The 144,179-nt window shown below is 43.1% G+C and overlaps 5 protein-coding genes and 2 long non-coding RNA genes across 8 annotated transcripts in view; 3 read left to right on the top strand and 4 right to left on the bottom strand.

Annotated features, from left to right (window-relative positions):
• Positions 1 to 20,719: 20,719 nt before the first annotated feature.
• On the bottom strand, positions 20,720 to 24,949 carry LOC115101794 (urokinase plasminogen activator surface receptor-like). The gene is made up of 5 exons (XM_029621267.2): positions 24,842 to 24,949; positions 24,391 to 24,498; positions 24,111 to 24,257; positions 22,652 to 22,762; positions 20,720 to 21,535 (listed from the first exon to the last, which is right to left on the bottom strand). The coding sequence occupies exons 1-5, from the start codon at positions 24,885 to 24,887 to the stop codon at positions 21,333 to 21,335; spliced, it is 615 nt and encodes a 204-aa protein (XP_029477127.1). The 5' UTR covers positions 24,888 to 24,949; the 3' UTR covers positions 20,720 to 21,332.
• A 1,187-nt stretch (positions 24,950 to 26,136) lies between these two features.
• Positions 26,137 to 36,898, top strand: LOC115101957 (uncharacterized). The gene is made up of 2 exons (XR_003859384.2): positions 26,137 to 31,050; positions 31,590 to 36,898. It is a non-coding gene; the product is annotated as an uncharacterized LOC115101957 (long non-coding RNA).
• Positions 36,899 to 51,335: 14,437 nt separating this feature from the next.
• Positions 51,336 to 62,069, bottom strand: smg9 (SMG9 nonsense mediated mRNA decay factor). Its single transcript, XM_065008120.1, is given in 16 exon segments — positions 51,336 to 51,587; positions 54,516 to 54,537; positions 57,928 to 57,990; positions 57,993 to 58,049; positions 58,632 to 58,757; positions 58,979 to 59,091; positions 59,178 to 59,279; positions 59,601 to 59,710; positions 59,788 to 59,816; positions 59,819 to 59,876; positions 59,991 to 60,102; positions 60,277 to 60,389; positions 61,113 to 61,210; positions 61,415 to 61,619; positions 61,751 to 61,825; positions 61,926 to 62,069. Coding segments are annotated over 16 exon segments (1,506 nt in total). The 3' UTR covers positions 51,336 to 51,508.
• Positions 62,070 to 71,680: 9,611 nt separating this feature from the next.
• On the top strand, positions 71,681 to 78,116 carry si:dkey-79d12.4 (uncharacterized). Its single transcript, XM_029620987.2, has 3 exons — positions 71,681 to 71,773; positions 72,760 to 72,878; positions 74,063 to 78,116. The coding sequence occupies exons 2-3, from the start codon at positions 72,780 to 72,782 to the stop codon at positions 77,834 to 77,836; spliced, it is 3,873 nt and encodes a 1,290-aa protein (XP_029476847.2). The 5' UTR covers positions 71,681 to 71,773; positions 72,760 to 72,779; the 3' UTR covers positions 77,837 to 78,116.
• Positions 78,117 to 78,259: 143 nt separating this feature from the next.
• On the bottom strand, positions 78,260 to 136,899 carry LOC115101625 (intermediate conductance calcium-activated potassium channel protein 4-like). 2 transcript variants are annotated; one of them, XM_065008110.1, is made up of 9 exons: positions 136,464 to 136,819; positions 129,762 to 129,857; positions 120,029 to 120,492; positions 118,331 to 118,466; positions 110,769 to 110,879; positions 106,260 to 106,381; positions 99,023 to 99,092; positions 84,822 to 84,988; positions 78,260 to 80,347 (listed from the first exon to the last, which is right to left on the bottom strand). In XM_065008110.1, the coding sequence occupies exons 1-9, from the start codon at positions 136,743 to 136,745 to the stop codon at positions 80,344 to 80,346; spliced, it is 1,452 nt and encodes a 483-aa protein (XP_064864182.1). In that variant the 5' UTR covers positions 136,746 to 136,819; the 3' UTR covers positions 78,260 to 80,343. The 2 variants fall into 2 exon arrangements, with proteins under 2 accessions (XP_064864182.1, XP_064864185.1); XM_065008113.1 differs by lacking the exon at positions 78,260 to 80,347 and having other exon boundaries at positions 84,812 to 84,988; positions 136,464 to 136,899.
• Positions 109,931 to 111,681, top strand: LOC135563971 (uncharacterized). Its single transcript, XR_010460737.1, has 2 exons — positions 109,931 to 110,115; positions 110,829 to 111,681. It is a non-coding gene; the product is annotated as an uncharacterized LOC135563971 (long non-coding RNA).
• A 6,774-nt stretch (positions 136,900 to 143,673) lies between the features above and the next one.
• The window catches only part of si:dkey-79d12.5 (protein BTG3), a 12,067-nt gene continuing 11,561 nt past the window's right edge, over positions 143,674 to 144,179 (bottom strand). Inside the window, exon 5 of the mRNA XM_029621160.2 lies at positions 143,674 to 144,179. This exon is cut by the window's right edge and continues 1,516 nt beyond it. The gene's annotated coding sequence lies outside the window, so the exon portion shown is untranslated.

Raw genomic sequence — 144,179 nt, 5'->3', positions numbered from 1 at the left:
TTTAGCTAATTAGCCATTTTTCAAATACTTAATACCTTTTAACTACTTAGCATGTTATCTAACCCTTCCCTTAACCTTAACCCCCTTAGCTAACCCTTCCCTTAACCGTATTCCTAACCTTAACCCCCTTAGCTAACCCTTCCCTTAACCGTATTCCTAACCTTAACCCTTTAACCTAACTCCTAAACTTAACCATAACCATAACCTTCACCCTAAGCCCTAGCCTAGCTAACGTAAGTCAGCTAGCTAACATTAGCCAACTGGCTAGAATTCGTAACATAGTGTACGTTTCCAAATTTGTAACATTTCATATGAAATGGATGATGGACATCAAAAAATGTATACATAACATAGCATATCATAATAAATGGAGTGTCTCGGATTTACGTACAGAATAATACGTAATGCTGTTTTATTTTTTACATTTTATTTCACCTTTATTTAACCAGGCCAGTTGAGAACAAGTTCTCATTTAAAACTGCGACCATGCCAAGATAAAGCAAAGCAGTGTGACAAAAACAACACAGAGATACACATAAACAAACGTACATCAATAACACAATATAAAAATATATGTACAGTGTGTGTAAATGTAGAAGAGTAGGGAGGTAAGGCAATAAATAGGCCATGGAGGCGAAATAATTACAATTTGGCATTAATACTGGAGTGATAGATGTGCAAGTAGAGATACTGGTGTGCAAAAGAGCAAGAGGATAAGTAACAATATGGGGATGAGGTAGTTGGGTGTGCTATTTACAGATTGGCTGTGTACAGGTACAGTAATGGGTAAGCTTCTCTGACAGCTGATGTTTAAAGTTAGAGAGGGAGATATAAGACTCCAGCTTCAGTGATTTTGTTTTTTGCAATTCGTTCCAGTCATTGGCAGCAGAGAACTGGAAGGAAAGGCGGCCAGAGTAAGTGTTGGCTTTGGGGGTGACCAGTGAAATATACCTGCTGGAGCGTGTGCTACGGGTGGGTGTTGCTATGGTGACGAGTGAGCTGAGATAAGGCGGGGCTTTACCTAGCATAGACTTATAGATGACCTGGAGCCAGTGGGTTTGGGCCAGCCAACAAGTGCATACAGGTTGCAGTGGTGGGTGGTATATGGGGCTTTGGTGACTAAATGGATGGCACTGTGATAGACTACATCCAGTTTGCTGAGTAGAGTATTGGAGGCTATTTTGTAAATTACATCGCCGAAGTCAAGGATTGGTAGTCAGTTTTACGAGGGTATGTTTGACAGCATGAGTGAAGGAGGCTGTCACGTTCTGACCATAGTTCTTTTGTGTTTTCTTTGTTTTAGTGTTGGTCAGGACATGAGCTGCGTGGGCATTCTATGTTGTGTGTCTAGTTTTCACATTTCTATGTTTGGCCTGATATGGTTCTCAATCAGAGGCAGGTGTTAGTCATTGTCTCTGATTGGGAACCATATTTAGGTAGCCTGTTTTGTGTTGGGTTTTGTGGGTGGTTGTCTTCTGTCTTTGTGTCATTGCACTTGATAGGACTGTTTCGGTTTTCACATTTGTTGTTTTGTATTTTGTAGTGTTCTCGTGTATGGTCTTGATTAAACATGTTGAACTCTAACCACGCTGCATTTTGGTCCTCCTCTCCTTCAATGGAAGAAAACCGTTACAGAATCACCCACCAAATAGGGACCAAGCGGCGTGGAAATGAACAGCAACAGCCAGCATCACAAGACTCATGGACATGGGAGGACGAGTTGGACGGAAAAGGACAGCCAGGGGAATATCGCCGCCCCAAAGCAGAGCTGAGGGTTGAGTCTGAGAGGGTTGAGGGGTTATTGGAGAGATTGGAGGAGAGTGAATGGATGGGAGATGAGGAGACACTCGAGGAGTTGTGAATAGAATTGGAGGAGAGTGAAAAGAGAGAGCTGTTGATTTGGCGTAGTATGCAAGGCATTCGCCCTGAGGTGCGTGTCCCCAGACCGGTACCACCAGTGCCGGCACCCCGCACCAGGCTGTCTCTCCGTCCCATGAATACAGGTGCTCCCGCCTGTCCGGCGCTACCAGAATTTCCGCCCCTCAGTCCAGAGGCGCCAGAGCTCCTCTGTCCAGCGCTGCCAGAGCCTTCCTCCTCTCCAGCGCTTATCTTAGTCTCCAGTCTGCCCAGCGCCACCAGAGTCTCCCGTCTGTCCAAAGCTGCTAGAGTCTCCCGTCTGTCATGAGCCACCAGAGCCGCCAGTCAGCGTGGAGCCGCCAGAGCCGCCAGTCAGCGTGGAGCCGCCAGAGCCGTCAACCAGCCTGAGATATCTCTCAGTCCTGAGCTACCTCTCAGTCCTGAGCTACCCCTCGGTCATGAGTTACCCCTCGGTCCTGAGTTACCCCTCAGTCCTGAGTTACCCCTCAGTCCTGAGTTACCTCTCAGTCCTGAGCTACCCCTCAGTCCTGAGCTACTTCTTAAGTCCAGAGGTGTCCCTCAGTCTGGTGGGCCTGTTGTTTAGGGTTCCCAGGTGAGTGTCAGCGGCAACGGTCGCCGTTCATAGGAGACCACAGAGGCGGACTAAGACTATGGTGGAGTGGGGTCCACGTCCAGCGCCAGAGCCGCCACCGCCAGACCCTCCCCTTAGGTTCAGGTTTTGCGGCCAGAGTCCGCACCTTGGGAGGGGGGTACTGTCACGTTCTGACCCTAGTTATTGTGTTAATTGTTTGTTTTAGTTGGTCAGGACGTGAGTTGGGTGGGCATTCTATGTTTTGTGTGTCTAGGTTGTTTTTCTGTGTTCAGCCTAGTATGGTTCTCAATCAGAGGCAGGTGTCGTTAGTTGTCTCTGATTGAGAATCATACTTAGGTAGCCTGGGTTTCACTGTTTGTGGGTGATTGTTTCCGTGTCTGTGTTTTACACCACAGTTTTCGTTATTCGCAGTACGTTTATTGTTTTGTATGGAGTGTTCAGTTTATGTTTTAATAAACAACCATGGACACTTACCACACCGCATATTGGTCCTCCGATCCTTCTCGCCTCTCCTCTTCAGACGAAAAGGAGGAAAACCATTACAGAAGCTTTGTTGCGAAATAGGAAGCCAATTCTAGATTTAATTTTGGATTGGAGATGCTTGATATGAGTCTGGAAGGAGAGTTTACAGTCTAACCAGACACCTAGGTATTTGTAGTTGTCCACATATTCTAAGTCAGCAACGTCGGGAGTAGTGATGCTAGTCGGGCGGGCGGGAGGGTGCGGGCAGCAATTGGTTGAAGAGCCTGCACTTAGTTTTACTTGCATTTAAAAGCAGTTGGAGGCCAGGGAAAGAGTGTTGTTTGTCATTGAAGCTTGTTTGGAGGTTTGTTAGCTCAGTGTCCAAAGAAGGGCCAGATGTATACAGAATAGTGTTGTCTGAGTAGAGGTGGATCAGAGAATCAGTAGCAGCAAGAACAACATCATTGATATATACAGAGAAAAGAGTTGGCCCGAGATTTGAACCCCCATAGAGACTGCCAGAGGTCCGGACAACAGGCCCTCCGATTTGACACACTGAACTCAATCTGAGAAGAAGTTGGTGAACCAGTCATTTGAGAAGCCAAGGCTATTGAGTCTGCCGATAAGAATGCAGTGATTGACAGTGTCGAAAGGCTTGGCCAGCTCGATGAAGACGGCTGCACAGTACTGACTTTTATCGATGGCGGTTATGATATCGTTTATGACCTTGAGCGTGACTGAGGTGCACCCATGACCAGCTCGGAATCCAGATTGCTTAGTGGAGAAGGTACGGTGGGATTTGAAATGGGTGGTGATCTGTTTGTTAACTTGGATTTCGAAGATTTTAAAAAGTGTCGTGGCAATTTCCTTAATTACCAAATGATGAGAGAGCAAATCACACACGAGTCAGAGTTATGCTTAATCTTCACCTTTAATAATAATTAAGCTTTTGCAATAGCATTTTGACTTTCAACAGTTCAGTATCTCTAATGAAAAGTTGAGAGTGGTCAACATAATGGCAAATGGGATCCTTTATAGCAAAGATCCACCCCCCCTAGACGACATGAGAAACCACAGGTCTTAGGAACTTACACAAAGAAAATACTTTACTTCAGAGAGGAGTATCCCCTAGCCAGACAGAGTTGGCTATACATTATCGTTCAGTTTGGTCTCCTAAACAAAGCTCTTATTTCGTCCTTGGTACAAAATGGTACCAAGACATTACCCCCACCCTATGATATATATCAAATTGTCATTTAGATAGAACCAATTCTAAATACAACCAATCCTGGACAAACTCACGGAGAGGAGAGTGAGGCTATAGGTCAAGATAGGAACAACAAAAGAGAGAGCATAGAATGATTCCAGACACTGCCATCCTCCTCTCCCCGATGGGAAAAGTAGGGAGTGACTGGCACAAAGACACAGTGGAGCAAAATATATGTTTAAATCAAATCAAATAAAATAAAATAAAATAAAATGTATTTATATAGCCCTTCGTACATCAGCTGATATCTCAAAGTGCTGTACAGAAACCCAGCCTAAAACCCCAAACAGCAAGCAATGCAGGTGTAGAAGCACGGTGGCTAGGAAAAACTCCCCAGAAAGGCCAAAACCTAGGAAGAAACCTAGAGAGGAACCAGGCGGGGTGGCCAGTCCTCTTCTGGCTGTGCCGGGTGGAGATTATAACAGAACATGGCCAAGATGTTAAAATGTTCATAAATGACCAGCATGGTCGAATAATAATAAGGCAGAACAGTTGAAACTGGAGCAGCAGCACGGCCAGGTGGACTGGGGACAGCAAGGAGTCATCATGTCAGGTTGTCCTGGGGCATGGTCCTAGGGCTCAGGTCCTCTGAGAGAGGGAAAGAAAGAGAGAAGGAGAGAATTAGAGAACGCACACTTAGATTCACACAGGACACCGAATAGGACAGGAGAAGTACTCCAGATATAACAAACTGACCCTAGCCCCCCGACACAAACTACTGCAGCATAAATACTGGAGGCTGAGACAGGAGGGGTCAGGAGACACTGTGGCCCCATCCGAGGACACCCCCGGACAGGGCCAAACAGGAAGGATATAACCCCACCCACTTTGCCAAAGCACAGCCCCCACACCACTAGAGGGATATCTTCAACCACCAACTTACCATCCTGAGACAAGGCTGAGTATAGCCCACAAAGATCTCCGCCATGGCACAACCCAAGGGGGGGGCGCCAACCCAGACAGGATGACCACATCAGTGAATCAACCCACTCAGGTGACGCACCCCTTCCAGGGACAGCATGAGAGAGCCCCAGTAAGCCAGTGACTCTGTAAGCCCCTGTAATAGGGTTAGAGGCAGAGAATCCCAGTGGAAAGAGGGGAACCGGCCAGGCAGAGACAGCAAGGGCGGTTCGTTGCTCCAGAGCCTTTCCGTTCACCTTCCCACTCCTGGGCCAGACTACACTCAATCATATGACCCACTGAAGAGATGAGTCTTCAGTAAAGACTTAAAGGTTGAGACCGAGTTTGCGTCTCTGACATGGGTAGGCAGACCGTTCCATAAAAATGGAGCTCTATAGGAGAAAGCCCTGCCTCCAGCTGTTTGCTTAGAAATTCTAGGGACAATTAGGAGGCCTGCGTCTTGTGACCGTACGTGTAGGTATGTACGGCAGGACCAAATCAGAGAGATAGGTAGGAGCAAGCCCATGTAATGCTTTGTAGGTTAGCAGTAAAACCTTGAAATCAGCCCTCGCTTTGACAGGAAGCCAGTGTAGAGAGGCTAGCACTGCAGTAATATGATCAAATTTTTGGGTTCTAGTCAGGATTCTAGCAGCCGTATTTAGCACCAACTGAAGTTTATATAGTGCTTTATCCAGGTAGCCGGAAAGTAGAGCATTGCAGTAGTCTAACCTAGAAGTGACAAAAGCATGGATTAATTTTTCTGCATCATTTTTGGACAGAAAGTTTCTGATTTTTGCAATGTTACGTAGATGGAAAAAAGCTGTCCTTGAAATGGTCTTGATATGTTCTTCAAAAGAGAGATCAGGGTCCAGAGTAATGCCGAGGTCCTTCACAGTTTTATTTGAGACGACTGTACAACCATTAAGATTAATTGTCAGATTCAACAGAAGATCTCTTTGTTTCTTGGGACCTAGAACAAGCATCTCTGTTTTGTCCGAGTTTAAAAGTAGAAAGTTAAAAGGAGTCCGTAATTTGCTTTCTAATAATCATAATCTTTCCTCAAAGAAGTTCATGAATTTATCACTGCTAAAGTGAAAGTCATCCTCTCTTGGGGAATGCTGCTTTTTAGTTAGCTTTGCGACAGTATCAAAAAGGAATTTCGGATTGTTCTTATTTTCCTCAATTAAGTTAGAAAAATAGGATGATCGAGCAGCAGTAAGGGCTCTTCGGTAATGCACGGTACTGTCTTTCCAAGCTAGTCAGAAGACTTCCAGTTTGGTGTGGCGCCATTTCCGTTCCAATTTTCTGGAAGCTTGCTTCAGAGCTCGGGTATTTTCTGTGTACCAGGGAGCTAGTTTCTTATGAGAAATGTTTTTAGTTTTTAGGGGTGCAACTGCATCTAGGGTGTTGCGCAAGGTTAAATTGAGTTCCTCAGTTAGGTGGTTAACTGATTTTTGTCCTCTGGCATCCTTGGGTAGACAGAGGGAATCTGGAAGGACATCAAGGAATCTTTGTGTTGTCTGTGAATTTATAGCACGACTTTTGATGTTCCTTGGTTGGGGTCTGAGCAGATTATTTGTTGCGATTGCAAACGTAATAAAATAGTGATCCGATAGTCCAGGATTATGAGGAAAAACATTAAGATCCACAACATTTATTCCATGGGACAAAACTAGGTCCAGCGTATGACTGTGACAGCGAGTGGGTCCAGAGACATGTTGGACAAAACCCACTGAGTCGATGATGGGGGTCTGTGGACTTTTCCATGTGAATATTAAAGTCACCAAAGATTAGAATATTATCTGCTATGACTACAAGGTCCGATAGCAATTCAGGGAACTCAGTGAGGAACGCTGTATATGGCCCAGGAGGCCTGTAAACAGTAGCTATAAAAAGTGATTGAGTAGGCTGCATAGATTTCATGACTAGAAGCTCAAAAGACGAAAACGTCATTTTTTGTTTTGTAAATTGAAATTTGCTATCGTAAATGTTAGCAACACCTCCACCTTTGCGGGATGCACGGGGGATATGGTCACTAGTGTAGCCAGGTAAGGCCTCATTTAACACAGTAAATTCATCAGGCTTAAGCCATGTTTCAGTCAGGCCAATCACATCAATATTATGATCAGTGATTAGTTCATTGACTATAATTGCCTTTGAAGTAAGGGATCTAACATTAAGTAGCCCTATTTTGAGATGTGAGGTATCATGATCTCTTTCAATAATGACAGGAATGGAGGTGGTCTTTATCCTAGTGAGATTGCTAAGGCGAACACCGCCATGTTTAGTTTTGCCCAACCTAGGTCGAGGCACAGACACGGTCTCAATGGTGATAGCTGAGCTGACTACACTGACTGTGCTAGTGGCAGACTCCACTATGCTGGCAGGCTGGCTAACAGCCTGCTGCCTGGCCTGCACCCTATTTCATTGTGGAGCTAGAGGAGTTAGAGCCCTGTCTATGTTGGTAGATAAGATGAGAGCACCCCTCCAGCTAGGATGGAGTCCGTCACTCCTCAGCAGGTCAGGCTTGGTCCTGTTTGTGGGTGAGTCCCAGAAAGAGGGCCAATTATCTACAAATTCTATCTTTTTGGAGGGGAAGAAAACAGTTTTCAACCAGCTCTGCTGTAGAGCTCATCACTCCCCCTAACTGGGAGGGGGCCAGAGACAATTACTCGATGCCGACACATCTTTCTAGCTGATTTACACGCAGAAGCTATCTTGGTGATCTCTGACTGTTTCATCCTAACATCGTTGGTGCCGACGTGGATAACAATATCTCTATACTCTCTACACTCGCCAGTTTTAGCTTTAGCCAGCACCATCTTCAGATTAGCCTTAACGTCGGTAGCCCTGCCCCCTGGTAAACAGTGTATGATCGCTGGATGATTCGTTTTAAGTCTAATACTGCGAGTAATGGAGTCGCCAATGACTAGAGTTTTCAACTTGTCAGAGCTAATGGTGGGAAGCTTCGGCATCTCAGACCCCGTAACGAGAGGAGTAGAGACCAGAGAAGACTCTGCCTCTGACTCCGACTCGCTGCTTAATGGGGGAAACCGGTTGAAAGTTTCTGTCGGCTGAATGAGCGACACCGGTTGAGCGTTCCTACAGCATTTCCTTCCAGAAACCGTGAGAAAGTTGTCTGGCTGCGGGGACTGTGCCAGGGGATTTATACTACTATCTGTACTTACTGGTGGCACAGACGCTGTTTCATCCTTTCCTACACTTAAATTACCCTTGCCTAACGATTGCGTCTGAAGCTGGGCTTGTAGCACAGCTATCCTCGCCGTAAGGCGAGTACAGCGACTGCAATTAGAAGGCATTATGTTAATGTTACTACTTAGCTTCGGCTGTTGGGGGTCCTGACGAATCGTGTCCAGATAAAGCGTACGGAGTGAAAAAGTTGAGGAAAAAAAATATATATATATATAAACGGTAATTAAAAAGTAAAAACCGTAAAGTTGTCAGGTAGCAAAATAGGTTGGCAACAAAACGCACAGCAACTCGAAAACAAGTCTGCAAATTGTAACCGGAAATGAGTCAACACGCTCAGGATAGGACTATGTGGTACTATAGAGACCAGAGAACTACCATGGTTACACATGATGACATTTACATTTAAGTCATTTAGCAGACGCTCTTATCCAGAGCGACTTACAAATTGGTGCATTCACCTTATGACATCCAGTGGAGCAGCCACTTTACAATAGTGCATCTAAATCTTTTAAGGAGGGGGGGGGGGGGTGAGAAGGATTACTTTATCCTATCCTAGGTATTCCTTAAAGAGGTGGGGTTTCAGGTGTCTCCGGAAGGTGGTGATTGACTCCGCTGTCCTGGCGTCGTGAGGGAGTTTGTTCCACCATTGGGGGCCAGAGCAGCGAACAGTTTTGACTGGGCTGAGCAGGAACTGTACTTCCTCAGTGGTAGGGAGGCGAGCAGGCCAGAGGTGGATGAACGCAGTGCCCTTGTTTGGGTGTAGGGCCTGATCAGAGCCTGGAGGTACTGAGGTGCCGTTCCCCTCACAGCTCCGTAGGCAAGCACCATGGTCTTGTAGCGGATGCGAGCTTCAACTGGAAGCCAGTGGAGAGAGCGGAGGAGCGGGGTGACGTGAGAGAACTTGGGAAGGTTGAACACCAGACGGGCTGCGGCGTTCTGGATGAGTTGTAGGGGTTTAATGGCACAGGCAGGGAGCCCAGCCAACAGCGAGTTGCAGTAATCCAGACGGGAGATGACAAGTGCCTGGATTAGGACCTGCGCCGCTTCCTGTGTGAGGCAGGGTCGTACTCTGCGGATGTTGTAGAGCATGAACCTACAGGAACGGGCCACCGCCTTGATGTTAGTTGAGAACGACAGGGTGTTGTCCAGGATCACGCCAAGGTTCTTAGCGCTCTGGGAGGAGGACACAGTGGAGTTGTCAACCGTGATGGCGAGATCATGGAACGGGCAGTCCTTCCCCGGGAGGAAGAGCAGCTCTGTCTTGCCGAGGTTCAGCTTGAGGTGGTGATCCGTCATCCACACTGATATGTCTGCCAGACATGCAGAGATGCGATCGCCACCTGGTCATCAGAAGGGGGAAAGGAGAAGATTAATTGTGTGTCGTCTGCATAGCAATGATAGGAGAGACCATGTGAGGTTATGACAGAGCCAAGTGACTTGGTGTATAGCGAGAATAGGAGAGGGCCTAGAACAGAGCCCTGGGGGACACCAGTGGTGAGAGCACGTGGTGAGGAGACGGATTCTCGCCACGCCACCTGGTAGGAGCGACCTGTCAGGTAGGACGCAATCAAGCGTGGGCCGCGCCGGAGATGCCCAACTCGGAGAGGGGTGGAGAGGAGGATCTGATGGTTCACAGTATCGAAGGCAGCCGATAGGTCTAGAAGGATGAGAGCAGAGGAGAGAGAGTTAGCTTTAGCAGTGCGGAGCGCCTCCGTGATACAGAGAAGAGCAGTCTCAGTTGAATGACTAGTCTTGAAACCTGACTGATTTGGATCAAGAAGGTCATTCTGAGAGAGATAGCGGGAGAGCTGGCCAAGGACGGCACGTTCAAGAGTTTTGGAGAGAAAAGAAAGAAGGGATACTGGTCTGTAGTTGTTGACATCGGAGGGATCGAGTGTAGGTTTTTTCAGAAGGGGTGCAACTCTCGCTCTCTTGAAGACGGAAGGGACGTAGCCAGCGGTCAGGGATGAGCTGATGAGCGAGGTGAGGTAAGGGAGAAGGTCTCCGGAAATGGTCTGGAGAAGAGAGGAGGGGATAGGGTCAAGCGGGCAGGTTGTTGGGCGGCCGGCCGTCACAAGACGCGAGATTTCATCTGGAGAGAGAGGGGAGAAAGAGGTCAGAGCACAGGGTGATGACACCTTGACCTCTCCCTTCTCTGCGGCCCAAGCAACTTAGTCCTGACAGAGAACAGATGGATGGATATAGACAGTTTGGGTCTAGAGTGTCTCCCCCTTTGAAGAGGGGGGTGACTGTGGCAGAGTTCCAATCTTTAGGGTTCTCAGACGGTATAAAAGAGAGGTTGAACAGGCTAGTAATATGGGTTGCAACAATTTCGGCAGATCATTTTAGAAAGAGAGATTGTCTCGCACAGCTGACTTGTAGGGATCCAGATTTTGCAACTCTTTCAGAACATCAGCTGTCTGGATGTAGGTGAAGGAGAAGCGGGGGGCTTGGGCAAGTTACTGCAGGGGGTGCTGAGTTGTTGGCCAGGGTAGGGGTGGAAAGGGGTGGAAAGCATGGCCAGCCGTAAAAAAAATGCTTATTGAAATGATCGATTATCATAGATTTATTGGTGGTGGCAATGTTTCCTATCCTCAGTGCAGTGTGCAGCTGGGAGGAGGTGCTCTTATTCTCCATGGACTTTACAGTGTTTCCTATCCTCAGTGCAGTGGGCAGCTAGGAGGAGGTGCTCTTATTCTCCATGGACTTTACAGTGTTTCCTATCCTCAGTGCAGTGGGCAGCTGGGAGGAGGTGCTCTTATTCTCCATGGACTTTACAGTGTTTCCTATCCTCAGTGCAGTGGGCAGCTGGGAGGAGGTGCTCTTATTCTCCATGGACTTTACAGTGTTTCCTATCCTCAGTGCAGTGGGCAGCTGGGAGGAGGTGCTCTTATTCTCCATGGACTTTACATTGTCCCAAAACTTTTTGGAATTAGTGCTACAGGATGCACATTTCTGTTTGAAAAAGCTAGCCTTAGCTTTCCTAACTGATTGAGTATATTGGTTCCTGACTTCCCTGAAAAGTTGCATATCACGGGGGCTATTCTTTGCTAATGCAGAACGCCACAGGATGTTTTTGTGCTGGCAGTCAAGTCTGGGGTGAACCAAGGGCTATATCTGTTCTTAGTTCTACATTTTTTGATTGGGGCATGCTTATTTAAGACTGTGAGGAAAACATTTTTAAAGAGCAATCAGGCATCCCCTACTGACGGAAAGAGGTCAATATCCTTCCAGGATACCCGGGCCAGGTCGATTAGAAAGGTGTGCTCGCTGAAGTGTTTTAGGGATGATGAGTGATGAGGGGTGGTCGTTTGACCGCGGACCCATTACGCACGCAGGCAATGAGGCAATGATTGCTGAGATCCTGGTTGAAAACAGCAGAGGTGTATTTAGAGGGCATGTTCGTCAGGATGATATCTAAGAGGGTGCCCATAGTTGTGGTTTTGGGGTTGTACCTGGTTGGTCCCTTGATAATTTGTGTGAGATTGAGGGTGTTAAGCAGGTCCCAGTTTAGGTCACCTAACAGTACAAACTCTGAAGATGGATGGGGGCAATCAATTCACATATGGTGTCCAGGGCACAGTTGGGGGCTGAAGGGGGTCTATAACAAGTGGCAACAGTGAGAGAATTGTTTCTGGAAAGGTTGATTTTTAAAAGTAGAAGCTGAAATTATTTGGACATAGACCCGGCTAGTATGACAGAACTCTGCAGACTATCCCTGCAGTAGAACTCCCTTTGGCAGTTCTATCTTGTTGGAAAATGTTATATTTAGGGATGGTGGCCTTCCTAAGCCGGGATTCAGACACGGCTAGGACATCCATGTTGGCGGGATGTGCTAAAGCAGTGAATAAAGCAAACTTAGGGAGGAGGCTTCTAATGTTAACATGCATGAAACCAAGGCTTTAACAGTTACAGAGGTCAACAAATGAGAGTGCCTGGTGATTGGGAGTGGAGCTAGGGGCTGCAGGGCCTGGGTTAACCTCTACATCACCAGAGGAACAGAGGAGGAATAGGATAAGGGTACGGCTAAAGGCTATAAGAACTGGTTGCCTAGTGCGTTCGGGACAGAGAGTAAAAGGAGCAGATTTTTGGGCGCGGAAGAATAAATTCAAGGCAAAATGTACAGACAAGGGTATGCTAAGATGTGAATACAGTGGAGGTAAGCCTAGGCATTGAGTGACGTTGAGAGAGGTTTTGTCTCTAGAGCCATCATTTAAGCCAGGTGTGGTCATTGCAGTTGTGGGGGGTGGAACAAAAGGGCTAGATAAGGCATATTGAGCAGGGCTGGAGGCTCTACAGTGAAATAAGACAATAATCACTAACCAAAACAGCAATAGACAAGGCATATTGACATTAGGGAGAGGCATGTGTAGCCAAGTGATCGTAGGGTCCAGTGAGTAGCTAGGCGAGCTGGCGATTCAGACAGCTAGCGGGCCGGGGCTAGTAGGCTAGCAGATGGGCCTTCTGGGGATGTCGCAACAGAAGAGCCTGTTGAAACCCCCTCGGACAGTTACGTTGACAGAACAGTCGTGATGGATCAGCTGGGCTCAGTGTTGGCAGTAAAAGGGTCCAGGCCAGTTGGAAAAATAGGTATTGTAGCCCAAGAATTGGTTGATGAACCTCTTCCGCTAACCGGGAGAGTGGCCTTGCTCGAGGCTAGCACCAGGCTAACTGGTGCTTGCTTCGGGATAGAGACGTTAGCCAGGAGTATCCACTCGGATAGCAGCTAGCTAGCTGCGATGATCCGGTATAAAGGTTCAGAGCTTACGGTAAGAATCCGGAGATCTGATCGAGAAAAAGCAGTCCGATATGCTCTGGGTTGATATCGCACTGTGCAGACTGGCAGGAATTGACTGGGCTGAGGCTGGTTGATGTCCGAGTTAACGGTGATGACTGCTAGCAGTGGCTAACTGACTACTAGCTAGTAGCTGATGGGGGTTCCGGTTCTAAAGTGTAAAAAATAGCAGATCCTTACCACATTGGGTGAGGCGGGTTGCAGGAGAGTATGTCCAGTCCGTAGATGGAAATGTAGATAAAAAAATATATCCACAATATATATGAAGAAAAATATATATACATGGGACGGGACAAGATAAACAGACGTCCTACTGCTACGCCATCTTGGCTCTGAGACCATGTTGATGTTTTTGGCATTCATGATCAGTTACCAATAAGCCATAATGAGCCTGTGCCAATATACAGTGCATTCGGAAAGTATTCAGACCCCTTGACTTTATCCACATGTTGTTAAGTTACAGCCTTATTCTAAAATGATTTTAAATTAAATGTTTTCCTTATCAATCTATACACAATACCCCATAATGACAAAGCGAAAACAGGTTTTTAGAATTCTAAACAGAAATAACGTATTTACATAAGAATTCAGACCCTTTGCGATGAGACTCAAAATTGAGCTCAGGTGCATCCTGTTCCTGCATCTTGATTGGAGTCCACCTGTGGTAAATTCAATTGATTGGACATGATTTGGAAAGGCACACACCTATCTATATAAGGTCCTATAGTTGACAGTGCATGTCAGAGCAAAAACCAATCCATGAGGTCGATTGTCTATAGAGCACAGATCTGGGGAACAGATGTGATCGAGGCACAGATCTGGGGAAGGGTACCAAAAAATGTCTGCAGCTTTGAAGTTCCCCAAGAACACAGTGGCCTCCATCATTCTTAAATGGAAGAAGTTTGGAACCACCAAGGCTCCTCCTGGAGCTGGCCGCTTGGCCAAACTGAACATTTGAGGGAAAAGGGCCTTGGTCAGGGAGGTGACCAAGAACCCGATGGTCACTCTGACAGAGCCGCAGAGTTCCTCTGTGGAGACGGGAGAACCTTCCAGAAGTACAACAATCTCTGCAGCACTCCATCAATTAGGCATTTATGGTAGAGTGGCCAGACTGAAGCCACTCCTCAGTAAAAGACACTGAAAAGACTCTCAGACCATGGGAGAAACTCCCCAAATACAAGTGTGCCAAGCTTGTAGCGTCATACCCAAGAAGACTTGAGGCTGTAATCACTGTCAAAGGTGCTTCAACAAAGTACTGAGTAAAGGGTCTGAATAGTTATGTAAATGTGATATTTCCGTTTAAAAAAAATATATATATACATTTGCCCAAAACTTTGACAAACCTGTTTTTCCTTTGTCATCATTTGGTATTGTGTGCAGATCGATGAGGGGAAAAAACAATTTGATCAATTTTAGAATAAGGCTGTAACCTAACAAAATGTGGAAAAAGTCAAGGGGTCTGAATACTTTCTCAGTGCACCGTACAACATGACCACATAATAGAAGTAGTAGTAGTAATAATAATACTTTCTTAAACTTCTATAGCGCTTTTTATAACAGAAAGATATCGCAAAGCGCTTCAAAATCAAGAAAATAAACAAGCAATACATCATGAGTAGGCTAGCTATAGAAGTAGTATAGTAGTGGTACTAGTAGCTATAGTAGGTCTATCCTTGTAGTCGAGTGAAAATCCTCAACAGGACCCATAATCAGACTATGTAATTTGTATATTAATAAACTATTTTAAATTGTATTTTATATGACTCTATAAGATAATTATAAGATAAAATACAATGTGAGCAAATGAGGTGAGAAGGGAGGTAAAGGCAAAAAAGGCCATGGTGGCAAAGTAAATACAATATAGCAAGTAAAACACTGGAATGGTAGTTTTGCAATGGAAGAATGTGCAAAGTAGAAATAAAAATAATGGGGTGCAAAGGAGCAAAATAAATAAATAAATTAAATACAGTTGGGAAAGAGGTAGTTGTTTGGGCTAAAATTATAGGTGGGCTATGTACAGGTGCAGTAATCTGTAAGATGCTCTGACAGTTGGTGCTTAAAGCTAGTGAGGGAGATAAGTGTTTCCAGTTTCAGAGATTTTTGTAGTTCGTTCCAGTTATTGGCAGCAGAGAACTGGAAGGAGAGGCGGCCAAAGAAAGAATTGGTTTTGGGGGTGACTAGAGAGATATACCTGCTGGAGCGTGTGCTACAGGTGGATGATGCTATGGTGACCAGCGAGCTGAGATAAGGGGGGACTTTACCTAGCAGGGTCTTGTAGATGACATGGAGCCAGTGGGTTTGGCGACGAGTATGAAGCGAGGGCCAGCCAACGAGAGCGTACAGGTCGCAATGGTGGGTAGTATATGGGGCTTTGGTGACAAAACGGATTGCACTGTGATAGACTGCATCCAATTTGTTGAGTAGGGTATTGGAGGCTATTTTGTAAATGACATCGCCAAAATTGAGGATTGGTAGGATGGTCAGTTTTACAAGGGTATGTTTGGCAGCATGAGTGAAGGATGCTTTGTTGCGAAATAGGAAGCCAATTCTAGATTTAACTTTGGATTGGAGATGTTTGATATGGGTCTGGAAGGAGAGTTTACAATCTAACCAGACACCTAAGTATTTGTAGTTGTCCAGGTATTCTAAGTCAGAGCCGTCCAGAGTAGTGATGTTGGACAGGCGGGTAGGTGCAGGTAGCGATCGGTTGAAGAGCATGCATTTAGTTTTACTTGTATTTAAGAGCAATTGGAGGCCACGGAAGGAGAGTTGTATGGCATTGAAGCTTGCCTGGAGGGTTGTTAACACAGTGTCCAAAGAAGGGCCGGAATTATACAGAATGGTGTCGTCTGCGTAGAGGTGGATCAGAGACTCACCAGCAGCAAGAGCGACCTCATTGATGTATATAGAGAAGAGAGTCGGTCCAAGAATTGAACCCTGTGGCACCCCCATAGAGACTGCCAGAGGTCCGGACAGCAGACCCTCCGATTTGACACACTGAAATCTATCAGAGAAGTAGTTGGTGAACCAGGCGAGGCAATCATTTGAGAAACCAAGGCTGTCGAGTCTGCCGATGAGGATGTGGTGATTGACAGAGTCGAAAGCCTTGGCCAGATCAATGAATACGGCTGCACAGTAATGTTTCTTATCGATGGCGGTTAAGATATCGTTTAGGACCTTGAGCGTGGCTGAGGTGCACCCATGACCAGCTCTGAAACCAGATTGCATAGCAGAGAAGGTATGGTGAGATTTGAAATGGTCGGTAATCTGTTTGTTGACTTGGCTTTCGAAGACCTTAGAAAGGCATGGTAGGATAGATATAAGTCTGTAGCAGTTTGGGTCAAGAGTGTCCCCCCCTTTGAAGAGGGGGATGACCGCAGCTGCTTTCCAATCTTTGGGAATCTCAGACGACACGAAAGAGAGGTTGAACAGGCTAGTAATAGGGGTGGCAACAATTTCGGCAGATAATTTTAGAAAGAAATGATCAGATCAGATCTATAAAATTATCAAACATACATTAGTAATGGAAAGGAAACAGACTCTTTGTTTAACCCTTTAAAAGGTGTAAAGCCCTCTTCACATCCAATCAGATGACCAGACCTACAGAATGTGATCACAACACCTTTACGTCACAGAGGTATGTAGGGGGATGGGAGCAATACAGACAAGGCAGAACTATTGAGCAACACAAAGTGATCTGCATGCATGATCACACGTGATATAGCTGAATGCTAGAAGCACTTGGCTACTCGGTTGGTTACTTTTAGTCAAAAATAACAAATCTAAATTAGATTATAAATAATGGACTTCTTTTTGCACAGATTCCGTGACGTGGTAAGCTTTTAACAGTTAGGACCGTTATTTCTTGTCCGGGAATCTCACTTAACAGAGTTTAAATCCTGCTTGACAGAGCCGCTAAACTTAGCCAGCTAGCTTACTGCTAGCTAAGCTGTTAGCCATCAAGTTACAGAAGAAAGCTGATTAGATTTGCCGATCTGGAACTGCCTCTTCTCATGGAGGCCTCCCCATTCAGAGAAAGAGGCGAACGCTTCCTGCTTTGGAGGAGTTTTTTATTTATTTTAATTTAAAAAATAATACCACCTTTTTCTCCCCAATTTCGTGATATCCAATTGGTAATTACAATCGTACTATGCTCTTTTCCGGGACACTGTGGACCAACCAGATTTTCAATGGAACAACTGCCTACTTGCGGAGGACTGTAGGACAGTGCTAAGCAAGAAAATCTCCGCGTTGCACAATTTGCTGGGGAAACCACGTCCGACCTACCTTCACTACACCTCAGGCTGGATCTCGTTCTGATATGGTGAGAGTATCACCGCCCTGTCACCACTGACTGGCTTCTCACTGGGGGAAGTCTCCCCGCATGTGGAAAATGGAACAGGACTGATGCTTCTAGAGGACCTAGCGGATGCCACAGTCTCCGATTCCGCTATCCAGCAATGGAAACACGTAACCCACCGCAAGCCTAATGGAAGGCAGCAATGGATTCTAAGGTTAGCTTGGGTGCAAGGCTGTGTTGAAACAATGACTTATCAGTGACCCAAACCCTGCTCAGATAATCCCTACCATTGCATTACTGAGTCGTAGTGCTGCTGCAAATATACATTGTCCCAGGGGTGTTGAAAGTCATATTGTAAGTAAAATAATTTATGTTCCTCTAACTCAACTGAATGCCTCTGTCAATCCAACAGATATTGTCAACAGTAATCATGCGCCTATGAACCATATCTAGCAAAACCAAAGTTCCAAAGACTGGGCCTAATATAGTGTATAAGAGATCATACAAGATGTTTTGTAGTGATTTCAATGTTGAAGATGTACAATGCATTCGGAAAGTATTCAGACCCATTGACTTTTTCCACATTTTGCTACGTTACAGCCTTATTCTATAATGGATTAAATCATTTTTTCCACTCATCAATCTACACACAATATCCCATAACGACAAAGCAATTTATTCTTGGGTATGAAGCCACAAACTTGGCACAACTGTATTTGGGGAGTTTCTCCCATTCTTCTCTGCAGATCCTCTCAAGCTCTGTCAGGTTGGATGGGGAGCGTCGCTGCACAGCTATTTTCAGGTCTCTCCAGAGATGTTTGATTGGGTTCAAGTCCGGGTTCTGGCTTTGCCCCTCAAGGACATTCAGAGACTTGTCCCGAAGCCACTCCTGCGTTGTCTTGGCTTTGTGCTTAGGGTCATTGTCCTGTTGAGCGTTCTGGAGCAGGTTTTCATGAAGGATCTCTCTGTACTTTGCTCCGTTCATCTTTCCCTCGATCCTGACTAGTCTCCCAGTCCCTGCTGCTGAAAAGCATCCAGAGAATCTTGTTTCTCATGGTCTGAGAGTCCTTTAGGTGCCTTTTGGAAAACTCCAAGTCATGTGCCTTTTACTGAGGAGTGTCCATCTGGCCACTCAAGGCCTGATTGGTGGAGTGCTGCAGAGATGGTTGTCCTTTTGGAAGGTTCTCCCATCTCCACAAATGAACTCTGGAGTTCTGTCAGAGGGACCATCGGGTTCTTGGTCACCTCCCTGACCATGGCCCTTCTCCCCAGATTGCTCAGATTGGCCGGCCGGCCATTTCTATTAAGAGTCTTGGTGGTTCCAAACTTCTTCCATTGAAGAATGATGGAGACCACTGTGTTCTTGGGGACCTTCAATGCTGCAGAAATATTTTGGTACCCTTCCCCAGATATGTGCCTCAACACAATCCTGAGCTCTACGCACAATTCCTTCGACCTCATGGCTTGATTTTTGCTCTGACATGCACTGTCAACTGTGGGACCTTATATAGACAGGTGTGTGCCTTTCCAAATCATGTCCAACCAATAGAATTTACCACAGGTTGACTCCAGTCAAGTTGTAGAAACATCTCAAGGATAATCAATAGAAACAGGATGCACCTGAGCTCAATTTCAAGTATCATAGCAAAGGGCCTGATAACTTATGTAAATAAGGTATTTATTTATTATTTAGTTACAATGTTTTAAATAACTGTTTTTGCTTTGTCATTATGGGTTATTGTGTGTAGATAAATGAGGAAAAACATTCATTTTAGGCTTTAACGTAACAAAATGTGGAAAAGGGAAGAGGTCTGAATACTTTCTGAATGAACTAAATAACATTGGCTAGTTTGTTGTGTGTAATGAGGAGAAACCAGGCGGCTGCATTCATGAAATTGCTTATTCCAGTTACTAATAAGCATGCACCCGTTAAGAAAATGACTGTAAAAACAGTTATATCCCTGTGAATTGATGAGGAATTGAACATTTGTATGGCTGAGATAAATGGTAAGTCTGGCAGCACGGCAGATTGTCAAACTTACTGTAAATTGAGAAATCATGTAACCAAACTAAACAAAAAGAAGAAACTGTACCATGAAACAAAATAAATATATAAAGAATGATAGTAAAACACTTTTGGGCTAAAGGGCGACATCAGCTCCATCCTTCACTGAATCCGATGGCTCATTCATCACAAAACCCACTGATATTGCCAACTACTTTAAGGATTGTTTCATTGGCAAGATTAGCAACAACTAATTCTGAACCTACTCTTCCATTCATAACTGACCAAATTATGAAAGACAAGCATTGTCATTTTGAATTCCGTAAAGTGAGTGTGGAACGAGTGAAAGATTAATTGGTGTTTATTAACAATGACAAGCAACCTGGGTCTGACAACTTGGATGGAAAATTACTGAGGATGATGTTGGACTATATTGCCACTCCTATTTGCCATCTCTTCAATCCAAACCTACAGGAAAGTGTGTTCCCTCAGGCCTGGAGGGAAGCAAAAGTCATTCCGGTACACAAGAATAGCAAAGCTTCCTTTTCTGGCTCAAACAGCCGACCAACTAGTCTGCTACCAACCCTTAGTAAACTTTTGGAGAAAAAAAGTGTTTGACCAGATACAGTGCTATTTCGCAGTGAACAAATTAACAGCTGACATTCGTAACGCTTATAGGGAAGGGCATTTAACATATACAGCATTTACACAAATGATTGATGATTGGCTGAAATGAATTGATAATAAGAAACTTGTGGGAGCTGTTTTGTTAGACTTAATCATAATCTGCTGCTGGAAAAACCTATGTTATTGCTTTACATCCCCTGCTATATTGTGGATTGAGAATAACCTGTCTAACAGAACCCAGAAGGTGTTTTTTAATTGAAAACTCTAGCATAATCCAGGTAGACTAGGGTATTCCATAGAGCAGTGTTCTAGGTCCCTTACTTTATTCAATCTTTACTAATGACCTGCTACTGGCACTGAGTAAAGCCGGTGTGTCTATGTATGCTGATGACTCAACATTAAACACATCAGCTACTACAGCAAGTGAATTCACTGCAACACTTAATAACAAAGAGATGCAGTCAGTTTTAGAATGGGTGGCAAGTAATAAACTAGTCCTAAATATTTCAAAAAAAGAAAAGCATTCTATTTGGGACAAACCATTCACTAAACCCTAAACCTCAACTAAATATTGTAGTGAATATTGTGGATATTTTGTATTTTTTATTCTTTGCCTCATTGAACTAGGAAGCAGGAGGTTGTGAGAATAAAGAGTCAGCTCATCTATTCAGTCATTCATATACTTTTCATATTTTTTTAATTTACAGAATTAATCTTGTTTATCAAGCAAACACATTAACACTGTACACATCCAGTGACATTTTTAATTTCAAGTATATTTCTGCTAGGTAAAAAATGGGATTCAATAGCCTTTTATGTTATTCAGAACGTTAAAAACAGGTGAAAGCTAACAATGCCAATGATTTGAAGCAATGTACCACACTTGCTTAGATTGGCAAATGCCTCACCAAACATACACGCCTCACTGACTCACAGGGCCTTGAGGAGAGAAGAGGATGGGTGTGAGTGTGTGTAGGGGTTGTAGGATGGAAGTAGGTGTGGGTTGTTGTGGGTGTGTATTTTTTTGCGAGAGCTGTCCCTAAAATGAATTGGCTATAGTGCGTTCCACAGGTGGCTGCAGCATTACGCTAGCGGGGGTGAAGGGGTTGAGTTAACCCTACATAATGTGACGCCCCAAGGAAGCATCCAGTGAAAGGGGCTATTCTATAACATTCATTATTAATACACACAACAGGTAGATAGTGGAGACTGGGGCAGTGGTGTGGGGAGATGGGGGGGGACAATGACAGGGAGGCTCCTGTTACGATGGAGGTGGTGAAGGCAAGGTGTCTCTCAGTAGAACAGGGTGACAGAAACCATGGATGTCACCAGGATCAGGAGGCTCAGTCCGATGCTCTGGGCGTTGTTACACAGGTTGCCCTCGCAGCAATTCATCTCCGTGCTCATGGTGGACCCCAGTGCTCGTGACACGTCTCCCGTACAGATGGTCTTGGAGGCACATCCCTTCATTGATATCTTCTCACCACCCGTGTTTACTAGCATCACACACAAGAAAATGTTACTGTTATTCACAAGACTCAATGCTTCCCAAGTCCAGTCACCTCCTGATAAGTGCACATTGGATAAAACTTTCAGCCTATGGAATACTCCGGCAGGTGCTGATTCTGTAGGTACCAGATTACATTTGGACCTGGTGAAATGTGAAGATATACCGTCCACTAGGGGCAACGTGAGTGCCTATTACCATCTAGTAGGCTTGCTAGGGTGTTGTGATGGGGGATAGGGTGTTTAAGCCGCAAACTCCGGCTCCGAGGGTCGTGTGTTCAATCCCAGTGCAAGGAGCTCGTTTTTGTTTTAAGGCTTTCCCAAACCTTAACCAATCTGAATTATTACATAAACCTAAGTTTAGCCCTATCCTTAACCATTGGGAATTCATGCCTAAATGTACATGTTAGTTTCACTTTTAAGGAGTTTCACTGACAGCTAAGATACATCACCACGTCGTAATTAAAACATTGGGCCATGGAGTAATTTTTTTGCTGCAGTTAGGCCACGGTTGGAGGATTATTTGGAGATTGGGAAATTTATCAGTGCAGTGCACACTCATTTAAAATACTTATTTATGCATTCATTTGTGGATATCCATCATCCATTTCGTATGATATGTTATGAATTACAATTCCTATGATATGTTACAAATTGCCAAATGTAAGATATGTTACTAATTCCAAAATATTTGTTGCTAATATTAGCTATGTGGCTAACGCTAACATTAGCTAGCAGTAGGGGTTAGTGTTAGCGGTTAGGGTTATCTAAAAGGTTGGGGGAAGGGGTAGCTAACATGCTAAGTATTTGCTAAGTATCTAAAATGCTAAGGTTGTAGGTGATAAGATACAAACGTGCAACCTTTGAGTTGCTAGACGTTCGCATTATATGCCCACCCATCCACTCCAACCAACCACCCTCCTTACATTTTTGCCTTACGTAACCTTCTATCTGATGTAACTATACCAAACATAACATGTCATACTAATTTGAGTGTCCTGGATTTACGTTTACTATGTCTAGTCTATGAGAGCGTTCTGAGAGACTAAAGGAAGAGGCTTTAGGAATGTAAAAAATGTGCAGATAACGTTAATCTGAAACACTACCTGTTGTTGAGATGCAGTGGTCCTCGTCTCCCAAGCAGCTCAGAGTGCTCATGCAGTCCGTTCCGATACAGGTGAAGCATGTCTTGCCATTAGGAAGGCCTTTAGTGGGCTCTAAAGGATAGGTGATTGCACTTTTCACTCCCAGCTCACCACAAACCAAAATCAAAATAGATTCATTCTATTCCTTATAATAGCCTATTCAGTGGCGACCTGTTATTCAGAACATTTTTTTTGAGACCCACATTTTTTGCAAAAAAGTAAAGTTGGAAATAAATTTGTAAACAAATGCATGCATGTTATTTTGGCATTAATAGGAGTATCATATCAGTTTGCAAACAATGTAAAAAAAAAAGATATATATCATTAAGTTAATAAAGCCGCCTACAAACATGATCTTGTTTTTGTTTTCTTTAGTAAATCAGCTCCAAAATGCATGTGTTTCAGCCTAGATCCGTGCTTTCCATGGTGGTGGGGCAAGCCAGCAATGATTGGTTCAGTGTTCTGTCACTCATGGGGACACTACGTCACGGCCAAGTAGTAAGGGTAGACATAGAAAATTGAAGCCCTTTGGCTCCTGCCATATAATTACATTAGTAGTGCCCTTCCAATAAGGCTCAAGGTCATTGGCCACAGAAAAAATGATGCCAAATCATGTTATATGTACAGTACCTTTGATTGGACTGATCATGTCACCATCTTACTTTCAAAATCCTTGCCATATGTCATATGAAGAGAAATAATGAAGAGAAATCATGTCTGCTTACATGCCCCCTTTATTTATCATATGGTGCTGACTTGGTGTACAGGAAAAACACTGTAAGAATGGCCCATGTTCTGAATTCTGTCCCTGTACATTTCAAAAGTACTGAACAACTAGTTATATTGACTATGTCAGTCCTGGCTCGCTCAAAATTATCCCCTTGTCGTCCCCTTATGCCATAGTTTGTACATCTCAATTGTCAGTAGGAACCACATTTGTTTAAGCAAGTCAGCTTTATTAACTATGTTTTTTTAAAGGCATTAAATGAGGCTGATGGACTGTTTCCCTGCCAGACAAGGCTCCGCTGGCTTTATGTAGACCTAACAGTTTGTGGTCACCCTTATAGTGCAATTAATGTATTGTTTGGAGTTGTTGTGTAGTGACTGCTTGCCCCACCAAGATGTACATGCTAAAATCGCCACGGAGCCTATTTAAATTATTCATCTTCCTCTATGTTGAAAACACGTGGCAGCCGTTAAATAATTAGCTAAATACATCGGTTGGTTGTATTTCATTTTAGGGAGACATACCAATTTAATAATTGACATACTCTAGTTGATCAACTCAAACTTTCCTCGTGGAACTATCAATTAAAATGATTTTTTTCAATTCAGCCTTTCAACATGCTATTAAATTGAATGTTTTAATAGTAGCATTTATTATAAACTAACAGCCTATAATTCTCATTGAGATAGTTACCAGGGACGTTTTGGGAGTTGCAGAGGTCCGTATTGCAGCATTTGCTGGCGATCGTTGTGCGCGTGATTCCGAAGTTCATTGATGAACTGAGACACCCAGCAGACACCGCGCAAGACTTCGTGTTGATATCCAATATTTTTCTATCACCTGGAAATGGAAAGAAGAGGTCGAGGCAAGCAAAAAAAACACACAGGTTAAAAAACGTTAAAATTTTAACCTAAATATTTGTTTTATCGTTAGGCTCAAATGTATGACCTAAATTAACCCGCCATTAATTTACCCGCATAGGATATGATCCACGAGTTTCCACATTGGCCTGGATTAAGACAGTCAATCTGCTTGTTGGTGCATGCTCCTGGTGTGCACTCAAAGCATTTGAGGGAATATGCTGAGAAGGTGAAAAATTACAGCATCCGATTATTTTAAATTATTTTTTATAAATGATCAAGGAGATAATAGACTAAAACGTGGACAATGTTTTCTTTGGTTGAAATGCATTTGTCATTCAAAAGGTAAATTGATAAATTCTGTTGAAGTTATTTATTGCTTCATTTTAGTAAAACTGTGGGCTATAGGCTAAACTGAAATTGCAAAAAAAGTTGAATAATTGCTGAACTTGATCTTCAAAGCAGAATTAATACATGGGTTCTTGCCATATTTAGAGATGTTTTAAATAAATTATAATCGAAATGCATGTTAACCGTAGGCTATAACCTAAATAGTCATCTTACCTTTGGGAAGAAGCACGCACACGAGGATGGGTACAATAAGGTGCATTTTGATTTGGAGCTGAAGGAGGTGAAATGATATAGGGTGTGTCGAGTTACAGCATTTATCTGTTATCATTTAGAGGTGTGGTTTGAATACAGTGTTCTGTTTGCCCAACACATACCATTTATAGAATGTGGTAATGTTTTGAATTTTCATATTTGTTTTCTGTGGTTTTACATCCTGTAATTAAAATTCCTTAACTTTTTTTCACTGCTTGGTGTTCTGCAAAACCTTCACAATTTCAAAATAAATGTCAAATTAACATTATTTTCTGCCTTTTTGCATAGTGCACCTTTAAAGTAATGTTCTCAGATTGTTACAAGAAAGTTAAGAAACAACGTTCTTCTGTGGGAATTTCAGTACTTCAGCATAACATTTCCTACACATTTCATCGTGGTTCTATTTAAAATAATGTCTCAGAACGTTCAGAGAATGTTAAGAAAGTTCTTCTGTTAGAATTTCAGTACTTCAGCATCACGGTTTTGGCAGGTTTTACTCATGGCTCTATTTAAAGTCATGTTCTCAGAACATTAAGAAAACTTTATATACATTTTTTTTTGAGTGAACAATGCATAACCAAACTAATTTCCATGTGTCCTATTTTTGATTGGAGTTCAAAACCATTAACCGAAGCTAGCAGTGTTATTAAAAGTATTTTTGAAACATTTTCACAGGACATTATTGAATTACTTTCAAATAACCTATCATATTCGTTCTCAGAATGTTAATAAAAGCTCCCATGAAAACTTACTCACAACAAGTAAGTTCTCAACATCTCTGCCTCATATTGACACAATCACTGTTTGCAGCAACTGGTTGTGGTCTGCCTTCTGTGTCAACTTAAATCTGTTTTTTGTAACTATTTTTGCAAGTGTTCTGCATACCCGTCTCCCTGAGCATGGTTATGCCCATGTATGGAAACAAAGCCGCCTATAGGCTGTTTGCCTTGTGCCTTGAGGCTGACAGCTGTTCATCATCCAGACAAGAAACACAGTAGTAAGTCTAGTGAACCTTGACTGATTCAGATTTTGCTGTGTTACAGCCCGAATTCAAAATTGATTCAATATATTATATCTATCCACAATACCCCATAATGACAAAGTGAAAACATGTTTTTAGACATTTATTACAATTTATTGAAAATGAAATACAGACATACAATTGAAGTCGGGAGTTTACAAACACCTTAGCCAAATACATTTAAACTCAGTTTTTCACCATTCCTGACATTTAATCCTAGTAAAAATTACCTGTCTTAGGTTAGTTAGGATCACCACTTTATTTTAAGAATGTGAAATGTCAGAATAATAGTTGAGTGATTTATTTCAGCTTTTATTTCTTTCATCACATTCCCAGTGGGTCAGCAGTTTACATACACTCAATTAGTATTTGGTAGCATTGCCTTTAAATTGTTTAAACTTGGGTCAAATGTTTCAGCTAGCCTTCCACAAGCTTCCCACAATAAGTTAGGTGAATTTTGGCCCATTCCTCCTGACAGAGCTGGTGTAACTGAGTCAGGTTTGTAGGCCTCCTTGCTCGCACACACTTTTTCAGTTCTGCCCACAATTTTTCTATAGGAGGTAAGGGCTTTGTGATGGACACTCCAATACCTTGACTTTGTTGTCCATAAGCCATTTTGCCACAACTTTGGAAGTATGCTTGGGGTCATTGTTCATTTGGAAGGCGCATTTGCGACCAAGCTTTAACATCCTGGCTGATGTCTTAAGATGTTGCTTCAATATATCCACATAATTTTCCTGCCTCATGAAGCCATCTATTTTGTGAAATGCACCAGTCCCTCCTGCAGCAAAGCCCCCCCACAACATGATGCTGCCACCCCCGTGCTTCAAGGTTGGGATGGTGTTCTTCGGCTTGCAAGCCTCCCCCCTTTTCCTCCAAACATAATGATGGTCATTATGGCCAAACAGTTCTATTTGTTTCATCAGACCACAGGACATTTCTCCAAAAGGTACGATCTTTGTCCCCATGTGCAGTTGCAAACCGTAGTCTGGCTTTTATGCCGGTTTTGGAGCAGTGGCTTCTTCCTTGCTGAGCGGCCTTTCAGGTTATGTCGATATAGGACTCGTTTCACTGTGGATATAGATAATTTTGTACCAGTTTCCTCCAGCATCTTTACAAGGCCCTTTGCTGTTGTTCTGGGATTGATTTGCACTTTTCGCACCAAAGTGAGTTCATCCCTAGGAGACAGAACGCGTCTCCTTCCTAAGCGGTATGATAGCTGCGTGGTCCCATGGTGTTTATACTTGCGTATTATTGTACTCCTCCAATTGACTCAAATTATGTAAATTACAGAAGCTTCTAAAGCCATGACATAATTTTCTGGAATTTTCCAAGCTGTTTAAAGGCACAGTCAATTTAGTGCATGTAAACTTCTGACCCACTGGAATTGTGATACAGGGAATTATAAGTGAAATAATCTGTCTGTAAACAATTGTTGGAAAAATTACTTGTGTCAGATTTTTGGATATAAATATGAACTTTACCGAACAAAACATACATGATCATCAAAGGTTAGTGATCATCAAGATCATCAAAGGTTAGTGATTAATTTTATCTCTATTTCTGCTTTTTGTGACTCCTCTCTTTGGCTGGAAAAATGGCTGTGTTTTTCTGAGACTTGGCTCTGACCTAACATAATCGTTTGGTGTGCTTTCATCGTAAAGCCTTTTTGAAATCGGACACTGTGGCTGGATTTACAACAAGTGTATCTTTAAAATGGTGTCAAATACTTGTATGTTTGAGGAATTTTAATTACGGGATTTCTGTTGATTTGAATTTGGCGCCCTGCAGTTTCACTGGCTGTTGAAGAGGTGGGTCTAGCGTCCCAAATACCCTAGTGAAGTTTATGCAACTGCTGTTTCAGATCTTCAAAAAACTTTACGGAAAAAGCACACCATGCTATAATCTGAGTACAGCGCTCAGAGCCCAAACAAGCCATACAGATATCCACCATGTTGTGGAGTCAACAGAAGTCAGAAATAGTATTATAAATATTCACTTACCTTTATTGATCTTCATCAGAATGCACTCCCAGGTATCCCAGTTCCACAATAAATGTTTGTTTTGTTCGATAACGTCCATAATTTATGTCCAAATACCTCCTTTTTGTTCGCGTGTTTAGTTCCAAAATCCAAATTGATGACGCGCAGGTCAGGCGAAAAGTCCAAAAAATTCATTACAGTTCGTAGAAACATGTCAAATGATGTATAGAATCTATCTTTGGGATGTTTTTAACATAAATTTTCAATAATGTTTCAACCGGAGAATTCCTTTGTCTTCAGAAATGCGATGGAACACAGGTCGCTCTCACGGGAGCGAGCGTGATCAGCTCATGCCAGACACCTGACTCAAAGAGCTCTCCTTCCCTCATTCTTCACAGTAGAAGCATCAAACAAGGTTCTAAAGACTGTTGACATCTAGTGGAAGCCTTAGGGTGTACAATATGACCCCAAAGACACTGTATATTGGATAGGCAAACCTACAAACCTCAGATTTCCCACTTCCTGGTTGGATTTTTTCTCAGGTTTTTGCCTGCCATATGAGTTCTGTTATACTGACAGACATCATTCAAACAGTTGTAGAAGCTTCGGAGTGTTTTCTATCCACATCTACTAATAATATGCATATTTTAGCTTCTGGGATTGAGTAGCAGGCAGTTTAATCTGGGCACCTTAATCATCCCAGCTACTCAATACTGCCCCCAGCCATAAAAAGTTAACATACAGTATGTATCTGACTCAGGTTTGTTAGATCTCTCCACTGTAGTAGCTGATTTGTGATGAGCTCCACCCCCTGCTCATGGCATATTCTGCTCCCAAGTGCTTCAATTTGACCTGCACCTGGTTCAACGCGTTCCTCCCGAACGTTAACTACTTTCTTTCTCTATTTATTTAGTTTATTGATCACAGCAGGATGTGACTATCACTCACATAGACTTCTTGGCATGGTAAATGATGCATGATTCAATTCCTGCTGACTAACGTGTATTGATCTTGTAAGTGTTTGTATACTTTTCAATACATTACACTAAAAGGTGTGGTCTCCATGTTTCCAAGACTTATAGCTAAAAGTCTTGAACTTGTCTCAAATATATCTGTTCTGACACAAACCTGTCTTCTCTAATGGGTGAAGATTTATGCAGTTTCACAATAAATGGGAGTTTTCCCTTCTGTTCTCGATCCAACAAGGATCATTGAGGTTTCGAATAATCTAATAATATTTCTCCCAGAGATGTCATGAGCACTCAAGAAATCTGACCACCCATGTAATCAAATAACAATAATTGTATATTTCTGGACAAAAAGTAAAGTGAATTTAAACACTTCACCCTAGTTGTTCCTGTAAGTCACTCTGGATAATAATGTCAGCTAAATGACTGGAATGTAAATGTATTTGTCCAATAGAACAAAATTGAACATGTGCAAAGCATACACAGAATATACACAGTATTGCATCCTAATGAGTGATGAAGGGACACATAAAAATGGAACAGGAAGCCAAGTAACACAAACGCAAACAACACTTTGCCCCTGAACTGAAGGTAATATGTAAAAGATTTACAAATGATTTGGTTGGTGATAGTTTGTCACACTGCTGTTTTTACATTCACTTTCTCTGCAAATGAGCCCTTAAGTTTATATTCCTTTAGTTACATTTCCAGTCAATGTGACAAGCCCTACTTTTGAATTGAGAAACCCTGACCAACTTTCATTTCTTCCAATGTGTGGTCTATAACCCACGTGTATTTAAGATTCTGTTTCTTTAAGTTATGTTTTGTGTCATGAGCCTGTTTCACAACTTCCTGCAAAAAATAGCGGGCTCTGTCTGTGTTGCTCCTATTTGTTATTGTTTGAATCCGGGAAGACGATCTGGATCCCAGTCAGAGGAAAACACCTCTTTTTGCAACCCAGTCTCTAATTAAGGATGTATTATATTGTAACAACCCTGGGTTTATAAGCGCGGATATCGGCTGTGCCACTTGAGCATGCTTTTTGCGGTCTATCAACTGTGCCCCAAAAGCATGCTCAAGGGGCAGAGTCACTATCTGCTCTTATAAACACAGGGCCTTTACACAGCTCCCTCCTTTCATAGAGCGTGTCATAGATTGCAACTCAATGTCTTACAGGAATGGCTCACTGGCCAAGCACACGCACGTTCGTGGATTAGCTAACTTGCTTTGGCTGACGTTAGCTATTAGCTGTGTACAATGCCAGAGGATTGTTTAAAAGAGAAACTCACATATACTACTATGAGATAGTACTCCCTTATTTATGTTTATCATCACCTTTTATAATGACAACAATGCCTTGCGAGCCGGCTTACATTTGTAGTATATCATAACATATATTATTTACTCATAGCCTAGCAGAGTGGCCTGGAACCATATAACTAAAACACATCCCATGACTGAGACTTAGGGGGCGATTACTCAAACATACTTCTGCATTAACCCAGGCACATTCTGTCCAGGTCAAAAGCACATTCTAACCACAAACCAACTGTAAAGCACCAAACACAATGGTCGAACTGAAGTTATCACATAAATCCCCACCAAGGCAGGGAAACTCCCTAGCCTAAAGCACCAACGCTTAGTCCCAGTTCCCCCTATTGCCCCCTAACTCATGGCCTCTTGACACATATCTTGACACACACATTGACACGCACGTACAGTATAGCGCACGAACACACACACCCCACACTCATTTCAACTGACATCCCTGGACACACAAACCCCTTCTTGGACCACAGTCAGTTCCAGTTCCCCTTTTCTCAACCCCTTGACACACACAGACACACAGACATCTCAACGCACACACACCCCACACTCAAGTCAACTGAGCTGGGGCCAGGATCAGACAACTTCAAGAAGCACCAATGGGGCACTGGCAAAGGGTCGGACAGGACCTGCCTCCAACCTCCACCAACCAGTCAGATGACAGAACTACAAGAATCAACATACGTCATTCTATGTTTAAATACCTCTGCACACTCTGTTTAGGGATCCTTTTTCAGCTGACTCCTTCTGAGCCAAATGAGAGGATCCGTGCACGCTTTGTATCAGATATCTTTACCTTTAATAAACCTGCCTTGAATCATACCATATCCACCTGGTCCAGCGTCTCAACTTGGTCTCTCTCCTCCAGTAACAGTACGTCAATCAAACACTTTTCCAGTCGAAGCACTGTTTCCTGAAGCATTCTGCCCTATTCTGAAATAATTCTCTGGGTATACCGTCATGCTGTGGATGTTTGGTCAGGAAGTGTCGTTATGTGAATTTGTTCGTTTTGATTGACTCATTACTCATTACTCATTTACCAAAAGATGGCACAGTGATGCCATCTGTTGGTAAATGTTCATTACTGCAACTCTTGTGTTTTACCGGGGTGCTTGAGATACCCGGATGTGTTGTGATGTACTGAACAAGACTGGTTACTCGCATCAATGCCTCTGTCTCGTCATTTAACATTCAAACGGATACAGGATTAGTCTATAGTTGACAATAATAATGTAATTGAATGTGCTATAGTATAATTTTTTCATTGATGAAAACAATTGTAGATGGGGATGGGTAGGCTACTTCATTCAGTGAATACTGAATGTATTGCTATTTCTGGGAGTATGTTAATGTCATATTTTCAGCTGATGAACTATGGCAATGTCGAACTAATTTCTAAATCTTTATTTTAGTCAAGATGCGATGAGACAGAGTAACCAATCAGCTTCACTGCAGATGTTCAACCCACCACCCCCACTGCCCTCCCTCCACAAGTAGCCACATCCTCTTCTCCTGTTCAACTACTTTGTCACCACACTAAAAATTACTATTCTTATACCCCTGTGCCCATTTCAGTGGAACATGATCCATCCAAGGCCTCAGCTGGATGCCTAAAATGTGAGAAATTTAAACAAGATAGTAGTGTATGTAGTTCCAAGAAAACACACGAGTGCCCCTCTGTGTCAATGTTGAAATGCCACACATGGAATATGTCAAAGGAGATAGTGATATGAGTGAGATCATATGAAAATAAAGACACCTTCGGATCTAAAATGAGTGTGGGATGCCCTCGTGTCTCATTTTTTGTCATTGCTGATGAAAATTGATGAAAGAGAGGAATGCAGCTAAAAAATAAATGTACTTTTTTTAAATTCCGTTTTGTACTGTTGAAAACAGGATGTGGGCAGTAGTACCCCAAATATGTATTTGTTTGTTTCATCGATTCCACCCCCTCCCCACCAAATACTGGTAGTTATTTTAAAAACCTGTGGAACCACAATCTGGTGTTTAATATGCTATTCTTTATGTTTTGCTGTGCTTTTCGCAATAAAAAATAATTTATACTTTCATCATAAAACAAATGCATCACACCACTCTGTCACGCCCTGATCTGTTTCACCTGTCCTTGTGCTGGTCTCCACCCCCTCCAGGTGTCACCCATCTTCCCCATTATCCCCTGGGTATTTATACCTGTACTTTCTGTGGCTGTTGCCAGTTCGTCTTGTTTGTTCAAGCCCACCAGCGGTTTGTCTCAGCTCCTGGTTTTCCCTCCCAGAACATTTTACATAAATGAAAGTGCTGAACAAAGTCAAATTGACTGCAGAGTCAGTTTCGCAAAATACCTTGAGCACTGTTAAGTCTCTGAATTGTGAAAGACAATATTGAGAGGGTGCTCATCTAATCCACAACTTCCTGTTTTAAAGAAAAGCACATTTCATATAAACATCTCAACTGAATCCACAGCATAACAGCTACATTTTATCCATCAACCTAACATCTCAATTACATTTTTGTATTAAAATGTTCTACATCAAAAATGGACATGATCTCAAAGAGATAACATTGTCGAATTGGTAAATACACTTTAGAATGTATGTTATCCATTATCCCTAAGGCATGACACCTATCGATCTAAGTAAAGCCAAATGTTGGGGCTTGAATTATGCCTTCCACCATGAACTTCTTGAATTGTTCGTAATTCTGGTGCATGGGTAAACGCATCACAACTCGCAAGTGTTTGCCTCAGGGTAGACCTTGTGTTCAGGCAGGAACTCTAATGTTGGCTGTGTGTCGAAGCCAAGTGGGGGTATTTCTTCTGCTCCTGACACAAATTGGAGGACCATTCCACATGTAACTGGTGCCCCGGGTCCTGTAAATTTGACCAATCCGTTTCAAACAGGGTTAATTTAATCTGAACATCACTTTATTGATACATTGACAATGTAGTTGTATCCAAATATGATATGTTTTCTCAGACAATAGCAATCATGAATTTACCATCGATCTCTAAGAGGAAGACCTCCAGCAGATTAGAACTAGTTCCTCCTGTCTCCTGCTGTTAGTACCCGCCGGGGAGCGTTTGGTAGGAACAGCTCCAAAAGGTCTTCAGATGTCAATAGCTTTGTGACACCAGCTCACGAAGCATGTGTGGGTGTGCCCTCAGACATTCTAGAAGGTCAAGGGTCTTCAGCAGTTCTGTAAATCTAAAACAGGAATTTTTGATGGTGAATCCAAAAGATTACCAAATATTTAACAGTCAGTTCTACATAACTACTTTATTTTTCTCCTGTACTCACTGCTTAATAGGTTCCTTCAGTCTGTCAGTGAGAAATGCCTCTGTAGTTTCTTTCACAAACCTGTATCACTCTGTCAAGCTGGTAAGGTATTTGTACACCCCCAGCATTGTGAATGTGTCCATTGCTTCAAATGATGTCAATCTGGCCTCTTCCAGGCTGGCACCGGCTTGTATATGTGAAGGAATGAATTCCCTAGGTTTTATTACCTATTAAATATATACTTTAGGTAACCTTTCTTACACTGTAATGTTAAAAAAAGTTCTCATTGAACTGAACCTTTTTGAGTGCGTCTCAGAAGGTATCCTCCATAATGTCCTCCAGTCCAGGCGGGGGGGGGGGGGCAGTGCCAGCAAAGCAAACGGAATATCCGTTCACTCAAGAAAGGTGATGCTGCTCCAGCTTGCACCAGACAGACTGCCACCATTGCCCCCAAAGTCTGGTATTGGCCAGTCTCGCGTGCTACAGAAATAATAAAAATAATAACGAAACAAACAAATATTGGATGGAAGACAGGAAACGTCATGATATGGATCATATGATATGGATCATACGATATATATACATATATATAACATTAAACCAATAATCATACACAAATTTCAGAGGATGATTTGCTTTACTTTGAATGATTGGCAACACTTGATGGTATAGGTATGATGCTTTGTAACATGAGCATAACAACTGTCATTTAATGCACATTCAGAAAGAAGTGTACCATAGCTTTGGTACAACATTTACATGAAAAACACTGTCTTTCTAAGACAATTCATAAATCCACTGCTGGGTAAATTAGATTCTAAACCAAATTCAGATCCGTAGGTTTAGAAGCTAAATAGGCATTTAACTGTAGTTCCTCTTAATAAGTGTTGAAAATATCAGCTTTATTATGTATTGTAATTGAATAATGTACATACCATCTCTGTTCAGCTCCAGGGATTTGGAGTCCTCTTGCCCAGTGAACAAGCAACTATTTCTGATCTCCCTTAGGAGAAGGCAGGCAAGCTCTCGAAGTGGTACACCATCAGATGGATTCCTCCCCATACATTTGTGTCTACAAACACTATGCTTAGCTTGCAGGTGGCGTCGAGGATGGCAGGACCTGGCTCTGAGAAACATTTACCATATTGGCCATATTGTTCTCTGTCCACCTTTTTAGCCAGCCTGAAGAGCAGCATCTTCAGAGAATTTCTTTAAAATAAAAACATAAAAGCAAACATTATTAACCCAAAACATAGATCTCGCAATTATTCAGAACTTTTGAATGGTTAATATCAAGCATACTCTTCATCAGTGGATGCCAAGGCAGGTGGGGACCTGGTGAGTGTAGACACTTGTGAGGCAGGTGGGGACCTGGTGAGTGTAGACACTTGTGAGGCAGGTGGGGACCTGGTGGGTGTAGACACTGGTGAGGCAGGTGGGGACCTGGTGGGTGTAGACACTGGTGAGGCAGGTGGGGACCTGGTGGGTGTAGACACTGGTGAGGCATGTGGGTGTAGACACTTGTGTGGCAGGTGGGTGTAGACACTTGTGAGGCAGGTGGGGACCTGGTGGGTATAGACACTTGTGAGGCAGGTGGGGACCTGGTGGGGGTAGACACTTGTGAGGCAGGTTGGGACCTGGTGGGTGTAGACACTTGTGAGGCAGGTGGGGACCTGGTGGGTGTAGACACTGGTGAGGCAGGTGGGTGTAGACACTTGTGAGGCAGGTGGGGACCTGGTGGGTGTAGACACTTGTGAGGCAGGTGGGAACCTGGTTGGTGTAGACACTTGTGAGGCAGGTGGGGACCTGGTTGGTGTTGACACTTGTGAGGCAGGTGGGAACCTGGTTGGTGTAGACACTTGTGAGGCAGGTGGGGACCTGGTTGGTGTTGACACTTGTGAGGCAGGTTGGGACCTGGTTGGGACCTGGAGGCTGCTTAGTTTTGTGTTGGTTTATTTTCCTGAAAAACCACAATACTTTTCAGTGGTTCTCAAACTTCTCTGCAACCCCCATATGTTTCACAATGTAGTAGTAGCCCAGAAATAGCTAAACAAATTCACCAAGTATTGGCCTTGATTAGTAGCTGATAAGTTTAATCTATTGTAGTAACTCTGTAATATATAAAATACATGTAACAAGGTGTCCCTGAGGTTTGACAACCACTGCCCTGTGTTATTTTTTTTCAGATATAAGCATGAAGGAGCACTAGTACTTATGATGTCAGATTGTTGAATCCGTCTAAATGTGAAAGTAGTCACCTCCACCTGATCCTCAGCCAGCCAAATAGTGAAGAAAACCGCATCTTTAACAATCCCGCTGTCCTCCACTGTTCCTGCCTGGGCACGTGTGTAACTGGTGGATGAAAGTATCAGGGGCCCCAACGAACATTACTATGTCCTATAAGCATTAAGAAAATTGCACATTAACAAGTTTAATGAGGTCCAAGACTTTTCCCGAGAGAAAGCGGATATTATCTTGTTGTACTGTACCTGAGAAGGTTGAGAGAGGAAGAACCTCTTCCTCTTGCTTCCTCCATCTGCGTACTTGATGGTAACCAGTGTCCCCTCAGCTGGTTCAATAATTTGTGCAACAGCATGAATCCTTTCAGAAACAGTCTTTAATGACAACGAATCACAGAATAAATATGTCCCCATGTGCAGTTGCAAAATGTAGTTTGGCTTTTTTGGGGGCGGTTTTGGAACAGTGGATTCTTCCTTGCGGAGTCCTTAGGACTCGTTTTACTGTGGATATAGATACTTTTGTACCCGTTTCCTCCAGCATCTTCACAAGGTCCTTTCCTGTTGTTCTGGGATTAATTTGCTCTTTTCGCACCAAAGTACGTTCATCTCTAGGAGAGAGAACACATCTCCTTCTTGAGTGGTATGATGGCTGCATGGTCCCATGGTGTTTATACTTGCGTACTATTGTTTGTACAGATTAACGTGAGAGGCAGCCCCAAACATGTATTGGGAGGGGGCACACGGGGAGTGTGGCGAAGTCAGGTAGGAGACCTGCGCCAACTCCCCGTGCTTACCGTGGAGAGAGAGGGCGTCCTACTGGTCAGGCACCGTGTTATGCGGTTGTTAGAGGAAATTATAAGTTGAGATGATTAATTGTGTATACATTATTGATTAGAACCATTTATTCTAATACTATTATGTTATGGTATGAAAAGTAAAAGTTATTGGTTAAGCTGTTACTGAAAATGTAAGCAGAACGAATTAATTGTCTGTGCCTCCTGGGCGGTTTAAGGGGTAGCGATGCTATGGCTTGTCTGACAGATAAGAAATGTCTGGGAGACGTTCCAGGCCTAATGAACAATGGGCTCTTGTGAGAATCGGAGAGAGGGGGGATAAACTGATGATGTCATGTTCAGTTTATAACCTGTGGAAAAATGTGTATGCTTCAGTACTCTCTGGAATTAAACGCTCTTACCTGGCTTTTAAGACTGGTCTGGATCTACTTCATGCATAATTAATGAACTTACACATCATTAATGAATTAGAAACGAGTGCGAAATTGGTTTTGGCAATTAAAACAAAGGAATTTAGAATTCCTCTATCAGTGGTGGAGCGCACGGTGTCCCCAGTGCGCGTGCTTAGCCCGGTGCGCTACTAGAGTGGGCATCGAGCCAGGTGCCATGAAGCCGGCTCTGCGCATCTGGTCTCCAGTGCGTCTCCTCGGGCCGGCGTACATGGCACCAGCCTTACGCATGGTGTCCCCGGTTCACCAGCACAGCCCAGTGCGGGCTATTCCACCTCGCCGCACTGGCCTGGCTACGGGGAGCATTCAACCAGGTAAGGTTGGTTAGGCTCGGTGCTCAAGAGCTCCAGTGCGCCTGCACGGTCCGGTCTGTCCGGTGCCGCACCAGGCTGTCTCTCCGTCTTCTCCCTACAGGTGCTCCCGCCTGTCTAGTGCCGCCAGAGCCTTCCTCCTGCCCAGCGCCGCCAGAGTCGCCCGTCTGTCCTGAGCCGCCAGAGCCGCCAGTCAGCCAATCAGGAGTCACCAGAGCCGTCAGCCAGCCAGGAGCCGCCAGAGCCGTCAGTCAGCCAGGCGATGCCAGAATCGCCATTCACTCCGGAGCTGCCGAAGTCTCCCGCCTGTCCGGCGCTGCCGGAATCTCCCGTCCATTCGGGACCCGTGGCGTGGGTCCCCAGACCAAGGTCGGTGGCGAGGGTCGCCACGGAGGCGGGCTAAGAGGCGCAAAAAAACTATGGTGAAGTGGGGTCCACATCCCGTGCCGGGTCCACATCCCGCGCCAGAGCCGCCCCGCGGACAGACGCCCACCCAGACCCTCCCATATAGGTTCAGGTTTTGTGGCCGGAGTCCGCACCTTTGGGGCGGGGGGGGGGGGGGGGGGGGGGGGGGTACTGTCACGTTCTGACCTTAGTTCCTTTGTTTTTGTCTGTGTTTTAGTATGGTCAGGGCGTGAGTTAGGGTGGGCAGTCTGTTTGTTTTTCTATGTTGGTTTTTGAGTTCGGCCTAGTATGGTTCTCAATCAGAGGCAGCTGTCAATTGTTGTCCCTGACTGAGAATCATACTTAGGTAGCCTGGGTTTCACTTTTGGTTTGTGGGTGTTTGTTTCCATGTGAGTGTTTGGGCCACACGGTACGGTTTCATTTTGTTCACATTGTTTATTGTTTTGTTCCAGTGTTCAGTTTGCTTATTAAAAGATATGAATACTTACCACGCTGCACCTTGGTCCTCCTCTCTATCTCCAGATGACATCCGTTACAACGTGGTACCTTCAGGCATTTGGAAATTGCTCCCAAGGATAAATCAGACTTGTGGAGCTCTACAATTTTTTTCTGAGGTCTTGGCTGATTTCTTTTGATTTTCCCCTGATGTCAGGCAAAGGGGCACTGAGTTTGAAGGTAGGTCTTGAAATACATCCACAGGTACACCACCAATTGACTAAAATGATGTAAATTAGCCTAACAGAAGCTTCTAAAGTCATGACATAATTTTCATGAATTTTCCAAAGCTGTTTAAAGGCACAGTCAATTTAGTTTATGTAAATGTCTGACACACTGGAATTATGATTATAAGTGAAGTAATCTGTCTGTAAACAATTGTTGGAAAAATGACTTGTGTCATGCACAAAGTAGATGTCCTAACCGACTTGCCAAAACTGTAGTTTGTTAACAAGAAATTTGTGGAGTGGTTGAAAATCTAGTTTTAATGTCTCCAACTTAAGTGTTTGTAAACTTCCGACTTCAACTGTATAATAATATCCGACTGGTGTTAGACCTTATTGACTATTCTGATCTAATCCTCGAAGATAGTTTTATTGTCTTCTTAAACTTTTATAAAGCCTTCGATACAGTGGAACATGAGTTTCTATTTGTCTCCCTTGAGAAATTTGGTTTAGGAATTATTTTGTAGTACAATTAAAACTGTTTATATGAATGGGAACAGATCCTTTAAATTAAAGCATGGCACTTCTCCTAGATTTGATTTGAAAAGAGGAATTAGGCAAGGTTGCCCAATTTTGCCTTACCACTTCCTGCTTGCAACCCAACTTCTTACAAGTTCTGTTAAATCCAGTGATATAAAAGGTATATCTATTGCTGACAGAGATATTATCAGAAATCAGCTTGCAGATGACATCACCCTCTTTTTGAAAGATGCTGACCAGATTCCTACGGCAATATATATTAAATAAATATAAATATATTTTCCAAAGCATCTGGTCTTTGCATAAACCTTAATAAGTGTGAATTATTTGCTGTTAAAGACTGTGATACCCTCTACAGTATATGCAATATTCCAGTCAAGGAAAAAGTAACATACCTTGGGATTACCATATCTAAGAATCAACAGGAAAGGTACTTATTAAATTTCATACCTATTATTGAAAAAGCCCAAAAAGAAGTTGAACCATTGGTTGCAGAGGGATTTATCCTTGAAAGGTTGAGTATTGCTTTCTAAAGCTGAAGGTATCTCCAGACTTACTTATGCAGCCCAGTCCCTACATCTTGATAACAAAATAGGTAAAAGCGGTTGACCAGGTTCTTTTCAACTTTATCTGGGGAAAAAAATGATTTTCCTACTTTGAATAATACTTCAGATAAATTGGGCTAAACATTTCTTAAAGAATCCAACTTCAATTTGGAATCTCAGCCCTCATATCTTTTCCCGTTTTGGTGGCCTCAATTTTATGTTCCTTTGTAACTATAACATTGATAAGATTCCTACATTATCTGCTTTTCAAAGACAAGTATTCTTAGTGTGGTCGTTAATATATAAACATAATTTTCCCCCGCATAGGTATTTCATTTGGAACAATAAGGATATTTTGTATAGAAACAAGTCTTTATTTTTTAAGAACTGGTTTAATAATCATATCCTACTGGTGAGTGAACGTTTTAATGCAGAAGGATTGTTACTCAATTATGAGGAATGATATCTCGTTACAATATCCCTGTTACACCTAGAGTTTGCTATAGTCTTTGATGCTATTCCATCTGGAACTCTCGTTGTTTAGAGGTGTAGCCAGACCTCACCTTCTTGACCTACCCTCGCTTAATCCAGTTGCCTCACCAATAGGAAACATTTGTTTCTCCTTGCTCCCTTTTTTTCAAAGGGATATTTTATCCATTCCTTATGTCACAACTTACTGGAATACATTACAAAAAGTCTGGTTACACATACCTGCTTGTTAACAAGGTCAAAGAAGTCTCTTTCAGAATGATCCATAAGTATTGCCCTGCGAATCATTACCTGAAGAAACTTTTAAAAGACATTAACATTAACTGTCCTTTTTGTGTTGAGCATCCAGAAACAGTTTTGCATTTATTTTGGCATTGTCTCCATGTAAAAAAAAATGATGGAAAGATATTTACAGTTTTATAATTGTTTATATTCTTGATTACATTTGTTTTGTTATAGGAGAATGTGCTGCTCGGTTTCCTTAAAATAAGGATGAAGAAAAACAATTTTACCTTGTAAATCTAATTGTGCAAATGGGAAAATGTCATATTCATAAATGTAAATTCACTAATAAAAAAACTCTTCAGTGTTTTCTATAAGGAATTTGAGCAGTACATTAAGACCATTTAACATTCTTCTAATAAGAAAGCTGTTAAAACAATCAATGTGTGTTTCTTTTAAGGTTTTTGCATTAAATGTCATTTGTTGTACCCCCTAGCATATGTTATCATTGTCTATTTGTATGCTTCTTATATGTATACTGGTTTTTCTACATAAAAAAATGTCCATCATAAAAAAAAGACTTAGTTGTCGTCCTGATGTACAAAACTGACTGCTACTATATGTATTATTTTGTCAATATATTTCACTAAGTTTATTACAATGTAAAAAAATATATAATAATACAAATAAAAGACCCAAACCTGCATGTTTGCTGTTCACCTTCTATATATGTCAGAGACTTAGTTGTTATGATCATAACCTGTAAAATGTACAATTTATTTCCTCTAAGTATAATAATACAAGCAATTACGACCTTTGCTAGCAAAATTCGCTGTTGTCAAAAATACAGGACCTGTTCAGCAGCCCTTACGAAAAAAGATTGCAGTCGGTGTGCAGTATAACTGCATTATGCTGCAAATACTGCATCCAAAATAACAGTTTTTCTTAATGCAGTAATTTTGCAGTGTAACTGCCGTTAGAGTGCAGTTTACTGCATCCAAAATACCACAGTTGACTGCAGTTACTGCACTTTTACTGCAGTTTCAAAACTGCAATCTTTCTTTTATAAGAGAGGGCTCAACGTTACAGAGCAGTACAATCATACTATAACAACACTTCAAAATTGACCAGGAACATACCGATTAAGTATTACTTTTATTGCCATAGTTTCCATGTGTTTGATGCCATTACATTCGCTCCGTTACAGCCATTATTATGAGCGGTCCTCCCGTCAGCAGCTTCCACTGATTGTATTAGTTTGTTGACCTAGGAATTGTTCACGTTACTGTACCAAATCTTAATATAACTCTGGAGATCCAATTGGTCTCCACCAAAATGGGAAAATGTCCATTTTGGGTTCTTTGCCTCTTATGTGTGGAACAATACACAGCATTCCTTGCAGTTAGATATTCTGGTGCCTTTCGGGTATTTAACATTATTGATTGGAAACTTATGTTACAGAATGCGATTGCTTTTCTTAAATATGTTTAATGTTGTGTATCTGCTGGCCTTCTAGGCAGAGTTGTAAAGAAAAAGCCATATCTCAGACTGGTCAATAAAAATAAAAGATTAAGATGGGCAAAAGAACACAGACACTGGACAGAGGAACTCTGCTTGGAAGGCCAACATCCCGGAGTCGCCTCTTCACTGTTGATGTTGAGACTAGTGTTTTGCGGGTACTATTTAATGAAGCTGCCAGTTGAAGACTTGTGAGGCGTCCGTTTCTCAAACTAGACACTAATGTGCTTGTCCTCTTGCTCAGTTGTGCACCGGGGCCTCCAAGTCCTCTTTCTATTCTGGTTAGAGCCAGTTTGCTCTGTTCTGTGAAGGGAGTAGTACACAGCGTTGTACGAGCTATTCAGTTTCTTGGTAATTTCTCACATGGAATCGCTTTCATTTCTCAGAACATGAATAGACTGACGAGTTTCAGAAGAAAGTTCTCTGTTTCTGGACATGTTGATCCTGTAATCGAACCCACAAATGCTGATGCTCCAGATACTCAACTAGTCTAAAGAAGGCCAGTTTTATTGCTTTAATCAGAACACCAGTTTTCTAACGATCAATTAGCCTTTTAAAATTAAACTTGGATTAGCTAACACAACGTGCCATTGGAACACTGACGTGATGGTTGCTGATAAATGGGCCTCTGTATGCCCATGTAGATATTCAATTTTATTTTATTTTAAATCAGCCGTTTCCAGCTACAATAGTCATTTACAACATTAACAATGTCTATACTGTATTTCTGATCAATTTTATGTTATTTTAAATATACCATTTTTTTGCTTTTCTTTCAAATACAAGGACATTTCTAAGTGACCCCAAACTTTTGAACGGTAGTGTATATTAGGACTTATTTATGTACTGGGTTTTATTTTTTAATGTATACAGGGCTCTTGTAAAATAGTTTTATCTTAATGTGAATTCCTTTTTAATTAAAGGTTAATAAAACATGTAAATACATTCTACTAGGCCAAACCCTGATTGCAGACTAACTTTGATATTAGGCCTACACATGTAATAATATTGATAAGCCAATATTAATTGAGTAGGTTACAATTGTAGTGTCATGGAGGATCACCTTGTTGTCCTCCCTGGTCCCATTCCATATTGACAGGCTACAATGTATGCCATCTACCATTGTGTTCTCTTGGCTCCACCAACTGCTGTATCTGCAGCTTTTCTGATTCATTGTACAGCTTGTAGATATGTCATAATGCATGTAGATGTTTATGCCATTAAACAATAATATAGGATCATTCTTAACAATATCCTCATAAAGCACAGACACAACTTGGAAACTGAAGAGGATTTATTATATAGAGATAAGTGGGGGAGTAGATGGAGAATGAGAGAGCTCCTTCACAGGTATAGGGACAGGAGTGGGCTTTAGGAGATGATGTGGTTTGTTCATTTTGTTGTTGGTTTCATTGCAGTGGCAGAAAATGGCGGCGCACCTGGGTCCACCTATCTACCAAGATAGGTCAAATGGAAGAATTCAATAAACTTTTATGTATATTTTTCTATAGATTGGAATGTCCACAGTGCAAGGTGTTCTACATTGGACGGACAAAGAGACGCCTTCAAGACCGCTTAGCAGAACGCAAGTACGCCAAACGGGTAGGCAATGAAGACTACCCCATGGCAAGGCACTACAAGTCCCTACACCATGGCAACCCTGCCTCCCTACAAACTATGGGCATTGATCATATTCCGGCATCTATTAGAAAAGGGGACAGTTGATCTCATCCTGTCAGTAGAGAATGCCTGGTTATTCTTTTTAAATGCCTTCCTCACCATCTTAAATAAGCATGCCCCATTCAAGAAATGTAGAACCAGGAACAGATATAGCCCTTGGTTCTCTCCAGACCTGACTGCCCTTAACCAACACAAAAACATCATATGGCGTTCTGCATTAGCATCGAACAGCCCCGGTGATATGCAACTTTTCAATACCAATAACAGAGGCAGTTAGAAAAGCCACGGCTAGCTTTTTCAAGCAGAAACTTGCTTCCTGCAACACAAACTCAAAAAGGTTCTGGGACACTGTAAAGTCCATGGAGAATAAGAGCACCTCCTCCCAGCTGCCCACTGCACTGAGGATAGGAAACACTGTCACCACCGATAAATCTGCTATAATTGAGAATTTCAACAAGCATTTTTCTACGGCTGGACATGCTTTCCACCTGGCTACCCCTACCCCGGTCAACAGAGCAGCTCACAGATCACTGCACCTGTACATAGCCCATCTATAATTTAGCCCAAAAAACTACCTCTCCCCCTACTGTATTTATGTATTTTGCTCCTTTGCACCCCATTATTTTTTCTCTACCTTGCACATTCTTCCACTGCAATTCTACCATTCCAGTGTTTTACTTCGCCACCATGGCCTTTTGTTTTTTTGCCTTTACCTCCCTTATCTCACCTCATTTGCTCACATTGTATATGGACTTATTTTTATACTGTATGTTTGTTTTACTACATGTGTAACTCTGTTTGTGTCAAACTGCTTTGCCAGGTCGCAATTGTAAATGAGAACTTGTTCTCAACTTGCCTACCTGGTTAAAAAAAGGTGAAATACATTTTTTTTTAAATTAATAAACAACTAAGATAACGTTTGGACTATAGAGATGACAGCCCAGACCCGTATTGTGTGCAGTGACAAATTAAATATAGGTCCATGTACCTTTGCACTTATTTGGGTTCTGTCTTTTCTGGCACTCTGCAGTGCCAGTGTCCTCCTCCATGGTCACAATGGACACCTGCTTCTCTTCCACTGAACTTCAACCTGAATGAACAAAAAAAACTGAATTGAAACTCTTAGGTGGCACATACACATTATTTGCTGGTCCAAATTCACTCCCTATCCCTCCTCCTTGGCCCTGACTTAACTCAGATTTTTCTGAAGGGTCTGGATAGGTATAATCAGGAAAGTGGTGGAGCTTACACCGCATTGCTTACACATTGACAAACATCTAAGGGTTAGGGCCAAGGGAAAGAGTTAGGGAGTGAACTGGGAATGGCTGACCCCCAACCCCCTTTGTACACTGTTGCTACTCCCTGTTTGTTTGTTACCTATGCATAGTCACTTCGCCCCCACCTACATGTACAGATTACCTCAACTAGCCTGTACCCCCCCACTCTGCCCCGATTCTGGTGCCCCCTGTATATAGCCTCGTTATTGTTACTCTTATTGTGTTACCTCTATTACTTTTATTGTAGTCTACTTCTGGAGGCAGCTCTGCAGAGTGGTCATTAGCTGGCACAGCCACAAAATCAGATTTTAAACCTAACCACACTGCTAACCCTAAATTAGGACAAAAATTGTTGTCATGAATTTTTTACAATATAGCCAGCCTATCTAAGGGGTGTCGTGGAAATTTCCTTAATTACCAAATGATGAGAGAGCAAATCACACACCAGTCAGAGTTATGCTTAATCTTCACCTTTAATAATAATTACACTTTTACAATAGCATTTTGACTTTCAACAGTTCAGTATCTCTAATGAAAAGTTGAGAGTGGTCAACATAATGGCAACTGGGATCCTTTATAGCAAAGATCCACCCCCCGTAGTCGACATGACAAACCACAGGTCTTAGGAACTTACACAAAGAAAGACTTTACTTCAGAGAGGAATATCCCCTAGCCAGACAGAATTGGCTATAAATTATCGTTCAGTTTGGTCTCCTAAACAAAGCTCTTATCTCGTCCTTGGTACAAAATGGTACCAAGACATTACCCCCACCCAATGATACAGTGCCTTGCGAAAGTATTCGGCCCCCTTGAACTTTGCGACCTTTTGCCACATTTCAGGCTTCAAACATAAATATATAAAACTGTATTTTTTTGTGAAGAATCAACAACAAGTGGGACACAATCATGAAGTGGAACGACATTTATTGGATATTTCAAACTTTTTTAACAAATTAAAAACTGAAAAATTGGGCGTGCAAAATGATTCAGCCCCTTTTACTTTCAGTGCAGCAAACTCTCTCCAGAAGTTCAGTGAGGATCTCTGAATGATCCAATGTTGACCTAAATGACTAATGATGATAAATACAATCCACCTGTGTGTAATCAAGTCTCCGTATAAATGCACCTGCACTGTGATAGTCTCAGAGGTCCGTTAAAAGCGCAGAGAGCATCATGAAGAACAAGGAACACACCAGGCAGGTCCGAGATACTGTTGTGAAGAAGTTTAAAGCCGGATTTGGATACAAAAAGATTTCCCAAGCTTTAAACATCCCAAGGAGCACTGTGAAAGCGATAATATTGAAATGGAAGGAGTATCAGACCACTGAAAATCTACCAAGACCTGGCCGTCCCTCTAAACTTTCAGCTCATACAAGGAGAAGACTGATCAGAGATGCAGCCAAGAGGCCCATGATCACTCTGGATGAACTGCAGAGATCTACAGCTGAGGTGGGAGACTCTGTCCATAGGACAACAATCAGTTGTATATTGCACAAATCTGGCCTTTATGGAAGAGTGGCAAGAAGAAAGCCATTTCTTAAAGATATCCATAAAAAGTGTTGTTTCAAGTTTGCCACAAGCCACCTGGGAGACACACCAAACATGTGGAAGAAGGTGCTCTGGTCAGATGAAACCAAAATTTAACTTTTTGGCAACAATGCAAAACGTTATGTTTGGCGTAAAAGCAACACAGCTCATCACTCTGAACACACCATCCCCACTGTCAAACATGGTGGTGGCAGCATCATGGTTTGGGCCTGCTTTTCTTCAGCAGGGACAGGGAAGATGGTTAAAATTGATGGGAAGATGGATGGAGCCAAATACAGGACCATTCTGGAAGAAAACCTGATGGAGTCTGCAAAAGACCTGAGACTGGGACGGAGATTTGTCTTCCAACAAGACAATGATCCAAAACATAAAGCAAAATCTACAATGGAATGGTTCAAAAATAAACATATCCAGGTGTTAGAATGGCCAAGTCAAAGTCCAGACCTGAATCCAATCGAGAATCTGTGGAAAGAACTGAAAACTGCTGTTCACAAATGCTCTCCATCCAACCTCACTGAGCTCGAGCTGTTTTGCAAGGAGGAATGGGAAAAAATGTCAGTCTCTCGATGTGCAAAACTGATAGAGACATACCCCAAGCGACTTACAGCTGTAATCGCAGCAAAAGGTGGCGCTACAAAGTATTAACTTAAGGAGGCTGAATAATTTTGCACGCCCAATTTTTCTGTTTTTGATTTGTTAAACAAGTTTGAAATATCCAATAAATGTCGTTCCACTTCATGATTGTGTCCCACTTGTTGTTGATTCTTCACAAAAAAATACAGTTTTATATCTTTATGTTTGAAGCCTGAAATGTGGCAAAAGGTCGCAAAGTTCAAGGGGGCCGAATACTTTCGCAAGGCACTGTATATATCAAATTGTCATTTTAGATACTCTCATTCTAAATACAACCAATTCTGGACAAGCTCACGGAGAGGAATATGAGCCTCTAGGTCAAGATAAGGGCAACAAGAGAGGGAACATAGAATGGTTCCAGACACTGCCATCTTCCTCTCCCCGATGGGAAAAGTAGGGAGTGACTGGCACACAGACACAGTGGAGCCAAGAGATAATTGGTTCTCCATCAATCATCCCTTCATGGTTTAAAATATATGTTTACACATGATGACACCTTGACCTCTCCCCTCTCTGCGGCCCAAACAACTTAGTCCTGACAGAGAACAAATAACTGCAAATGGCCACCACTATAGTACAACAAAATACATTCTCATGAGAAATAACTCATAAGCATATCATGAAAATAAAACATCTTATCCATGTTACCCAACTAATTCCGATTAATCCCCAACAGGGGAAATCGCTCAGTTCTGCCTCCAGGACAAGACTGATGTCAACATGCTTGTGAAGTTAATGTAAAAATGGTCTATTTAGTGTAAATGCGTTTAATTGCAAGCCAACAGTATGTATAGACTAGTGCTTATGAAGCAACGTATGAATGCAATGTTATTCTACATTTATAAACTCGATTGTTTCCAAATGATATCACATTGTCAGTGTCATTTTCTTAACCTTATCACCATTGTTGCTTACAGCTGTTTTGATTGTACAGTTCAAATTAAGTGGTTAAAATTGATCAAATCTGGTTTAGAGATTGGGTGGGTTGTTTGTAGAGAGTTCAAGGAATTGTTATGATCTTCCCTACTCTGCTAAGTAAAATATATTTTGAGCTGTAGGCTATGGTTTATCTGACAAATAGGCTGGATACCTATTTGAAATAAAATGCACCGGCTACTCCTGTTTATTTAGATCTTGGCATGTAGCCTAGGCTACATCTGGAAACTCCAGGAATGAGGTAACTTTGATTTCAAAAGAGAACACAACACAACGGCTCCCGAGTGGTGCAGTCTAAGGTACTGCATCTCAGTGCTTGAGGCGTCACTACAGACACACTGGTCCGATTCCAGGCTGTATACCAACCGCCTGTGATCGGGAGTCCCATAGGGTGGTGCACAATTGTCCCAGCGTCGTCCGGGTTTGGCCGTCATTGTAAATAATAATTTGTTCTTAACTGACTTGCCTAGTTAAATAAAAGGTTACATTTGACTTCTGTCGCACTTGGTTGACAGAGTCCCCAGTGTTATTTCTGCTCAAGATTCAGTTCTCTCGCTTAGCTGCCCTGATTGGGATCAGTTCCCTCCATGGTTACCACAGTCACCTTCTCTGCATCCGTCACCACGGGCCCCTCCTCAACGGCCTTCTCCATGGTGACCATGGTCACCTTCTCCGCCTCCTCCATCAGCACAGGCCCCTCAGCTGCCTCCTCTATGGTGACCAGTCACCTTCTCTGCATCCTCCATCACCACGGGCCCTTCCGAAATATGCCGATACTGAAAACCATGCATACTATAAAGCAATACACTTTTGTGGTGGAAATACCATACAATTACACATTTTCAAAATAAAAAATGACATATACACAACGGTATTTGCAGTGTTTCAAATAATGTTTATTGCAAATGTGACAGGGGCCTTGTAGAAACTTGTTAGGCTACTAATTTTCAATAACCATGTATGACCACAAAAGCCTGTGTATAGTACGGCCAAGTACAGTAAAATAATGTGGTTGAAATGTGACTGGCTATATGCCAACATATATCATAGGAATTTAAATTACTAGTGATGCCACTGTGCGATTCTGGGAAGAATAAAAAGGCTAAAAATGAAAAACACAGATCCATAACTATAGACTGAGATCCCGTCACTCAGCCGGTGCTTACAACAAAGATGTCATTTGATAATTGATTGTTCACTCATTTGAATGTAAATGTAACACATTTAAGGGTGGTTCACACCAAAAAAATAGATACAACTTCAGCAAATACTTGCTCAATATAGATTTGATATCTTTCAAGTGTCTTTTATAGGGGAGTACATGATCCACTCCACGAACATGTGAGAATGCCAACCAACTGTTAATCAACTGTTGTTTACAAATCATTCATACTTGTGTCAAGGATTAGAATCTAATTTTCAGTTTTGAAATACCCAATTCTAACATTTAAAAATCTGATTAGAAAAGTTTTGTAAAACTTGGTCCTGTTGATTACTATAATTCCCAGCTGTGTCTCACTCTAGATAACTGCTGTCTGAAACCAGACATACACTGAAGGTGGACAACGAAACGTTTGTGTTAGTTTATTCCCTGGCCTGCTGAAAACAAAAAAATGAAAGCGGAAGTTGGGAAGTTTTGTATATTCTGTGTTCAAACCACCCTTTATTCGTGGTAGATTGGTTTAACACACCAACATTTTGAGTTTGAGCGCAATGGTACATAAAAACATTATTTATTTTCATAAAGACTTCACTCATGCGCTGCTTATTCGGCGAGTGTAACATCATTAGTTATAAACTAAGTAAAGAATATTTGTGTTAATCTGCATCCATCCCTTATGGCACTTTATTGGGGTATTCCCTTATAGAGTCACATGATGTTGTTTGTAAAATGCTATGTTCTCATTGCAATATGACAATGTTGCATGTACTCTGAGTGTACAAAACATTAATAACACCTTCCTAATACTGAGTTGCACTTGGGCCATGGAATCTAAAATATGACAAAAGCGTTCCACAGGGATGGTGGCCCATGTTGACTCCAATGCTTCCCACTGTTGTGTCAAGTTGGCTGGATGCCCTTTGGATGGTGGACCATTCTTGATACACATGGGAAACTGTTGAGCATAAAAACCCAACAGCGTTGCAGTTCTTGACACACTCAAACTGGTGCACCTGGCACCTACTACTATACCCAGTTCAAAGGCACTTAAATCTTTTGTCTTGCCCATTCATCCTTTGAATGGCACACGTACACAATCCATGTCTCAATTGTCTCAAGGCTTAAAAGTCCTTATTTTACCAGTCTCATCTCCTTCATCTACACTGATTGAAGTGTATTTAACAGGTAACATCAATAAGGGATCATAACTTTCACCTGGTCAGTCTACATCAGGGAAAGAGCAGATGTCCCGTACACTCAGTGTATGTAGACACTGGTATGGTGCTGGTGTAGAATAAAGCCTTATGTTAAAAAGTGGCCCTTTTTTTTAATCACTGGACAAGTTAGTGGAAATACAGTTACTGTTGTGGTTGTACTGGTCTTCATTTTATATGCTTTGCGCAACTTAGGACTTCTAGTATCATGGTGTGGAGTCTCCTCAGGTCTTCCTCATCTCCAATTTCAGTACCTTTCCATGACTTCCCCAAACTGGTGAAGACAATGGAGAAGGAACTTCCTGTTCTCAAGAGGCATGTCCTGCTGTTAGCCATTCCTAACATGAGCCTGAAAACCAACCAGAGGAAGAACGAGGCTCTCCAAGCCAACATATGGTGATCAGCTCTTGTATCTGGCTGTGGGGCAACAAAACCAATTTCAGGTCTCTCCGTTAGTGTAGACATAACCATCTTGGTAAGGGAGATCAGAATGTACTATCAGGCTTTTGGTCTTAATAATGAGTCTCTGCAGAGCCTTGCTGGTAGAACAAATGTGCCAGTGGACTGCTGAAAGCAGTCCTCAAGTCCCCTCTGAACAAGGAGATGAGCAAAGACGCATCAACATTCTGACCAAGACAGCTGGGTCAACATTGATGGTCTGAAGATGCGCAAAACTTACTGAAAAAGGCTCTGAAGGCCGATGAGTGAGATACTGTCAAAGAGACTGTTTTGATTATGTTTATCAAGATCGAGGGATGTTTTTTCATAAGTGCCTTTTAAATATACAAGGAAACTATATCTTGCCCAAATATATACATAAAATACTATGCTTCCTTTTGCATATTCACACCAATTTAATCTCTATAACCTACAGCATGAAGTCTATTATTTTTTAAAGGATTCAATCACCACCATGACAGTCAAATTTGATGTTTTGAGATGATTGCGTAAATCAAAAAATATTTTTTGCTTCTGGATTTGAAAATAATCCTAGTTAAGATTAAGACTTAATCAATATTACTTGCCTGAAATGGAAAGGTTGTGGAATAGAAAGGATTTTATACTCTTTCTGAATGTTCTTAAAGTATTCTAATGTTACTACATCAGAAGGGAGATAACAGAGTATATCTTAACAAGGTTATTTACTGTCACATTGACACCTGAATCTGATCAGCTGTCCCCTTTCTCCCTCTGTTACAAAGCCAGAGCCACCAAAGTTGAACTGTTGAACTATCTGTAGTTCCATATGTTCCCAATGAGATGGACCTCTCCTCAACATCAAGCACCTCATATCACCACTGACTGAACCTGTGAGCCCAATAGTACTGGCACTGTCCATCTCCAGACCCACCTCTCTCTCTGTCTCTTCTGGTCCTGATGTAGGACAGGGACATCCATTTCCTCCAGTATATTCATAACAGGTTGACAGTGCTGCTAGGCAGGTAGACGACTGTATTCAGACAGGGCTGAGGACTTCTTCACCCCGCCCCAGATGCGAACTGCATAATGAAACCTGTGACGACCCTCCCACTCTGTCTGCCGTATTCTCTCTGTTATTTCCTTATTAGGATGCTGGTGGGCGGAGTTGGGAGGGTCGTCAGCTACATGGGAAACACCTGGGCCCGGTGTCTCCCAGGATAAATACACCACTTCCCCATTCATGGAGGAGACTCTCTCCATGCAGACACCCTCTGTAGATTGTGTTGTGGTTCTTGGTGTCCGTTTGTTTGTTTGTTTGTTTGCTTTGGCACCTTTCATCACCCTGCATTATCACATTCATGCATGCAAAACACTCACTTACACTACTGATTACTGATTACACACAGCATTGTCTATTATACTTAGTTGCTTTAGGTAATAAATACATATTTTGCTACTCATTATCTCCACGTTGTCTCCCTTTGTTACGGGCTTTGAGCCGGTTCGTGACAAGTGGGGGCTCATCCGGGATATTTGAACTATTGGTTTGGGAGACCGTGGAGGTACGTGTTTGGGTTGCATATTGTGTTTGATAGGCCCAGTATTGGTTGCCTTTTGTTGTTTGGTTTGTGTGCTTTGTTGGAGAGACTATAATGGTTAGTTTCCAGGCCCTGCCTAGCCTGAACTCTTGTTCTACTTTCTGTTGGGACATCAGTCTGAGGTGAGTAATCTGCTGTGTACCTCGGTGGGAGATTTGGGTAGGGTAGTGGAACTTGCTACCCGGAGCTATAGCCTTTTTTCCCTGATAGGTTTAGCGACGTGTTTCATTTTTTGGAATATGTTGGGCATGGTTAATGTTTGTTATTTTTGTGTGGTGTCTGTGGACTGAGCAGTTGTCTCGGGGGCACATCCGTGGCTTGGTGGAATTTGCCAGCATGCTGGGGAGTTCTATTTCCTTGCCAGCGGGCTACAGTGCGTAAATTCCCACCGCAAATCTGCACGAAGACTAGGGTTGAGTTATTGTAGGTTTTGGGAAGCTCTGTATCTCATCTCTCTTCTGTGGTACTCAGGGTGATTGTCAATTCTCGGGTTGTGGTCTGGTGTGCTCAGCAGAAGGGAAGAGCCAGAATTATTTTTTTTTTTGTGTGATTATGGCGTCTTATGTAGATAAGTTCATTCGCTCTCCATCAGAGGAATTGTTAGATTTAGGTACTAAAGAACAGCTGTTGAAGGTCGCGGAACACTACAAGGTTGAGATTAGTGATAAACGTCTAAAGAATTCTATTAGGTTGATATTGAAGGCCAATCTGATGGAGAGTGGTATTCTAGAAGTTACCACTGGGCCAGCCTCTGCTGAGGATTTGTCGTCTCCCCATAACGTTACAATGGACATTCCATCGGTTAGTCCTAGTAACCTTCTTTTGAACAGCAGAAAGAACTGCTTTTGTTACAGCTGGAGCATGATCGTGAGAAGAGAGAGCATGATCGGCAGCATGATCGTGAGAAGCTAGAGCATGATCGTGTAAAATATGAAAAGGAATTGGCATTTAAACAAGATATGGAGCGTGCTAAAATCAAATTCAAATTCAAATTCAGCTCTTAGTGTACACGATAGTGCCAGTTATGATAAAGTTAAAACAGCTGTGTTACAGATTTTTGATGAATTGGTCCCTGAGGCTTACATTCTTTTCGTTGTTTGAGCGGGTTGCTGACGCTAGGAGTTGGCAACGATTTAGAACTTTAAAAGTGTACACGGGATGATAAGCCAGACTCATGTTGAGTTTGACTCATGTTGACAGTTGTCTTTACAGTTTAATCGCTGGTGTTCCGCCTCTGCAGTTGTGACTTTCCAAGGGCTGTGTGATCTGATTATGTTAGAGCAATTTAAGGACACAATTCCTGATCGTATTGCCACGTATATTAATGAACAGAAAGTAAAGAATGTTGCTGAAGCTGCAGTTTTGGCAGACGAGTATGTGTTGACTCACAAAAGTGTCTTTGCAGAACCCCGTATTCGGAAAGAGTGGGGGCCTTCGGATAGATTTGGGCTTCGCTCACCGAGATACTTTGGTTCTCGGGCAGAGTTCTATTCAACTAGGGTTGAACCTGACTCCCATGGTAAAGCTGACTTTGGGCAGGAGTGTCACTACTGTCAAGGTTCAGGGCATTGGAAAAACGAATGTCCACTTCTCAGGTCAAAGGGTGCTTACGCTAAATCTAAGCCTACTGCATTAGCTGCACCTGTTCCACATCAGTTCATTCATAACTCATTTCCTCAGGCCCAGGAGAATGTGAAAGTCCATATTGATCCAGACTATTTACCTTTCATTACAGAAGGTTTTGTGTCTATGTTAGGAAGTAAAGACCTAGTGCCAGTGAAGATCCTGAGAGACACAGGTGCCTCTGAATCATTTGTGTTGGAGTCTGTGTTACCCTTTTCTGCTGAGACTGATTCGGGAATAGTGTTCTAATTAGGGAATAGGTTTGAACACTCTGTCAGTTCCATTGCATAAACTGATGTTGGATTGTGGGCTGGTGAAGGGTGAAGTTGTTGTGGGTGTGCGTCCTTCGTTGCCTATTGAGGGTATCGATGTTATCCTTGGGAATAACTTGGCTGGTGAGCGTGTATGGCCTGTCGTGTTTCCATCTCTAGTGGTTTCCACTAAGCCGTCATTTGTTGGGATTCCTGATGAGAGTGTACAGAGTTTCCCAGAGGTGTTCTCTGCGTGTGCAGTGACACGTTCTATGAGCCGTGGCGAACTGGTCACTGCGCCGACTAATGATAATAATACAAAGTATGTCACTGTTTTCCCTGTTATCCCGTTATCTGTAACCCGCTCAGATCTAATCAATGCGCAACGGGATGACCCCACGTTGGAAGAGTTGCGTGATCAAATTGTGCCTATAGAACAGTTGGGAGATGTCGCCCATGGCTATTTTCTCCAAGAGGATGTCCTGATGAGAAAGTGGGTGTCTCATGATAGTGTTTTTCTGGGGGAGGCAATTAGTCAGGTTGTTGTACCAGTTAAGCTTCGTAAGTTGGTGTTGGAAACTTCTCACAGCGACGTGGCTGGACATATGGGGGTGAGGAAAACCTACAATCGCATATTAAGACATTTCTTTTGGCCTAGATTAAAGAGGGATGTTTCTGATTTTATCAAAACTTGTCACACCTGTCAATTAACTGGTAAGCCTAATCAAGCTATTAAACCAGTACCATTGTTTCCTATTCCTGTACTCAGCCAACCTTTTGAGTATCTGATTATTGACTGTGTGGGTCCTCTGCCTCGTTCTAAAAAGGGTAGTAGTTACCTGTTCACTGTGATGTGTCAGACCACTAGGTTTCCTGCTGCCTATCCTCTCCGATCTATCACGACTAAATCGGTGTTAAAAGCTTTGACTCAGTTTCTCTCATTGTTTGGAATCCCTAAGGTCATTCAGAGTGATCAAGGATCTAATTTTACCTCTAATCTGTTTGGTCAGGTTCTTCAACAGCTCCATATTAAACACAATTTGTCTAGCGCCTATCACGCGCAAAGTCAAGGAGCACTGGAACGTTTCCATCAAACACTAAAGTCTTTGTTGAGAGCTTATTGTACTGAGATGGATAAGGATTGGGAGGAGGGGTTGCCTTGGTTACTGTTAGCTGCTTAGGGAAGTTTCACAGGAGAGCACAGGTTTCAGTCCAAATGACCTTGTGTTTGGACATAGGGTGCGTGGACTTTTATCTGTTCTCCAGGATGACTGGAAGTCTCCCGAGCCTCCTCAGTCCCTGTTATCGTATGTGTGTGATTTCCGGCGACTGCTGTATGCCGCTGGTGAAATGGCTAAAGAGAAGTTATCATCTTCACAGGAGAGGATGAAGGGCATATTTGATCGCCGAACTGAGCCTCGTCACTTTAGTCCAGGTGACCAGGTTCTTGCTCTGCTGCCAATTGTTGGTTCTCCTTTTCAAGCCAAGTTTCAAGGTCCATATACAGTGGTGCGCCAGTGCACTGAGCAAAATTATCTAGTTGCCACTCCAGAACGGAGGAAAGCACACCAGCTGTGCCATGTAAATCTGTTAAAACCCTATTATGCACGTTCCTCTGAGACTGAACAGTGGGATTCTACAGAGGACGGTAAACCTGTTCTTTTGGCTGATACCGTTGTTTCCTTGGGTTCTTGTCGTGCTAGATCTGTGCATGAGGAGGAAGATGTTCCTGGTCCTGACGATTGTATATTGCAGGGTAGATTGAAAAATTCAGAAACACTGGATATTTTAGACAGTCTTCTCACTCACCTACCTGTTGATGGGCGGAAAGAGATAGTTGGTCTGATTCAGAGATTTCCAGGTTTGTTTTCTGATACACCTACACGTACAAACTTAATAGAACATGATATTGACATTGGAGGTGCTGACCCCATTCGTCAGCGCTTCTATAGAGTTTCTTCAGAGAAACTACGTTGTCTGGATGCTGAGGTCAAGTACATGCTGGAGAGTAAGATAGCAGAGCCTTCTTTCTCCAGTTGGGCTTCTCCCTGTATCTTGGTCAGTAAACCGGATGGAACAAACCGTTTTTGTACGGACTACCGTAAGGTAAACAGTGTCACAAAATCAGATTCATTTCCTCTTCCTCGGATGGAGGACTGTGTTGATCAAGTCGGTGCAGCTAAGTTTGTGAGCAAATTTGACCTGTTAAAAGGCTATTGGCAGGTGCCACTGACGAGTAGGGCACGTGAAATCTCTGCCTTTATTACACCCTTTGGTCTGTACTCGTATTCAGTTATGAGTTTCGGTCTGCGCAATGCACCTGCCACTTTTCAGCGACTTATGAACAGGGTTGTCGCCGGTCTGACCGGGTGCGCTGTTTATTTGGACGATGTAGTGATCTATGCAGATACTTGGGAAGAACATCTGTCCCGTATTCAAGCCTTGTTCGAACGTCTGGCTGCGGGTCGCCTCACAATCAATCTGGCAAAATGTGAGTTTGCTCAGGCGACCATTACATACCTTGGAAAAATGGTTGGGCAGGGTGAAGTGCGTCCTGTTCGGGCTAAAGTGGTGGCTATTGATGCTTTTCCACCACCAACTACTAAAAAGGAACTGATGCGTTTCTTGGGCATGATTGGTTATTACCGTAGTTTTTGTAATAACTTCTCTACTGTGGTCGCTCCCTTGACAGATATGCTGAAAGCTAAGGCTGTTTATGTTTGGTCTACTCGTTGTCAACACGCTTTTGAAGAGGCAAAGAGGTTGCTTACCTCAACTCCAGTGCTGGCTGCTCCTCGCATGGATTTGTCATTTACCTTGCAGGTGGATGCTAGTCATGTGGGGGCAGGTGCATTTTTGCTGCAAGCAGATGTGTCTGGGATTGAGAGGCCTGTTAGTTTTTTTTCCAAAAAGTTTAACGATTATCAGTTGAACTATTCGGTTATTGAAAAGGAAGCGCTAGCATTAATTTGGGCACTACAACACTTCGAAGTGTATATCGGGTCGGGGGTAATACCTATTGTGGTCTACACCGACCATAACCCCCTCACTTTTTTGAGGTCCATGATGTGTCCAAACCAGAGGATAATGCGATGGTGTTTATTTTTACAATCATTCCATCTCGATGTGAGGCACATCCGGGGGACTGAAAACGTGATTGCTGATGCGCTCTCTCGTGCGCCCTGTTCCTAATGTTTACGTGACTGACCATTGTTTCGTATTGTCATGTTCTCTCTGTCCTGTATGCTCCCTCCTGGTCTTGTTTTCTTCTTTCCTCTTAAATGTTGCTTCCTGTGCGAAGGTCGCTGAGGTCTGGGGAGGAGGTTGGCTGGGGCAAATTGTAAGTGTGAACACGTAAACCCTCATCAATTTGTGGCGCAGAAGCTGTGTCAATTTGGAACTTAGAGACTGGTATTTTGTTCCGGGGTCCTTGTTGGTCCCCGGTTTTATGGGGGGGGATGTGACGACCCTCCCACTCTGTCTGCCGTATTCTCTCTGTTATTTCCTTATTAGGATGCTGGTGGGCGGAGTTGGGAGGGTCGTCAGCTACATGGGAAACACCTGGGCCCGGTGTCTCCCAGGATAAATACACCACTTCCCCATTCATGGAGGAGACTCTCTCCATGCAGACACCCTCTGTAGATTGTGTTGTGGTTCTTGGTGGCCGTTTGTTTGTTTGTTTGCTTTGGCACCTTTCATCACCCTGCATTATCACATTCATGCATGCAAAACACTCACTTACACTACTGATTACTGATTACACACACCATTGTCTATTATACTTAGTTGCTTTAGGTAATAAATACATATTTTGCTACTCATTATCTCCACGTTGTCTCCCTTTGTTACGGGCTTTGAGCCGGTTCGTGACAAACCTGTCACAACATAACAGTCAAACATATTTTCGAGTACAGTTTTGCCTCATTTCCATATCTTTGCCTCATTTCTTCTCTGTGAGGATGGTGTGACAGCTGACAGCGGGACATGGACAGGATTTGGCTGCGGAGCTTGGAGACCTGAGAGAGAAGGTGGGGTGTCCTCTGTAGCCCGGGAGGAGAGAGAAGAGGGGGGCGGCCCCAGACCCTAGAACAAAACACCAAGACACAGACATGGGGAATCAATATAACAAAGGAATGAGAGAGGAGAACATCCACAAAGATAGATATCTCCCTCACTAGCTTTAAGCACCAGCTGTCAGAGCATCTCACAGATCACTGCACCTGTACATAGCCCATCTGTAAATTGCCCATCCAACTACCTCATCCCCATACTGTATTTATTCATATCTTGCTCCTTTGCACCACAGTATCTCTACTTGCACATTCATCTTCTGCACATCTACCATTCCAGTGTTTAATTGCTATATAGTAATTACTTCGCCACCATGGCCTATTTATTGCCTTACCTCCCTTATCCTACCTCATTTGCACACACTGTATATAGCCTTTTTCTACATTATTATTGACTGTATGTTTGTTTATTCCATGTGTAACTCAGTGTTGTTGTATGTGTCAAACTGCTTTGCTTTATCTTGGCCAGGTCGCAGTTGCAAATGAGAACTTGTTCTCAACTAGCCTACCTGGTTAAATAAAGGTGAAATACAAAATAAATAGATAAAATAGACAGACGTGTGTGTGAAAACTAAGACATGGTATTTGCTCTGACCTGCTTTGGTTAGCGCGTCCTCCCCCTCATTCTCCATGAGGGGCAGCAAGAACATGTTGACCTCTGTTTCCAGGTAGTCGCAGTCCAGTCCAGGGAAAATAGTACAGTCCAGCATGGACAACGTGCCTGCATATAGAAACCAGAACATGATCAGTCAATACATGCTAACTAAACCCATGTCTGCACACTTTATGTTTTTTTTTAATGACATTTGTCACTGCTTTGCACTTCTCACCCTTCAAAAAGATGCACGTGCAGGAATCCTAATATAGAAACAACACAATAGTATAGTGTTTAAATATGTGAATGTTGTGATAAGCCTGTTGGTACATCCTCTCCAGTCTAACCTTTGTATTTCAGGTGGGAGTGGGCCATCAGCTTGTCCACTGCCATGTGCATCTTCTTCAGGTTTCTGGGACAGAACTCATCACGACTAGATTTGTTCTGCAGGAACACTAGACAACAGAACAATACATTATTGAGCATTCAGTACACTGAGCCGGAACTAGAGTGAGTGTGTGTGTGTCTGTCACCTATGTGAGTAGGTGTGGGTAGTACTCTGATCCCTCTTCGGTGCCAGAGGAGCCAGTGCTGTCATGGCTGGCTGAGGGGGTGGAGGGCTTTAACATCTCTGTTGTCTGGAGGAACCTGGTCAGAGAAAATATCATCACCACAGAGACACTTCATAAAACCTGGTCAGAATATTCACACAGCACATCAACCACTACAACGACAATATGAATATGATATCAGAACATTCCCAATGTTGTGACAACACAATGGATGCATGGGTGTAAAACCTTTCCATGGTGATGAGTGGAAAATGTAATGCCACAGCCAAAATACACTCAGACACAGAACACTACCCTCCAATGATGATCCTATCTGCCCTGATTTGAAAACCCCATGATAAGCATTAGTGAATCAGTGCTAATGGACTCTTGTTTCCCAGACGGGTGGGGTGGTTACCTGTAGATGTTGATGTCAGTGAACCAGTATTGAATCAAAATGACCACGTGGCACACTGTGAACAGGAAGGCAGTGATCTGAAGAGAATGATAAAAAAATGAATCATGAGACTGGATCAGATGAGACAGAAAGTAGCTCTCCTTTAGAGCCTCTGTTGCCCAGTGCCCCCTGCTGGCCCCTCACTGACCTGCATCTCCACGTAGGTGTGAGGAAGATTGGAGGCAGCTTACGTTCGTTGTTGATTAGGCGATCCAAAATGGAGGGGCTAAGAATGGGCTGGAGGAAAACATTGGTATAGAAAATAACATTGGAGCAAGAGGAATGGTATATGAATAAATACAAAATTTGAGATACAGTGAATCGCCTTAAACGCTGATGCCTTAATCTGACCTGTGTGTCCAAGAAGATGACTCTTTCCTGGGTAATGTAGAAGTCAATACCAGTGCTCTGGTTCCCTCCTCTCTCTTTGATCTCCTGAGTCTGAGCCCTGAACACATAGCCCCTACACAAACACACATAGACCTGTCAGACATAGACACAATACAACCATATGTTACTGTTAACTTTAAAATTGAATTACATTAATTTACAATATAAAGTACAATATACAACACAATATTCCCTGTCTTTATAGATGGAAAGAGCTCCATGTAAGGGGGTGTCAATAGAACAATACCTTTGGTCTTCTTCAGGTGCGTTGGCAGACAGGAGAGACATGATGGTGGATTTCCCTGTTCCCTGCAGGCCAATGACTCCCACTACCAACATGTCTGTCTGGTACCTTAGGTACTGTAACACAGGACAACACAACTGTTACACAACATGACTCTCTGGCTCCGTGTTTCCTCTGGAAAAATGTGTACCAGTGGGGAAAAAGGTTGCAGTGGAGGGGGTTAAGAGGGGGGTCCGGGTCTCCCCGGATAATTTTTATGTATAAGGACTGAGAAGCACAGTTCTTGCAATTTTTTAAAAGGTCATTCTTCTCCAAAATGAATGAAAATAAAATTATTCTGACACTATCTGAATTTTTACATTTTAAGATATTGGACCATGCATGGTCCATATTATCAGATAAGCTATTAGCAATAAACATTATCACCTGTAGCCCAACCAATAAAAGGCATAGTGGCTAGAAATAAATTGGCTGAATCATGGTGTCGCTATCTGCATTTACCCTATTGATCTAATCATTAGCTAGTGGGATATTTTAACTAGTTAGCATCATATTGATTAATTTTGAGCCCCCCGAAAATATTTTTGAGGTAGGGTGGCGTTTTACCTCAAGCTACCCTAAAATTGACCCATGTTATATTCAGGCCCCCTTTTCCCTATGCACTCACAAATAAAGTGTTGAGCAGTAAGGTGCTTAACCATTGAGCTCCTAATAACTCTGGGTATAAATGGTGCAGTTCATGCATATTTAGGAGTTGATAAATAAATATAAATAAATGAATAAAGTTGCATATGTTACACATATGTATGGCATGACAACGATAATCAGAAGAGCTTTACCTCCATGGCGCTGTCACACCAGTTCATCTGATCGTCCACCAGCTTGATGCTGTGCTTCATCTTCTCAGGGGGGACGAGCTTGGTCTGGACAATCACAGCTGTAAGTAACGTACATATGTTAGAGATTGTATTCACTGCTACAGTAAATAAATGCTTATAATGGCTAGGGTAATGCTGGTGATCAGTAGACATGTCCTGCATCCATGGTGGTCTGAGGCCTTTCTTTTATTGTCTGTATTATGTCTCTGGTCACTGATGACACTAGTAAAGAAAGCAGTGGTCTTTGACCAGTATTGACTCACGGTCGACAGCACCGCTGGAAGCAGCTGCTCCCATGCCTCTGTTTTGGATCTGGTAGACAGGTTGGGTAGGGCGCTGGCCCTCCCTCTCTAGCTTTGAGGCCCCAGAGCCAGAGGCCGGAGAAGCCACCTCAGGAGGGGTCCCTGGTTTCCCCCCATCCTCCCTGGTCTTGATGAGCATGATGGGTACACTCTTGGAAGGCTTGGACTGAAACAAAACAAGAGTCAATGCATTATACTTGTTGTTGTATTTACTGTCAAGACCCATGCATCTGAATTCAGTAAAAACCTTCAGACATCTTACAGACAACAACCTTCAGCGAGAGAATCTCTCCTTACCCGTTCTCCAAGGGGTTTGGCCAGTATGATGGGGTTCTTCTGAAGGAGTGGTCCTGGAAGCTCCTCACTGGCATCCTTCAAAGACCTTCAAAGACCAGATAAGAACTACAATAAACTAAAGAAGCCCATAGAGATCATTTTCCTGCATAGGAAAGCCGTGCACTCTTGTTCTTACCCTGCATTCTCTGGGGACATATTCTCGATCTCGACTGGGACCAGAGAGGTTTTGCCCCGGGGGACCCACATCTCTGTCTCGGCGTGGCCTTCTCCTCCGTCCCTGTCCATACACGCCGGGTTGAATGTGGCCAGATTCTGACATGTTGCACACTGTGGTCAACTGTCAAAATAAAATGGGAACAGATAGCTACAACATCAGTTCAAATGTAATGGATACTGCTCTACTGATATGCAGCAGCTAGCTACAGTAACAAATATATTTGGGTGGAATGGATCTGAAGAGGGGCTATTTACACAATTCCTGGCTCTTAAAAGCGGAAGTAGCTGCAGGTGGGTCGACGCACTTCCGGCAACAGAAATGCCAATGGCGGACTCGAAAAACATACGTGTTTGTAGTGTCCCGCAGTGCTCAAATTCCAAACAAAAAACAGTCATATATCCCCCTCGCATTGAAGAAGAAGTGGGGGCATGCAATTAGAAGAGACGTCGAGGAAGCATATTCTGTATATTTGCAACTTACACTTCAACCCTGGCGACTTCGTCAGACCGCAAGGGTCTGAAGCCGGGGGCTGTTCCTAGACGTTTCCAATGGAACGACTATCATCCCGCAACAACGCGGGAATCTGGATATGAAAGGGCAAAGACTCGTCTTGGAGTTGATGTTCGAGAAACCGAGAACCAGGAGCCGGACACTTAACTGTGACCACGACTATACGAAACCTCTTCTTGGTAAGTGGTGAATGTCTATTATTATTATTATTATTATTAGCTAGATCAACTCGATGTCCAGGTAAAGTGGACAGGAACATTCTAAATAGATGATATACCTACTACACGAACAGCCATGAACAAACCATGGAAATTGCCATAGTTGTAGCCGGGAGAGTACTTCCGGCGCCGACAGAGATGGCCGCCTCGCTTCGTGTTCCTAGGAAACTATGCAGTTTTTTGCTTTTTTATGTGTTATTTCTTACATTGGTACCCCAGGTCATCTTAGGTTTCATTACATACAGTCGAGAAGAACTACTGAACATAAGAGCAGCGTCAACTCACCATCAGTACGACCAAGAATATGACTTTCGCGAAGCGGATCCTGTGTTCTGCCTTTCACCCAGGACAACGGCATGGATCCCAGCCGGCGACCCCAAAAAAACGACTTCGTAAAAGGGGGAAACGAAGCGATCTTCTGGTCAGACTCCGGAGACGGGCACATCGTGCACCACTCCCTAGCATTCTTCTCGCCAATGTCCAGTCTCTTGACAACAAGGTTGATGAAATCCGAGCAAGGGTAGCATTCCAGAGGGACATCAGAGACTGTAACGTTCTTTGCTTCACGGAAACATGGCTCACTGGAGAGACGCTATCGGAGTCGGTGCAGCCAGCTGGTTTCTCCACGCATCGCGCCGACAGAAACAAATATCTTTCTGGTAAGAAGAGGGGTGGGGGCGTATGCTTCATGGTTAACGTGACGTGGTGTAGTAGGGAGAGGGTAGTGAGGTCTGCACAACGCATCACCGGGGGCAAACTACCTGCCCTCCAGGACACCTACACCACCCGATGTCACAGGAAGGCCATAAAGATCATCAAGGACAACAACCACCCGAGCCACTGCCTGTTCACCCCGCTATCATCCAGAAGGCGAGGTCAGTACAGGTGCATCAAAGCTGGGACCGAGAGACTGAAAAACAGCTTCAGACTGTTAAACAGCCACCACTAACATTGAGTGGCTGCTGCCAACACACTGACTCAACTCCAGCCACTTTAATAATGGGAATTGATGGGAAATTATGTAAAATATATCACTAGCCACTTTAAACAATGCTACCTAATATAATGTTTACATACCTTACATTCATATCATATGTATACGTATATACTGTACTCTATATCATCTACTGCATCTTTATGTAATACATGTATCACTAGCCACTTTAACTATGCCACTTTGTTTACATACTCATCTCATATGTATATACTGCACTCAATACCATCTACTGTATCTTGCCTTTGCCGCTCTGTACCATCACTCATTCATATATCTTTATGTACATATTCTTTATCCCCTTACACTTGTGTCTATAAGGTAGTAGTTTTGGAATTGTTAGCTAGATTACTTGTTGGTTATTACTGCAGCAGGGTAGCCTAGTGGTTAGAGCGTTGGTCTAGTAACCGGAAGGTTGCAAGTTCAAATCCCCGAGCTGACAAGGTACAAATCTGTCGGTTCTGCCCCTGAACAGGCAGTTAACCCACTGTTCCTAGGCCGTCATTGAAAATAAGAATTTGTTCTTAACTGACTTGCCTAGTTAAATAAAGGTAAAATAAATATATATATAAAAAAAAGAGTATGATTAGCTAAAAGTATGCCTGAACGGTGCTACAATTTACTAACCAAATTTTACACCGCATTTACAAACGTCAGAACTCCAATCAGTTTACAAAACATGTGTTGTATTCATTACGTCTTGCAATGGAAACAGTTTAACGTTTAAGAACCAAACGGAAGAAAACGGGGAGGGACCTAGCACATACCTACTTGAATTTGTCCAATAGAAACTCGCACAGACAGCTGTGTGTTATGTGCTAGGCTAGGAGGTGGTTGTGTTGTACTGACCAGTACCCGGTGTTCGCGGGGTCCGACATGTCAATCAACCTGCTATCTGCCAATCACGGGAATGCCTGGAATGTTCTGATGCCGGGCATCCTGGTGGTTGGCGGAGTGGCGTGGAGGGGGGTTGGGCATTGGAAGTTAAGACCAGGTTCAGCCTTTGTTCTCTCTCTCTTACGTCTGGGCTTCACAAGAGAAGGTTACGATTGGCTTGTGGGTTATCTGTCATCTATTTGGCGTGTGCTACGGCCCAAACAGTAGCCTGTGTAAAGTTGGTTCAATAAACCGTCAATTCGCAAACTCAAGCCTCTGTCTGGACAATTGTTCATTTATGATCTAGTCAGGTCATTACATTGGTGTCAGAAGTAAAAACGTTGATACAAGTTAGCCAGCTAGCTAGCTGACTTATGTGGCTAGCTACCGTAGGTGAGAACGGGGATTGAAAATGCTTCGAGGAATCCGAAAGTGAAGGTGGAGGTAGGGGACGATTATGGCCAAGGAGGTGCGTGTGAATGGACGTCGGGGTTCTGTCTGAGGAGATCGCCAGGGCGTCGGAGCGCAGAGGCCGCTTGAGGGAGGACGTTAGAGTGATGGTGGCTGAAGCGGGCATGAGTGCATCGTCGAGTGTATTTCGCGCGGATTCTGGTGGGCGGACCGAAGTGGCGACGTCGACGCGGCGTGACGAGGAATCTGGGGCTCAGGATGTAAACAAACATGGCGGCGCCCAGTTCCCGGCTGCGTCCGTATCTGTTAAGACCCCGAAGTATTCCGGTAAGGCGGATTGGGAAGCTTTTCATGCTCAGTTTGAACTGTTAGCTCATTTTAGGGGTGGTCGGATGAAGAAAGGGCACTGCAGTTGGCTTTATGCCTCACGGATGAAGCTCTGTCCTGTTTGATATTGATTAGCCCCGAGGACAGGCATGATTATGGTGCTCTAGTGGGAGCACTGAGGAGGCGCTATGGACAGTGTGTACAGCCCGGGCTACTGCGCTCCGAACTGAGGAATAGACGCAGGCAGCCTGGAGAGCCTCTACGGGTGCTAGCTAATGACATTGAGAGCCTCTCTCGGCGGGCATATGCTCACATGCCCCCCCTCCGTGCAGAGCGAGCTAGCACGGGACCAGTTCATACAGGCGCTCTCCCCTACGGAGCTGCGCATACAGACCCAGCTGGCTCATCCTGAGTCCTTGCAGACAGCCTTGGAGATGGCTTTGGAGAGGGAGCTGGTGTGGGCTGGGGCTTCAGCTGGGGCTTTGGTGGGGGTGCAGGGAGACACACCCTCTGTGCGAGCTGGGGGGCAGAGCAGCCCGGAGCCGGAAAAGCCTGCTTGGGTGGCCGAAATGACAGAACTAATTCGGGCTGTGTCCCTACAGGCGGCACGAAACACAAGCCCTGGTCCCAGGGTCTGCTGGGGTTGTGGCCAGCCAGGCCATCTGCGCCGAGATTGCCCCATGTCCCCCAGAGCTCAGGGAAACGGCTCGGGGTCCGCATAGACCGGGTAGTGCGGACCCCTGGCTTTCTATCCCAACCACCATCATCTTCAGGAGGAGCCCACCGGCACAGACGGGAAGCAAGGCTCCACTTCCCCCAGAAGCAGACGAGGGCAAGCGGGGGGAGCCTGTTGTTGTGGTGGGCCGGACCTGTGTTGGGGACTTTTGTCATGTCCCTGTCACTGTGGAGGGGGTGCCCTGCTCCGCCCTGGTGGACACTGGGTCCACAGTAACCCTGGTGAGGCCAGATATTGTGCCAGGTTGGACTCAGTGTGAGCCTACAACTGTGCAGCTCCGCACAGTCACAGGTGAGCTGGCACCCATGAAAGGGAAGGGAATAATGACTCTGACAGTAGGGGGCAGGACTGTGCGTCATCCTGTGTGGGTGGCGGCTGTGCAGGACCCTTGTATCCTGGGGTTGGACTTTCTTAGGAGCACAGGCTGCCAGTTAGACGTAAATAGGGGCACACTGAGCTTCCAGGGAGGGACGGAAGTCACCATGGCCCCCCCTAATGTCACATTCACTCAACCCAACAAACCCTTTACTCCAACAGTTAAAGCAGCAGAGACTCATGGCTGTGCCCCCTCCCCCACAGCTGTGTGTGACTTTTCCCCAGTCCCCCTGTCACCTACGGCGGTGTGTTACATTCCCCAGCTACCTCCATGACACAGCCCTCTGTGAGCCCGGGCCGCACCCCCAGCCCAGCTACCCCAGATGGGAGAGGAGAGGACACTGTCTGCAGTGAGGGAGATATGGGGGAGGAACTGTGTTGGTCTTGACCCTGAGCAGCAGGAACGGTTGTGGCAGTTGCTGTTTGAATTCAGAGACAGCTTTGCGTTGAGTGAGGAAGAGGTGGGTCAGACTCTTCTGGTGCAGCATGAGATCGACACAGGTGATGCTCGACCCATCAAGATGCGTCCCCGCCGTATCCCGCTGGCACGCCAGGAGGCGGCAGACAAGGCTGTGTTGGAGATGCAGCGGGCAGACTTCATTGAGCCCTCAGACAGCCCCTGGGCGGCGCCAGTCGTCATGGTTCCGAAGAAGGGGGGCAAGCTGAGGTTCTGTGCGGACTACAGGCGGCTGAATGAGGTAACCAGGAAGGACTCATACCCCATACCACGTATCGATGAGTCGCTGGACCTGGTTAGGGGTCCTCCTGGTTCTCCTCACTAGACCTCCGCAGTGGCTACTGGCAGGTGCCCCTCTCCCCAGAGGCCAGAGCCAAAACTGCGTTCTCCACTAACAGAGGACACTGGCAGTTCAAGGTCCTGTGCTTTGGCCTGTGCAACGCTCCAGCTACTTTTGAGCGTTTGATGGACAGGGTGCTGGATGGCATCCCCGACAGCAGTGTCTGGTATACCTCGATGACATCCTGGCCCATGGCAGCTCCTTCCAGTCAGCCCTGGGGCGCTACGGCGTGTGCTGGAGAGGGTGGCTGCCGCAGGTCTGAAGCTCCACCCCGAGAAGTGCCACTTCATGAGGAGAGAGGTGTCCTTCTTGGGCCACCGAGTGGGGAAGGAGGGGATCAGCACCATGGAGGACAAGGTAGGGGCTGTCAGAGACTGGCCCACCCCCACCGACCAGCGTCAGCTGAAGAGCTTCCTGGGCCTGGCCTCGTACTACAGGAGGTTTGTACGGGGCTTCTCAAGCGTTGCTGCTCCACTGAACCGCCTGCTGCCGAAGGACAAGGCTTTCACTTGGACAGTGGAGTGTGAGGAGGCGTTCAACACCCTCAAACGTGCACTGATCGAGGCCCCGTGCTCGCCCCCTGACCTCACCTTGCCCTTTATCCTGGACACAGACGCGAGCAATGTGGGCATGGGTGGGGTGCTGGCCCAGGTGGGGCCAGAGGGGAGAGAGTGGTGGCGTACTTCAGCAAAACATTTGACAAACATGAGCGCCGCTACTGTGTCACCCGGCGGGAGCTCTTGGCTGTTGTGGCTTCCGTCAAACACTTCAAGTACTACCTGGGTGGTCTGCCCTTTACTGTAAGGACTGACCACTCTGCTCTCCAGTGGCTCATGTCTTTCAGAGAGCCAGAGGGGCAGGTGGCACGCTGGTTGGAGGAGCTTCAGCCGTATGACTTCACGGTGGTGCACAGGGCAGGGGCACGCCACTCCAACGCCGACGCCATGTCCCGTCGGCCCTGTACTGCAGACGGCTGCCGCCACTGTGAACGGAGAGAGGGACTGGAGAGAGCTGCGGGCAGAGGAGGGTGTCTGTGCCACAGTGTGTCGGGCGGCGGGCCTGTCTGCTGTGAGCTGCAGACTGTCGACGTGGCTGAATGGCGGCAGCAGCAGGGACGGGACACAGACCTACAGCCAGTGCTACAGTGGGTAGAGGCGCAGGTGAGGCCACCATGGGAAGAGGTGACAGCGCTCTCACTCGCGACCAAAGGGTTGTGGTCGAAGTTTGAGAGACTGCGGCTGGCTGATGGCGTGCTACAGCGGGCATGGAAGGAGTCAGCTACGGGAGAGGAGAGGTGGCAGGTGGTGGTCCCAAAAGCATTGCGGGAGGCTGTGCTCCAGAGTACTCATGGGGGGTGGGGACTGGACACTTTGGGGTCACAAAAACACTGCGCCGTCTCCGTCAGGGCTTCTACTGGGGGCAGCACAAGAGGGATGTGGAGGACTTTTGTCGCCGCTGTGACAACTGCACAGCGAGAAAGGGCCCCCAGGCCGCTCTCATGCTCAGCTCCAACAGTTCCCAGTGGGGGCTCCCATGGAGAGGGTGGGAGTGGATGTAGTTGGGCCGTTCCCCACCACAGACAGTGGAAACCGCTGGGTGCTTACGGCCATGGACTATTTCACAAAATGGCCCGAGGCCTATGCTCTGCCTGACCAGGAGGCAGAGACCATCGTCGGCCCTGACAGCGGGGATGTTCAGCAGGTTTGGAGCTGCAGAGTCCATCCACAGCGACCAAGGCAGAAACTTTGAGTCCCGTGTGTTCGCCACCATGTGTGAGAGGCTGGGTATGCACAAGACCCGCACTACTCCTCTCCATCCTCAAAGTGATGGCCTTGTGGAGCGCTTCAACAAAACGCTTGGACAGCAGCTGGCCATCGTCTCTTCCAAACACCAGCGTGACTGGGACAAGCACCTGCCTATGGTCCTCATGGCATGCCGCTCCGCTGTCCAAGACTCCACCTCCTGCACGCCTGCCCTCCTCATGCTGGGGAGAGAGATCCGCACCCCTGCGGAGATGGCGTTTGGTCGGCCCCTGGATAGCCCTCATGTTCCTCCGGGGCCGGAGTATGCCCGGAGACTCCAGGACCGCCTGGAGACAGCCCACACCTTCGCCAGAGAGCAGCTGGTGAATGCAGGTGTGAGGCAGAAAAGGAACTATGACGTGCACACCCGGGGAAGGCACTTTGTGGCTGGGGAGCTGGTCTGGGTCTACAGCCCCCTAAGGAAAAAAGGCAGATGCCCCAAGTTGGACAGTCACTGGGTGGGACCCTGCAGTGTCCTGGAGAGGGTAGGGGAGGTTGTGTACCGGGTGCAGCTTCCTCCCAGGGGAGAAAGGTGGCACTGCACCGGGACAGGTTAGCCCCATACAGAGGGGCCTCTTCTCCCCAAACCCCAGGAACCCCCACAATTCCCCTCTCTGGCAATGACATTCTCCAGGCACCCACCCTCAGGTGCCGCAGACAAGGCTCCAGACAGCCCACTCCCCCTGTCTCCCCCCCTGTGTCACCGCGTGGTTCCCCAGAACCACGGACTGTATTACCCGTTCCCGCTTCCTTGTCCCCCATATCCCTGCCTTCATCCCCTGGTTCCCAGAGGGGCACTCTGCGACCATCACGGCCACGCAGGCAAAGGAGACCTCCGGGTCGCTTCAGAGACTTTGTTTGTTCCCTCGGGGACGAGGGACTTTGTGGTGGGAAGGCTGTGTAGCGACCCGCACAGACAGCTGTGTGTTATGTGCTAGGCTAGGAGGTGGTTGTGTTGTACTGACCAGTACCCGGTGTTCGCGGGGTCCGACATGTCAATCAACCTGCTATCTGCCAATCACGGGAATGCCTGGAATGTTCTGATGCCGGGCATCCTGGTGGTTGGCGGAGTGGCGTGGAGGGGGGTTGGGCATTGGAAGTTAAGACCAGGTTCAGCCTTTGTTCTCTCTCTCTTACGTCTGGGCTTCACAAGAGAAGGTTACGATTGGCTTGTGGGTTATCTGTCATCTATTTGGCGTGTGCTACGGCCCAAACAGTAGCCTGTGTAAAGTTGGTTCAATAAACCGTCAATTCGCAAACTCAAGCCTCTGTCTGGACAATTGTTCATTTATGATCTAGTCAGGTCATTACAATATTCTTTATCCCCTTACACTTGTGTCTATAAGGTAGTAGTTTTGGAATTGTTAGCTAGATTACTTGTTGGTTATTACTGCAGCAGGGTAGCCTAGTGGTTAGAGCGTTGGTCTAGTAACCGGAAGGTTGCAAGTTCAAATCCCCGAGCTGACAAGGTACAAATCTGTCGGTTCTGCCCCTGAACAGGCAGTTAACCCACTGTTCCTAGGCCGTCATTGAAAATAAGAATTTGTTCTTAACTGACTTGCCTAGTAAAATAAATATATATATAAAAAAAAGAGTATGATTAGCTAAAAGTATGCCTGAACTACATGAACGGTGCTACAATTTACTAACCAAATTTTACACCGCATTTACAAACGTCAGAACTCCAATCAGTTTACAAAACATGTGTTGTATTCATTACGTCTTGCAATGGAAACAGTTTAACGTTTAAGAACCAAACGGAAGAAAACAGAGCAGACGAAACGGGGAGGGACCTAGCACATACCTACTTGAATTTGTCCAATAGAAACTCTCGTATTCGTTGCAAAACGGAAAACGTTTTTGGCAAAAATGAATACTCCCCTGTCGTGCAGCAAAACCACACTGAACTGCCCGGAACTAATGTAGCCTAATCAGAACGACAGATGTACCTTGTCAGCTCGGGGATTTTAACTTGCAACCTTCCGGTTACTAGCCCAACGCTCTAACCACTAGGCTACCCTGCCGCCCCATATATTATATATTAATGATGACAATAATTTCAGATGGATTTTGAGATGTCCTCTAAATGAACCTAGAATAAATCACGTGATTTTATGCGGATATTGGCGGATAGTGACGCAAAACTGAATAAATAATAATCAAATAGTGTGTTTTTTTGTATGCCTATATGGTATGATACCATATACTAATGCAGAAAGGTTTCATGACTTTATTATTGCCGTTAGATTGTCCCATTAAGCTGTGGAGAAGATAAGTGTCCTACGAATACCCTAAAAATAGGAATTTAGCTACTTAACAACAATATAGTCCTATTTTTACTCATTTAAATTCCCCACTTAGCTAATAAAATAGGCCTATTAATTAATTACATAGTAAAAATTGCATAATTGAAATGGCATCAAAACTTGGCATTACATTTAAATCATAAATTAAAGTAGGACCTTATGGACAGAGGTTATATTATGGTAAACAAAGGTACAGTGTGTCATTTCTACAGCAGTATGTGTAGCCTAATTATGCATTTGTTTATTTGGTTGTTTTTTGCAAATGTGTGGAAATCGTTAAGTATAATATGAATACTGGGAGTTGTAGTATAGCGTTTACAAAGATGGCCACTGGTGCATACCTGGGAGCTGTAGGCTTCACACTGACTCCACCCATTCCTGTTAAAACAGGAAATAGAGAATAAATGATGGAAGCCAAAGCAGGGAATTTTAACGTTTAAAAGGGACATAAAAGGTAATTGTTTTACAAATGTTGCTATAGTTATGTACAATTCGTAGTAGGTGTTAGCTAGGGAATTTAAGTCCAAAAATAAACGAATCCATGCCAATTTCGCATGTGCACCAAACCAACGGCATTATCGAATGGGAGAACGCGCTCTCTCGATCGATAACAACAGCATTGAGCGCGTCATTACATTGGAGAGAAATTGTTACGTGATCCTCACATTTGAGAGTTAACTTGTACGTTAGTGTGCGATCTAGCTACACACATGTGTAGTCTGAAGTACATAATTGGAATAACTGGTTGTCTCATATCTAGTTAGGGGTGTATTCATGACGCTATTCTGTTACAAATCGTTTCGGAAACGGAAGCAAACAAAACGGGGCGGGACCTACCAGAATTTGTCCAATTTGCACTAATGATTACACCCTAGATTTTCTGAATAAAAACATATTTTTGATAACTTTAGCCTAGCTAACGCTAGTACCAGCAGAGAGGAGATCTAACCTTTTATTTAACTAGGCAAGTCAGTTAAGAACAAATTCTTATTTACAATGATGGCCTACCCAGACCATACCCGGATGCTGCTGGGCCAGTTATGCGCCACTCTATGGGACTCCCAATCACTGCTGGATGTTATATAGCCTGGATTCGAACCAGGGACTGTAGTGACGCCTCTTGCACTGAGATGCAGTGCCTTAGACCATTGTGTCACTCGGGCGCTTAGCTGGACAATATCATGGAAGTTAACAACCCTCTTGGCCAATATTAGCAACATTTTGCAGAAAGTGACATTAGAACTAATGTTTTGCCTTTGGGAGTTTAACTATCCCAGTCTACACAGTAATGCCAAACAAACTGGCAACTAACCCTTCTATCTGTGGTAATACTGTAGCAAGTTATTCTGACTTTCTCCATGTCACTATATCGTGTGTGTGTCTGTCAGTCACTGTCTGTGTGGATTTCATTTTGCTTACTTTGTGTCCCTCAAAATGTAGGGAGCCAGTATACGGTTGCTATGGAGATCGCCCCGGAAGACATAGGGATTCAGGATACCTTGGGGGCAGAGGTGGAGGTACTGGAGGACGTGATCAAAGCCCACAAGCAGAGTCCACCGGTGAGTTGTTTAAACAGAGTTGATACAGGCCAGAGACTACACTTATCAATGATACCCTATCAGTGTTCCCAGTGGGATGTCATCCATCCCAAATTATGTACAGCGGGAGAGTACATATCATTTTGATGGCTGTCAATTTTTCATTTGTTTACATTTTTAACCCAAATTCCCTTTCAATCAATTCAGTCTGGCATGGAAATAGAATAGTCTCTGTATCCATCTTGAATGTATCCCTATCTATACTTCTCTCTTTCCTCTCTCAATGCCCTCTCCATTGGCTGCCTTGTTATTTTCTCTCTTTTTTCATCTGCAGGACAGGGAACCCTCTGAAAATCTCAGTTTTATTTCTACACCTGTACACTTGGTAATTTCATATGTTTTCCTTATGTAAGCTATTAAAGGAGAAGTTCACTCTTTTGAACCAAATCTGTATTTGACATGTTTTAGAAGTACCAGACACTTTTTTTTGCGATTTCATTTGTTTTTGAGAAGCATGCCCCACAAGCGATATACTTCCTCATGCTTGTTCAGCAGGGCATTATAAAACATGAAAAAAGGCTCCAAAAACACCCAAGTACGTATGTTTTTGAAAAACAGCAACTCTCTCAGTATAGTGATGCAGGTCTTTAGATGTTGTACACATTAAATTGTGTGATTCCGAACTTTATCCGCAACGTTATATTCCATTTTGTGTGACTCGAGCGATACTTCTCCGTGTAACCCATGATACTTTTCCGTGTGCGTATGCGCAGGCTACACGGAGAAGTGGCACAGATGGATAGGGGAAACTACTAGAGTCTCACAAAATGGAGTATAAAGGTGTGATTAATGTTAGGAATGACAGAATGTCATGTGTATTGCTGGTGGGGTAAGTTTCTCAAAAACAAGTGAAATCACAAAGTGTCTGCATACTTCTATAAAATTCCATTTACATACAAAATACAGAACTTATCCTTTAATGAACTGATTAAGAAAAACTACTCTGGCTGTTATGCTTTGAGTATGCTGTGTCTTTCTGTAGACTGTTTCCAAGGCTCTATTTATTGACGTTCACCAGTGTCTGCCTCATATGTACAATAAACAATAATATATTTGTGGTCAGTCAACAGTCATCACTTTGTAAACTATTGATTGATTAAATTACTCACTTTGTCTCTAATAAGTAATTTTGCTGTGAATTGCAGGAGATCCCCAGTTTTTCTGTGCCACGCCCGTTCTCCATGCCAGAGGACTCGAGTGACGATGACTGTGACCTGTCAGGGGACAGCGTCTCTGCTTACGGCATGCATTCCATGGAGCTGGGGGGAAAGTGCTGGGAATGTGGCGTGCAATTCAAATCTGGCCAGGAGTTGATCGAACACTTTGAGAGCCACGGGTCCAAGGTCTCAACATCCTGCAACATATGTCAGGTGACTTTCAGTCGCACAATATCACTGGCTAAGCACCTAGTCAACGCACACCCAAACTCAGTCCTCCATTGCAGCAACTGCCAGCTGCATTTCAGCAACTTGTGGGATCTCAACAAGCACATAGGAATACACTTGTTCACTGAGTTGTTAAATACACCCCTTGGGTACATCTCAAATAATGTCTTGAATAGCAGTGAAGAGACTTTAAAGGGACAGCATACTCTACCTTCAGCCTTGGCCGTCAAACATGATGACAACTCAAATGATGGCTTGAATGGAAGTGAGGAGACTTTAAAGGGACAGCATACTGTTCCTTCAGTGGTGGCTCTTGACCATGAGGACACCTCAAATGATGGCTTGAATGGAAGTGAAGAGACTTTAAAGGGACAGCATACTGTTCCTTCAGTGGTGGCTCTTGACCATGAGGACACCTCAAATGATGGCTTGAATGGAATTGAGGAGACTTTAAATGCACAGTGTACTCCACCTGCAGCGGTGACCCTAGACCATACATACAGAATGGAAAGCAATGGGAGAGTGTCAAAGACAACACATAGGCTGGAGGAATCAGAGGAGGGGGAAGATGTCAAACCAGACCCCTCCACTCTGACTCCCTCACTGAGGATCTGTGTGAAACTGGAGAGAGGGGTTGAGGTTGATTGCGCCCCCCTCCAGTGGGATGAGGGGATGAACGATGGAGAGGGGAGTGAATATAGCGAAGACACTGAGAGCGCTGGAGGAACAGACAACGACAAGTTAACAGAGAGCAGCGGAGAAACTGATATCGATGAGGAGGACATCATGCTGAGTGAAGAAGAGGAGGAGGAAATTAAAAGCAAACAGGGGGAGGATAGAAATAATAAAATCCACAGCGAGGATGAGGATGCTGAGACGCTTATTGACCAAGAGGGTGAGCCTTCCTCGTCTGAGCGAGAGTCAGAATTTGACCCAGAAGAGTTATCAGATTCTGACTCGAGGTCCAGCAGCACTGGGGAATCCAGTGGGTCTTCTTACACTCCTGTGCGCACACGGAAAGCCAAGACCCGGCCATCCCGGACTAAGCAGCCCCTGACCAAGTTGTCCCAGGTCAAGCCTTATTATTGCATCTATTGTGCCAAAGGACCGTATCATAATATGGAATTTCATGTGAAGACCTGCAATATGAAGAAGGACTTTCAGTGCTCTTTATGCCAAGCAGTCTTCCCTACCGAGATGGCCATGTTGGACCATCAGGTTCGGACTCACTCTGAAGCCATATCGGGCCAAATGTACGCCTGTGAGTTCTGCCGCCAGGTCTTCCCCGATCTGGCCATCTACAAAAACCACAACTGTCCCAAAAAAGACACACCCCCGCCATATGTCCCTGATCCCACTACGTGTATCTATTGTGGAACAGGGCCATTCACTAATATGGACGTCCATTTGAGAGGCTGCAGTTGGAAAGGTCTTACATGCACTGAGTGCAGGGTACTCTTCCATAATAGGAAGGCCCTGCAAAACCATAACGTTTCAGTTCACGGACAGCTTTCCACTATGTGTGCGGTTTGCGGCAGAGGGCCATTCACTGATATGGACTTCCATTTGAGGAGCTGCTCTAGGGATTGGTCCTTCCAATGCTCTGAGTGCAAAGTCCAATTTCCTTCTGAGAAATCTCTGGTGGACCATAATCTTAAATATCACAGTGCCACATCAAAGACCTCTGACCAAGGTGTCTGTGTTTATTGCGGCTGTGGACCATTCACTAGTCTGGACATTCACATGAGGACCTGCTCTAAGCAGAAGGGCTTAAAATGCTCTGTGTGCAAAGTTTTCTTTCCTACTGAATCGGTCCTGGCTGATCATATGGTTTGCTATCATAGCACCCCATACCATGTCCATAGAACCCCATACCAAGTCCAGAGCACGGACTCCGAGACCGCTGAAGGTACCTGTCTCTATTGTGGCAGAGGTCCATTCACTAGTCTGGACATTCACATGAGGACCTGCTCTGGGAAGAAGGGCTTCAAATGCTTTGAAGCCCTTCCTACAGAGACAGCCCTGGCCGACCATAAGGTTCTCGTTCACAGTATCCCATCAGAGACCCCTGACAAAGGTACCTGTGACCATTGTGGCAAGGGGCCATTCACTAATCTGGACAACCACATGAAGACCTGCTCTAAGAGGAAGTGCATCCAATGTTCTGTGTGCAAGTTGTTCTTTACTAGTGATGTCCTGGCCAACCATATGATTTCCTATCACAGTACCAAATCCCGAGTTCAGAGCCCAGTCACAGAGACGCCTGACAACGGTGCCTGTGTCCGTTGCGGCAGAGGGCCCTTCACTAGTCTGGAACATCACATGAAGTACTGCAATAAGCAGAAGGGCATCCAATGTGTTATGTGTAAAGCTTACTTTCTTACTGAGGGCAGTCTGGTGGACCATATAGTTTTGGCCCACGCTGACAAGCTGGTCACCCAAGCTGGTGGGTCCTCCGCTACGACTTTCTCCTTCGTACCCATGGCTATCTCTACCACCTCAGGCCGGCAGAGCCCCAGTAGCTCCACCCTGATGTGTTGCAGTAGTGGCATCAAGGAGCTGAAACGACTGGCCCCAGTCCCAGTGTCTGATCAGGGCCACTGTGCAGTTGGCCAGCTAACACCTGCTGGACAGTCTGTGTCTCTGCCTAGAGTAATGCTGTCTACCACCTCCTCTTCCCAGCCAGCTGTTCCTGTGGTGGCCACCTTGCTCATTGACAACACTGGTGGTGGTCCAGCGAAAATTACCAGGCTGGTCCCAGTTGCCCCACAGACCAACCCCCCCAAAACGCAGGTCACAGCACCCACGCATACTAATACAGCAAAGCCCCTTGGGCAGTTCTCTAACCTTCTGCAACAGACTGTCCATCAGGCAAAATCTGTCCAACAGCAGACACCCAGGCCCATTGCCCTAGCCATGGACCCTATCAGATCCCCCACCACCCCATCCCCTAGACCTGTCTCAGCCTCTGCCCCGGGGCAAATCACCATGATCCACCTCTCACCTGTCCATACCCCCCCTCTAGCGCAGTCTTCCCCCCTTACCCTTGCCTTTGCCCCAGCCCCTCTAAGCATCATGTGTATGTTTGTGAATAGAAGTAAGGAGCTGGCCCTGGAGAAACGCATGAAGATGAGCTGGCGCTCCAAGTGCACCTACACCTGCCGCCAGTGCGGCGCCGTCTCGCAGCAGCCCTCGCTCAGTGTGAAGCACCGCTACCTCCACCGGGGCTCCCGGCGGTACCGCTGCCACTGTGGTAGGTCGTTCCTGCGGCGGCTGCACCTCCTGCGCCACTACCTCCAGCACGCCCAGGCCACCCGCTACATATGCACTGCCTGCGGGGAGACCTTCGACGGAGCAAAGTGCCTCGCACAGCACATGGTTGGAACTTCCAACACGACTCGATGTCCAGGTGACAGCATAACTTTGAAGCTGAGGAAAGAGTGCCGGATGCCCTTCTCCTGTCACTGTGGGCAGGTGTTTTGTAGGCCCGCTGCTTTTCTCTGGCACAAACTGAAAAACACCCAAAGGACTTAACACTGAAATGGGCCCACAGCAGGGCCCAGTCTAGGCCCTATTCAAAGCAGTGGTTTTTCCATGTCTCACACAGACAGGCAAGCCTATCATTTACTATGTTACGGGTAGAGGAGGACAATGCAGTTTGTGGACTTGCTTTACTTTTTTCACTGAATGAAAGATGATTCCTTAAGAAATAATCTATGTATGTATTGGTTTAAAATGTGTTTTCACTTCCACTAAAACATTGTTTTCACCAAAAGAGCAAAAATACAATCATATTAAAAAATTATATATTTTACTTGTTGTCTTTGTAAGAGGTCATAGGGTACATTAGGAAGACTAAAGCATTATCATTAATTTGGTTCCATGAGATGGCCAGATTATCGTTAATATTATAAGTAGGTTATGATTTAGCTGGTGGAACAATACTCATTCAAATACTTCCACTCACCAATGGCTTTTAATTGTCAGGAAGACCAGAAAATGTATTTACAATGCATGGTTTTATCATGTGCAAAAGAAAAGCTGTAAATGCAGTTATCGTTTTTGCAGAATCTATCCTTTTGTAAGCCGATTTCACAATATTACCTCTACATGTTATCCTCATGTTAAAAAAAATGAAATATATATATTTTTAAATTACATATCTTAACTCCAGTTAATGAAAATGCAGAAGTCCAGTTTAAATACAACCATGGGAATAGTTGTCCTCACAAGGTGCTTGATTTGGTAATGCCCCAGATTAGCAGCTTTACCATTGGGGCTGGAGAACAGGTACAATTTGTGGATTCACAAAGTGAATAACATAAATTATGCAAATAAGACGATGCAGTGCCCCTGACCCATATTTCCCCATTCACACTTGAGTGCAACATGTATTGACAGCTGTGTTCTAAATATGCACCCTCATTTAAAGACTGGCCACTTTTAATACTACCTGTGTACTAAATATAATTTGGCTGTTACTAGTCCAAAACAATCCATGTCACAAGTATTGTTTGGTAAAAGATTTCAAACGTTTTTAGACTGATGATGTAAAATCCATAGGCTGCCACAGAGACCCAAGAATATGATGTCGTTTGACATTCATTCATGTCTATGACTGGTGTGTGATTGTCATGCATGTACATATCCTCTGGGGGGAGCTGTCACATCAGAATTAGAATAACAGTGAGCAATGTCTCCATGTACTTTATGCAGGTTGACATTTATTGTCTTGAGTCTTGCCCTGGAAGCAGAACTGAGCGGTTTCCACTAAATGGGTGACTTACAAATTCAAAGTTGGCTATATTGTAAGAATTAATAAAAACAACAATTTGGCATTATGTTTAGCAGCGTGGTTGGGTTTCAAATCAGATTTTATGACTGATGCTGTGCCAGCTTGTGACCACTGCAGAGCTGCCTCCAGTACATGAGTTATCCCAATAAATATCAGCCTGCGTACTTTATTAGGCTATGCCACTTGTCTTGATCGTTATGAGAACAGCTTAACTATGTAAACTGACTGCTTCCCCATACAATCATCCTTAAGACAACAATATATGTCGGGCTTTAACAGTCTAGATTAGTTCTTTATGCGAAAGAGTCTCTGTTAAATTCAGTCTACTTTGGTAACTCCACAGTACCCTAGGGAGTGTTTGAGTGGGCGAGCGGGCAGCCCTTGAGACATGGCAACTGACTAGCAGTTTATCCCTCTGACTGAGGCCATGTGAAGAGAAATTGTTTTATTTCCTAATCCAACAAAAGAGGATTAGAACAGTAAGAGAACAGAGATGTGTATTTTATAAGAGACCAGCAGCTCTCTCTAGTAATAAGGCAGTTGTCCCATACACTGGTGCCTCTGAGAATGTCACCTCTTTATACTTCCTGTTAGGAAAAACGTGTGGAATAACCGTTGTGTTTTACTTGTGGAAAAAGGTATGATTGAAAGACGCTTTGAGAAAGGCTATCAATACTGAGTGGCATTCAAAGTTCCCCTCACATTTAAAAACAGTGTTTAAACCTCTCGTTCCATAGGAACCAGGCATTATGTTTAGGAGACTCCAATGTAACTTGTAACACTAATAGTAGGAGTTAGGGGACATACTTTACAGAGCCATCAGTGGTTGAACCCATAGAGCCCCTCCCTCTGAGATGATACAACCTACAGAACCAGAGGCCATGTTACTGGAGTTCTTAATTGAGATTGTTAATGCAAATTTTTCTACATTAAACACATCTGATAAAAATACACCAGTCATCTATATCAGACCCCGCTGTAGTAAAATGAAGTCCTTTTTTGTCTTTACAAGTACGAGTCGTTGTGCGTAGGGTCCATTCAGCCGCTGGGTCAGAACATGATGCCAGCCGTGGTCCTGGCAGTAGTCCAAGTGGTGCAGCAGGCCAAATGTTAAATGCAGCTTTGGGGGGGAGAGGATTCCCATCCCGGTCTGATGGAAATTACAGAAGGCTGGTAGCATCCATATTTAGTCTTTGGGAAAGGCTTGCAGCGAGTGTGGTTCACCCAACCACCACACAGCCACGAGTCACCTGGAGAGAGAGAATAGTTAGAATCTACAGTGCAGGTTATTCTCAAGCATGTTCATATCAAGTTTGGTTGTGATAGACATGTTTTATTTTATTTTTGCATTGTAATGTCAGAAAATGTCCATAATATATCTGGCACTAATAGTGGAATGATAGTGTTTCACACTATTACTTAACCACCAGTGTTGTGATTGGCAGGGATATTCGCCTATTGATTTCTACTGCCGGAGTGGCATCTGTTGTCAAACTGTGAAAGCTGTTCGGACTTTGGCTGTGTTATCTAGTTGACAAAATAAGCACTGAATAGTGTCATTGTATCATCTAAATGTTGTGAAATATATTTTCAATAATACAAAAATATATTTTTTTACAGCTGTTTAAAGCTGGTGGGCCAAAACCAGAAGTAACAGTAACAATATTTTGTTATTGAAAATATATTTTGCTGTGATTTAGTGCCATGATTCCTTATACTATTCAGTGCTTGTTTTCTCACATAAACGGAAAATGCAACCAGGAAATGACAGAGCGATTTCCACTAGATAACACAGCCATAAAGTCAGAACAGCTTTGACAACAGATGTTTGGCTGGCTGGAGAAATCAATAGGTGAATATCACAACACTGGCAGATAAATAATACTGTGAAACTCTATCATTCCACAATTAGTGCCAGATACTGTATATTATGGACATTTTCTGAAATTACACAAAAAATTCCCTATTTGTAGCACCTTTAAAGGTCTACTGTAAAAACTGCTTAGTTTGTGGTTGTGAAATGGTCTAATCTCAGGGTTGTGTTTGGGTTGTGGTTGTCTTACATATATACCTGATATACAGTAACGGTTGTGGTTGTGCGAGCTGTAGCTGATATGAGTTCTGTATTTGTATTTATTAAGGATCCCCATTACGCTTCTTGGGGTCCAAACAAGATGAAGGCGATTACATCGCAAAAAAATAAAAAAAAACAGTACATCATACAACACATTACTACACCACTACTCTACCACTACATTCAGTATCTACAATACAAAATGTATAATACCACAATACAACAACATTACAATGTGTGTGCGTATGTGTGCGTCTCTTTACAGTCCACATTGTTCCATAAGGTGTAGTTTTATCTGTTTTTCAAATCAGATTTTTACTGCTTGCATGAGTTAATTGATGTGCAATAGAGTTCCATGTAGTCATGGCTCTGTGTAGTACTGTGCCTTTATCGGTGTCTGTTCTGGACTTGGAGACTGAAGAGACCCCTGGTGGTATGTCTTGTGGGGTATGCATGGGTGTCTGAGCTGTGTGCTAGTCACTTGAACAGACAGCTTCATCATTTCATCATCATACCTCTCACAAAGACAAGTAGTACTAGTGATGCAGTCAATCTCTCCTCTACTTTGAGCCATGAGAGATCGACATGCATGTTATTTACATTTACATTTAAGTCATTTAGCAGACGCTCTTATCCAGAGCGACTTACAAATTGGTGCGTTCACCTTATGACATCCAGTGGAACAGCCACTTTACAATAGTGCATCTAAATATTTTAAGGGGGGGTGAGAAGGATTACTTTATCCTATCCTAGGTATTCCTTAAAGAGGTGGGGTTTCAGGTGTCTCCGGAAGGTGGTGATTGACTCCGGCTGTCCTGGCGTCGTGAGGGAGTTTGTTCCACCATTGGGGGGCCAGAGCAGCGAACAGTTTTGACTGGGCTGAGCGGGAACTGTACTTCCTCAGTGGTAGGGAGGCGAGCAGGCCAGAGGTGGATGAACGCAGTGCCCTTGTTTGGGTGTAGGGCCTGATCAGAGCCTGGAGGTACTGAGGTGCCGTTCCCCTCACAGCTCCGTAGGCAAGCACCATGGTCTTGTAGCGGATGCGAGCTTCAACTGGAAGCCAGTGTTATTGATGTTAGCTCGCTGTGTACATTTAAGGACCAGCCGTGCTGCTCTGTTCTGGGGCAACTGTCATTTGCCGATGTCCCTCTTTGTGGCACTTGACCATATGACTGGGCAGTAGTCCCGCTGCAACAACTAGGGCCTGTAGGACTTGTTTTGTTGGTAGCGATGTCAAGAAAGCAGAGTAACGCTTTATTACGCACAGACCTCTCCACATTTTTGCTACCGTTGCATCAATGTTTTGACTGTGACAGTTTCTAATCCAGGATTACACAACGCAGTTTAGTCTCAACTTGCTCAATTTCCACATTATTCATTACAATATTAAGTTGAGGTTTAGGGTTTAGTGAATGGTTAGTCACAAAGTTTTGAGAAATATTTAGGACTAGCTAATTACTTGTCATCCATTCGAAAACTGATAGCAGGTCTTTGTTGTGTTGCAGTGATTTCACTTGCAGTGGTAGCTGACGTGTACGATGTTGAGTCATCAGCATAAATAGACACACAGGCTTTGCTCAGTGCCAGTGGCATGTCATTAGTAAAGATTGAAAAAAGTAAGGGGCCTAGTCAGCTGCCACTATTTTTTCCAAACGTCTACTAAGGGTTGGTAGCAGGTTGATTGGTTGCCTGTTTGAACCAGTAAAGGGTGCTTTGCTATTCTTGGGTACTGGAATGACTTTTGCTTCTCTCCAGGCCTGAGGGAACACACTTTCCTGTAGGCTTACATTGAAGAGATGGCAAATAGGAGTGGCAATATAGTCCACCATCATCCTTAGTAATTTTCCATCCAAGTTGTCAGACCCAGGTGGTTTGTCATTGTTGATAGACAACAATCATTTTTTCACCTCTTCCACGCTCACTTTACAGAATTCAAAATTACAACGTTTGTCCTTCATAATTTAGTCAGTTATTCATGGATGTGTAAGGGCAGAGTTTGTTGTTGGTTACATGCCTACATTTTCTAATCTTGCCAATGAAAAAATCATTAAAATAGTTGGCAATATCAGTGTGTTTTGTGATGAATAAGCCATCTGATTCAATGAGCCGAGTTTGGCTTTTAGCCCAAGGTGCTCCAAAGCTTTTTACTGTCATCCTTTATATCATTTATCTTTGTTTCTTAGTAAAACATGTTCTTACTTTTGTTTAGTTAAGTAACATTTTTTATTTTATTTAACCTTTATTTTAATTATGCAAGTCAGTTAAGAACAGATTCTTATTTACAATGTTAGCCTACCAAAAGGCCTCATGCGGGGACGGAGGCTGGGTTGAAAAATATAGGACAAAACACACATCACGATGAGAGACACTACATAAAGAGAGACCGAAGACAACACATCATGGCAGAATCGCATGACAACACAGCATGGTAGCAACACATGACAACAATACTCAATTTATAGTAAGTTTGCCAATCGGCTGTGCAGCTAGACTTATTTGCCATTCCTTTTGCCTCATCCCTATCAACCAGGGATTTAACTGTTTTTTACATTCATTTTCCCAACGGGTGCATGCTTATTAGTAACTGGAATAAGCAATTTCATAAAGTGCAATGTCCATTTGCTCCTCATTACAAACCAGCCTTTGGTTTTCCTAGATATAACTTCTATATTTTGATCACTATCTGATGAATGTGTAGATTTCTGCAGCATCAGTAAAGATGTGATCAATACATTTGGATGATTTCATTCCTGTGCTGTTTGTAAATACAGTGGTAGGTTGATTGATAAGCTGAACCAGGTTGCAGGCACTTGTTATAGTTTGAGGCTTTGTCTTGAGTGGACAGCTTGATGAATGCCTGTAAATTTTTAGGTTACCCAGAAAATATACCTGTCTGTTGATATCACATACATTATCAAGCATTTCACACATATTGTCCAGATAGTGACTGTTAGCACTTGGTTGGATTGTGGTTGGGTTAACTGTACCTGATATACAGTATGTGATGTGGTTGTGTTAGCTATACCTGATTTCAGGGTTGGGGTTGTGTTAGCTATACCTGATTTCAGGGTTGGGGTTGTGTTAGCTATACCTGATTTCAGGGTTGGGGTTGTGTTAGCTATACCTGATTTCAGGGTTGGGGTTGTGTTAGCTATACCTGATTTCAGGGTTGGGGTTGTGTTAGCTATACCTGATCTCAGGGTTGGGGTTGTGTTAGCTGTACCTGATCTCAGGGTTGGGGTTGTGTTAGCTGTACCTGATCTCAGGGTTGGGGTTGTGTTAGCTATACCTGATCTCAGGGTTGGGGTTGTGTTAGCTGTACCTGATCTCAGGGTTGGGGTTGTGTTAGCTGTACCTGATCTCGGGGTTGGGGTTGTGTTAGCTGTACCTGATCTCAGGGTTGGGGTTGTGTTAGCTGTACCTGATCTCGGGGTTGGGGTTGTGTTAGCTGTACCTGATCTCGGGGTTGGGGTTGTGTTAACTGTACCTGATCTCGGGGTTGGGGTTGTGTTAGCTGTACCTGATTTCAGGGTTGCGGTTGTTAGCTGTACCTGATTTCAGGGTTGAGGTTGTGTTAGCTGTACCTGATTTCAGGGTTGGGGTTGTGTTAGCTGTACCTGATTTCAGGGTTGGGGTTGTGTTAGCTGTACCTGATTTCAGGGTTGCGGTAGCACAGGGCCTGTGCCAGCAGCTCAGAGGTCTGTTGGAAGCAGTGGCTTAGCTCATCTAACTTCTGCTCCATGGAGATGATGCGCTGCTCCAGCTCCCGGTAAGAGTTGTTCCAGTTGGCACTCAAGTCGCACATGATCATCTGCATCTGTTCACCATCAATCAACATAACCAAACAAACAAACAACAAAACATGATAATCTGCATCTGTTCACCATCAATCAACCAAACATGATCATCTGCATCTGTTCACCATCAGTCAACCAACCAACCAAACATGATCATCTGCATCTGTTCACCATCAATCAACCAACCAACCAAACATGATCATCTGCATCTGTTCACCATCAACCAAACAAACAAACAACCAAACATGATAATCTGCATCTGTTCACCATCAATCAACCAAACATGATCATCTGCATCTGTTCACCATCAACCAAACAATCAACCAAACATGATAATCTGCATCTGTTCACCATCAATCAACCAAACATTATCATCTGCATCTGTTCACCATCAATCAACCAACCAACCAAACATGATCATCTGCATCTGTTCACCATCAGTCAACCAACCAAACATGATCATCTGCATCTGTTCACCATCAATCAACCAAACATGATCACCTGCATCTGTTCACCATCAATCAACCAACCAACCAAACATGATCATCTGCATCTGTTCACCATCAATCAACCAAACATGATCACCTGCATCTGTTCACCATCAATCAACCAACCAACCAAACATGATAATCTACATCTGTTCACCATCAACCAACCAAACATGATCACCTGCATCTGTTCACCATCAATCAACCAACCAAACAAACATGATCATCTGCATCTGTTCACCATCAATCAACATAACCAAACAAACAAACAACAAAACATGATAATCTGCATCTGTTCACCATCAATCAACCAACCAAACAAACATGATCATCTGCATCTGTTCACCATCAATCAACATAACCAAACAAACAAACAACCAAACATGATCACCTGCATCTGTTCACCATCAATCAACATAACCAAACAAACATGATCATCTGCATCTGTTCACCATCAATCAACCAACCAAACAAACATGATCATCTGCATCTGTTCACCATCAATCAACATAACCAAACAAACAAACAACCAAACATGATCACCTGCATCTGTTCACCATCAATCAACCAACCAAACATGATCATCTGCATCTGTTCACCATCAATCAACCAAACATGATCATCTGCATCTGTTCACCATCAACCAAACAAACAAACAACAAAACATGATCATCTGCATCTGTTCACCATCAACCAAACAAACAAACAACCAAACATGATAATCTGCATCTGTTCACCATCAATCAACCAAACATGATCATCTGCATCTGTTCACCATCAATCAACCAAACATGATCATCTGCATCTGTTCACCATCAATCAACCAATCAACCAACCAACCAACCAAACATGATCATCTGCATCTGTTCACCATCAGTCAACCAACCAACCAAACATGATCATATGCATCTGTTCACCATCAATCAACCAAACATGATCACCTGCATCTGTTCACCATCAATCAACCAACCAACCAAACATGATCATCTACATCTGTTCACCATCAACCAACCAAACATGATCACCTGCATCTGTTAACCATCAATCAACCAACCAAACATGATCATCTGCATCTGTTCACCATCAACCAACCAAACAAACAACCAAACATGATCACCTGCATCTGTTCACCATCAATCAACCAACCAAACAAACATGATCATCTGCATCTGTTCACCATCAATCAACCAACCAAACAAACAAACAACCAAACATGATCATCTGTTCACCATCAATCAACCAACCAAACATGATCACCTGCATCTGTTAACCATCAATCAATCAACCAACCAAACAACCAAACATGATCACCTGCATCTGTTAACCATCAATCAACCAACCAAACAACCAAACATGATCATCTGTTCACCATTAATCAACCAACCAAACATGATCATCTGCATCTGTTCACCATTAATCAACCAACCAAACATAATCACCTGCATCTGTTAACCATCAATCAATCAACCAACCAAACATGATCATCTGCATCTGTTCACCATTAATCAACCAACCAAACATGATCATCTGCATCTGTTCACCATCAGTCAACCAACCAACCAAACATGATCATCTGCATCTGTTCACCATCAATCAACCAAACATGATCATCTGCATCTGTTCACCATCAATCAACCAACCAACCAACCAACCAACCAAACATGATCATCTGCATCTGTTCACCATCAGTCAACCAACCAACCAAACATGATCATCTGCATCTGTTCACCATCAGTCAACCAACCAACCAAACATGATCATCTGCATCTGTTCACCATCAATCAACCAAACATGATCACCTGCATCTGTTCACCATCAATCAACCAACCAACCAAACATGATCATCTGCATCTGTTCACCATCAATCAACCAAACATGATCACCTGCATCTGTTAACCATCAATCAACCAACCAAACATGATCATCTGCATCTGTTCACCATCAACCAACCAAACAAACAACCAAACATGATCACCTGCATCTGTTCACCATCAATCAACCAACCAAACAAACATGATCATCTGCATCTGTTCACCATCAATCAACCAACCAACAAACAAACAACCAAACATGATCATCTGTTCACCATCAATCAACCAACCAAACATGATCACCTGCATCTGTTAACCATCAATCAATCAACCAACCAAACAACCAAACATGATCACCTGCATCTGTTAACCATCAATCAACCAACCAAACAACCAAACATGATCATCTGTTCACCATTAATCAACCAACCAAACATGATCATCTGCATCTGTTCACCATTAATCAACCAACCAAACATAATCACCTGCATCTGTTAACCATCAATCAATCAACCAACCAAACATGATCATCTGCATCTGTTTACCATTAATCAACCAACCAAACATGATCATCTGCATCTGTTCACCATCAATCAACCAACCAAACATGATCACCTGCATCTGTTAACCATCAATCAACCAACCAACCAACCAAACATGATCATCTGCATCTGTTCACCATTAATCAACCAACCAAACATGATCATCTGCATCTGTTCACCATCAATCAACCAACCAACCAACCAAACATGATCATCTGCATCTGTTCACCATCAATCAACCAACCAAACATGATCATCTGCATCTGTTCACCATCAGTCAACCAACCAACCAAACATGATCATCTGCATCTGTTCACCATCAATCAACCAAACATGATCACCTGCATCTGTTCACCATCAATCAACCAACCAACCAAACATGATCATCTGCATCTGTTCACCATCAATCAACCAAACATGATCACCTGCATCTGTTCACCATCAATCAACCAACCAACCAAACATGATCATCTACATCTGTTCACCATCAACCAACCAAACATGATCACCTGCATCTGTTAACCATCAATCAACCAACCAAACATGATCATCTGCATCTGTTCACCATCAACCAACCAAACAAACAACCAAACATGATCACCTGCATCTGTTCACCATCAATCAACCAACCAAACAAACATGATCATCTGCATCTGTTCACCATCAATCAACCAACCAAACAAACAAACAACCAAACATGATCATCTGTTCACCATCAATCAACCAACCAAACATGATCACCTGCATCTGTTAACCATCAATCAATCAACCAACCAAACAACCAAACATGATCACCTGCATCTGTTAACCATCAATCAACCAACCAAACAACCAAACATGATCATCTGTTCACCATTAATCAACCAACCAAACATGATCATCTGCATCTGTTCACCATTAATCAACCAGCCAAACATAATCACCTGCATCTGTTAACCATCAATCAATCAACCAACCAAACATGATCATCTGCATCTGTTCACCATTAATCAACCAACCAAACATGATCATCTGCATCTGTTCACCATCAGTCAACCAACCAACCAAACATGATCATCTGCATCTGTTCACCATCAATCAACCAACCAACCAAACATGATCATCTGCATCTGTTCACCATCAACCAAACAAACAAACAACCAAACATGATAATCTGCATCTGTTCACCATCAATCAACCAAACATGATCATCTGCATCTGTTCACCATCAACCAAACAAACAAACAACCAAACATGATAATCTGCATCTGTTCACCATCAATCAACCAAACATGATCATCTGCATCTGTTCACCATCAATCAACCAACCAACCAACCAACCAAACATGATCATCTGCATCTGTTCACCATCAGTCAACCAACCAACCAAACATGATCATCTGCATCTGTTCACCATCAGTCAACCAACCAACCAAACATGATCATCTGCATCTGTTCACCATCAATCAACCAAACATGATCACCTGCATCTGTTCACCATCAATCAACCAACCAACCAAACATGATCATCTGCATCTGTTCACCATCAATCAACCAAACATGATCACCTGCATCTGTTAACCATCAATCAACCAACCAAACATGATCATCTGCATCTGTTCACCATCAACCAACCAAACAAACAACCAAACATGATCACCTGCATCTGTTCACCATCAACCAACCAAACAAACAACCAAACATGACCACCTGCATCTGTTCACCATCAATCAACCAACCAAACAAACATGATCATCTGCATCTGTTCACCATCAATCAACCAACCAAACAAACAAACAACCAAACATGATCATCTGTTCACCATCAATCAACCAACCAAACATGATCACCTGCATCTGTTAACCATCAATCAATCAACCAACCAAACAACCAAACATGATCACCTGCATCTGTTAACCATCAATCAACCAAACATGATCATCTGTTCACCATTAATCAACCAACCAAACATGATCATCTGCATCTGTTCACCATTAATCAACCAACCAAACATAATCACCTGCATCTGTTAACCATCAATCAATCAACCAACCAAACATGATCATCTGCATCTGTTTACCATCAATCAACCAACCAAACATGATCACCTGCATCTGTTAACCATCAATCAACCAACCAAACAACCAAACATGATCATCTGCATCTGTTCACCATTAATCAACCAACCAAACATGATCATCTGCATCTGTTCACCATCAATCAACCAAACAAACAACCAAACATGATCATCTGCATCTGTTCACCATCAATCAACCAAACAAACAACCAAACATGATCATCTGTATCTGTTCGCCATCAATCAACTAAACAAACAACCAAACATGATCACCTGCATCTGTTAACCATCAATCAACCAACCAAACAACCAAACATGATCATCTGTTCACCATTAATCAACCAACCAAACATGATCATCTGCATCTGTTCACCATTAATCAACCAACCAAACATAATCACCTGCATCTGTTAACCATCAATCAATCAACCAACCAAACATGATCATCTGCATCTGTTCACCATTAATCAACCAACCAAACATGATCATCTGCATCTGTTCACCATCAGTCAACCAACCAACCAAACATGATCATCTGCATCTGTTTACCATCAATCAACCAACCAACCAAACATGATCATCTGCATCTGTTCACCATCAACCAAACAAACAAACAACCAAACATGATAATCTGCATCTGTTCACCATCAATCAACCAAACATGATCATCTGCATCTGTTCACCATCAACCAAACAAACAAACAACCAAACATGATAATCTGCATCTGTTCACCATCAATCAACCAAACATGATCATCTGCATCTGTTCACCATCAATCAACCAACCAACCAACCAACCAACCAACCAAACATGATCATCTGCATCTGTTCACCATCAACCAACCAACCAACCAACCAAACATGATCATCTGCATCTGTTCACCATCAGTCAACCAACCAACCAAACATGATCATCTGCATCTGTTCACCATCAATCAACCAAACATGATCACCTGCATCTGTTCACCATCAATCAACCAACCAACCAAACATGATCATCTGCATCTGTTCACCATCAATCAACCAAACATGATCACCTGCATCTGTTCACCATCAATCAACCAACCAACCAAACATGATCATCTACATCTGTTCACCATCAACCAACCAAACATGATCACCTGCATCTGTTCACCATCAACCAACCAAACAAACAACCAAACATGATCACCTGCATCTGTTCACCATCAATCAACCAACCAAACAAACATGATCATCTGCATCTGTTCACCATCAATCAACCAACCAAACAAACAAACAACCAAACATGATCATCTGTTCACCATCAATCAACCAACCAAACATGATCACCTGCATCTGTTAACCATCAATCAATCAACCAACCAAACAACCAAACATGATCACCTGCATCTGTTAACCATCAATCAACCAACCAAACAACCAAACATGATCATCTGTTCACCATTAATCAACCAACCAAACATGATCATCTGCATCTGTTCACCATTAATCAACCAACCAAACATAATCACCTGCATCTGTTAACCATCAATCAATCAACCAACCAAACATGATCATCTGCATCTGTTCACCATTAATCAACCAACCAAACATGATCATCTGCATCTGTTCACCATCAGTCAACCAACCAACCAAACATGATCATCTGCATCTGTTCACCATCAATCAACCAACCAACCAAACATGATCATCTGCATCTGTTCACCATCAACCAAACAAACAAACAACCAAACATGATAATCTGCATCTGTTCACCATCAATCAACCAAACATGATCATCTGCATCTGTTCACCATCAACCAAACAAACAAACAACCAAACATGATAATCTGCATCTGTTCACCATCAATCAACCAAACATGATCATCTGCATCTGTTCACCATCAATCAACCAACCAACCAACCAACCAACCAACCAAACATGATCATCTGCATCTGTTCACCATCAGTCAACCAACCAACCAAACATGATCATCTGCATCTGTTCACCATCAATCAACCAAACATGATCACCTGCATCTGTTCACCATCAATCAACCAACCAACCAAACATGATCATCTGCATCTGTTCACCATCAATCAACCAAACATGATCACCTGCATCTGTTAACCATCAATCAACCAACCAAACATGATCATCTGCATCTGTTCACCATCAACCAACCAAACAAACAACCAAACATGATCACCTGCATCTGTTCACCATCAATCAACCAACCAAACAAACATGATCATCTGCATCTGTTCACCATCAATCAACCAACCAAACAAACAAACAACCAAACATGATCATCTGTTCACCATCAATCAACCAACCAAACATGATCATCTGCATCTGTTCACCATCAATCAACCAACCAACCAACCAACCAACCAAACATGATCATCTGCATCTGTTCACCATCAGTCAACCAACCAACCAAACATGATCATCTGCATCTGTTCACCATCAATCAACCAAACATGATCACCTGCATCTGTTCACCATCAATCAACCAACCAACCAAACATGATCATCTGCATCTGTTCACCATCAATCAACCAAACATGATCACCTGCATCTGTTCACCATCAATCAACCAACCAACCAAACATGATCATCTACATCTGTTCACCATCAACCAACCAAACATGATCACCTGCATCTGTTCACCATCAACCAACCAAACAAACAACCAAACATGATCACCTGCATCTGTTCACCATCAATCAACCAACCAAACAAACATGATCATCTGCATCTGTTCACCATCAATCAACCAACCAAACAAACAAACAACCAAACATGATCATCTGTTCACCATCAATCAACCAACCAAACATGATCACCTGCATCTGTTAACCATCAATCAATCAACCAACCAAACAACCAAACATGATCACCTGCATCTGTTAACCATCAATCAACCAACCAAACAACCAAACATGATCATCTGTTCACCATTAATCAACCAACCAAAAACATGATCATCTGCATCTGTTCACCATTAATCAACCAACCAAACATAATCACCTGCATCTGTTAACCATCAATCAATCAACCAACCAAACATGATCATCTGCATCTGTTCACCATTAATCAACCAACCAAACATGATCATCTGCATCTGTTCACCATCAGTCAACCAACCAACCAAACATGATCATCTGCATCTGTTCACCATCAATCAACCAACCAACCAAACATGATCATCTGCATCTGTTCACCATCAACCAAACAAACAAACAACCAAACATGATAATCTGCATCTGTTCACCATCAATCAACCAAACATGATCATCTGCATCTGTTCACCATCAACCAAACAAACAAACAACCAAACATGATAATCTGCATCTGTTCACCATCAATCAACCAAACATGATCATCTGCATCTGTTCACCATCAATCAACCAACCAACCAACCAACCAACCAACCAAACATGATCATCTGCATCTGTTCACCATCAGTCAACCAACCAACCAAACATGATCATCTGCATCTGTTCACCATCAATCAACCAAACATGATCACCTGCATCTGTTCACCATCAATCAACCAACCAACCAAACATGATCATCTGCATCTGTTCACCATCAATCAACCAAACATGATCACCTGCATCTGTTAACCATCAATCAACCAACCAAACATGATCATCTGCATCTGTTCACCATCAACCAACCAAACAAACAACCAAACATGATCACCTGCATCTGTTCACCATCAATCAACCAACCAAACAAACATGATCATCTGCATCTGTTCACCATCAATCAACCAACCAAACAAACAAACAACCAAACATGATCATCTGTTCACCATCAATCAAACAACCAAACATGATCACCTGCATCTGTTAACCATCAATCAACCAACCAAACATAATCACCTGCATCTGTTAACCATCAATCAATCAACCAACCAAACATGATCATCTGCATCTGTTTACCATTAATCAACCAACCAAACATGATCATCTGCATCTGTTCACCATCAATCAACCAACCAAACATGATCACCTGCATCTGTTAACCATCAATCAATCAACCAACCAAACAACCAAACATGATCAACTGCATCTGTTAACCATCAATCAACCAACCAAACATGATCACCTGCATCTGTTAACCATCAATCAACCAACCAAACAACCAAACATGATCATCTGCATCTGTTCACCATTAATCAACCAACCAAACATGATCACCTGCATCTGTTCACCATCAATCAACCAAACAAACAACCAAACATGATCATCTGCATCTGTTCACCATCAATCAACCAAACAAACAACCAAACATGATCATCTGTATCTGTTCGCCATCAATCAACCAAACAAACAACCAAACATGATCACCTGCATCTGTTAACCATCAATCAACCAACCAAACAACCAAACATGATCATCTGTTCACCATTAATCAACCAACCAAACATGATCATCTGCATCTGTTCACCATTAATCAACCAACCAAACATAATCACCTGCATCTGTTAACCATCAATCAATCAACCAACCAAACATGATCATCTGCATCTGTTCACCATTAATCAACCAACCAAACATGATCATCTGCATCTGTTCACCATCAGTCAACCAACCAACCAAACATGATCATCTGCATCTGTTCACCATCAATCAACCAACCAACCAAACATGATCATCTGCATCTGTTCACCATCAACCAAACAAACAAACAACCAAACATGATAATCTGCATCTGTTCACCATCAATCAACCAAACATGATCATCTGCATCTGTTCACCATCAGTCAACCAACCAAACAAACATGATCATCTGCATCTGTTCACCATCAATCAACCAAACATGATCACCTGCATCTGTTCACCATCAATCAACCAACCAACCAAACATGATCATCTGCATCTGTTCACCATCAATCAACCAAACATGATCACCTGCATCTGTTCACCATCAATCAACCAACCAACCAAACATGATCATCTACATCTGTTCACCATCAACCAACCAAACATGATCACCTGCATCTGTTCACCATCAACCAACCAAACAAACAACCAAACATGATCACCTGCATCTGTTCACCATCAATCAACCAACCAAACAAACATGATCATCTGCATCTGTTCACCATCAATCAACCAACCAAACAAACAAACAACCAAACATGATCATCTGTTCACCATCAATCAACCAACCAAACATGATCACCTGCATCTGTTAACCATCAATCAACCAACCAAACAACCAAACATGATCACCTGCATCTGTTAACCATCAATCAACCAACCAAACAACCAAACATGATCATCTGTTCACCATTAATCAACCAACCAAACATGATCATCTGCATCTGTTCACCATTAATCAACCAACCAAACATAATCACCTGCATCTGTTAACCATCAATCAACCAAACATGATCATCTGTTTACCATTAATCAACCAACCAAACATGATCATCTGCATCTGTTCACCATTAATCAACCAAACAAACAACCAAACATGATCACCTGCATCTGTTCACCATCAATCAACCAACCAAACAAACATGATCATCTGCATCTGTTCACCATCAATCAACCAACCAAACAAACAAACAACCAAACATGATCATCTGTTCACCATCAATCAACCAACCAAACATGATCACCTGCATCTGTTAACCATCAATCAATCAACCAACCAAACAACCAAACATGATCACCTGCATCTGTTAACCATCAATCAACCAACCAAACAACCAAACATGATCATCTGTTCACCATTAATCAACCAACCAAACATGATCATCTGCATCTGTTCACCATTAATCAACCAACCAAACATAATCACCTGCATCTGTTAACCATCAATCAACCAAACATGATCATCTGTTTACCATTAATCAACCAACCAAACATGATCATCTGCATCTGTTCACCATTAATCAACCAACCAAACATAATCACCTGCATCTGTTAACCATCAATCAATCAACCAACCAAACAACCAAACATGATCAACTGCATCTGTTAACCATCAATCAACCAACCAAACATGATCACCTGCATCTGTTAACCATCAATCAACCAACCAAACAACCAAACATGATCATCTGCATCTGTTCACCATTAATCAACCAACCAAACATGATCATCTGCATCTGTTCACCATCAATCAACCAACCAAACAACCAAACATGATCATCTGCATCTGTTCACCATTAATCAACCAACCAAACATGATCACCTGCATCTGTTCACCATCAATCAACCAAACAAACAACCAAACATGATCATCTGCATCTGTTCACCATCAATCAACCAAACAAACAACCAAACATGATCATCTGTATCTGTTCGCCATCAATCAACCAAACAAACAACCAAACATGATCACCTGCATCTGTTAACCATCAATCAACCAACCAAACAACCAAACATGATCATCTGTTCACCATTAATCAACCAACCAAACATGATCATCTGCATCTGTTCACCATTAATCAACCAACCAAACATAATCACCTGCATCTGTTAACCATCAATCAATCAACCAACCAAACATGATCATCTGCATCTGTTCACCATTAATCAACCAACCAAACATGATCATCTGCATCTGTTCACCATCAGTCAACCAACCAACCAAACATGATCATCTGCATCTGTTCACCATCAATCAACCAACCAACCAACCAAACATGATCATCTGCATCTGTTCACCATCAACCAAACAAACAAACAACCAAACATGATAATCTGCATCTGTTCACCATCAATCAACCAAACATGATCATCTGCATCTGTTCACCATCAACCAAACAAACAAACAACCAAACATGATAATCTGCATCTGTTCACCATCAATCAACCAAACATGATCATCTGCATCTGTTCACCATCAGTCAACCAACCAACCAAACATGATCATCTGCATCTGTTCACCATCAATCAACCAAACATGATCACCTGCATCTGTTCACCATCAATCAACCAACCAACCAAACATGATCATCTGCATCTGTTCACCATCAATCAACCAAACATGATCACCTGCATCTGTTCACCATCAATCAACCAACCAACCAAACATGATCATCTACATCTGTTCACCATCAACCAACCAAACATGATCACCTGCATCTGTTCACCATCAACCAACCAAACAAACAACCAAACATGATCACCTGCATCTGTTCACCATCAATCAACCAACCAAACAAACATGATCATCTGCATCTGTTCACCATCAATCAACCAACCAAACAAACAAACAACCAAACATGATCATCTGTTCACCATCAATCAACCAACCAAACATGATCACCTGCATCTGTTAACCATCAATCAACCAACCAAACAACCAAACATGATCACCTGCATCTGTTAACCATCAATCAACCAACCAAACAACCAAACATGATCATCTGTTCACCATTAATCAACCAACCAAACATGATCATCTGCATCTGTTCACCATTAATCAACCACCCAAACATAATCACCTGCATCTGTTAACCATCAATCAACCAAACATGATCATCTGTTTACCATTAATCAACCAACCAAACATGATCATCTGCATCTGTTCACCATTAATCAACCAAACAAACAACCAAACATGATCACCTGCATCTGTTCACCATCAATCAACCCAACCAAACAAACATGATCATCTGCATCTGTTCACCATCAATCAACCAACCAAACAAACAAACAACCAAACATGATCATCTGTTCACCATCAATCAACCAACCAAACATGATCACCTGCATCTGTTAACCATCAATCAATCAACCAACCAAACAACCAAACATGATCACCTGCATCTGTTAACCATCAATCAACCAACCAAACAACCAAACATGATCATCTGTTCACCATTAATCAACCAACCAAACATGATCATCTGCATCTGTTCACCATTAATCAACCAACCAAACATAATCACCTGCATCTGTTAACCATCAATCAACCAAACATGATCATCTGTTTACCATTAATCAACCAACCAAACATGATCATCTGCATCTGTTCACCATTAATCAACCAACCAAACATAATCACCTGCATCTGTTAACCATCAATCAATCAACCAACCAAACAACCAAACATGATCAACTGCATCTGTTAACCATCAATCAACCAACCAAACATGATCACCTGCATCTGTTAACCATCAATCAACCAACCAAACATGATCATCTGCATCTGTTCACCATCAATCAACCAACCAAACATGATCATCTGCATCTGTTCACCATCAATCAACCAAACATGATCATCTGCATCTGTTCACCATCAATCAACCAACCAAACAAACAAACAAATATGATCTACTGCATCTGTTCACCATCGATCAACCATCAATCAAACAAACAAACAATCAAAAAAACATTATCATTTGCATCTGTTCACCATCAATCAACCAAACAGACCATTCACCCAATGCTAGTTGTTTTGTGTTTTTTATCGTTATTTGTCATAACAACACAAGCATGCCAAACCAAATCCAAACATGGAAATCAGATAAACCCAGACTTAACCCCAGATGAGCTGAGAGTGACAGTGGCAACTCTCTTGGGGGAAACAACTCCCTAGGGTAGTTAAAACACTGAGGGGAACCACATATGACCCATGTACATATTTCCCTCCTAAAAACTCTCGGTCTCCTGTGACCGTTTCTTCCTCATAAACACTGGTTCCTGTGTTCGATATACATATGAGCTGGACTTGCACAAATATATTGATCAATTTCATAAATAAAAGTGCTCACCACCCATTAACTATAGCCATTTTCTATAGTTGTGCATTCTTTGCCAGGTATACTGCCCATTAGGTAAAAAGCTCTGACTCTAGGATTACATCACAGAGACTTGAACCTTCTGCTAGAACACGTGGCTGTTTTATAGAGTTTTATGTGTCTTTTACAGACATTTTATGTGTCTCAACACCTATTAATAAATTACACAGCAACTTTAATATACTGGATAATGGTCTGTGTAAGACTGTGGTTATTACCTGGATCTGGGTTATCCTGCGCGTGGTGTGTGTGTGTGTGTGTGTGTGTGTGTGTGTGTGTGTGTGTGTGTGTGTGTGTGTGTGTGTGTGTGTGTGTGTGTGTGTGTGTGTGTGTGTGTGTGTGTGTGTGTGTGTGTGAAACATGTCGACACAGCTCTGCCGTGAGTTGTTCTAGCCTACTGTATGGTGTGGTTGGTTTACCTTGGGCAGGTCGACCATCTCACTGGCGTAATCTCTCAGCTTCCTTTGTTTGAGGCGCAGGTGCCGGAATCTGTCCAAAACAGACAAAGGACATAGCAACATCTTAGTATGATAACGGTGTGATAGTGACCTTAAATAAATGCCTGGGCCTGAAGTGAGAAACTGTCATTACTGCCACTTCTACCCATTACAGTGGGTAGAAGTGATTGGCTAGTGTGTGCACTACAGAGGGTCCCCTTCACTGAACATACACAACACCCCTTATACTAACAATTACACAATCCTTTGGCTTTGAGAAAAGCTGAGGTACATAATAAACAGTTGCTTCAGGCTTAAAAAGGCAATCAGCTATAGAAACAAGAACATAGGGTTCTCCCTCCCCCTGTTTCGGTAAAAAGTTGAGGGAAGGAGCTGTAGAAATGAAACCACTCACATTCATAGACAGGGCTATGGATGCAATAACTGACCATCCATGCTATCAAAATTATAGTTTTAACTATGTTTGTTTACATTTACTTTGTTTAAAAACATTGGAGCATAACTAGCTTATATTTTGGGTTCTGATGAGGCACAACAGTTGAACTAAACTGATGAGGCATTTATAAGTCATACACTTCAAGAATCAATGGTTAGGGGAGACCGGAGTTGGTTGTCAAACATTATACTCTTGTGTGTATTTCTTAGCACTAGTATATCTTACAAGATTATTTTTTAATATTAGGAGAAGGACCAAGGTCTTCGGTTGAAATGGGGACCCTTTTTATCCTCATATCTTATTCTAACATGGAGTTCTAAGCCATCAAACACACTCTGTCCACTTGTGACAACCAGCCCCATCGTGGGGTTGGATGTCACACAGTATGTTGTTGGTTTTCACAATGTTTGCTAGTAGTTTATTCATTTTGTAACAGGAAATGAAGCAATATAACATTCGGGTGTAACAAATAGCCTTTCTTTGATTGAACAATATTCCTGACCAAATTCAGCATTTTATGTCGTGAGAATATCATATGACATGAGTAAAAGTGTATGTACGTGTGTTTAGTTTAGTTCATTAATATCCCCATTAGCTACTGCACATGCAGCAGCTACTCTTCCTGAGGTCCACATAAAACATACAAATACATGACAAAGTACAGAACAGTTGCCCTCAGGACAGCCTCAATTCATCAAGGCATGGACTCTACAAGGTGTCGAAATAATTCCACAGGGATTCTGGCCCATGTTGACTCCAATACTTCCCACACTTGTGTCAAGTTGGCAGGATGTCCTTTGTGTGGTGGACCATTCTTGATACACAAGGGAAACTGTTGAGCGTTAAAACCCCAGCAGCGCTGCAGTTCTTGACACAAACTGATGTGCCTGGCACCTACTAACATACCCCGTTTAAAGACACTTAAATATCTGATCTTGCCCATTCACCCTCTGAATGGCACACATACACAATCCATGACTCAAATGTGTCAAGTCACCTCCCCTTCACCCTACTGATTGAAGTGAATTTAACAATTGACATCAATAAGGGATCATAGCTTTCACCGGGATTCACCTGGTCAGTCTATGCCATGGAAAGAGCAGGTGTTCTTAATGTTTGTATACTCAGTGTATACTCATATTATTATATACAGTACAGTTAAATCAGATCTTTAGAAAGAGGAGAGGCGCTGTGATACAATACTGTATGTTTATTATCAGTTTTTTAAAGCTAAACTTGCTTTTTGCCTGAGTAACCTCTGGTGGCAGAGCATTCCACTATGACATGGCGCTATACATAACTAAGCAACGGATAAAATCTGTTTTTGGTTTGGGTACCGTGAAGAAAACCCATAGTGGCATGTCTGGTGGGGAATGTGTCTTTTTCAAGTGTATGTAAATAGATTATACAAGTGGTTAGGCATATTGCAACACACAAATGTTTCTTCAAAAGACTAGACGATAGTCGATTTCTCCTCAACCATGAGACCATCATGCATGTTGTTGATGTTAGTTCTGTTTGTGCAGTTAAGGGCAAGGCACACTGCTTTGTTTTGAGCCAGCTGCAGCTTTGCTAGGTCTTTCTTTGCTGAACCTGACCATAACACCAGACAGTAATTAAGATGGGACAAGATCAGAGCCTGAACAACTAGTACAGTTGATATTTGTGTCACAAACGCAGAACATATTTTTATAACAACTTTGTCAATATAACTTGACCTTGATAACATATGTTACTCCCTGGAGTTCAGCTTCTTCAACTTGTTCAATGGTCACATCCTGGTCACATCCTGCACAACTCCAGTTGAGGTTTAGGTCTAAGAGAATGCTTTTAACCAAATACAATGCTTTTGGTTTTAGATGTATTTAAGGCCAGTTTTTTGTTAATTACCCACTCTGACTGTAACTCTTTACTAAGAGCCTCAGTGAGCTCACTGGCTGTAGGTGCTTATGTGTAGAGTGTGCATTCTTGTAAACAATAGAGAATAGTAACAGCCCAAGGCAACTGCCATGATGGATACCGCACTGTACATACAGTTGAAGTCGGACGTTTACATACAGTCATGACCAAAAGTTTTAAGAATGACCCAAATATTAATTTTCACAAAGTTCGCTTTCACTTCAGTGTCTTTAGATATTTTTGTCAGATGTTACTATGGAATACTGAAGTATAATTACAAGCATTTCATAAGTGTCAAAGGCTTTTATTGACAATTACATGAAGTTGATGCAAAGAGTCAATATTTGCAGTGTTGACCCTTCTTTTTCAAGACCTCTGCAATCCACCCTGGAATGCTGTCAATTAACTTCTGGGCCACATCCTGACTGATGGCAGCCAATTCTTGCATAATCAATGCTTGGGGTTTGTCAGAATTTGTGGGTTGTTGTTTGTCCACACGCCTCTTGAGGACTGACCACAAGTTTTCCATGCGATAAAGATCTGGGAAGTTTCCTGGCCATGGACCCAAAATATCGATATTTTGTTCCCCGAGCCACTTAGTTATCACTTTTGCCTTATGGCAAGGTGCTCCATCATGCTGGAAAAGGCATTGTTCGTCACCAAACTGTTCCTGGATGGTTGGGAGAAGTTGCTCTCGGAGGATGTGATGGTACCATTCTTTAATCATGGCTGTGTTCTTAGGCAAAATTGTGAGAGAGCCCACTCCCTTGGCTGAGAAGCAACACCACACATGAATGGTCTCAGGATGCTTTACTGTTGGCGTGACACAGGACTAATGGTAGCGCTCACCTTGTCTTTGGACAAGCTTTTTTCCGGATGCCCCAATCAATCGGAAAGGAGATTCATCAGAGAACATGACTTTACCCCAGTCCTCAGCAGTCCAATCCCTGTACCTTTTGCAGAATATCAGTCTGTCCCTGATGTTTTTCCAGGAAACCTCCAAAAGTCTTTGCCTCACTCTGCGTGCAGATGCACTCACACCTGCCTGCTGCCATTCTTGAGCAAGCTCTGTACTGGTGGTGCCCTGATCCCACAGCTGAATCAACTTTAGGACATGGTCCTGATGCTTGCTGTGCTTTCTTGGGCGCCCTGAAGCCTTCTTCACAACAATTGAACCGCTCTCCTTGAAGTTCTTAATGATCCGATAAATGGTTGATTTAGGTGCAATCTTACTGGCAGCAATAACTTTGCCTGTGAAGCCCTTTTTGTGCAAAGCAATGATGATGGCACGCGTTTCATTGCAGGTAACCATGATTGACAGAGGAAGAACAATGATTCCAAGCACCACCCTCCTTTTGAAGCTTCCAGTCTGTTATTCGAACTCAATCAGAATGACAGAGTGATCTCCAGCCTTGTCCTCGTCAACACTCACACCTGTGTTAACGAGAGAATCACTGACATGATGTCAGCTGGTCCTTTTCTGGCAGGGATGAAATGCAGTGGAAATGTTTTTTGGGGGATTCAGTTCATTTGCATGGCAAAGAGGGACTTTGCAATTAATTGCAATTCATCTGATCACTCTTCATAACATTCTGGAGTATATGCAAATTGCCATCATACAAACTGAGGCAGCAGACTTTGTGAAAATGAATATTTGTGTCATTCTCAAAACTTTTGGCCACGACTGTACACCTTAGCCAAATACATTTAAACTCAGTTTTTCACAATTCCTGACATTTAATCCTAGTAAAAATTCCCTGTCTTAGGTCAGTTAGGATCACCACTTTATTTTAAGAATGTGAAATGTCAGAATAATACTAGAAAGAATAATTTATTTCAGCTTTTATTTCTTTCATCACATTCCCAGTGGGTCAGAAGTTTACATACACTCAATTAGTATTTGGTAGCATTGCCTTTACATTGTTTAACTTGGGTCAAACATTTCGGGTGGCCTTCCACAAGCTTCCCATAATAAATTGGGTGAATTTTGGCGTATTCCTCCTGACAGAGCTGGTGTAACTGAGTCAGGTTTGTAGGCCTCGGTGCTCGCACACGCTTTTTCAGTTCTGCCCACAAATGTTCTATAGGATTGAGGTCAGGGCTTTGTGATGGCCACTCCAATACCTTGACTTTGTTGTCCTTAAGCCATTTTTCCACAACTTTGGAAGTATGCTTGGGGTCATTGTCCAGTTGGAAGACCCATTTGCGACCAAGCTTTAACTTCCTGACTGAAGTGCACCAGTCCCTCCTGCAGCAAAGCACCCTCACAACATGATGCTGCCACCCCTGTGCTTCGCGGTTGGGATGGTGTTCTTCGGCTTGCAAGCCTCCCCCTTTTTCCTCCAAACATAACGATGGTCATTATGGCCAAACAGTTCTATTTTTGTTTCATCAGACCAGAGGACATTTCTCCAAATAGTCCGATCTTTGTCTCCATGTGCAGTTGCAAACCGTAGTCTGACTTTTTTATGGCGGTTTGGAGCAGTGGCTACTTCTTTGCTGAGCGGCCTTTCAGGCTATGTTGATATAGGACTCGTTTTACTGTGGATATAGATACTTTTGAACCTGTTTCCTCCAGCATCTTCACAAGGTCCTTTGCTGTTGTTCTGGGATTGATTTGCGCTTTTCACACTAAAGTATGTTCATCTCTAGGAGACAGAACGTGTCTCCGTCCTGAGCAGTATGATGGCTGCATGGTCCCATGGGGTTTATACTTGCGTACTATTGTTTGTACAGATGAACGTGGTACCTTCAGACGTTTGGAAATTGCTCCCAAGGATGAAGCACACTTGTGGAGGTCTATATATGTTTTTCTAGGGTCTTGGCTGATTTCTTTTGATTTTCCCATGATGTCAAGCAAAGGGGCACTGAGTTTGAAGGCAGGCCTTGAAATACATCCACAGGTACACCTCCAATTGACTCAAATGATGACAATTATCAGAAGCTTCTAAAACCATGACATCATTTTCTGGAATTTTCCAAGCTGTTTAAAGGCACAGTCAACTTAGTGTATGTAAACTTCTAACCCACTGACATTGTGATACAGTGAATTATACTGTAAGTGAAATAATGTGTCTGAAAACAATTGTTGGAAAAATTACTTGTGTCATGCACAAAGTAGATGTCCTAACCGACTTGCCAAAACTATAGTTTGTTAACAAGAAATGTGTGGAGTGTTTGAAAAACTAGTTTTAATGACTCCAACCTAAGTGTTTGTAAACTTCTGACTGTATCTGATGTTGGAGAAGCTTTCATTGAAGAATACTCTCTGAGTTCTATTTGATTAGTAACTCTCAAACCGTATGATGGCACGTGATGTAAAGCCATAACACGTTTTTTCAATACAAATTATGATCAATAACATCAAAGAGTGCACTGAAATCTAATAATACAGCTCCAACTATCATCTTACGATCCATTTATTTTAGCCAATCATCAGCCATCTTAGTCAGTGCAGTACAAGTTGAGTGCCCTTCCCTATATGCACACTGAAAGTCAGTAGTTAACTTCCCCTGGGGAGACTGGATGTAGCATCTGCAGGTTGACCCTTTTAAGTTTATCGTGTTTGGCTCTTAGATAGTGTCAATAACTCAACATCCAGGAGCCCTGCTTTGTGCTCAGAATGGGTAGATTGGAGAAATGTCTGTTGCTCCAATGTTTTCAACGTTTAGGGTTGGAGAAAAAACTACATTTAGATTCTAAGTTGGATGAAACCAGAACTGCCCCAGAATAAGAAAAACGGAAACCAATATTGCAGGGAACTTCCATCAAGCACTCATGTGCACTAAAATGTCCTAGTGGGGTTGCCAGAGCCAAAGAACCGATGCATAAAAACCTGAAAAAGTACAAACAAAATTAGTCTCTAAATAGTAACTTAACTGATTTGGCTCTGTCTCCATTCCAAGGTGCTGGAAGTTCCTCCTCATGCTTTCTTTCCACCATGTATTTATAGTGGGTCTGCTAACTGTACAACAGGAAATGTAACTCCCCCACCCTTACGGGCATACTCTTTCTCTCCCACACACATACACACACACACTATTATGAAGTCCTGCTGCCTGATAATGACTCACATATTCACACGTCTAAGCTTCCTTGATCTCCTGTGAAAGAGGTCAGGCTTCCCCACACCTCACTCCACTTGTTATTAGCAGGAAGGCTAGAATACATTGTCAAACAACATGGATGAACAACAATGAAAGTAGACATGAGGAAGCAGGCAGAGGACGTCAAAGTTCCCAAGTGCTATTATGGAGAAGGAGCTGTCATTCAGATTCGTTTTTTCGTCAAAACACAAGCAGTTTTTTGTTAACTTTTCCAGTGTTTCTTAGTTGTGATTTGACTTCACATGATGGAAGTTCCTTCTTCTGAATTCCGTGTCAAATAAACGTTTCACTGTTTGTCAGATGACCATTGTCCAGTTATTTTAGTCATGAGAGTGAGACTATGTTGTATGCTTTACTCTATTCTAAAATCAAACTGTACTATTGTCAGTGAGTGTATCCACTTGATTGATGTCTAAAGTCGATTTTACATAGTGGCCTAACCTTTTACCGAAGGGGTGGAATGCCAAGCTTGTTTTGCTGGACAGTAGCATCCAAACAAAATAGACTCTGTTTAGTGTTGACAAAGAGTTAATGACCCATAAAACCATCACAACACACACACACACTCACTTTAGACGGCTTAGTGTTCTGAATGGTCTCTAAATGTATTGCTATTCTTCTGTTCTCCAGTGTTTCTGCAGAACAAATCTAGTCGAGATGAGATGTGTCAAGAAACCTGAAGATGCATATAGCAGTGGACAAACTGATGGCCCACTCCCATCTGAAATACAAAGGTTAAACTGTGATGAGGACTTACACTCTGATGGCCTCCAGTAGGCACCTCTGGTGTCTGCGGTGCTCTCCACTGTTGCCCTTGGTCAGGTTGGTGCGGTGCAGCAGCCAACACTCCCTCAGCACGTTGGCAGCAGCATGGCGGATCTGGGACAGGCAGAGCACCAACATCTAGACTCAGTCAATGAAACGTGCAGCCCTAACGTGTACGTGTGTGACACACACTCCTTTGTACAGAATGCCTGTCACAGCTGGAGTATATGGAACGGTGATGCATTAAGCTAACACTCATGCATATTGAATTACTGCACTAACCGGAAGGATGACAGCATGTCATAGCATGGTGTTATCTTGGTGGCATGTTTATATCATGGTGCCACCTTGGGAGCATGTTCATATAATGGTGCCATCTTGGGAGCATGTTTATATAATGGTGCCATCTTGGGAGCATGTTTATATCAAGGTGCCACCTTGGGGGCATGTTTATATCATGGTGCCATCTTGGGAGCATGTTTATATAATGGTGCCATCTTGGGAGCATGTTTATATCAAGGTGCCATCATGGGAGAATGTTTATATCATGGTGCCATCTTGGGAGCATGTTTATATAATGGTGTCATCTTGGGAGCATGTTTATATCATGGTTCCATCTTGGGAGCACGGGTCAGGTCACGGGTGCACCTCGGGTGCACCTCAGCCACGCTCAAGGTACTAAACGATATCATAACCGCCATCGATAAAAGACAGTACTGTGCAGCCGTCTTCATCGACCTTGCCAAGACTTTCGACTCTGTCAATCACCATATTCTTATCGGCAGACTCAGTAGCCTCGGTTTTTCGGATGACTGCCTTGCCTGGTTCACCAATTACTTTGCAGACAGAGTTCAGTGTGTCAAATCGGAGGGCATGCTGTCCGGTCCTCTGGCAGTCTCTATGGGGGTGCCACAGGGTTCAATCCTCGGGCCGACTCTTTTTTCTGTATATATCAATGATGTTGCTCTTGCTGCGGGCGATTCCCTGATCCACCTCTACGCAGACGACACCATTCTATATACTTCCGGCCCGTCCTTGGACACTGTGCTATCTAACCTCCAAACGAGCTTCAATGCCATACAACACTCTTTCCGTGGCCTCCAACTGCTCTTAAACGCTAGTAAAACCAAATGCATGCTTTTCAACCGTTCGCTGCCTGCACCCGCACGCCTGACCAGAATCACCACCCTGGATGGTTCCAACCTTGAATATGTGGACATCTATAAGTACCTAGGTGTCTGGCTAGACTGTAAACTCTCCTTCCAGACTCATATCAAACATCTCCAATCGAAAATCAAATCAAGAGTCGGCTTTCTATTCCGCAACAAAGCCTCCTTCACTCACACCGCCAAACTTACCCTAGTAAAACTGACTATCCTACCGATCCTCGACTTCGGCGATGTCATCTACAAAATTGCTTCCAACACTCTACTCAGCAAACTGGATGCAGTTTATCACAGTGCCATCCGTTTTGTCACTAAAGCACCTTATACCACCCACCACTGCGACTTGTACGCTCTAGTCGGCTGGCCCTCGCTACATATTCGTCGCCAGACCCACTGGCTCCAGGTTATCTACAAGTCCATGCTAGGTAAAGCTCCACCTTATCTCAGTTCACTGGTCACGATGGCAACAACCATCCGTAGCACGCGCTCCAGCAGGTGTATCTCACTGATCATCCCTAAAGCCAACACCTCATTTGGCCGCCTTTCGTTCCAGTTCTCTGCTGCCTGTGACTGGAACGAATTGCAAAAATCGCTGAAGTTTGAGACTTTTATCTCCCTCACCAACTTCAAACATCTGCTATCTGAGCAGCTAACCGATCGCTGCAGCTGTATAGTCTATCGGTAAATAGCCCACCCATTTTTACCTACCTCATCCCCATACTGTTTTTATTTATTTACTTTTCTGCTCTTTTGCACACCAATATCTCTACCTGTACATGACCATCTGATCGTTTATCACTCCAGTGTTAATCTGCAAAATTGTAATTATTCGCCTACCTCATGCCTTTTGCACACAATGTATATAGACTCCCCTTTTTTTTTTCCTTCTGTGTTATTGACTTGTTAATTGTTTACTCCATGTGTAACTCTGTGTTGTCTGTTCACACTGCTATGCTTTATCTTGGCCAGGTCGCAGTTGCAAATGAGAACTTGTTCTCAACTAGCCTACCTGGTTAAATAAAGGTGAAATAAAAAATTAAAAAATTTAAAAAAATATCATGGTGCCATCTTGGGAGCATGTTTATATCATCGTGCCATCTTGGGAGCATGTTTATATCATGGTGCCATCATGGGAGCATGTTTATATCATGGTGCCATCATGGGAGCATGTTTATATCATGGTGCCATCATGGGAGCATGTTTATATCATGGTGCCATCTTGGGAGCATGTTTATATCATGGTGCCATCATGGGAGCATGTTTATATCATGATGCCATCATGGGAGCATGTTTATATCATGGTGCCATCTTGGGAGCATGTTTAGATCATGGTGCCATCTTGGGAGCATGTTTATATCATGGTGCCATCTTGGGCGCATGTGTATATAATGGTGCCATCATGGGAGCATGTTTATATAATGGTGCCATCATGGGAGCATGTTTATATTATGGTGCCATCTTGGGCGCATGTGTATATAATGGTGCCATCATGGGAGCATGTGTATATAATGGTCCCATCTTGAGAGCATGTTTATATCATGGTGCCATCTTGGGCGCATGTGTATATAATGGTGCCATCATGGGAGCATGTTTATATCATGGTGCCATCTTGGGAGCATGTTTATATCATGGTGCCATCATGGGAGCATGTTTATATCATGGTGCCATCTTGGGAGCATGTTTAGATCATGGTGCCATCTTGGGAGCATGTTTATATCATGGTGCCATCTCGGGAGCATGTTTATATCATGGTGCCATCTTGGGAGCATGTGTATATAATGGTGCCATCATGGGAGCATGTTTATTTGCTGATTAAACTGCTGTTATGAAGTGAGAGGTAGTCCATGGTTAACGTTGATGAAAACAATGTTGCCTCGTGCAGAACTGGGTCAGGCGCGATGGACTGTACACTAATGTTTGCTACACGACGGTGTTTGCTAAAAACACAAACGGATGTATACGTACCCGTCATACAGGGAATAATATTTGAGGATGTGATTAGGCATCAGTGGGTTACGGAAACATATTCATCTTGTTTCTCTTTGATTCTATTAGTGTCTGCTCTCCTTCCTGCGAGGACACTGTAACTGCCTATCTGAGCCTGGTGATGTCACTACAGCCAGGCGTTGTCTTGTGTTGTCCTCTGTGTGGGGTTATTATTAGGGGCCGTCAGGGGCCGTAACCCAGATGTCTTTCCTTATTCTTCCTGTCAACGTAAATCAGGGCAATGACGGACAACTCCGCAGGGACGCACACACACACACCAAACAACTACAAACAGACATAAGGATGCACCCAGTGAGAGGATGTGTTCAATGCCAGGGAGGAAGTGGTTATATCCTCAGCAGACCTACAACCTCACATCCTCACACTGACAACACACTGCAGCCTGCAGCCAGGTATAGCCTACACCCTACACTGCCAACCTAACGCTCAGCTAATGCTCAATCAGGTTAGTGGATTTCAAAGAATCCTGCCATACACTACTTACATATTAGAGAATGATGGATATTGGGAAATGGATATGGAAATCATGCTAGCATCTTCCGTTGTGCTCGTTTATTTTCAGGTTGTTGATTCTTCTTCCCGGCGATAAGCAAACAGATGGATCCTGTCCGAGGCTTCAACATGAAGTAACCCCTCACCAACATACGCTTGCTCACTGTGTCCTCAGTTACGGCAGTGAGTACACACACACGACACACACATCATCTTATCCAGTTTCCTGTCGGTCCAAGCTCCCCATCCTGGCAGTCCCTTTCCTGACAGGGACACGATTATTTCCTCCATTTGACGCCTTTTGGAGGCTAATAAGAGATTGGCGGGCCCCCCCCCAAGCCCCCCCCCCCCCAGTCCTTTTCCCACACTATCCTGTCCTCTGGAATGGCCTATTTAAGGAAAGAATAATATTATAAAAAGACTCCAAAATCATAACACGCGTGCGACGTGGAAAATATCGCTGCATCCACCCAGAAGGCCTCATCTGTTGTGTCAAGGGTTTAGTTCTACTTGTGAGACCGAGGGAACCTTTGAAGGGAGCTGGCTGCTTCCGGTTATCAATGCAGGACAGTGGTTTGGATCTTCACAGTATGTTTTTCTTGTCATTCAGTTTTGGAAATATGGGGATAAATGACTCCTTGAACTGAGAGACACCCACAACATGCTCATTCATTACTGTCATTATAGAGCCAGGTATTTTTACTGACCATGTGACCACCTGACCAGGAAAAACTCCCAGCCCTTGTAAAGGTTAGAACTAGGGCCCAGAGTTTTACTGACTAGGTGGACACATGGGATATGGAAAAACTCTGGTGCAGTCATTTTCCTCGTCTCACCCTTTTGGAGATCTGGATGTCCATCATGAAGAAGTGCACGTGTTTCTCTCCTTTGTTCAGCGCCAGCTTCTTGGTCATGACGGCCACCAGCATGGCGGTACAGGCCACACCCTATGGACAAACACAAAGACAGCCACACCAACGTCACCATGGTTACCACCATCGCCATTTGACATCCTCCTCGTGTCCCCTTGTGACCCGTAAGAGCGGGAGTCAGTCGGAATTCACAAAATGATCATGTCAACATTCAAAATCAGCCCTATAGCTTCAGGTTTGTTTGGCCAACATCAAGATAGACATCGCAATTTATTTTCAAGAAGTTATGACATAGTTGTGACTTGCTATAACTTGTACAAATATGGTGGGCCTATTATGCCTATTTCGCCTAATAATACCAGTTACACTGAATTGACCTTATGTTTATGTGAGAGTGAAATGGTTAATCATATGCCACTGTGCCACTGATATAGTAGGATGGTTTACTCTGAGAATAGTAAACCATAAGGTCAACATTGTGCTATTGCTGGATAGGGAACAACTAAATGCTGACGTATGCTCAGGAACCCCACAGAGTGAATATGTCATGTTCTAACCATAGTTCTTTTGTGTTTTCTTTGTTTTAGTGTTGGTCAGGACGTGAGCTGAGTGGGCATTCTATGTTGTGTGTCTAGTTTTCCCATTTCTATGTTTGGCCTGATATGGTTCTCAATCAGAGGCAGGTGTTAGTCATTGTCTCTGATTGGGAACCATATTTAGGTAGCCTGTTTTGTGTTGGGTTTTGTGGGTGGTTGTTTCTTGTCTTCTGTCTTTGTGTCTATGCACCAGATAGGACTGTTTTGGTTTTTCACATTTGTTGTTTTGGGTTTTTGTAGTGTTCACGTTTATGGTCTTTATTAAACATGTTGAACTCTAACCACGCTGCGCTTTGGTCCGATCCTTCGTCCACAGAAGAAAACCGTTACAGAATCAGAGTGACTTGGCACTAAAAGTGACTATATTTCAGTGCGGTACAATAGTCTCAACACATTAATTCTTACTGTGTAATTCCAACCTCTGGGGGAGGTTTAACATAGTTCATTTACCATTGAGTGCAATTCTATATCAATATGTACTGTAATTGCACAAAGCTCACAGTTGTACCAATGTGTATCTACCTACAACGTAATTGCATTGTACTTGCCAGTGTAATTACTGTGGAAATACAGTACATGGTTTTAGAGACACAGTGTAATCATATCATTTAAAGATTAGACTGGTTTGAAAATGAACGCCAATTTTTACCTGTTTTCCTTCCCTTGTTTGCATTAGTAAAAGAGAGAGAGAGAGAGATCAAAGTCTGATTAAAAAAAGAACAATCATATTAGCATGCAGGCCAAGGCTCACAATGAAACACGGTTTACAGTCTGGACACAGAGATAATGCTAAGAGCCATTTGGATGGATAAATCACAAATCCTGCACTAGTCCCCTGTCCCCTCCTAAGAGCTCCCAAAATACTCTGCTGGCTTTCTAACATCAACCAGCCCACTCACTGGTACTGATATGGGCATGACTGGAACCAAAGATTCCATGTGAATCTGCACCAGTGTAATCTGGGAATTCTAAGAGGCACAACATCCTTTCCATGGATCCATCCACACCCCACTGATAGGATGTGTGGTGAGCACGCTGCTCTGCTCACCTCCCCAACACAGCTGGGACACTACCAGAGAGGCAGGCTAGCCCAGGGTAGATGTGCTGAGCCTAGGGGTCATTGACAGCCGAGCACTACAGGTGTGAGTACTGCTTCACTCATTGTCCTAGAGAGCTGCCCTGTTGGGAGTAGGAAACTTTTTTTTTCTCAAGTCATTGGCACAGGTTGGCACACCCTCCTGTTCCAGTGGTGCCAAAGGCTATAAACTGCCTAAAAATGGAAATGGTGGAAAGTTTCCCCTTAAAAAAGGGGAAAGCTTATAAAAACAAGGGGAGAGGGAGAGAAAGAGGAGTGAAGGATAATTTTCCACTGTGTCAGGGAGGTGTCTCGGCCTGGCTCGCACCCCTCTGCCGGTCTTGTGACTCTCCGTCGCTTATCTGCTCGGATCGGAAACGGACAGAGCTGAGGTGAGGCAGAGAGCCAAGTCCTTACAGCCTAACAAGCAGAAAACACCCAGATATCTCCCTCCCTCTCCCTCTCCCTCTCTTTCTCCCTGTACTAGTCACATGGCCCTAAACCCTTCAAAGTGCAAGATCCTGTTGGTAGCATGTATGAGAAACCTGTCCCCTGCATGTCCCCTTATGATATATGGGAAAAACCTGCAAGTCTGTGGAAGTGTGAAAGTCCTTGGAGTCATTGTGCAAAACAATCTGCAGGGGGACAAACAAATCGATTCAATGATTCGCAAGGGAAGCAAAAAGTTGTTCTTCCTACGTTGACGTACCACAAATGGACCTGGTAGCCATCTGCACGGGCTATATTCAACCCTGCCTAGAGTATATTGCAACATCTTGGCACAGCTCCTTGACTCAAACCCTCTCTGAACAACTCGAGCCCATACAGAAGCGTGTTTGCAGAACCATCCCTGGCACGGCATATCCTGGAAACAACAATGCTCTGACATCACTATCACTGCCCTCACTTCATGAGAGAAGAGAGAAACTGTACCTTGACTTTCCTTTTTCCCTGTTCAAGTCCCCCTTCACAGAACAGTTACCTGTCTGCCGAGGACAAGTGTCAGGCAGATCCACCTGCTCTCTATTCCACATGCCAGGACTGAGAGCTATAAAAGTCGCCCATTCCATACCTATGTACAGTACGAGTCAAAAGTTTGGACACACCTTCTCATTCCAGGGTTTTTCTTTATTTTTTACTAGTTTCTACATTGTAGAATAATAGTGAAGACATCAAAAGTTTGAAATAACACATATGAAATCATGTAGTAACCAAAAAAGTCTGAAACAAATCAACATATATTTTATATTTGAGATTCTACAAAGTAGCCACCCTTTGCCTTGATGACAGCTTTGCACACACTTGGCATTCTCTTAACCAGCTTCATGAGGTCGTCACCTGGAATGCATTTCAATTAAACAGGTGTGCATTGTTAAAAATGTATTTGTGGAATTTCTTTCCTTCTTAATTTTTTTGAGCCAATCAGTTGTATTATTGGGTGGTATGGGTGGTATAAGTAAGATCGCCCAATTTGGTAAAAAATCATAATAATTATGGCCAGAACAGCTCAAATAAGCAAAGAGGAATGACAGTCCATTATTACTTTAAGACATGAAGATCAGTCAATGGGGAACATTTCAATAAGTTTCTTCAAGTGCAGTCGCAAAAACCATCAAGTGCTATGAGGAAACTGGCTCTCATGAGGACCGCCACAGGAAAGGAAGACCCAGAGTTACCTCTGCTGCAGACGATAAGTTCATTAGAGTTACTAGCCTCAGAAATTGCTGCCCAGATAAATGCTTCACAGTAACACACATCTCAACATCAACTGTTCAGAGGAGACTGTGTGAATCAGGCAAATTCCTATTTGAATTGCTGCAAGAAACCACTACTAAAGGACACCAATAAGAAGAAGAGACTTGCTTGTGCAAAGAAACACAAGCAATGGCCATTAGAAAGGTTGAAATCTGTCCTTTGGTCGGATGAGTCCAAATTTGCGATTTATGGTTCCCACTGACGTTTCTTTGTGAGACGCAGAGTAGGTGAACGGATGATCTCCACATGTGTGGTTCCCACCTTGAAGCTTGGAGGAGGAGGTCGGGGAACGGCACCTCAGTACCTCCAGGCTCTGATCAGGCCCTACACCCAAACAAGGGCACTGCGTTCATCCACCTCTGGCCTGCTCGCCTCCCTACCACTGAGGAAGTACAGTTCCCGCTCAGCCCAGTCAAAACTGTTCGCTGCTCTGGCCCCCCAATGGTGGAACAAACTCCCTCACGACGCCAGGACAGCGGAGTCAATCACCACCTTCCGGAGACACCTGAAACCCCACCTCTTTAAGGAATACCTAGGATAGGATAAAGTAATCCCTCTCACCCCCCCTCCCCCTGAAAAGATTTAGATGCACTACTGTTCCACTGGAGGTCATAAGGTGAATGCACCAATTTGTAAGTCGCTCTGGATAAGAGCGTCTGCTAAATGACTTAAATGTAAATGTAAATGTGAGGTGGGATGGTGTGGGGGTGCTTTGCTGGTGACACTGTCTGTGATTTATTTAGAATTCAAGGCACACTTAACCAGCATGGCTACCAGAGCATTCTGCATCGATATGCCATCCCATCTGGTTTGCACTTAGTGGAACTATAATTTGTTTTTCAACAGGACAATGACCCAACACACCTCCAGGCTGCCTAAGGACTATTTGACCAAGAAAGATAGTGATGGAGTTCTGCATCAGATGACCTGGTCTCCACAATCACCCAACCTCAACCTAATTGAGATGGTTTGGGATGAGTTGGACTGCAGAGTGAAGGAAAAGCAGTCAACAAGTGCTCAGCATATGTGGGAACTCCTTCAAGACTGTTATAAAAGCATTCCAGGTGAAGCTGGTTGAGAGAATGCCAAGAGTGTGCAAAGCTGTCATTATGGCAAAGGGTGGCTACTTTGAAGAATCTCAAAAATAAAATATGTTTTGATTTGTTTAACACATTTTTGGCTACATGCTTCTATTTGTGTTATTTCATAGTTTTGATGTCTTCGCTATTATTCTACAATGTAGAAACTAGTAAAAAATAAAGACTACCCCTTGAATGAGTAGGTGTGTCCAAACTGTTGACTGGTACTGTAGAAAACATAAAACATAAAGAAAATCCCTTGAATGAGTACGTGTGTCCAAACGAATTTCTCTTGTGATTTCAACTTCAAAGTTTTGTTGTGTATGTATTGTAATATCCAATCAACTATGATTTGATATCCATCTATTTCAGTTTCATTGACTGCCATGTGGATATGAGTAAAAATTCAATCTCCCTCTACTTCTCACTCTGCATCTCTCTCCCTCTGTCTCCCTCGCCCTCTCCGTCTCACTCTCCCTCTACCTCTGCATTCCACTCTCCCTCACTCTCTCTACTCTCCTTTTCACTCCCCAGCTCCCTCTTACGCTCCATCTTCCACCCCCTCCAACCTCCCACCTCTCACTCTCCCTTTACTCTCCATCTCCTTCTCAAATATTTTTCCATTGTAAAAACCTATCAACTCTTTGTACTCAGCATCAACCTACTTAACTGAGATATTGGCCTGTATTCTTACTGGTGAGGGTCCATTGTTGAGTAAACAATGGAAGTTGAATATGACAATATATCATAGTGAAACTCCTTTGTTCTTTTCTATGACAGAAGAAGATCTGAAGTGTATTATTTAATGTCATTTCCATGGCACCAAGACTGCTTGACCATAAGAGTCGCAGCACTTTCACAAATGTCAAATATGCTTACAGGGTTTCAAATGAGCGTTTTTTCTACTGCGTGTACCTTTCTTACCAGTGGGTGTAACCAAAGTGTTTGAGTCACAGACATAACAATACATGAGTCAATGACCACACTGCTTTCGTCGTTGGACAAGAGAAAGGTCATATGTTATCATGTAGAGCACATTGGGGCTGCATTCTGTAAGAAACGTGCTATGAAAATAAAGTTCAATATTATCAGTGCCTGTACTCTTTGAGTTCACCCATAAAACCAGTAAACTCACTGTAACCTTTCACATCTCCCCCTCCCCTCTGCTCAGTGCCAAGACATCTACTCCAATGTGTGTGTGTGTGTGTGTGTGTGTGTGTGTGTGTGTGTGTGTGTGTGTGTGTGTGTGTGTGTGTGTGTGTGTGTGTGTGTGTGTGTGTGTGTGTGTGTGTGTGTGTGTGTGTGTGTGTGTGTGTGTGTGTGTGATGACAGAGTGCCTGGTACCAGAGAATTACTTCTCTGACCCATAAACAACCAAGACATCATCAGGCATTCTCCCCTGAACATGTCATATACAGGCTGATAGTGGGGTAAACAATCATAACAGTACTATTACAGTGGTACAGTAGTGTTACATTTTCAGAATAGAATATAAAAGCTTCAATATGAAAACTACAGCTACTGTACTTTAAGACATCATAGCATGCACTGGCAACACACAGGGGAAACATGCTGACATTGTAAGAATGCCATCATGGAAGATAATAGAGAAAGAAGCCAAGACAAGAGAGATCGATGGGAGTAGCGACAGGCAAACAATGAGCCAGTAGCAACAGTATTGTACATGGCGTTCTCTCTGCATGTACCCAGCAACTAACCGCCAGCATCGAAGTCAATATCGGGACTGGGTGGCACCAAGCACCACTGTATTTCTACTGTAAGTAAGTCACTTTCTGCAGCCACTTCAACGTAATGGGTACTTACACAACAACCAACTAGAGAGCACTGACTAGTGTTTCAATTTCTCTCTATTCTTCTTCATTTGATCACCCTGTTGCAGAATAACCTTCCTGCAATGCAGTGTATATGAGGTTTAAAAAGGCTTCTGAAGTTTGTCATTTCCACCTTGAAATTTCAAACATGATTTTCCCTCACGAAAAATGTATCAACCCTTACAAAAATGTCCATTAATTATAATCCATTTAGTAATTCACATTTCCTGTTGTTGCAGGATTTTTTCCCTGCTGTAGAAAACTGGCTCAAATTTTGATCATACATCTGTACACCTGCAGAGAAATGAAGCCATGTACAGTACATGTACAGTTCCTTGCAAAATGATTCATCACCTTTGTTTTATTTCCTATTTTGTTGCATTACAACCTCAAAATTAAATGGATTTTTATTTGGATTTCATGTAATGGACACACAAAATAGTCCAAATTGGTGAAATGAAATGAAAAAAAAAAAACTTGTTTCAAAAAATTTAAAAAATTTAAAACTGAAAAGTGGTGCGTGCATATACTGTATATTCACCCCCTTTGCTAGGAATCCCCTAAATAAGATCTGGTGCAATCAATTACCTTCAGAAGTCATATAATTAGTTAAATAAAGTCCACCTGTGTACAATCTAAGTGTCACACGATCTCAGTATATACAGTTGAAGTCGGAAGTTTGCATACACTTAGGTTGGAGTCATTAAAACTCGTTTTTCAACCACTCCACAACGTTCTTGTTAACGAATTATAGTTTTGGCAAGACAGTCAGGACATCTACTTTCTGCATGACACAAGTAATTTTTTCAACAATTGTTTACAGACAGATTATTTCACTTATAATTCACTGTATCACGATTCTTATTTCTTGTTATTTTCACAATTTAAAATGTTTTGCATCTTCAAAGTGGTAGACATGTTGTGTAAATCAAATTATACAAACCCCCCCAAAATATATTTTAATTCCAGGTTGTAAGGCAACAAAATAGGAAAAATGCCAAGGGGGGTGAATACTTTCGCAAGCCTCTGTATGTCATTTAGCCTGTCTACTTTACAGTAATGTTCTGCTTTAAAAAGCCATTGTAACCTTTAAGATACAGGCTTTATCATGCTTTGACACTCAGGCTAGAAACGTTATTTTCCCTATCTCTCCATTCCCCATATAGTTACCATGACTCCATATAGTTACCATGACTCCGGTGAAGAGGCACACCACTTTGCCACAGCTGGTTTTGGGGGACACGTCCCCGTATCCCACGGTGAGGAAGGTGATGGCAATGAGCCAGAGAGCTGTGTCCATACGACCAGTCTCCTCCTGTGTCTGCCTGTAGAGGGCCACACACCCTGGGGTCACTCACTACATACACAGATACGTACGTCTTACATGAAGATATTCATAGATTTTATCAATATTATCTAGACATTACATTACTAACAGGATCAGACCAATGGGTAAGACAAAAGCAGATGTATTAAGTTGTCAAATCTGATTGTCAAGAACTCCAGTCACCCAAGTCATAGACTGTTCTCTCTGCTCGGTACCAGAGCACCAAGTCTAGGTCCAAAAGCCTCCTTAACAGCTTCTACCCTCAAGCCATAAGACTGTTTTGCAATTAATCAAATGGCCACCCAGACTATTTGTATTGAACCCCCCCCCCCCCCTTGATTTTACACTGCTGCTTCTCGCTGTTTATTATCTAGGCATAGTCACTTTAACCCTACCTACATGTACAAATGACTTTGTCTAACCTGTACCCCTGCATATTGACTCGGTACCAGTACCCCCTGTATACAGCCTTATTATTGTTATTTTATTCTGTAACAATTTTTAGATTTTTTTACTTTAGTTTATTTAGTAGATCTTTTCTTAACTCTATTTTCTTAAAACGGCATTGTTGGTTAAGGGCTTGTAAGGAAGGATTTCACGGTGATTATCTGTTTATATAGCAGTGGCTGTGGGGTCAGGGAAGGTCCTGTTTCAATTCCAGGAAAGAGTAAATAGAAGTTGAATTGTCTGGACAGATGGTGAAACTGACTCAAAAATGAGCTGACTTTTGTAAGTTGTTGTTTTCTCAGAATCTATTTCAAGACCATTCCAATTCAGTGTTCATCTTAAGTCTTCTATTGCCTACAGGGAAGTTATAATGCATTATACCTGTCGGGTGTTACTCAGAAGTCTTACAATCTGTCAATCATCAGATCGTATAACCAAAACGTCAGTTTGTTTAACATGCAGCTTGATTAATTAACACGTTTGATTTCTCTATGTAACTGAGATCTAAGAATCCCATCCCATTGTAGGTTCAGCCTAAACAAATGACCTCACATTGGCCACAAGCCGACTTCAGAGGCCTAGGACGATATGTGTTGGCTCGCAATGAAGAGTAATTTGTCGGAATAACTCAACAGAAAACGATCTACATTGAATCTGTTATTAGACATCCTTTCTGAATGGGGAACTCAAATTGACCATCAATATTTGAAGTAGAGTGAGCAATTGATTGCCCCAGTCTGTTTGTAATAAACTGTGTAGGGGTGTATGTGTATGTCTGCGTGTTTCTGTGCTGGCAGTAGTAATGTGTTATATTTATATTTAGGCAAACTGTTTTTATCTCTCACTGTGTGTCCTCATTTTCTGTTCTGTCTATCACACAGACGTCTGTTTGTGCCTGTGTTTCTCAAACAGGAGAGTGTGTGTGAGTCATGCATGAGATGTGTGTGTGTGTATGTGTATGAGAGAGAGAGAGAGAGAGAGAGAGAGAGAGAGAGAGAGAGAGAGAGAGAGAGAGAGAGAGAGAGAGAGAGAGAGAGACGTGCGTGAGCCGTGCATGTATGCGTGTGTGTGAGCATGAGTGTGTGCCAGCGTGTGCACGCCCCTCTACCCTACCTCTCACACAGCGTGAGCATCCAGGAGGCGATGAGCCAGAACAAGAAGATGAACACCATCAGAGTGCGCGCTGGGTACTTGTTCATCAGCACCTTGAGCACGAAGCGGAACGTGAAGTTGATGTTGTTGAGCGAGCCGATACTCCTATAGGAGGCACTGAGCAGCACCTTGCTGTGCAGTAGGATCGTCCTGTGGACCAGGTACAGCCTGAGGAACATCAGTGCCGACAGTAGCAGCTCTGTGTCCAACAGCACCTCCCCATGGCGGGAGGACACACACAGCGGCGCCGAGTTGGAGGAGTTGACCTCTACCCCCTCCCTGGCGATGGGCGCAGGGATGCCCACCTCCCAGTAGGTGCCCACGGGATGGATGGCACAGACCAGCAGCTCCAGGGAGATGCCCAGCACCCTGCGGCTTGTCATGGCGATGCGCCAGTCCACCTGGTTGTGGTCAATGATGAAGAGCTGGAGAAAAAAGAGAGGGGTCGGGACAGGGTCGAGAGAGAGAAAGGGATGAGGGCGAACGGAAGAGCCAGAGGGAGGAGGAGAGTTAGAGGGAGAGAGGGGGGGAAAGAGAGTGAAAGATAAATAAAAAGAGAAAGAGAGAGAGAGAGAGAGAGATAGAGAGAGAGATTGCAAGAGGGAAAGGGATTGAGTGGGGGAGAGAGCGCGAGAGAGGTAATAAATGAAGAATGTCAACAGAGAATTGTTCATTTGATTTGAAGCATTAAGGGAAAAAAATGTTATTTTACCAGGTAAGTTGACTGAGAACACATTCTCATTTACAGCAACGACCTGGGGAATAGTTACAGGAGAGAGGAGGGGGATGAATGAGCCAATTGTAAACTGGGGATTATTAGCTGACCGTGATGGTTTAAGGGCCAGATTGGGAATTTAGCCAAGACACCGGGGTTAACACCCCTACGATAAGTGTCATGGGATCTTTAATGACCTCAGAGAGTCAGGACACCCGTTTAACATCCCATCCGAAAGACGGGAGCCTACACAGGGCAGTGTCCCCAATCACTATTTTTTTAGACCAGAGGAAAGAGTGCCTCCTACTGGCCCTCCAACAGCATCTGGTCTCCCATCCAGGAACTGACCAGGACCAACCCTGCTTAGCTTCAGAAGCAAGCCAGCAGTGATATGCAGGGTGGTATGCTGCTGGCATGATAATGAAATGATGATGATTAACTAAAGGTGGGAATTGGAAGAATGACAGAAACATGATGCCAAGGCAAACAAAGACCCACCCAAGCAGATACGGAGCCAGTGAAAGCCAAGATTGTGGGGGTTGTAAGCGACACAAGCCCTCTGACTCACAAGTCTCTTAGATGATGAATATAATCCTGTCTGATCCTAGTGTGACATGACACAAGTCCAAGATATCAAGATATCACTTTATTATATCACTAAAGACAATGAAAACCAAATCCCTCGCTCGACAAAACCTCCAATTCCTGTTGCTTTGAGGTTTCTTTGTAACTCTTGATATTTGAAACTGCAGTAAGCATATTAGAACACTCAGTTCATAGTCTTTCTGCCCTTGACTGACTTTCCTATTGCCCAATCACCCAGCCACCCAGTTCCTACAGCAGAGGGGTAACTTAAGCCACATTCTTCCCCTTTATATTGCCACACCGTTCCCTTGATATTGACACACCCGTCCCTAGTTATCGCCACACCGTTCCCTTGATATTGCCACACTCTTCCCCTTGATATTGCCACACCCGTCCCTAGTTATCGCCACACCTTCCCTTGATATTGCCACAACTTTCCTTTGATTTTGCCACACCCTTGCCTTGAAATTGGCTCACCTGAGGCTTTTGGTGCAAGTTCATTTCCTTACCTTTCACCTGCATTTAGAGAAATTCAACTGTACCTCCATCATCTGTGTTCTTATAGACTAACCTCCATGGCAGAGCAAGCCAACCTCAAAATACAGTCCTTGGCCAACCAACGCTAACCAGTTTTTACATCCTTCGAGCCAGATCGGGCTATTGTGGTGGAAAGGACAACAATGGAGTACAGATTCCCATCTGACTGAGGGCTCATCTTCAGATAGAGAATGAGGGAGATTACACATCAAATCAAGTATATGGAAAAAAAGAAACCATCCATCCCAGGCCCACTCCAAGCCGCATTTCAGAAATGGATTTGTCCAAAACTCTACTATTACCTATTCACATGAGCTCAAGATTAAACTCCAGTTCCCTGTGCTCCACCTTCATTCCTAGCCCAACTGCAGTACCCTTTCAGACTACAACTCCATTTTCACTGCTGTACCCTTTCAGACTATAACTTCTATCTCCACTGCAGTACCTTGTGCAGTCTCAGATCTAACTTAATAATGCCAAGTTTGTCAGGCCTGCAGTAGTCCATGGAGTCACCCTAGCTCCAGTCCCAGGGACCAGCCAGGCTCCCGTACAAGATTACCCTGTGCCCCCTAACACAGAAGACACAGTACCTCCAGTGGCCAGTGGGGCAAGCTGACCTCACACTGTGGCTGGTGGCCCATTCCAGTTCCTGTTTACAATGGCCAACACCTCCACCAGTGGCCATCAAGCCAACACCTCCAACAGTGGCCATCAAATCAACACCTCCACTAATGGCCATCGAGTCAACACCTCCACCAGTGGCTATCGAGTCAACACCTCCACCAGTGGCCATCGAGTCAACACCTCCAACAGTGGCCATCAAATCAACACCTCCACCAGTGGCTATCGAGTCAACACCTCCACCAGTGGCTATCGAGTCAACACCTCCAACAGTGGCCATCAAATCAACACCTCCACTAATGGCCATCGAATCAACACCTCCACCAGTGGCCATCGAGACAACACCTCCACTAATGGCCATCGAGTCAACACCTCCACCAGTGGCCATCGAGTCAACACCTCCACTAATGGCCATTGAGTCAACACCTCCACTAATGGCCATCGAGTCAACACCACCAGTGGCCATCGAGTCAACACCTCCATCAGTGGCCATCGAGTCAACACCACCAGTGGTGATCGAATCAACACCTCCACTAATGGCCATCAAGTCAACACCTCCACCAGTGGCCATCGAGTCAACACCTCCACCTGTGGCCATCGAGTCAACACCTCCACTAATGGCCATCGAGTCAACACCTCCACCAGTGGCCATCGAGTCAACACCTCCATCAGTGGCCATCGAGTCAACACCTCCACCAGTGGCCATCGAGTCAACACCTCCACTAATGGCCATCGAGTCAACACCTCCACCAGTGGTGATCGAATCAACACCTTCACTAATGGCCATCGAGTCAACACCTCCACCAGTGGCCATCGAGTCAACACCTCCACTAATGGCCATCGAGTCAACACCTCCACCAGTGGCCATCGAGTCAACACCTCCACTAATGGCCATCGAGTCAACACCACCAGTGGCCATCGAGTCAACACCTCCATCAGTGGCCATCGAGTCAACACCTTCACTAATGGCCATCGAGTCAACACCTCCACCAGTGGCCATCGAGTCAACACCTCCACTAATGGCCATCGAGTCAACACCACCAGTGGCCATCGAGTCAACACCTCCACTAATGGCCATCGAGTCAACACCTCCACCAGTGGCCATCGAGTCAACACCTCCACTAATGGCCATCGAGTCAACACCACCAGTGGCCATCGAGTCAACACCTCCATCAGTGGCCATCGAGTCAACACCTTCACTAATGGCCATCGAGTCAACACCTCCACCAGTGGCCATCGAGTCAACATCTCCACTAGTGGCCATCGAGTCAACACCTCCACTAGTGGCCATCGAGTCAACACCACCAATGGCCATCGAGTCAACACCTCCATCAGTGGCCATCGAGTCAACACCTTCACTAATGGCCATCGAGTCAACACCACCAATGGCCATCGAGTCAACACCTCCACCAATGGCCATCGAGTCAACACCTCCACTAGTGGCCATCGAGTCAACACCACCAATGGCCATCGAGTCAACACCTCCACCAATGGCCATCGAGTCAACACCTCCACCAATGGCCATCGAGTCAACACCTCCATCAGTGGCCATCGAGTCAACACCACCAATGGCCATCGAGTCAACACCACCAATGGCCATCGAGTCAACACCACCAATGGCCATCGAGTCAACACCACCAATGGCCATCGAGTCAACACCTCCACCAATGGCCATCGAGTCAACACCTCCACTAGTGGCCATCGAGTCAACACCACCAATGGCCATCGAGTCAACACCTCCATCAATGGCCATCGAGTCAACACCACCAGTGGCCATCGAGTCAACACCTCCATCAATGGCCATCGAGTCAACACCACCAGTGGCCATCGAGTCAACACCTCCATCAATGGCCATCGAGTCAACACCACCAGTGGCCATCGAGTCAACACCTCCATCAATGGCCATCGAGTCAACACCACCAGTGGCCATCGAGTCAACACCTCCACCAATGGCCATCGAGTCAACACCTCCACCAATGGCCATCGAGTCAACACCTCCACCAATGGCCATCGAGTCAACACCTCCACCAGTGGCCATCGAGTCAACACCTCCATCAATGGCCATCGAGTCAACACCTCCACCAATGGCCATCGAGTCAACACCACCAGTGGCCATCGAGTCAACACCACCAATGGCCATCGAGTCAACACCACCAGTGGCCATCGAGTCAACACCTCCATCAGTGGCCATCGAGTCAACACCTCCATCAGTGGCCATCGAATCAACACCTCCACTAATGGCCATCAAGTCAACAAAAGCGCATATAAGCTTGGTATATCAACCACTCAAAGTTGGCCTTAGTGGGAGTGACCATAGAATTGTATAGGAGTCACCGACTGAGTAAATTATTTGCCATCATTTAATTTGAGTGAATCACACTACTGCGAGTCGTGGCTCTGTGGTTGTGATGTGCTAGTGTAAGCGGGAGGGTTAGGGGGAAGTTGTTGTGGGAGATGATTGGTTGGTAGATTAAGCTGAATGCCTGCGCGCCGGGAGTTTCTCTGTATTGGCTAACGAAGGCCAAGTTTGACGCATTGGTCCACCATACTCTGCGTATTTGGGCGGAAGTGTTTGGAAATGTTATTAATCTATGGCTAATCCGTGTGGCAGTCTGATAAACATTACAATTAATTTCAGTTATTTTTTGGTGCAAGTTATTTTCCTTGTATTTTATCTTTGGAAACGTTTATAGAAATTCAACTGTACCTCCATCTCATGTGTTCTCACAGACACACCACCTGGGTAGTCCACACCCAAACCACCAGCAAGCCAACATAAAAATACAGTCCATTACCAACCAATCCTAACCCTACATTTTTACAATAAGAAAGTCTTGTTCTTATTTGTACATTATAGTTATACAGTTTATACCGGTAAGCAAATGCAATTTGCTTGGAACATGTTGAAGATGTACAAAGAATTACAGATTTTCAATTCCTGTGTGTAAACACTACGCACCTGCACCTCATTAAAAGTATGTCGCACACAGCAGAATGAAATGAGGCCCTCTGGTAATGCAAATGATCTGCCACCAATGAAGAGGGGTGTTTATATGTAACTGAAAGGGGAGGAAGTGCTACTCATACTGGAATGTATCCAAGCCAGCAGTTAGGCCTGCCACTGTACATGCAGGGCCATCGGAACCCAATGGGAATGGGAGCTGGGAAGAGGCTTAGGGTTGGGGATCATGTAGAGACAGGTGATGATATTGACAGCCCATACCCCTGGGAATGTGTGTTTACTAGTGCCTGGGGACCCCAGCCACATATCACTCTCTCCGCCTGCACACCGTCCTGAACGATGCTCACATGATAATTAAGAGGGGGACGTTTTAGGTGACCCATGATATGAGGAAATATCAGCTGGGTTCGTTTTTCTCTGTCCATTTTCCTCTTCCTATTTTTTCTTTCTATGCTTCATTTCTCTGATAATGTCCTTCTCTTTTCAGTTTTTTTTTTTGAGAGGGAGAAAGGTTAACACTAGGTTGTGCTGCTGCATGTTTTGTTTTCAGCCTAAATATGGAGGCCCAATGCACAGCTCAAAAACGATAACCTTCATCCTTGCTTGAAACCTCACCTCCCTTATCTCCCCGCAGCACTTGCGCAGAGCCCCCCTCCTCTCAGATATGCCTACACACGGATGTCAACCTAACAGGTGTTTAAAGACCCGGCAGTGTGGCCTGAAAAACCTTCTGGCTGCCTACCCTTTTGTCAAAAAATGTATGAATGGGACCTGCCCCACTATGTTTTATTTACAGTTTTTTACAATCACTTACACACCGAAAGTGGTACTTGAGGCACACTCAGTGAAACTATTAACTCATGTACCTAATCTTCAGACCAAGTCTGCAAAACTGCAAGCACATTATCTGCTTTACAGTCAGTTTGCAAATCAGAGCTTGAGCACTATAAATAGGCTTCAGGTTGGCTTTCTTGGTTTGGACAACAACGGCGGCCAATTTTGGAGAGAGAGTGAGAGGAAGAGGAGTGAGAGTAAGAGGGGGACGAGGATAAGGAGGAGGAGGAGGAGGAGGAAGAGGACAAGGACGAGGACGAGGATGAGGACAAGGACAAGCCTATTTGTTTATCTTCTATTGTATTTGTTTTGTCAGTTCATCCCATTTTACTGTTCATCCCGAAATCTGGATGAAAATAAAATGTTTTGAGAAGTAAATAAATTGTATTTTCCCCCTCTTGCATTTCTGTTTATAGTGCAAATATATACTGAATATGCATACATACTGTATATATTTGTGCACATACATGTACGTGTGAGTGCTATGACAAACTGCGGTGGACTCCACTGCACACTGAACATGCAAAAGACACAAGATTGTAGTGTTTTACATTTTTCACATCCATGTGTAGTTGGCGTGTATAAGAGCTAATCAATTAATGTTTTGTGGAAGAGTTTTGATGCTAAAACACCATTTGAGAAAAGTTAAAATAGTTTTGAATGAAGTGTTTAGTTTTACAAGAGATGTGTGACGTTTTGCATGTTGTGTGTGTGTTTTGGGGTTTTGTGGGTAGAGTCTAGAGAAAGGAGCCATAGTTTCAGAAATCATGTGTAAGAAATTGGCAAAAATTGTAATCATATACTGCACTGAGTGGTACATAAAATATATCTACTTCTGCACAGTCTTCACACCTTGCACTAACCTGTTTATCATATAGTACCTTGTTGACTTCTATACTGAGCAGTAAGGATATTAACATATTGAATTTCAGTATCTTCACTAAAGTCCTGACACCTTGTGCATTGACAAGGTATTACAGAGCAAGGATGAAAATAAGACGACCAGAGAACTGTACAGGTCTCCATGGATTCGAGTCTCATCAGGGGGAACGTGCATGTGAGTGTTATTTACTAAGAAGTCCTGCTGACAGTCTGTGTGTGTAATCAAGATATCATCAAGGCAAATCAGCATCAGAATTTTTTGTGACCAATCAATGAACAAACCAACAGCTGAATGTTATCAAAGTGAGGTTGGTAGGACAGCCACAAAATTTGAGCAATTCACTTCCAGATCAAATAAGAAGTATGTAAAACAAAAAACACTAATGGCAAATGAAAAAATGCAGCCTCCCCACAAAACTAGAATAATCCCGTCTAAAAGACGTCTTTTCCAGACGTTGAAGTTAGGTTTAATTTAGGTTCTGAATGAAAGTTAAAGAGGTATTTACCATATGTTTAAAATAAATATTTTCCAGGTCGTTGAAAAGGCATATTTTCCAGATGTTCAAAAATATGTATTTTCCGGACATTGAAATCAGGTTAATTTTCGGTTCTGAATGAAGGTTGAAAAATAATTTTATAGATGTCTATGTTTGGGCCAAATTAAGGCTGGTCCAGACCGTACAAAATTTGAATCAAACATAGACGTGTATGATTGGTTTAGATTTGGTCCGGACCGCACCAAAAACCAATGTCCGTGGATGTGGAAATCACGGCCGGCAGGATCTGCACCAAAAAGATGTCCTAAAGGCGTCGAGCTGAGCTTACTAAGGTGTAGCCAACAGTGTTGCCTGAAATTGAATTGTATGAATGCCAATCTATGTGGTAAGCTTACCATTTGTAAAACACCCCAAAAAGACATCCGGACAGGACCAAAAAAAGACATCCAAAAGACGTCGGCTTGTGCTTACTGGGATGTAGCCTAGAATGTCGGCCAGCAATGGAATTTTATGAATGCCCATCCATGTGGTAGGCCCACCGTTTGTAAAACAGGCCATTGCATTGGCTGTATTAGTCCTGATTCCTGTGACTAATCAATTTGGTTATTTACAGTTTTTGACAATTGCTTACACATGATTTCTGAAACTATGGCTCCTTTCTCTAGACTCTACCCACAAAACCCCAAAACACACACACAACATGCAAAAACGTCACACATCTCTTGCAAAACTAAACACTTCATTCAAAACTATTTAAACTTTTCTCAAAATAGTGTTTATGCATCAAAACTCTACACACAAACCATCAAATGATTAGCTCTTATACACACGGATGTGAAAAATGTAAAACAATACAATCTTGTGTCTTTTGCATGTTCAGTGTGCGGTGGAATCCACGGGAGTTTGTCATAGCACTTACATGTATGTGCACAAATATATACAGTATGTATACATATTCAGTATATACAGTATGTATACATATTCAGTATATACAGTATGTATACATATTCAGTATATACAGTATTTGCTCAATAAACAGAAATGCAAGGGGGGTGAAATAAAATATATTTCTTTCTCAAAACATTGTATTTTCATCCAGATTTCAGGATGAACAGTAACAGACAAAACAAATACTATCTCTCCAAAATTGGCCTCCATTGATGTCCAAACCAAGAAAGCCAACCTGAAGCCTATTTATAGTGCTCAAACTCTGATTTATAAGTGAAGAAATTAGCTATAAGTGTTTTCAAACATGAACACTGGGTGCAGGTAATCGGTAAATGAGTATGGCATTTGGAATGGCAGTGTTTTCCAAACAAAACACAAGACCAGTTGGTTTTGAATGATGTGTCTAATGTTGAGAACTGTGTTTAGTGTTTTGTAAAAAGTGTGTTTTACAATTGCAAACTGATTGTAAAGCAGATAATGTGCTTGCAGTTTTGCAGGCTTGGTCTGAAGATTAGGTAGTACATGAGTTAATAGTTTCACTGAGTGTGCCTCAAGTACCACTTTTAGTGTGTAAGCGATATAAAAAACTGTAAGCTCTGAATATCAGATACCCAACTTTATCAGGAGTTATCTCAAGCCTATTGGCAATGTGTTTACACAGCAGGAAAAGTATTTAATTTTTCGCTATGATCAGCTTGTCAAAAATGGACCGATACAAACTTGAAACCACTGATCATGACAATGAGGTGAAACTCCTGGACAACATTTGTGATTGTACATTCCATATTGTCCATTTAACTTTGACCTCTCCTGTTTTTAGGATATGTTGTTTGTTAATTTGATTGAGTGCCATTTAGGTTAGGCTATTTGATGGGAAAAACCTGCATGATGTAAATAGTGTCTGTCTGATTACATGATCATACTTGTTACCTCTAGCCTGTAGGCTACAGGTGACCGCCTAATCCTGCTTACCTTTAACAATGAATGATTTAATGTAACCCCTGCCTTCAACTCCTATGTTCAAAGAGTATCTAACACATTTCTTTCCAGTGATAGAGAGCTGGGCTGCACAGTCAACAATGGGATCAGAGGTCAGAGAGAACACACACTCACCCTAATGTCCTTATAATGGAAGGCTACGATGAGAATCAGAAGACACCCAGTGGATATGCTGATGGAGCAGTTGATGATAAAGGCGTAGCGGGAGCCCTGGGGAGGAAGAGGAGGACAGACAAGTTAAAGACATTAAAGGGAGGTTTAAAGTTATTCAAACAGTGCTTCTGTTTTCGATTCTTTTCCGTTTGGCGTTTTCCAGTAGCAGTGTGTTTAGTGTTAGTGGAATGCTCTGACCTTCAGTCTCCGCTGGTCACGCACACTGATTTGGTGACAACTTTATAATGTGTGTGATGCACATGCACACTCGTGAACGCACACACTTGGGTGGCATTAGATCAAGTAGGCATATTGACCTGGCATGATATGAAGTATTGACTTCAAGTGAACCACCAGGTCGCGCAACCAAATAAGATGAGTGTAGGCCTACAGAGCTCTTAGCTGATGCATTAAAACGATCTTTATAAACTAGCAGAGCCGGCCCTAGCCACTAAGCGACATAAGCAAACGCTGAGGGCCCCGCGCCTACTAGGGTGCCCTGACCCAAAATAAGTATATTTTTTTGTTTATTGGTTATTTTAGGAACTTAGTCAGGGTCTCAACTTACTGTTGAGAGATAGAATAGCAGAATACACAAGGTGCAATTTGGTGCAAGGTACACAATACACAAAGTGCAATCAAAATTTGGTTGTGTATAAGCAGTTTTTCTACTGTTATGTCAGTCACTGAGACTCACTCAATTAGCACGTCAGCTAACTTTTTCTATATTGGTCTAGACAGCTATGTAAACTAGTAATTGTGTAAAAGTGGTTCAATTACCCAGGGGCCCTGATCTCCAGGGGGATCCCATTGATTTTGTTATTCGCTCTCACTCAGATATCATATTAACATGGCATAAGTCAGTGCAAAACACTACAAACATTTCTCTCCTCCCTATAGCAGAATTTGTAGAATTCCATGAAATCAGTTATAAAATTGGTAAATATTCTCTCTGCCCTCTGGCGAAATGTGTAAAATTGCAGCAAATGAACTCTAAAACTGTAAGTCACTAACCAGGTGAGTGGTGACATGCTATCCAAGATTCCTAAATCAGTTTATCAACTTTACCCTGGACTGCAGCAAAACCTAAAGATCATGGTACATTTAGTTAGATGAAAGAAAAGGGAACAGGATTTGGCTTCTGTAGCAATGAACATAGCCGCTGGAAGTGAGGGTGCTGAGGGTGTTGCAGCAGCCCCTGAAAAATCTGAATTTAAAAAACATATATTAATACAAATAAAAAATACAATTTGAAAACCAAAAAATATATATTATGACAAAAGTAGTGCACTGGGCCGATATAGACATCTGTAGCATGGGCATACATTTATTTTTCAGTATCTCCACTTTGTCAAAAAAGGTAGTTGTATAATTATGGTTTTCCACAGTTGTTTACACACGTTTACTGAATCTTTGGGCCATTTTCCCAAAACTCTAAACACAAAACCACAAACACAAAATGCAAAACTCTAAAAATATCTGGCAAAAGCAAAAACTGCATTCAAAACTGTTTTATCTCTTTCCAAAGTGTTTTTCTGCATCAAAATGACAGACATGCGCGTCATATGAATAGATCTGTCTACCAACCAACAACAGACTGATGTGCTCAACACAAAACACTACTATGAATATCTCATCAGTGTTGTGAGTTCAACAACTAAGCCGGTTGTAAAAGATTGTTACAGTAATGTATACAGCAATGTAAACCTACTCAAATATACATAAATAAATACACACAAATGCAATACAGTTGCCAATTGGTTTATAGAGCTTGGCATTGTGATTGGCGTTGCTTTCCAAAGGGACTAAAGAGATTTTAATTTTGAATGTTGTGCCTAATGTAGAGATCTGTTTGTAGTGTTTTGCAAAAAGTGTGATATAGAATTTAAAACTGAGTGTAAAGCAGGAATTGTGCTTGCAATTTTGCAGAATTGGTTTTGGGATTTAGTACACAGGTTTCAGGTTTCGGTGATTGTGTTTCAAGTTCCAATTTTAGTGTGTAAACAATTGGGGAAAAGAACAGTATCTTGCAGGATTCAATGGTTGTAATTGCAAGAGTTGTTGCCCTGTCTTTTTCTCAGCGATTGTCATTCTAATAGAATCCAGAAAGTCTGTCTTCAAATATTTCTATCACCATAAAGACAAACAAAGTGCAGTACAGTACATTGAGACATCAAGTGGTTTATGTGGCTTAGTTGTTGAACTCACAACACTAGGGTTGTGAATTTCAATTCCCACAGGGGACCTGTATGAAATTATACTTTTTTTTAAACTAGGCAAGTCAGTTAAGAACAAATTCTTATTTACAATGATAGCCTAGGAACAGTGGGTTAACTGCCTCGTTCAGGGGCAGAACGACAGATTTGTACCTTGTCAGCTCTGGGATTCCTTTTGGTTACTGGCCCAATGCTCTAACCACTAGGCTACTGCTGCACCTGTATCCATTCACTACTATAAATTGCTCTGGTTAAGATCTACTGAAAGTAAAAGGAATGAATAGACCATTTCAATTTACACATAGAAATAAGTTGCATTTGCAAAGTATTTCAAGAAAATGGAAAACATATATCAAACAAGTATTTTTATATTCCACAAGTACAGTATTATCAGATTCTGTTTTGTACAGATAATTATCAGACTCAAGTTTCAAATGCTGGTAAACCCTCAAATACAAATAGATTTAGTTTAAATATTTTCACAAAAGTAGTGCACTGGGCCTTTACTAGTCCTGTATTAGCAGACCATCAGCGCGGGCATACTACTTCCCGCAAATTATGCAATGATATGTCAACACATCTGATAAGTAGGCTGAGTGTCTTAATAATTAACCCCGTGAGTAACTATCACTTGACTTCACTGTACTTGAAACGATCGTCTCGACAGTAGGCTAAGTTGGCTGAGTGTCTTAATAATTAACCCCGTGAGTAACTATCACTTGACTTCACTGTACTTGAAACGATCGTCTCGACAGTAGGCTAAGTTGGCTGAGTGTCTTAATAATTAACCCCGTGAGTAACTATCACTTGACTTCACTGTACTTGAAACGATCGTCTCGACAGTAGGCTAAGTAGGCTGAGTGATAAAAGTTGTGCTGTTTATTGCCATGACGTCCACGCAGGCAACTGATGTAACCTCGATGAAAGTTTTAACGGGGAGTTCATTTAATGATGGGTGGTTGGAGTTTACAGTCTAAAAGTTATAATTGCACATTTTCAGACAACGCTAGGGAAACTTCAACGCAGAGAGGTGGTGTGACGTGCGTTGGCAACTTTGATTGTTTTCCACAATTTCACTTGTAGCATCTGCATCATGTCTAATTTTATCCCAAGCCTAATTGGACTCCACATCAGCGTAACGTTAATTTGACTACATTATTAGACCTATCACATGGAGACCACAGCTCTGAGTGTCTAAATTGGTTTTGGAATATTTTCCCTTCGGAAAGAGGAATTTCAAGCCTTTTTGAAACGACCTAATTTATAGTAACTCTAACACCGTTGTTTATCTAGGCCTTGGACAGACAGGAAGGCCACCCAAGACCAATGCAGGCCAGAATCCATCCCATCAGCCTTCAGACAGAAGCTGTCAGTAGAGGATGTGAGTAGAGCCTGAAACATTCATCATCATTCTGAATTAATTATTAAAAGAAAACCCCCTTCTGTTGGTCACTTTTGATAAGGTCTAGTTAATTTGCAACAATGTCCTCTGTGTGCTGTGTTCCGTGACAATGGCACACCCAAATAGTTGCTAGGCCGTCGCTAATAACATCAATAATCATTGTTGTTTGTTTTGTTTTTACAGTCACAACATGATGGTGTTGTATCAGCTTTACTATAGAAACACATCCTCTTGGCACACAGTCAAACCTGACGCCATTTAACTCTGGATAAACACAGTGCAGATTAGCTGATGTAACTAACTAGATGGTCACACTCAGTCATATCAGTCTGGCATGCTGGCCCAAAGACCTTGACAATCAGCCCAGCCTCAGCCCAGCCCCCCCATCTCCAGGAGAGGTGAAACTCTTGCATTATTCAAACACTCTAATGAACCACAAATGATGTGGAAAGATCCAAAATGACCGTGGGCAACCTGAGAAACACTAGCTGTGAAGGGAAACAAATACAATGTGGAAAAAGTACCACAAATAGCACATTTTCCTCATCCTGTATAACCTGGTTTCCAAGGGAAAGTATCCTTAAATACACTGTCATGCAGAGAGGGTATACCAGTCTTCTAGCTATTTCTGAGCATCCAGTTACCTCACTCATCATGTAGCCTATGTTTTTTTGAGTTTTGATACAACTTAGGCATTTCCAAAAATAATAGTTTGGCAAACTCAATTGGTTATCAAAATCAAGATAATGTATAGGAAAAAATGCATGGAAATGCCTGCCCGGGTAATTGCCAGATACATCAGCATATGGAGCTGTTTGCAACATGAACTACCAAAATCAACTTCCTCCAGGCCCAGGCTTACACTGCGTGTCAGCCTAGTTGGACATCAATATTTGATCAATCATGACAATCATATTAATCAAACAAACAGATTGGATCTCCTTTCCCTGAAATCAGCCTGATTTAAACAGCCTGCCTGCTGCACTCAGCAGTTTTCACTTCACTTGCCTTGGGATCATTACATGGAGGAATTAGATCAGCTGGACAGGGACTATAGCTTGCTCATCTAGCTGTAATTACCTCAAAGTATAGGGACCTCAGATTGGATCTCCTTTCACTGGACGGCCAGACAGGTATAACCAGGCTGACCGATTGTTTCACTCCATTGTTTTCACTTCACTTGATAAGTGAAAGTGAATTGAAAAAAATGTTGAGTGCCATGGTCAGGCTGGTACACCAGGGTAGGAAACACCAGGTGTGTTAAGGTGCTCTGACATTTGGTTGCATCATATGGGTGAGCTGCTGAGAGCCTCTTTTCTACTTATGGAACTGGCACGTATATTCTAGAACTTCAGTGGGACGGAGTTAAAAACTGCTTGATTGTGTGGACTGACATTTTTATCCACCCTAATCTGTATGTTGATGTGAAGAGACGGCAGTACCAAGCTGTGGTTCTGGAAATGGGCTCATAATCAGAAGGTCACCGGGTTCAAATCCCAGGTGTGGGTTATGCTATTATGCTGCGACGCAAGTCATGCTTGTTTAACGGGTCTGTTAATCAAGGAAATGGTTACGACAACAATTAGACACGCCGTTCCGTTCTCTTCCTATGAATGGACTGGATATAGTATTTCTGTACATAGATTAATCCAAGGCCTTTGTGGTAGAGCTACAGGGCACATGTAGGTTGATAATAGCATTCATGATCTTTATGTTGTATCAACAGCACCTGTTTTCTGTCCGTCTGACTGACCTCTTCATGTTAAAGGGATACTTCGAGATGTTGGCAATGAGACCCTTTCTACTTCCCCAGAGCGTGCTAGCAGTTACCCATAGCCTTCCAGTCATTGTGCTAATGCTAGTTAGCATTGCTCGTGAAACTACATCCAACTTCCTTCATACTAGACACAGAGACAGAAAAATGACATCCACAAGTTCATCTGACTGTGGGGAAGTAGATAACGGGCCTCATTGCCAAAATCCCAAAGTATCCCTTTAACATGTTAATTATCCATGCAGAGGTTGATATTCATTCTTCACACAAGGGGGGTGACATTCACTCATTAAAAAAAAACACAAATAGTGGTCAGTAGGTCTGTGACCTATTCTCAGACAGACTCTCTTTCTTGAGCAGCCTAGTCAGAGTACTAGGGGTATACACAGGATATCTGGTTCCCTGAGATAGTTGCTACTATTCAATGCATTTCTGTGGTGGCTTGGCCAGCAGTAGGTCAGTTGATTCCTGCAGGTTTCAGTTGTATTACATGCTGCTGTTGAGGCCTGCGTTGCTGGTCATTTTGTCATTGGTCAGGTATTGAACCCTAAAGAGGTATGTAGCGCACCAAACCAACATGGTCCCTGTGGTGTCAAACAGGTGTAGTTAACGATTAGGTAGAGAATAAATCTGATTTATTTGACTTATTACAAGGACAACATTGGTGTTCTCACCACTAGCCTATTCAACAGGAACTTGATAATCATGATGGCATTTGCTGTTCTAAGGGGAATCATATGTTGTGAGCTTTCCAAATACAATGTACCACTGACTTTACTCTCTCTCTCTCTCTCTCTGGCATGTGGCTATGACAGGTCAACAGGTGTCTTAGACTAAATCACTTTTATGGCACATGATAACTTGTCTCTTGATTAATCAAAATATGTGAGATGAGAAATTATGAATATTCTGTATATCCATAATGGCCTGTACAACTTGGCAAGAGTGGCATATGTTTGACACCTGTCTTTGACCCACTTTGAATGTTAGCATTCTGAGGGAAGCCTTGTACTTTAAGTTCACTGTCTTGATCTTATCATTTTTAAATAGAAACAGCTCTTTCAGTTCTTCTCTTTTAACTTGAGAGTTGCAAGACTATAATGTAGGTCCACTTTATTTCACTGAAACTGAAAACCAACAGCAAACAACTTTAATTGCCAGGGATTTGTTATCCTTTCCTTGATAAATTCGTTAGCATGATTATATTTTAACAGTCTTGTTGGTAGTTGAAAGTGAATTTTACGGAATGTGACGTGATCAAAATGACTTACCGGTTGGTAAATAAACGGACACAGCTCCGCGTGCAGTATCATGAGCAGTGTCCCAAGCAGCGCGGTGCCTAGAGCCCATGCGCACAGACACTTTTTGTTCTCTAATAAAACTTTTCTATCTCGCAATCTATAAAGATTGCCCCCCTCGATTTGAGGCATACGCTTCCCAGAGTGGGACAGAGGCACAGATATCTCCGTCATGTCCCCGCCATTTCTGTTGATCACTCCATCGCAATTGTCAACTTTGGAGTCGAGGTGCAAATTGCGGGTTGTCATCTCCATGTCGCGATGGGTTCGGCTGTGTCCGCTCTCCGTGTTGTTGTCCTCTGATGCCTCGTCCTCTCCTCGTCCTCTCACTGTCCCGCCTCTGCCCTGTCCGTGCTCTTCCCTGGAGTGCGGGAAAGTATACCACGATGGGCCAGCTGTGTCCCAGGTCCTCCTCTCCGTGGCTCATGAAAGTAGCGGCATAAGGACTGTATAACTAACTGTATGAGCTCACCTGAACACGAACATCGAACACCTCCACGAGCGGCATGTGATACGCTCACCACTGACAGTTGACTGGGGCGCTATTCTTATTTGCAAGGGTTATGAGGATATACTGTATGAGAGTGCGCCATAAAAAAAAAAGTATCTCGCTCTCTCTTTCTCTCTCTCTCGCTCTCTCTGTGTCCGTGCGTGCGTGCGTGCATGCAGTGGTGGAAAAATTGACATACTTGAGTAAAAGTATAAATACCTTAATAGAAAGTTACTCAAGTAAAAGGTAAAGTAACCCAGTAAAATACTAATAAAGTCTAAAAGTATTTGGTTCTAAATACACTTAAGTATCAAAAGTAAATGTAATTGCTAAAATGTACTTAAGTATCAAAAGGAAATGTACAAGTATAAATCATTTCAAATTCCATCTTTTAAGCTATTTTCTTTAGGAATGTATTAAAGTAAAGCACAGATACCCCAAAAAACTACTTGCGTTTTTTAAAGTTTAAAGTACTTTAGTACTTTACATCTGTGTGTGTGTTGGGGGGGGGGGGGGGGTCCTCACGCAGATGTAGGCTAGCCTACTCATTGGATAACTATAGAGGCTGGTAATTGCATAAGATACAGGATGTAAGGGTTTTATGACAGGATGATCAAATATGATAATTTCAGTTGGTGAGGGTCAATCACCAATTCAGTTGGACAACTATTTTAGCTTGTCGCTCTCTTTTTGAAATACCATTTTGATGGGCATTTCAGTGATGTGTTCCATTAATTACAGTACTGATAAAAAAAAATGAATTTTTACAAATCCAGCAATCCCTGTCAAAACAAATTGTTTTAAAAATTCCACAATACTGTGTGCTCCCAAAATTCTATTCTGTAGCCTTCTAGAATTAATTAATTAATTTTGGCATTATCAATTGCAAATAAGCTGTCACATAGGCCACCAATAAAAAGCACATTATAGACTAGTACTGTTGTTATTTACCTGTGCATTGACATGGTGAGCCTATTCTCAAACAACACTTTCACAGCTCCAGGGTAACCTCTGGTGGACAAAGGAGTAGGGTGTTTATTGAGATTTAGGGACAATGTTATACAGTATGTAGCCAACTATTTATTGTCAGACACGCATTTATATGAGAGGGATTTTCAGGCTCTCTTGAATAAAACTGCATTGTTATTATTTTACTGTTAATAAACGTCCCATGGAATGTAGACGTCACCTCGTAATTGTTGTATTTTGTTTTGTACTGGTCTCAGATGTCTCAACCACTAAACTCTAGAGATCTTTATCTCTCCCCAACAAACTGATGCAATAAGTGACATTTAGTTAACTACCCCCCCACACACACACACACACCTTCCCCAGACACCTAAGTAACATTCCTCAAAAATCCTTGAGCTATAGTGTAGTGTACACAATCTCTCACCCCATTTCCTAGGTTCTATGCCTGGGAGGAACAGCGTCATGACCTTGGGCCATGTGACGCATTCACCCCACACGGATCCTTCCGACAAGGTATCCTGTGGTGGGCTGCTGCTGACGACAGTGTCACTACTCTCACGGCTCTAAATGACTGGATGACCGCCTCAGAGTGGCTTTCTACTGGACCTGACCTGGTCTCTGTATCAGGACCGGACCTGGTATCTGTATCACGACCTGACCTGACCTGGTCTCTGTATCAGTGTCCGGGAGAGGTTGTGAAAACAGGGTTATGGTTAATTGGTGGAGACTGATTTGATAAAACTGGGCCAAAGGCCAACATAGTACACTATATATATATATATATATATATATATATACAAAAGTATATGGACACCCCTTCAAATGAGTGGATTCTGCTATTTAAGCAACACCCATTGCTAACAGGTGTATAAAATTGAGCACACAGCCATGCAATCTCCATACACAAACATTATTGCGGGTGTAGCGAAATGCTTGTGTTCCTAGCTCCAACAGTGCAGTGATATCTAACAATACACAACAATACACACAAATTTAAAAACTAAAAGAATGGAATTAAGAAATATTAAGACGAGCAATGTCAGAGTCCGGAGTACACTATATATACAAAAGTACAGTACCAGTCAAAAGTTTGGACACACCTACTCATTCCAGGGTTTTCTTTATTTTTACTATTTTCTACATTGTAGAATAATAATGAAGACATCAAACTATAAAATAACACATATTGAATCATGTAGTAACCATAAAAGTGTTAAAAAAATCTAAATATATTTGCCTTGGTGTCAGCTTTGCTGGAATTTCTTTCCTTAATGCGTTTGAGCCTATCAGTTCTGTTGTGACAAGGGTGGGGTGGTATACAGAAGATAGCCTTATTTGGTAAAAGACCAAGTCTATATTATGGCAAGAACAACTCAAATAAGCAAAGAGAAACGACAGTCCATCATTACTTTAAGACATGAAGGTCAGTCAACACAGAACATTTCAAGAACTTTGAAAGTTGCTTTAAGTGCAGTCGCAAAAACCATCAAGCACTTGATGAAACTGGCTCTCATGAGGCTCGCCACAGGAAAGGAAGAGCCAGAGTTAGTTTATTAGAGTTACCAGCCTCAGAAATTGCAGCCCAAATAAATGCTTCACAGAGTTCAAGTAACAGACACATCTCAACATCAACTGTTCAGGGGAGACTGTGTGAATCATGCCTTCATGATCGAATTGCTGCAAAGAAACCACTACTAAAGGACACCAGTAAGAAAAAGAGACCTGTTTGGGCCAAGAAACATGAGAAATTGACATTAGACTGGTGGAAATATGTCTTTTGGTCCTAATTTGAGATTTGGGTTCCAACCGGCCGTGTCTTTGTGAGACGCAGAGTAGGTGAACCAATGATCTCTGCAAGTGTAGTTCCCGCCATGAAGCATGGAGAAGGAGGTGTGGTGGTATGGGGGTGCTTTACTGGTGACACTGTCAGTGATTTATTTCGAATTCAAGGCACACTTAACCAGCATGGCTACCACAGCATTTTGCAGCAATATGCCATCCCATCTGGTTTGCGCTTAGTGGGACTATCATTTGTTTTTCAACAGGACAATGGAAAAACATTCCAGGTGAAGCTGGTTGAGAGAATGCCATGGGTGTGCAAAGGTGTGCAAAGCTGTCATCAAGGCAAAGGGTGGCTACTTTGAAGAATCTCAAATATAAAATATATTTGGATTTGTTTAACACTTTTTTTGGTTACTACATGATTCTATATGTGTGTTATTCACCATTATTTTTCAATGCAGAAAATAGTAAAACTAAAGGAAAAACCCTGAAAAACCCAACATTTTTACTGGTACTGTATGTTGACACCCCTTCAAATTAGTGGATTCAGCTATTTCACCCACACCCATTTCTGACAGGTGTATAAAATCGAGTGTCTTCAAATCCTCTCAAAATTTTTAGAAAAGGCTGTTGCGCAGCAACTCACTGCCTTCCTGAAGACCAACAATGTATACGAAATGCTTCAGTCTGGTTTTAGACCCCATCATAGCACTGAGACTGCACCTGTGAAGGTGGTAAATTACCTTTTAATGGCATCAGACCGAGGCTTTGCATCTGTCCTCGTGCTCCTAGACCTTAGTGCTGCTTTTGATACCATTGATCACCACATTCTTTTGGAGAGATTAGAAACCCAAATTGGTCTACACGGACAAGTTCTGGCCTGGTTTAGATCTTATCTGTCGTAAAGATATCAGTTTGTCTCTGTGAATGGTTTGTCCTCTGACAAATCAACTGTAAATTTCAGTGTTCCTCAAGGTTCCGTTTTAGGACCACTATTGTTTTCACTATATATTTTACCTCTTGGGGATGTCATTCGAAAACATAATGTTAACTTTCACTGCTATGCGGATAACACACAGCTGTACATTTCAATGAAACATCGTGAAGCCCCAAAATTGCCCTCGCTGGAAGCCTGTGTTTCAGATATAAGGAAGTGGATGGCTGCAAACATTCTACTTTTAAACTCGGACAAAACAGAGATGCTTGTTCTTGGTCCCAAGAAACAAGGAGATCTTCTGTTGAATCTGACAATTAATCTTAATGGTTGTACAGTCGTCTCAAATAAAACTGTGAAGGACCTCGGCGTTACTCTGGACCCTGATCTCTTTTGACAAACATATCAAGACTGTTTCAATGACAGCTTTTTTTCCATCTATGTAACATTGCAAAAATCAGAGACTTTCTGGCCAAAAATGATGCAGAAAAATTAATCCATGCTTTTGTTACTTCTAAGTTAGACTACTGCAATGCTCTACTTTCCGGCTACCCGGATAAATAACTAAATAAACTTCAGTTAGTGCTAAATACGGCTTCTAGAATCCTGACTAGAGCCAAAAAATTGTATCATATTACTCCAGTGCTAGCCTCCCTACACTGGCTTCCTGTCAAGGCAAGGGCTGATTTCAAGGTTTTACTGCTAACCTACAAAGCATTACATGGACTTGCTCCTACCTATCTCTCTGATTTGGTCCTGCCGTACATACCTACACGTACACTACGGTCACAAGACGCAGGCCTCCTAATTGTCCCTAGAATTTCTAAGCAAACAGCTGGAGGCAGGGCTTTCTCCTATAGAGCTCTATTTTTATGGAATGGTCTGCCTACCCATGTGAGAGACACAAACTCGGTCTCAACCTTTAAGTCTTTACTGAAGACTCATCTCTTCAGTGGATCATATGATTGAGTGTAGTCTGGCCCAGGAGTGTGAAGGTGAACGGAAAGGCTCTGGAGCAACGAACCGCCCTTGCTGTCTCTGCCTGGCCGGGTCCCTTCTTTCCACTGGGATTCTCTGCCTCTAACCCTATTACAGGGGCTGAGTCCCTGGCTTACTGGTGCTCTTTCATGCTGTCCTTAGGAGGGGTGTGTCACTTGAGTGGGTTGAGTCACTGATGTGATCTTCCTGTCTGGGTTGGCACCCCCCCTTGGGTTGTGCCGTGGCGGAGATCTTTGTGGGCTATACTCGGCCTTGTCTCAGGATGGTAAGTTGGTGGTTGAAGATATCCCTCCAGTGGTGTGGGGGCTGTGGTTTGGCAAAGTGGGTTGGGTTATATCCTCCCTGTTTGGCCCTGTCCGGGGGTATCATCGGATGGGGCCACAGTGTCTCCTGACCCCTCCTGTCTCAGCCTCCAGTATTTATGCTGCAGTAGTTTATGTGTCGGGGGGCTAGGGTCAGTTTGTTATATCTGGAGTACTTCTCATGTCTTATCCGGTGTCCTGTGTGAATTTAAGTATGCTCTCTAATTCTTTCTTTCTTTCTCTCTTTCTTTCTTTCTCTCTCTCGGAGGACCTGAGCCCTAGGACCATGCCTCAGGACTACCTGGCATGATGACTCCTTGCTGTCCCCAGTCCACCTGGCCGTGCTGCTGCTCCAGTTTCAACTGTTCTGCCTGTGATTATTATTATTTGACCATGCTGGTCATTTATGAACATTTGAACATATTGGCCATGTTCTGTTATAATCTCCATCCGGCACAGCCAGAAGAGGACTGGCCACCCCTCATAGCCTGGTCCGTTTGTAGGTTTCTTCCTAGATTTTGGCCTTTCTAGGGAGTTTTTCCTAGCCACCGTGCTTCTACACCTGCATTGCTTGTTGTTTGGGGTTTTAGGCTGGGTTTCTGTACAGCACTTTGAGATATCAGCTGATGTACGAAGGGCTATATAAATAAATTTGATTTGAGTACACAGCTATGCAATCTCCATAGACAAACATTGGCAGTAGAAGGGCCTTACTGAAGAGCTCAGTGACTTTCAACGTGGCACCGTCCAACAAGCCAGTTCATCAAATTTCTGCCTCGCTAGAGCTGCCTCGGTCAACTGTTAGTGCTGTTATTTGTGAAGTGGAAACATCTAGGAGCAACAACGACTCAGCCGCGAAGTGGTAGGCCATACAAGCTCACAGAATGGGACTGTGCTGAAGCGCGAAGCGTGTAAAAGACATCTGTCCCCAGTTGCAACACTCATTGCCAAGTTCCAAACTGCCTCTGGAGGCAACGTCAGCACAAGAACTGTTTGTCGGGAGCGTCATGAAATGGGTTTTGATGGCTGAGCAGCTGCACACAAGCCTAGGATCACCATGCGTGATGCCAAGCATGGGCTGGAGTGGTGTAAAGCTCGCCGTCATTGGATTCTGGAGGAGAAATAATGGTCTGGGACTGTTTTTCATTGTTCAGGCTAGGTCCCTAAGTTGCTATAGTGTACAATAAAATTCTAGACAATTCTGTGCTTCCAACTTTATGGCAACAGATTGGGGAAGGCCTTTTCCTGTTTCAGCATGACAATGCCGGTGCGGTCACTGGCCTGCACAGAGCCCTGACCTCTGGGATGAATTGGAACGCCGACTGCGAACCAGGCCTAATCACCCAACATTAGTGCCGACTTCACTAATGCTGTTGTGGCTGAATGGAAGCAAGTCCCCGCAGCAATGTTCCAACATCTACTGGAAAGCCTTCTCAGAAGAGTGGAGGCTGTTATAGCAGCATTTTTTAAATTTAAATTTAATTTAACTAGGCAAGTCAGTTAAGAACAAATTCTTATTTACAATGACTGCCTGCAAAGGGGAGACCAACTCCATATTAATGCCCATATATTTTGAAAGTAGATGTTCGACAATCAGGTGTCCACAGCTCTTGCGCATGTAAATATATACATGTTCTCTCAATACAGTATTTGTCTGTGTGAAACAGTACAGTATACACAAGGTAACAGATTGCAAAAACACAATTTCATTTTATAAATCGATTGATTTAATGATATGTGCTGACAAGACAGAGAGATGATATCAGTATAAAAACTGACACAGCTTAACATAAACATTAGCATGGACAATTGTCTATCAGATACAGTAAGAATCGTGTGAATACAGAGTACTGCTCTGTACTCAGAACAAGTGAAAAGGCAATTCATAAAATTGAATAAATATACATCCAGAGCAGACCAATGGGCCAATAAAAGCCAGTATAAAAATAGAGAATATAGGTATTAAGTTATGAAAACATCTATTCATATTAAAGCTAAACATTTGGATCACCCAAGCATTTTTAATTTCCAATATATAAAACAATTTACAGTAAATCCATGAAAGACTGATTATACATGAGTGAATACAGTTCAGTCCAGACCCATTTTATCCCAGCAATCAATCACATTTATTTATAAAGCCCTTTTTACATCAGCAGATGTCACAAAGTGCTATACAGAAACACAGCCTAAAACCCCTAACAGCAATC

Source organism: Oncorhynchus nerka, linkage group LG3, assembly GCF_034236695.1.
Source record: "Oncorhynchus nerka isolate Pitt River linkage group LG3, Oner_Uvic_2.0, whole genome shotgun sequence".
NCBI lineage: Eukaryota > Metazoa > Chordata > Actinopteri > Salmoniformes > Salmonidae > Oncorhynchus > Oncorhynchus nerka.
The sequence above is the reverse complement of the archived record's forward strand: the minus strand, read 5'-3'. Positions and strand labels throughout refer to the sequence as shown.

Coding starts and splice junctions, on each gene's coding strand:
- LOC115101794 (XM_029621267.2), bottom strand. CDS start 24,887: ATGCACCTTATTGTACCCATCCTCGTGTGCGTGCTTCTTCCCAAAG. Junction 22,763..24,110: donor CAACTCCCAAAACGTCCCTG/GTAACTATCTCA, acceptor CCTATCCTTTAG/AGCCCACTAAAGGCCTTCCT. Junction 21,536..22,651: donor CCACTGCATCTCAACAACAG/GTAGTGTTTCAG, acceptor GTGTGATGCTAG/TAAACACGGGTGGTGAGAAG.
- si:dkey-79d12.4 (XM_029620987.2), top strand. CDS start 72,780: ATGGAGATCGCCCCGGAAGACATAGGGATTCAGGATACCTTGGGGGCA. Junction 72,879..74,062: donor CCCACAAGCAGAGTCCACCG/GTGAGTTGTTTA, acceptor TGTGAATTGCAG/GAGATCCCCAGTTTTTCTGT.
- LOC115101625 (XM_065008113.1), bottom strand. CDS start 136,745: ATGGAGATGACAACCCGCAATTTGCACCTCGACTCCAAAGTTGACAAT. Junction 129,858..136,463: donor GTCCGTTTATTTACCAACCG/GTAAGTCATTTT, acceptor CTTCCTCCCCAG/GGCTCCCGCTACGCCTTTAT. Junction 120,493..129,761: donor TCCATTATAAGGACATTAGG/GTGAGTGTGTGT, acceptor TTTTTTCTCCAG/CTCTTCATCATTGACCACAA.